The sequence below is a fragment of the Tachypleus tridentatus genome, chromosome 12 (assembly GCF_004210375.1).
Source record: "Tachypleus tridentatus isolate NWPU-2018 chromosome 12, ASM421037v1, whole genome shotgun sequence".
Classification (NCBI taxonomy): Eukaryota; Metazoa; Arthropoda; class Merostomata; order Xiphosura; family Limulidae; genus Tachypleus; species Tachypleus tridentatus.
The window spans coordinates 115,181,334-115,297,640 of NC_134836.1; the positions used below are offsets into that span (position 1 = coordinate 115,181,334).

Below are 116,307 nucleotides of genomic sequence, written 5' to 3' on the forward strand. Positions count from 1 at the left end.
TTATCATCTTCGCGTTTAGTTTCATTTGATGTATCTGTAGTTTTATTTACAAGCAAATAAATGGGCACACAAGGAAAGATTAGATAATAAGTTTCTTCATCAATATATATTAGATCTGTAATGATTTATTATTGTACTTACTAAACCATACTCGTTTCTACTAAAAGTGGTACTACACGATAGCACTCAATGCGATACGTATCTGAATACAAAAGTTTTACTATCAGTTTGTCATAAAGTTTAACATAATTTATTATCTGTATCACTAATATTGTCCTGCTACAATTTGAAATAATTCTAGAAAGAAAAAAAGGATAATTTTGATTTGTCTTGTATTTTTATGATGGTTACGAGGCCAGTCAAACTGACCGACTTCAAATAAAATTGACATAAAAATATGCAGATAAAATATGAAGATTTATCGAAAACAAGTTGGAAATTCATTTCTATGGTTTTAGAGATTACATAAAATAAAAGTTTTAATTTTTAGATAGAGAAAAGTATTTTATTTTTAACCTTAGCATTCTAAACAATTACTACTCTGACTCCATGTTATAAAACCTTAATGTTTAGCACAAAAATTTTATTAGAAATTCTAATTTTTCTTAATGTGAAAGACTTATGATGTTTACCGAAAGTTTGCCAAATTTCGTGAAGACACAAATAGTGTTATCTCATATCAGGCGATGTATCGATACAATTATCACAGCTTCACGATAGACGCTCGTATCGTATCGTAACATCCCTAGTTCCTACACATCCATTTGTTGAGCCTTTTTTGCTACGTGATTTATAGAATGATAAGGCGATTTTGCTGGATGAGTTGCTATTTACAGATGATCACTTAAGTTGTAATTTAATTTCTAGAAACTTTTATTTGAGCATTTAATTCAGGAAAAATAATATTTGGTTCATATCATATGCTGTGTAATAAAGTTGCAGAAACTTGGTACCCTTCAATACGATTTGTAGAAGCATTCACTTTCAGATAATGGAATAAAAAGCTAATTTTGTACGAAAAAATCTAGGGTTTTGGTCTACGCCTCCTGACGGATAATCTATCTGACAGTCACAAACATTTCAATCTCTAAGTGGAAACAAGTATGTACTCACAAAAAAAGTAGAAAAGTAGAACTACTGTATCAGTGGTGGTAATAATGGTTCTTGGTCCTTCTGTGAAAGATGAAACATGTATTTGGACCATGTGTTCATTCAACTATAAAATAGATCTTGCTTACATCTGCTTACAGTTCAGTTCTACAACATACAATTCCACAACACCGGTGCTGTGTTGGTTTGTCATGGAAAAAAAACGTAAAAAACATTATTACTTTGTTTCGTGTGCATTATTCGAGAATTTTAGAAAATTAAATCTCAAAAGGTACTCTCTCAAATTTATGATATTAAATACTGTTCTTGCTACTAATAAGCTTGTGTGTTTCTTTACCTGAATTACATCTTATGCACACATTCATAAGGCTCTAAATAGCCAGGTCAAAGAACCTTATATTTTAGGTCTAAGCCATTCCAAATTTTGAGCTGCAGACCGTAGAAAAGACAATTAATTAGTGTCAACTGCCGACTGAAGCGCCTGCCCTTAACCGAATATGAGGTCAATTTAAATAATGACTCAAGTCAAAAGTGCAGAGGGTGTGTGATAGCACCATGTCTCGAACCAGAAATTCTCTAACCTTCAGACAGATACGCTAAATACTCTCGAAACTTAAGTTTGCCGAAGGCTAAGTTATTGATAAACTATGTATAATAGTTGAAAGACAACGTACTTAATAAAATCATGCCATATTTTAAACCTACTTTTGTATAAAAAGAGAAACAAAGTTATTATGTGAGTTAAAGTTCTGAAATGGTTGTTGTTGGTGAGCACAAGGCTATACAAAGGGCAATCTGTGCTCTGCCCACCAGGGGCATGGAAACCCGGTTTCTAGCGGTATAAACCTGCAGACATATCGCTGTGTGAATGAGAAGAGGGAGGAGCTAGGATGGATAAGCCATAATTGTTGTGTTATGCATTCTCCTTATTCCTATGTGGATTATCTAGCTTTCTGGGGATCCCTGGCCAGCTTTAGATATTACAGGAAATTCCTGTGATATGCGAAATGAAGAGGATATTCCTGGAACGTGTGTATGGCTGGATCAATCCAAGTGAATTGTCATTAATATTAACATGTTAGGGAGAAACACCTTTTGGTTAGTATTAAAATATTAACATCAAGCTAAATTATGGTCAGTATTATAACAGCATCCTCAAGTCATATTATTTTGCGTATTTATCTGGTTTGATACAAAGGTTGTGTACTTTAGTTTAGAATAGCGATGTAGTCAAAATCTTTTATTTTATTTAAATTGTTTTGTTTAATTTTATGCAGATATATGTAACTGCTTATCTCAAATTGATAAAGTGCAATCAGTATATATAGCGTTCTTGAAATGGGTCAACTGAATGTGATAGAGTCAAATCCCTGAAAAAAAACAGAATTTTTATGAATTTTGGACCATGAAATATACATTAAAACACGAAATTTAATAATCTTTGAGAAGAGAAGATACTCTGAGTGAGGGAATAAGTTTTGTAGGAGTTTTGATGTTTCATCAAAACATTTTTGACTTTCTAATGTTTTCTTTTTAAACTTATATCTAAACACAGCAGTCAAAAGAGATGCAGGTGATATAATATTGAACGTTGTGGGCTTGAGCACCCATATCTCGCTCATCTAATTTATGTTTCTTTTGATTGTTTTATTATTTAATTACTTTATTCTTCAAGTGAGACTGGCAAACGAAGTTAAAGACTGATAGATGATGTATCCCCAACACATTGTGGGTCCCTCTTCCTCATTCACCTCCAAAACCTAGGATACATTTTATTGTTTGTTTGTTTTTGAATTTCGCACAAAGCTACTCGAGGGCTATCTGTGCTAGCCGTCCCTAATTTAGCAGTGTAAGACTAGAGGGAAGGCAGCTAGTCATCACCACCCACCGCCAACTCTTGGGCTACTCTTTTACCAACGAATAGTGGGATTGATCGTCACATTATAACGCCCCCACAGCTGAAAGGGCGAGCATGTTTGGTGCGACGGGATGCGAACCCGCGACCCTCAGATTACGAGTCGTACGCCTTAACACGCTTGGCCATGCCAGGCCAATTAAATTTGATTTGTTGTTTTGAATTAAGCACAAAGCTACACAATGGGCTATCTGTACTCTACCCACCACGGGTATCGAAACCCAGTTTTAGCATGTAAGTCCACAGACATACCGCTGAGCTACTGGGGCAAAATGCGTTTTATATACGTATTTACTCTACACGACTACATGTGGTACTTAACTGTGTATTCTTTTGCGTTTTTTCTTATAAGTCACATTGGGCTATCTGCTGAGCCCACCGAGGGGAATTGAACCCCTGATTAAAGCGTTATGACCCCGTAGACTTGCCGCTGTACTAGTGGGGACAATAGATTTGCTGTTGTTGTTTTGAATTAAGCACAAAGCTACACAATGGGCTGTCTGTGCACTGCCCACCACGGGTATCGAAACCTGGTTTTTAGCGTTGTAAGTCCGTAGACATACCGCTGAGCCACTGGGAGGCAAAAGTGTTATTACATTTGAAACGTTTGTGTGTGTTTTCTTATAGCAAAGCCACATCGGCTGAGCCCACCGAGGGGAATCGAACCCCCTGATTTTAGCGTTGTAAATCCGAAGACATACCGCTGTACTAGCGGCGGGCCAAATAATTCAGTATTGTTAAACTGTGATTGAAAAGCGTGTGTTTTCTTATAGCAAAGCCACATCGGGTTATCTGCTGAGCCCACCGAGGGGAATCGAACCCTTGATTTTAGCGTTGTAAATCCGGAGACTTACCGCTGTACTAGCAGCGGGCGCTATACATTTTATAACCCACATTATAGTCTGTTCGCTAGGGATCCTTTCGATCGATGGAGTGTTTATGATTTTTGTTTAAGCTTGTTTTTGGCTGTAACAACTTGCGTACTGTTTCATATTTATTTATGTTGAAACATAAAAACTGAACAATAAATATCGACCACTATATTTTCCTTGTAAAACGTATATTTATAACGTATCTTAACCTATTCATACAACAGGACCTTCCATTACGACACACTGGGTCTATTACGTGCAATTGTTACATAAGCATGTTGTATTATTACCTGTCACTTTTAATATCGCTTTAAACATTCATATTGTTCTATAACAAAAGGTTCAGGGGATTACCGCCAGGGAAGCCTATTGTTTGAAGAGACGAATTATCGACTACCTTTGTTAAAAGTGAGGATGGAATTTTGCTGCCCCCTGCTTGAAAGTAGAGGGTTTGATTTAGAAAATGAATCGTGATTGTAATACTTTCAACCAGCCCAATGAATAAAGAAATAGAAATGAAAAAAATAGACTTTTTAAAGTGTAGTTGTGCATTTTTCTTACAGCAAAGTCACATTGGGCTATATCTGTTTTTCCACAAGAGGAATCGAGCCCCTGATTTTAGCGTTGTAAAGCCGTATACTTACCACTACCCCAGGAGGGGGGGCATATTCTTTCAAATGAACTAGAAATGTAGAAAATTCAACACCAACTCACAACTTTCACTTTTGTCTTATCGAAATGTTATTTTCTAGTGTGGTTGCTATTCTAAAGGTTTCAAAGGTTCATAGTTCCGGAAATTAAACGTAGAAACTGTTATACATATAGGCCTAACATTCATTCAGGTTGTTCTATTAGACAAACAGCAGCAGGAGTATATGTATAATATTATATTAGAGACTTACCCTGACATGGTAAGGTGGTTAAAGCACTCGACTCGTAATCTGAGGTTCGTGGGTTCGAATCCCCGTCGCACCAAACATGCTCGCTCTTTCAGCCGTGTGGGCGTTATAATGTGACGGCCAATCCCACTATTCGTTGGTAGAAGAGTAGCCCAAGAGTTGGTGGTTGGTGATGATCACTAGCTGCCTTCCCTCTAGTCTTACACTGCTAAATTAGGGATGGCGAGAGCAGATAGTCCTCATGTAGCTTTGTGCGAAATTCAGAAACAAACAAATCTTCGGCCACTCTTTATTGAGTTTCTATTTTTCACGCAATCTTTACCCTCGTCAAAAATCCAGCTACAAAAAAGGTTTTACAGGATGTTATTAACGTAATTTTTCACTTAACTTAGTTTTCAGGTCTGACGTGAGTTAGTCATTAGAGCACTCAATTTGCAACCGGAGGGTATTGGGTTCGAATCCTCCTCGTCGAACGTGATCGTTCTTTCAGTTATGGGGGCGTTATAAACTGATAATATGACGGATAATCTCGATATTTAGCAATGAGCGGTATATCTTTCCCTCTAGTCTTTCGCTGCTAAATTAGAGACGATTACCTGGAGAGGAAATAGATACCACCAGGTAAATATGCCCAACAATGCCCCAACGGAAGCAGCCTCTAGATTAAAAAAAAAAAGACAGTTAACCCTCGTGAGCTGTGCATGAAAATTCTGAAACAAATAGACGTACTTTGATGTAGCTGTCATCTACTTTAGCCAAAAACCACTGTTTTTCTGTTACAATTTGAAAAACAAACCTGTCTCTCACTGTGTTTTAACATTAATATATTTCTCTATTAAAGTATTTATTTTACAGGCATTATCAAGGAACATTGTCTGAACAATTCCGAGGAAATCAACGCCCTAGAAGCATCGATTCAAAGATGGGCGAAACGTGATAGCTCCGTTTCTTCTTCTGTGTGGCACAGTTCAGCGGGCTGTGGGGGAGAACATCGGTCACCTTGTTCAAGGTAGAAATCTTAAGACATTTAAGCGGTCTAGTAATCCATTTAAGAACATCTTTGCACTTTGAAAAATCTACAGTACTTGTTGAATGAAAATAATCCTTCAAAATATCACGAATAAGATAGCCACGCGCGTAAGCAAGAGTGGGGTCACGAATAAGATAGCTACGCGTGTAAGCAAGAGTGGGGGCGACTGGTGATCACATTCCCTAAATTATACCCATTTAAAGGTGCAAAAAAAAACTCTGATACCATTAAATGTGCTATTTTAAATGAAAACTGTTATATGTTTTTCAAGGGATTATACCCCGAACTCGTCCTGATGCTCATTTTCTTTCCCCTCAAAAAGTAACATTCCATATTATTTATTTCTGCCAACACTCTAAATATAGAATAACTTCTACTTAAAATTTAATCTCACAATTTTTCTACATCCCAAAGGAGGCCCGGTATGGCCAGGTGGGTTAAGGCGTTCGACTCGTAATCTGAGGGTCGCGGGTTCAAATCCCCATCACACCAAACATGCTCGCCCTTTCAGCCATGTAGGCGTTAGAATGTTACAGTCGATCCCACTATTCGTTGGTAAAAGATTAGTCCAAGAGTTGGTGGTGGATGGTGATGACTAGTTGCCTTCCCTCTAGTCTTACACTGAAAAATTAGGGACAGGTAGTGCAGATAGCCTTCGTGTAGCTTTACGCGAAATTAAAAAACAAACAAACTGTATCCCAAATAATATTAAAATTACAATCCCTTCTCATAACAAATATAGAGAGATGTCCGTTTCTAAAAATTATCCTGAAATTTAAAAAAAAAAAAACCCTAAACATTATTAATACTTCGATTTGAAGGTTTTCACGATAATTATAATTTTATGATGCATGAATTCTGTGCTGAGCAGCAGATGTCAGGAAAGTTTCGTGACTTGAGATATAAGTAAAAATGATCCAGTGTAAGACATTTCTTATGAACAGATACTTCGATTGTAGTTTAATTAAAAAATCGAGATCGTACGAGCTAATCTATAATTATATCTACTACAGTACCAGTTGTTAGTTGTCGTAGTAACTTTGGTGTTTTCTACGTGGTAACACATATATAAACAAAAATATTGGATTTTAACATAATTTGTGCTCTGGCACAGGCATCGTAATTGCTCCGTCAAAGAAAAATACGAGCAATACAATCATCTAGCTTTATAATAAATCAAGAGGTAAAAATAATATAAAACACGACGTAACGGAAGGATAGGTAAGGTATTGTTAACAATATTGTCCTGTGTTATATCTACTTACTAATGTGAGAAACATTGTAGCATTGTTGTGACTTAGAAACAGAGTTTATCTTTAAATGAATTACCTGCTTCCAGAAACATGTGAAACATTAGTGTAATGTCACATTGAAACGATAAAACATTACATAAAAGTATATAACATTAGAAATATTTAATTAAAGTGACCATTTCTGTTCAGCAAACACTTCATCGTTTGTTTTGTTTTTTTGTTTTTGAATTTCGCTCAAAGCAACTCGAGGACTATCTGCACTAGTCGTCCCTAATTTAGCAGTGTAAGACTAGAGGGAAGGCAGCTAGTCATCACACCCACCGCCACCTCTTGGGCTACTCTTTTACCAACGAATAGTGGGATTGAGCGTCACATTATAACGCCCCAACGGCTGAAAGGGCGAGCATGTTTGGTGCGACTAGGATTCGAACCCGGGAACCTCGGATTACGAGTGAAACGCCTTAACAGACTTGGCCATACCGGGTCAACCACTTTATTGTCTACAAGATAATTGAGACACACCAATAAACGCATGCTACAGATGTACATGCATATATCCAAATATTTATCAATATTATTTTGTGTCGCAAAGACACGACTTCCACGATGTGTTTTGTTTTTTTAAATATGTTGTGTGATTAGTTTATAGACTTATTATTCTACAGGGTGGCCCGTAAGTTCCTACCCATCCATATATCTTATGTATCCAGTGTATCTGTGTGCTGTCCCTCATTCTCGCTGCATATTATTACGCGACGCCATGTCACAATACGCTCTTCAAGTATAAATTGATTTACATCGACCATATTTCTCTGAAAAAAACGAAACAAATTCATAATACATGTGTAATTGAATATAACATAATAACATATGGATGGGTAGGGACTTACGGGCCACCCTGTATATTAATGCACGAGTGTGGACAATAATTAACTTATAATATAAGTAATTAAAGCATAAATGTAAAGTAATACATCAAAGTATACCTAATATAGACTCGGGGTTCGATCGTCATAGAAAGTGGCCTGCGATACCATTGTTTGTATGAAAGTAGGTCACTTATTCATCTTTTTTAATTAACTGGTTAATGTCTCTTACATGTCACGTTAGTGCATTATGTGTGGAGAGACCAACTAACTAAGTGACAAGTATTTTGATGAACGTTCATTATTTAAATATAGAAATAATTAATCATTATGGGTGCTCGAAAACTGACCAATCCTCCTTTGCCCCACAGGAGGATTATGAATTTGAAGTTAGCACGGGGAGGGTTGACTTTTATGGGCTGATTGAATTTATGATTATAGGGCTGTTACAGAATTAATTAGCAGTGTAGAGACAGTTACAAACATCTTTGTAGTTAGCTGGGTGAGACGTCTCGTGTGTTTTATGTCACTACATCATCTGTGTGGATACGTTATACGAATATACTGTTATCTTATACTACCACCTGGTTTATGAAGCCTATATAATCTTACGACAGTTGATTACCTCTGATTGTTTATGAATATAGGCTCGGCATGGCCAGGTGGTTACGGCACTCGACTCGTAATCCGAGGTTCGCGGGCTCGAATTCACGTCACACCAAACATGCTCGCCCTTTCAGCTATGTGGGCGTTATGTGATGGTCAATACCACTATTCATTGGTAAAAGAGTAGCCCAAGAGTTGGTAGTGAGTGGTGACGATTAGCTGCCTACCACCAAGTCTTACACTGCTAAATTAGGGACGGCAAGCGCAGATAGCCGTCGTGTAGCTTTGCACGAAATTCAAAACAAACCAAATCTATGAATATGTACACCTTATCTCAATTTTGAATATCATGTCAGATTTTGGATTGAGTTGAGTGATAGGTGACAGTTTCAGGAGTTTTATCGACCAATCACGTGGAGACCGTTAGGAGTTCAAACATTACTCTACAAATCTTATTATGGCTGTATACTGTTATACTTATTATGGCTGTATACTGTTATACTTGTTATGGCTGTATACTGTTATACTTGTTATGGCTGTATACTGTTATACTTGTTATGGCTGTATACTGTTATACTTGTTATGGCTATGGTTATACTTGTTATGGCTGTATACTGTATATACTGTTATAATTTGTTATGGCTGTATACTGTTATACTTGTTATGTTGTATACTGTTATACTTTATTATGGCTTACTGTTATACTTGTTATGGCTGTATACTGTTATACTTATTATGGCTGTATACTGTTATACTGTATACTGTTATACTTGTTATGGCTGTATACTGTTATACTTATTATGGCTGTATACTGTTATACTTGTTATGGCTGTATACTGTTATACTTATTATGGCTGTATACTGTTATACTTATTATGTCTGTATACTGTTATACTTGTTATGGCTGTATACTGTTATACTTGTTATGGCTGTATAGTGTTATACTTGTTTCCCATCGTTTGTCTTTCTTAGTTACGACTTTTTATGCCTTGTTTTCCGGCACTCTCATGACCTCTGGATGTTGACGAAACTCTTATGTGGATGCTGTTTTTGACTAACTAGTGCAGAGGTATTTGTCTTTCAGCAGAACTGTGCTGAGTTTTATAATTGGGTCTTGTGAGATTTATTTCACCTTTAACCCTTCCTGGTGAGGTACATACATCTAGGTGATTGTCGTACCACACAGTTGCTTTGTTCTTTCCATTCATTTGAAACACCAACTATTCTGAGTTGTATGCAGTATTTATTAGTTGCGAGTCAATTGCAAATATTATGTTGGTAGCATTGCCTGATTTCGGTTAAATAATTTTAAAAAATAAGTTACTTCACGGTTTCAAGCTCCATTCGTGTGTTTCCTATAGAAAACTATATCGTTTTCCACCTGGCATCGGTTGTTGCTCCATGAGACGACAAATGACCAGTCAACTCTCTCGCTATCTGTGATGTAGGAATCATTTGTAGCCATAGTGATAACTGACCTTGCACCATGGTCTTCAAATAGATGGTGGCATATGTTTTTCTGCTTTACATTCTGCTCACTTTCTACATTTGTCTGGGTTGCTTTTTTACAGATTCAAATGAAACCAGAGGTTTATTCCCCATGTGTACATCTGTAGATTATTCCAAGTTTGCTTGGTGTTCATGGTAATTTTGTTTATAAACATTGTTGGTGCTCTGTAAAATTATTAATACTTCTGAAGTGAAATAAGGATAATGATAATGGTATCTGGAGAACATTATGTGGCAGTTTTAAACAGTTTTATTTAGTTATATAGCACTCCAACTTACCATCGGCTGCAGCTAAATCTCATGTACAACATAAACAGGTGATATTTTTCAACTTTATTTCCTACTGTAACTTTTAGAGAATTATTGCATGTGGGATCTAGTTGTCAATATGCCATAGTGACTGGTGTTCTCTGAAATCTCTACTTGGTCTTGCAACATTACTGTTTGCATGCTCTAAAGTCAAATAGATATGAACATTTGATTTGAACACCTTTCTCTTGTAATACTGGTCATGATTTTCTTGACGGTTCGTCCAGATGCCATGTACTAATTCTTTGCTGTTAATATTCCGGTGTACATCAAAGGCTCTAGAAAACCTAAAAATATAAAGCAAGATGAAACTTTCCTTATGGAGTGTGATCAAATAGTGATTTAACACAGGAATGGTCATCAGTCATGCCAAAGTTATAGTCTGTTTAAGTATTATAAAAGTCTTATCTACTCCATCTAGAGTCATATTTTAATTCATCTTGGAGAAGAATTGAATGGTAAATATTGTTCCTCATCTAGAGTAAACAAAAGAACATCTGAATTCCGCGAATCTTCATTTGGACAATTTAGGAAGTAATAAATACAGGATCAGAATTACGCAGGAGACGTGTTGGTCTTTGCGGGATGCAACATATAATAAATCCAGAAATTATACGGTGAACCAAAAGGTTACAAATCTAATGTGCCACTCAGGACAATAACATTTCCTTGCACTTCTTCAAGTAAATGATATATTATGGATCCCAGAAGATCTGATGAACTCTAATATTTAGCAGAAGATTTCGTTGGCAGAAGCATGAGGCGTACCCAGTGTGCGATCGATACTTTGTTATGTTTCTTCTTATTGGAAATCCGTACAATAGTGCCAGTAAAGAAATATTTCTACAAAATTATTATCAGCTTTATCTAATTTAAAGTTGCGTCGATCAATAGCGCAATCTTAGTCAGTGAACGCTATACGCTATGATATTGAATTAAAGTAAAAACTGATAGAAATAAAGTTTCGAACGAGTTTCTGTGCACAAGTTTCGACCGAGTTTCTGTGCACAGCTTTCCCATGATGAGTTTTGGTATTAGGGAAAAGCTTCATCGGCAGTGGCAAACAACGAACAAAGTGTAAAGACGAGATGTTATAATGTTTCTATTTACTGAAGGCTCTTTAATATAGGACTAGTAAAATTTGTTTGTTTGTTGTTAAGCGCAAAGCTACACACCCAGACACCTGTGCCGTGCCCACCACGTAATCAAAACCCGGTTTCTGGCGTTATTACCCTTTACCCTACCGTTGAGCCACTGAGGAGAGGAGGGTGGTCAATAAGAAAAGGTTTGACAATTTTATTGTCACATAAACTACCAAACAGTTAATATACAAACGGACCAAACGACGTGGAAAAATTAATTCACAGTCAGATTATTATATGATTACGGATTTCTTTGTTAGATACCCCAGAAACTGAAGTAATAAATATGGAGCGTTCTCGTTAATTTTTCCAACCCTATTGATATCCTTATTACAGGGAAAATAAGTTATTAAATAAATACATATTCTATATCTTTATTATGCTCCTAATGTTATTCTATCATAACAGTTTGTGTTTATTATTAACTTGCTACTTTTCATGACTAAATCATAAAGTCCTAGAATGACACCACAGGTTATTGTCTAGACCAGTGCTTTTTGTGGTTTTTTTCTGGGATACTATTCACTAGGCAATTTCAGTTGAATTTTGTACCAATCGAACTGCAGTATTCGAACCTTAAGTCTTTGTAATCTGGAATTAATATATTACTATTCCAAACAATATTATAGAATTAGAGTTCTAATTGATCTATTTTACGATAAAACTTACAGCTTACAAGACGTGAGTGCATTTATGTAATTATGTCTATTGTTAAGCACGAAGTGGAATTGTAAACAAGTAATGGATAAAGAAGGCGAAAGGAAACCGTTGTTGCCAGCAATTTATTTTAACGGACTTGTACATTATGACAGAATGACACAAAACATTCATTATGCTTTCGTTTATCGTGCTCGGGATTTTACTCATAATGAATAAATATAATACTTTTCTAAACACTACAATTTAAAACATGCTTTAAAGGAAAGATTTTAAAACGGTTCCTTGCACGATTCTCTAGCATGAAAGTTTAGAATATAAAATGTATGACATCATTTCCTCGTTTTGATCTCTTATGATTAGTATGAACGCTAATAGATCGTCATTCCTGTGAATATTTTATTATATTATGATTCATTTAAAGTAAATAAGTAAAAAACTTTGGATAATGGTCGATACCATAGTCTCAAAATAATTTCAACCTGTTTTGTTTTTTTTAATTTCGAGTAAAGCTGCATGATGGCTATTTGCGCTAGTTATCCTTAATTTAGCAGTGTAAGAATAGAGGAAAGGCAGCTAATCATCACCACCCATCGCCAATTCTTGGGCTACTCTTTTATCAAAGAATGATGAGATTAATCGTCACATAATAATGCCTCCACGGCTGAAAGGGCGAGCATATTTGGTATGACGGGAACTCGAACCCGCGACCCACAGATTGCGAGTCAAGCGCCCTAACCATCTGGTCATACTGAGCCAATTTCAACCTATTTTCAAGCAAAGTAATTTAATCTAAATATCAGTTTTAGATTGTTACTTTCTCTTTTCCTTCCTAATTCTAAAAAAAAAAAAAAAAAGTCAAAGCGATGCTCTTAACGCATCGCAGATAGGCCTATCTTAAACAAGAGTCTGAAGAATTTAGCTTACACACACAATGTTTCAATGGGTGGCGTTACGACAGTGATTCAGAAACTTTAAAAAAAGTGTGTGCAAAATACCTCACTGAAGACTGTTTTACATAATTGAATGTAAATATACCCTTAAATATTGTTAGTTTCAAAGCATTTTTTTTCCATTTGGTACTTTGAAAATAACAATAATTATTTTATAAATGATTTGAAATTATTTTGCATGCTTTTGGAGATCATATATAATCAAGAGTAAGGCTTAAGTATAAGCTTCGGAATATTTTTGTCAATGTTAGTGTAAAAAAGAAACTCATATTCTTCAAATAAAATTATATAGCAGATCATATTCTATTGATTTGCTAAGATTTACTAGTTATTACTGAAATATTGTTTTTTTCATCTAGAAATATGCACTTTCATCAAAGTGAAGCCAACATCAGTTGTGTTAATAGCACAACCGTCTACCTTACGGATGTACCAAAACCTGGCGAAGAAGCTAGGCCTTTTCCCGCTCAGTATGTGTTTCGGATCTACCGCCACCTGTCGCTTACAAACAGCAATTCCGCATGCCTTCTACGGAGATGTCGTTGCTTTTGCAAGTTATGCTGTGATTTCAGTTTGCAAAGAATGTTCGTGGGTCCATATTGTTGTACTTACTGATTCTTTTTATGGTAAGAAATTAATTATTAAAAGATTCACCAACAAAACAGACATATCAGACACAGAAATATTAACTTCTTGTTTTAGTGTGTGTGTTGTTTTTTCTCCCCGGGTCATCACGTAATATGAATACCTCTGGGATTCCACATAATTTTATCACTAAAACATTTTTAATTGTCTTGAAATATTTTTTCTTTTCTTTTCTTTTTACAGAAGATTAACAAAAACTAAACACTGCATTTTGAGCTGTATGTACGTATTTGCCGTCTCTATCATCTTTGTATTCTGTTCAAATGTATTCCATTAACTTGGAAACATTTTTGTCGTACTTATTCAGTGGCGCTGTATTTAGGGACGTAATGTAACTGGGTCGTGGCCCAAGGCCTCAACCCATAGAGTCCCGCAAGTGTAATGGAAGTAAATTTCTATTAAAAAAACAAATTATTGTTTTTGTTATTATGTTTGAATTTCGCGCAAAGCTATACGAGGGTTATCTGTGTTAGCAATCCCTCATTAAGCAGTGTAAGACAAGAAGGAAGGCAGCTAGCTAGTCGTCACTACTCACCGCCCACTTTTAGGCTACCCTTTCACCAACGAATAGTGGATTGATCTAAAATTATAACGCCCCTACTGCTGAAAGGGCGAGCATGTTTAGTGTGACGGGGAATCGAATCCGCGACCCTCAGTTTGGGAGTTGAGCGCCCTAAGCAGCTGGCCGTGCCAGGCCAAAATTTAAATTAAAAAATAAGAAACTTATTTATTTGAAATAGAACAGGATATTTTAACATCAAACGACATTTGCACTGACCCTAACTAAATAATAATATAAAGACGCAAAATGTTCACAAACGTGAATTTTGAAATCTGTAACTCCACATATTGATGTATGTTACAGACAAAGAACGACTTTTATTTATAATTAAACTACGTGATTTTTATATACAAATGAATAATTTTTTTAACTACAAATTTGACAGATTTTAGAATTTTTTTAAATTTTACTGCTGCTCTGAGGAGAGTGGCTGGAACATGCAACCCCAAAAATCACGCAGCGTAATAAGTTGTATAGAGCGCAGGGTCCCCACCGTCCCACAGTGTTATTTGACTCAGGAACTCACATATCCTAAATAGTCCCTTGTTATTCGGCTTAAAGAGAGTCTAGTTTGTGAGTTGTGACCAGATTTAGGAAGAATAGGATTGATTACAAAAAACTGTAAAGAAAAAAACACAATTTGTTATCAACGTTTTGCTCGTAGTGTCAGGATACAGTTTCCGTGTTTGTTTGATACCGACGTTTTGCTGATAGTGTCAGGATACAGTTTCCGTGTTTGTTTGTTATCAACGTTTTGCTGGTAGTGTCAGGATACAGTTTCCGTGTTTGTTTGTTATCAACGTTTTGCTCGTAGTGTCAGGATACAGTTTCCGTGTTTGTTTGATACCGACGTTTTGCCGGTAGTGTCAGGATACAGTTTCCGTGTTTGTTTGTTATCGACGTTTTGCTGGTAGTGTCAGGATACAGTTTCCGTGTTTGTTTGTTACCGACGTTTTGCTGGTAGTGTCAGGATACAGTTTCCGTGTTTGTTTGTTATCAACGTTTTGCTGGTAGTGTCAGGATACAGTTTCCGTGTTTGTTTGTTATCGACGTTTTGCTGGTAGTGTCAGGATACAGTTTCCGTGTTTGTTTGTTACCGACGTTTTGCTCGTGGTGTCAGGATACAGTTTCCGTGTTTGTTTGTTACCAACGTTTTGCTGGTAGTGTCAGGATACAGTTTCCGTGTTTGTTTGTTATCAACGTTTTGCTGGTAGTGTCAGGATACAGTTTCCGTGTTTGTTTGTTATCAACGTTTTGCTGGTAGTGTCAGGATACAGTTTCCGTGTTTGTTTGTTACCGACGTTTTGCTGGTAGTGTCAGGATACAGTTTCCGTGTTTGTTTGTTATCAACGTTTTGCTGGTAGTGTCAGGATACAGTTTCCGTGTTTGTTTGTTACCAACGTTTTGCTGGTAGTGTCAGGATACAGTTTCCGTGTTTGTTTGTTACCAACGTTTTGCTGGTAGTGTCAGGATACAGTTTCCGTGTTTGTTTGTTACCGACGTTTTGCTGGTAGTGTCAGGATACAGTTTCCGTGTTTGTTTGTTACCGACGTTTTGCTAGTGTCAGGATACAGTGTCAGTTTTGCTGGTAGGGATACAGTTTCCGTGTTTGTTTGTTATCAACGTTTTGCTGGTAGTGTCAGGATACAGTTTCCGTGTTTGTTTGTTACCGACGTTTTGCTGGTAGTGTCAGGATACAGTTCAGGATACCGTGTTTGTTTGTTATCAACGTTTTGCTGGTAGTGTCAGGATACAGTTTCCGTGTTTGTTTGTTACCAACGTTTTGCTCGTAGTGTCAGGATACAGTTTCCGTGTTTGTTTGTTATCAACGTTTTGCTGGTAGTGTCAGGATACAGTTTCCGTGTTTGTTTGTTACCAACGTTACCGACGTTTTGCTGGTAGTGTCAGGATACAGTTTCCGTGTTTGTTTGTTACCAACGTTTTGCTGGTAGTGTCAGGATACAGTTTCCGTGTTTGTTTGTTACCGACGTTTTGCTGGTAGTGTCAGGATACAGTTTGTTTGTTTGTTATCAACGTTTTGCTGGTAGTGTCCGTGTTTGTTTGTTACCGACGTTTTGCTGGTAGTGTCAGGATACAGTTTCCGTGTTTGTTTGTTACCAACGTTTTGCTGGTAGTGTCAGGATACAGTTTCCGTGTTTGTTTGTTACCGACGTTTTGCTGGTAGTGTCAGGATACAGTTTCCGTGTTTGTTTGTTATCAACGTTTTGCTGGTAGTGTCAGGATACAGTTTCCGTGTTTGTTTGTTATCAACGTTTTGCTGGTAGTGTCAGGATACAGTTTCCGTGTTTGTTTGTTACCAACGTTTTGCTGGTAGTGTCAGGATACAGTTTCCGTGTTTGTTTGTTATCAACGTTTTGCTGGTAGTGTCAGGATACAGTTTCCGTGTTTGTTTGTTATCAACGTTTTGCTGGTAGTGTCAGGATACAGTTTCCGTGTTTGTTTGTTATCAACGTTTTGCTGTTAGTGTCAGGATACAGTTTCCGTGTTTGTTTGTTACCGACGTTTTGCTGGTAGTGTCAGGATACAGTTTCCGTGTTTGTTTGTTACCAACGTTTTGCTGTTAGTGTCAGGATACAGTTTCCGTGTTTGTTTGTTACCGACGTTTTGCTGGTAGTGTCAGGATACAGTTTCCGTGTTTGTTTGTTATCAACGTTTTGCTGGTAGTGTCAGGATACAGGATACAGTTTCCGTGTTTGTTTGTTACCGACGTTTTTCTGGTAGTGTCAGGATACAGTTTCCGTGTTTGTTTGTTACCAACGTTTTGCTGGTAGTGTCGGGATACAGTTTCCGTGTTTGTTTGTTATCAACGTTTTGCTGGTAGTGTCAGGATACAGTTTCCGTGTTTGTTTGTTATCAACGTTTTGCTGGTAGTGTCAGGATACAGTTTCCGTGTTTGTTTGTTACCAACGTTTTGCTGGTAGTGTCAGGATACAGTTTCCGTGTTTGTTTGTTACCGACGTTTTGCTGGTAGTGTCAGGATACAGTTTCCGTGTTTGTTTGTTACCGACGTTTTGCTGGTAGTGTCAGGATACAGTTTCCGTGTTTGTTTGTTATCAACGTTTTGCTGTTAGTGTCAGGATACAGTTTCCGTGTTTGTTTGTTATCAACGTTTTGCTGGTAGTGTCAGGATACAGTTTCCGTGTTTGTTTGTTATCAACGTTTTGCTGTTAGTGTCAGGATACAGTTTCCGTGTTTGTTTGTTATCAACGTTTTGCTGGTAGTGTCAGGATACAGTTTCCGTGTTTGTTTGTTATCAACGTTTTGCTGGTAGTGTCAGGATACAGTTTCCGTGTTTGTTTGTTATCAACGTTTTGCTGGTAGTGTCAGGATACAGTTTCCGTGTTTGTTTGTTATCAACGTTTTGCTGGTAGTGTCAGGATACAGTTTCCGTGTTTGTTTGTTATCAACGTTTTGCTGGTAGTGTCAGGATACAGTTTCCGTGTTTGTTTGTTATCAACGTTTTGCTGGTAGTGTCAGGATACAGTTTCCGTGTTTGTTTGTTATCAACGTTTTGCTGGTAGTGTCAGGATACAGGTAGTGTCAGGATACAGTTTCCGTGTTTGTTTGTTACCAACGTTTTGCTCGTAGTGTCAGGATACAGTTTCCGTGTTTGTTTGTTACCAACGTTATGCTGGTAGTGTCAGGATACAGTTTCCGTGTTTGTTTGTTATCGACGTTTTGCTGGTAGTGTCAGGATACAGTTTCCGTGTTTGTTTGTTATCAACGTTTTACTTGCGTCAAAAATTGTATATTTGTTCCGATTATTTGAATGAGCTGCAAACAGATTCAGAATATAAATGATTTTTCTACAATAATTTCTTTCCTTGTAATGTATAACAAGAGGATGGACTTTTTACTTGTTTTCCAAAGAAACACAGAATATAAATGACGCCCTTTCTGAACGAGTTGCGTTTGTTTACACAGTAGCTTGTGCTGCAACGCTAGGGAAATCTGGAGAGCACCTATATTTTCGGATCACTCTAAAACTCCAATTTTTAGAAGAGCAACCACAGCATTAATGAAGTTTTATGTCACAGATTTTTGAAGTTTCAGGTTATGAGGTTTCTAAGTGATGGGGAGCCAAAGGATACAACATGTTAAAGAAGGAACCGTTATACTTAAAAAAAAAAAAAAGAAGGTAGAAAGGTTTCGTCAGTCCACGTGATCAACATTTGTTTTTGGAAAGGTCATCACAAAAATTGGGATTAATTGATCATGACGAAAACACGTTTCTTAACCTGAAGATGACCCTAAAAAAATCGAAACGTCGTCTTGTACTTTATTTTCAAAGTGTTATCACCCATACCAGTCGTCTTTAGCATACAAACTAGGAATACACCAATCACGTTCTACAACGTGTCCTCCGATACAAATTATATAGGCTTCTTTGTTTTTGATCAACTCATATAATGTCTTAGAAGTCAGCATCTATCTACAATGGAGGCAAGCTAGTCCATGTGTGTGGTCTGAGAAAGTTTGTAACGATGTTTGTTTAATACACCTGTCATCGTATTGTGAAGAAATGCGACAATCATACTGAACATGAGCAGTAATGGAAGAACGAGTTCCAAGTGAATCATGTGACGAAAAACATGAATCTCGGTGAATACACTTACTTCAACAGATCTCTACAGTTCATATGTTATGAAACGGTCGTTAACGTGATGGATTGCGGATCTGTTTCTGTCTCGTTGCAACAACAAACATCACACTTGACACTCTGGGTCTGTGAGTGAGTTATAATAGTGACAGTCATATACAACTATTCGGTTAGAGTAGCCCATGAGTTGGTGGTGAACGCTATTGACCAGTTGTATGTAGGTTCTCTGATCACACTCAGAAATGGCCAGTTAAGATAGCCCTTGTAAGCCGGGACTTCTACCACTACCACATATATTGTATTTTGACTGTATGTATGTTTGTTTTGAATTTCGCGCAAAGCTACTTGAGGGCTATCTGTACTAGTCATCCCTAATTTTGCAGCGTAAGACCATAGGGAAGGCAACTAGTCATCACCACCCACCGCCAATTCTTGGGCTACTCTTTTACCAACGAATAGTGGGATTGACCGTAAAATTATAATGCCCCACGACTAAAAGGGCGAGCATGTTTGATGCGTCGGAAATTCGAACCCGCGACCCCTAGGTTACGAGTCGAACGTCTTAATCCACCTAGCCATGCCGGGTCGGACCGTATGTAAGCCAGGATTTCTGCCACTATCCCTTATTGTATTTTTGCCATCTGTAAGCCAGGACTTCTGCCACTATCCCTTATTGTATTTTTGCCATCTGTAAGCCAGGACTTCTACCATTACCACATATATCGTATTTTTTGCCAGCTGAACGCCAAACGTCTACCAATACTATATTTTGAAAATCAATCGTTAATCAATCGATCAGTCACAGTAAGTATTTAGGTTTAAAACCAGGAATGATCAAGAATTCGTTTTCCTCTTTGCTTCGTTCTTGGTTTATTTCATGTGCTGTTTTTTTAGATTTTCGTGGATTTTCGCTGGCTGTTTGGTGCAGACAAGTAACGTGGATGTAACATGGGATGACTGTTTCTGTGGCTCCTATCTGGCTCAGTGCATATTTTGAAAAACAAAATTTTTCATTATTAAACTTTATTTGTTTAATCTTAACAGACCTACTGACATTAATGTGGAGAGTTTGTTTGCGCCAGATGAATATATTGGGTTGAGGAATAATTCGTGAGCGTTTTTTCAAGTTAAAAAAATATATTCATAAATGAAACGCTTTCGCAAAATATTTCATGTCATTTGGTAGATAAATTTTTGCTCTTATAGATGGTGTGTTTGATTTTCATATGTCTTTAATTTTTGCTTTCATTTTCAGCTCATTAAATGGAATGTCAAGTGGACAAAATCGAGCATTTTCGACACCATCTGCTTTTTGCATTTAATTTCTTGCAATTTCGTTTAAAACAATGCATACTATATACCTAGGTATTACATGAAATAAAGTATCATAATAAATGTTTTGGGTGTAATGTGTTCATGCATTGAAGTATTGTATAGTCTTGCATGTAATGCTTGAATGAAATTATTTAAAAACGGTCACGAATTATTCCTCAACCTAATAAAATAAAAAGTCTTAAATCGTGTTAAATCATTTTCTTTTATTTTCTCCAGATGCAGTCAAGATGGCTCGAATAGAAATGACTTTGAGCAATTCTCTAACTAACACAAGGGTTATCGTGAGAAAAGTTACTGGGGACGAGATTATAGTGGAACGGTTCTTACGTCAGGCATTTCGTACTTTAGTACTAAAGAGTAAAACTGTTTTTGTTGTGATCTGTAATAAGCCAATCACGGACATTATTCTGAAAACAGTAAGTGTGGAGAAAATATGTTGACTAATTGTATATTGATGTACGTAAAGCATGGATTTTTCTTTGTACAGCTTGCATGAGAATTGTTAGGTTTGTTAAGTCAACGACAGTTTCAAAATTAGATTATCTGGAGTAAAAGTAATTTCATTTTGGTAAACAGTTCATCACGTAACCACAACGTAACCTAGAACTTAAAAAAATAATTAACTTTTTATATTTTTTCCGAGTTTTCTATTCTTGTTCTTACGTGATTCAAGGTTATTTTTTATGTAACATTCACAATGATCGTTCGTTAAGAAATACTTTCTGGAAAATAAAACGCACATGGACAAAGTAAGCGGAAATTATCAGAACAGCACTTGTAAAGAAACACTGTCAGACCTTTCGAAACGTCCTTCACACTTTCTCTACAAGTGTCACGAAGTTTGTCAACGGACTATTTTCCGTTCTTCGATACGAACGTTCTGCCTAAAAACGAAAGTATTTATGTATACTAAAAATAACAGATCCACATCAGATTGGAAAAAGCTATGAGGGGACAAATCTGAGGGCTTATAACACTAAATATCGGGTATCGATACCATGGATGAATACACAGTACAAATAGTCCGTTGTATAACATTTTACTTAGCATCTAGTTCTTCCTACAGTCACACCAGCAAGTAAATGGTGTTTCTAGTTCTTCCTACAGTCACACCAGCAAGTGAATGGTGTTTCTAGTTCTTCCTACAGTCAGACCAGCAAGTGAATGGTGTTTATAGTTCTTCCTACAGTCAGACCAGCAAGTGAATGGTGTTTATAGTTCTTCCTACAGTCAGACCAGCAAGTGAATGCTGTTTATAGTTCTTTCTACAGTCAGACCAGCAAGTGAATGGTGTTTATAGTTTTTCCTACAGTCAGACCAGCAAGTGAATGGTGTTTATAATTCTTCCTACAGTCACACCAGCAAGTGAATGATGTTTATAGTTCTTCCTACAGTCACACCAGAAAGTGAATGGTGTTTATAGTTCTTCCTACAGTCAGACCATCAAGTGAATGGTGTTTATAGTTCTTCCTACAGTCAGACCAGCAAGTGAATGGTGTTTATAGTTCTTCCTACAGTCAGACCAGCAAGTGAATGGTGTTTATAGTTCTTCCTACAGTCAGACCAGCAAGTGAATGGTGTTTATAGTTTTTCCTACAGTCAGACCAGCAAGTAAATGGTGTTTATAGTTCTTCCTACAGTCAGACCAGCAGGTGAATGGTGTTTATAGTTCTTCCTACAGTCACACCAGCAAGTGAATGGTGTTTATAGTTTTTCCTACAGTCACACCAGCAAGTGAATGGTGTTTCTAGTTATTCCTACAGTCAGACCAGCAGGTGAATGGTGTTTATAGTTCTTCCTACAGTCACACCAGCAAGTTAATGGTGTTTATAGTTCTTCCTACAGTCAGACCAGCAAGTGAATGGTGTTTATAGTTCTTCCTACAGTCACACCAGCAAGTGAATGGTGTTTCTAGTTCTTCCTACAGTCACACCAGCAAGTGAATGGTGTTTATAATTCTTCTTACAGTCACACCAGTAAGTGAATGGTGTTTATCCCGTGTTTCTAGTTCTTCCTACAGTCAGACCAGCAAGTGAATGGTGTTTATAGTTCTTCCTACAGTCAGACCAGCACGTGAATGGTGTTTATATTTCTTCCTACAGTCAGACCAGCAAGTGAATGGTGTTTATAGTTTTTCCTACAGTCAGACCAGCAAGTGAATGGTGTTTATAGTTCTTCCTACAGTCACACCAGCAAGTGAATGGTGTTTATAGTTCTTCCTACAGTCACACCAGCAAGTGAATGGTGTTTATAGTTCTTCCTACAGTCAGACCAGCAAGTGAATGGTGTTTATAGTTCTTCCTACAGTCAGACCAGCAAGTGAATGGTGTTTATAGTTCTTCCTACAGTCAGACCAGCAAGTGAATGGTGTTTATAGTTCTTCCTACAGTCAGACCAGCAAGTAAATGGAGTTTATAGTTCTTCCTACAGTCAAACCAGCAAGTGAATGGTGTTTATAGTTCTTCCTACAGTCAGACCAGCAAGTGAATGGTGTTTATAGTTCTTCCTACAGTCAGACCAGCAAGTGAATGGTGTTTATAGTTCTTCCTACAGTCAGACCAGCAAGTAAATGGAGTTTATAGTTCTTCCTACAGTCAGACCAGCAAGTGAATGGTGTTTATAGTTCTTCCTACAGTCAGACCAGCAGGTGAATGGTGTTTCTAGTTCTTACTACAGTCATACCAGTAAGAGAATGGTGTTTCTAGTTCTTTTTACAGTCACACCATTAAGTGAATGGTGTTTATAGTTCTTCCTACAGTCAGACCAGCAAGTGAATGGTGTTTATAGTTCTTCCTACAGTCAGACCAGCAAGTGAATGGTGTTTATAGTTTTTCCTACAGTCAGACCAGCAAGTGAATGGTGTTTATAGTTCTTCCTACAGTCAGACCAGCAAGTGAATGGTGTTTATAGTTCTTCCTACAGTCAGACCAGCAAGTGAATGGTGTTTATAGTTTTTCCTACAGTCAGACCAGCAAGTGAATGGTGTTTATAGTTCTTCCTACAGTCAGACCAGCAGGTGAATGGTGTTTATAGTTCTTCCTACAGTCACACCAGCAAGTGAATGGTGTTTATAGTTCTTCCTACAGTCACACCAGCAAGTGAATGGTGTTTCTAGTTCTTCCTACAGTCACACCAGCAAGTGAATGGTGTTTATAATTCTTCTTACAGTCACACCAGTAAGTGAATGGTGTTTATCCCGTGTTTCTAGTTCTTCCTACAGTCAGACCAGCAAGTGAATGGTGTTTATAGTTCTTCCTACAGTCAGATTAGCAAGTGAATGGTGTTTATAGTTCTTCCTACAGTCAGACCAGCAGGTGAATGGTGTTTATAGTTCTTCCTACAGTCACACCAGCAAGTGAATGGTGTTTATAGTTTTTCCTACAGTCACACCAGCAAGTGAATGGTGTTTCTAGTTATTCCTACAGTCAGACCAGCAGGTGAATGGTGTTTATAGTTCTTCCTACAGTCAGACCAGCAAGTGAATGGTGTTTCTAGTTCTTCCTACAGTCAGACCAGCAAGTGAATGGTGTTTATAGTTCTTCCTACAGTCAGACCAGCAAGTGAATGGTGTTTATAGTTCTTCCTACAGTCAGACCAGCAAGTGAATGGTGTTTATAGTTCTTCCTACAGTCAGACCAGCAAGTGAATGGTGTTTATAGTTTTTCCTACAGTCAGACCAGCAAGTAAATGGTGTTTATAGTTCTTCCTACAGTCAGACCAGCAGGTGAATGGTGTTTATAGTTCTTCCTACAGTCACACCAGCAAGTGAATGGTGTTTCTAGTTCTTCCTACAGTCACACCAGCAAGTGAATGGTGTTTCTAGTTCTTCCTACAGTCACACCAGCAAGTGAATGGTGTTTCTAGTTCTTCCTACAGTCACACCAGCAAGTGAATGGTGTTTATAATTCTTCTTACAGTCACACCAGTAAGTGAATGGTGTTTATCCCGTGTTTCTAGTTCTTCCTACAGTCAGACCAGCAAGTGAATGGTGTTTATAGTTCTTCCTACAGTCAGACCAGCACGTGAATGGTGTTTATATTTCTTCCTACAGTCAGACCAGCAAGTGAATGGTGTTTATAGTTTTTCCTACAGTCAGACCAGCAAGTGAATGGTGTTTATAGTTCTTCCTACAGTCACACCAGCAAGTGAATGGTGTTTATAGTTCTTCCTACAGTCACACCAGCAAGTGAATGGTGTTTATAGTTCTTCCTACAGTCAGACCAGCAAGTGAATGGTGTTTATAGTTCTTCCTACAGTCAGACCAGCAAGTGAATGGTGTTTATAGTTCTTCCTACAGTCAGACCAGCAAGTGAATGGTGTTTATAGTTCTTTCTACAGTCAGACCAGCAAGTAAATGGTGTTTATAGTTCTTCCTACAGTCAAACCAGCAAGTGAATGGTGTTTATAGTTCTTCCTACAGTCAGACCAGCAAGTGAATGGTGTTTATAGTTCTTCCTACAGTCAGACCAGCAAGTGAATGGTGTTTATAGTTCTTCCTACAGTCAGACCAGCAAGTAAATGGAGTTTATAGTTCTTCCTACAGTCAGACCAGCAAGTGAATGGTGTTTATAGTTCTTCCTACAGTCAGACCAGCAGGTGAATGGTGTTTCTAGTTCTTACTACAGTCATACCAGTAAGAGAATGGTGTTTCTAGTTCTTTTTACAGTCACACCATTAAGTGAATGGTGTTTATAGTTCTTCCTACAGTCAGACCAGCAAGTGAATGGTGTTTATAGTTTTTCCTACAGTCACACCAGCAAGTGAATGGTGTTTATAGTTCTTCCTACAGCCAGACCAGCAAGTGAATGGTGTTTATAGTTCTTCCTACAGTCAGACCAGCAAGTGAATGGTGTTTATAGTTTTTCCTACAGTCAGACCAGCAAGTAAATGGTGTTTATAGTTCTTCCTACAGTCAGACCAGCAGGTGAATGGTGTTTATAGTTCTTCCTACAGTCACACCAGCAAGTGAATGGTGTTTATAGTTTTTCCTACAGTCACACCAGCAATTGAATGGTGTTTCTAGTTATTCCTACAGTCACACCAGCAAGTGAATGGTGTTTATAATTCTTCTTACAGTCACACCAGTAAGTGAATGGTGTTTATCCCGTGTTTCTAGTTCTTCCTACAGTCAGACCAGCAAGTGAATGGTGTTTATAGTTCTTCCTACAGTCAGACCAGCAAGTGAATGGTGTTTATAGTTCTTCCTACAGTCAGACCAGCAGGTGAATGGTGTTTATAGTTCTTCCTACAGTCACACCAGCAAGTGAATGGTGTTTATAGTTCTTCCTACAGTCACACCAGCAAGTGAATGGTGTTTCTAGTTATTCCTACAGTCAGACCAGCAGGTGAATGGTGTTTATAGTTCTTCCTACAGTCAGACCAGCAAGTGAATGGTGTTTCTAGTTCTTCCTACAGTCACACCAGCAAGTGAATGGTGTTTCTAGTTCTTCCTACAGTCAGACCAGCAAGTGAATGGTGTTTATAATTCTTCTTACGGTCACACCAGTAAGTGAATGGTGTTTATCCCCTGTGTCTAGTTCTTCCTACAGTCACACCAGTAAGTGAATGGTGTTTATCCCATGTTTCTAGTTCTTTTTACAGTCACACCAGTAAGAGAAGGGTGTTTATCCCATGTTTCTAGTTCTTCCTACAGTCACACCAGTAAGTGAATGGTGTTTATAGTTCTTACTACAGTCACACCAGTAAGTGAATGGTGTTTATAGTTCTTCCTACAGTCACACCAGTAAGTGAATGGTGTTTCTAGTTCTTGCTACAGTCACACCAGTAAGTGAATGGTGTTTCTAGTTCTTCCTACAGTCACACCAGCAGGTGAATGGTGTTTCTAGTTCTTACTACAGTCACACCAGTAAGAGAATGGTGTTTATCCCGTGTTTCTAGTTCTTTTTACAGTCACACCATTAAGTGAATGGTGTTTATAGTTCTTCCTACAGTCACATCAGTAAGTGAATGGTGTTTATCCCGTGTTTCTAGTTCTTCTTACAGTCACACCAGTAAGTGAATGGTGTTTATCCCGTGTTTCTAGTTCTTCTTACAGTCACACCAGTAAGTGAATGGTGTTTATCCCGTGTTTCTAGTTCTTCTTACAGTCACACCAGTAAGTGAATGGTGTTTATCCCGTGTTTCTAGTTCTTCCTACAGTCACACCAGTAAGTGAATGGTGTTTCTAGTTCTTCCTACAGTCACACCAGTAAGTGAATGGTGTTTCTAGTTCTTCCTACAGTCACACCAGCAGGTGAATGGTGTTTCTAGTTCTTACTACAGTCACACCAGTAAGAGAATGGTGTTTATCCCGTGTTTCTAGTTCTTTTTACAGTCACACCATTAAGTGAATGGTGTTTATAGTTCTTCCTACAGTCACACCAGTAAGTGAATGGTGTTTATCCCGTGTTTCTAGTTTTTCTTACAGTCACACCAGTAAGTGAATGGTGTTTATCCCGTGTTTCTAGTTCTTCCTACAGTCACACCAGTAAGTGAATGGTGTTTCTAGTTCTTCCTACAGTCACACCAGTTAGTGAATAGTGTTTCTAGTGCTTTCTACAGTCACACCAGCAAGTGAATGGTATTTTTCTCTATATTAACTTTGTGCATTTCTTCACCTTTCATGATATTAACGTGAATCTTTTTCTGTATCTGAAATTTTACTGTTGTTTTAAAGGTATTTCCCATTGAACTGGTTTCTACCTAACTATCATCTCTATATAAATGAAGGTTTCCCGTAGCTCAGAGATAAGACTATTAACGCTAAAAATTTGGTTTAAGTACCCGCGGTGCTGACTATAAGTTCTAAATCATGGAGGAATAGTGAAGTTAACCCTTGACTAGTGCGCACGATTAATTAAATATATATTCTGTTACGTACTAAACAAAAAAAGGTTCAAGTCACTTTTTATTTTCTATCACTTAAGTAAACATACGACGCCTCCTGATTTGTCTGTTACACGTTTAGGTTTCCATGTGTATGTCCAGTGAACAGCCATAACAAACATAAGCTAAAGTTACATTTTACACTTGTTTAAGATTTATCACTTGTTACTAAAACAGCCGCCAGAGGTCAGTAAAACCATTCAGTCTGTCTTATCGATTTTTTATTTTCACAAGGACATTTAGACTTTGTGTATTTGAACTGAATTAACAATAAACAAGCTTAGTCCTCACATTTGTTTCTTTATTTAGGTCTCTAAATTGTCCTTGTTTGATGACAGAGCAGCGTGGCTTTTTTTAGATTCTAAGCTCGGTGTGGACACCAACCTTACTTTACTATTCAGCAGCCAGATCCTATCTCTTCGGTTAGCTCATGGAAAGGTAAGAAAAATGTAGCTGTCTGGTTAATTCCTGTCCAGTAGTTGTACTTCTCAGGGTCCCTGAAAGTGTTGTGTTTCAAGAGTAAATAAAACCAAAATTAGGAGTAACGAATAATTTTATTTCTCGCTTTGTAAGTTCATATGTCGTGCATAATGTTTCTCGTGATTCGAGATATGCGCACATTTTACTGACGTCAAGACATTACAGGTTGCAATATCAAGGGTACCTTTAACGTATAGTGTCTGACTGACAGACAACAAACTATTGCATAATGGTGAAAGTGGTTAAAACAAGTGACCTCTCTAGGCAGCTTCTAACCCCTTCTTCGGTTCCGTAATCTATATGTTAAGTAAAAAACAATAAAAAACAGCGAGGTAAGTATTTCATAGGACAAAAACTCAAAAGAAACTACAATCCATGATAATATGGTAGGAAAACCACGTGACTACTTTACAGATGACAAAGATATTACAACCTGATTAATGTTTTGTCTTTAACTTTTGGATAATTAAATTTTAAAGTTATATAAGACTTTGCTCCAGATTATCAGATATTTTCTTCCCCACCCCTCCCCCATGCTAGATTTCGTAAGAAATACGGGGAAAACATTTAAGAAGAGTAAATCGCATTACAAAACATATCATGGGTGCGTTATAATGTGTCGGTCAATCCCACTATTGCCACCACCCCGTCTGTGGCATAGCGGTATGTATGCTGACTCACATTGCTAGAATCCGGGTTTCGATACCCGTGGTGAGCAGAGAACAGATAGCTCATTGTGTAACTTTGTGCTTTATTTCGAACAAACGAAACAATCCCGCTATTCCTTGGTTAGAAGTCGCCCAAGAGATGGCGGTGCTGACTATCAGTTCTAAATTATAGAGGGATGGTGAAGTTATCCCTCGATTAGCGCACACGATTAATTAAATAGATATTCTGTTACGTCATAACCTTACTTAGCTAATAGACTTCAATTAAAATAAACCACGTACTTAACCAATTAACGAGTTTCTTGAACAAGTTCTAATACGTTTCAAAATCATTTTTATGTTCGTTATCATTTCCAATCTCGTGGGAGTTTTCCAAGTCCGTTAACTTAGGGTATTTTATTTAAATATATTTTGGATATCAAGTATCGAACTTTTAATAGCAGTTATTTTTCGTATTAGACTTGCATCTTGATACATATTTTTATAAAATAACCAACTGCTTTATTCGTGCAGAAAACTATATTGTTATAATGTTAACAGTGAACAGCTGTTTAGATTAAAAACTCTAGTCCAGTGGTGCACAAACTTTTTGAGTCAGGGGCCACAAACAGACTTCTCGTATCCGTTGGGGGCCACAAAAAAGTAAAGATTAAAATCGTCCCACAGTTGTTTCACACAAGATGGAAATCACATTTAAGAACACACAAATAATGATTACATCAAAGAGTTTGCACATTATTCTAAGAAATGTTATGATACGTCAAATGTCACAAAGTCAGTGCGATGGGTGGTGCTGCATGTCATCTACGAGCTAAGAAATGTCCGACTTGATGTTTGATGTTGAAAGATGCAAGACTGCTTCCAGATGATCATCAGTCAGCTGATTGCGAGTGTTGTTTTTGTTCAGTTTCATATGCGAGAAAACCTGTTCGCAGCAGTATATGCTGCCAAACACGCTGGTGTGGACAAGTGCGTTCTCTTTCAGATTAGCAAATGTATCAGGCAACGTTTCGTAGAAGTCAAGCAAACTGTTTTCTCGGTAAATAGCACGCAGTTCATCAGATGTCTGGAGATCAGTAAGTTCGAGCTGATATTCTGCTAACAAGTCATCCACTGACACACTGAACGGATCAGCAAAAAGTTTCATCAACAATTTGCATTGGTCAAAGTCATGAAACTCTGAGTTGAAGGATTGAATCAAGGTATCTAGCTTCCCAACATAAACTTGTGTGTCAATGTCCTGATTCTTCTGTAGCTGTGACTGAAAAGTGGGAAAGTGCATGAAGTTGCCTGATGCTGTTTGCTGCCGGAACAACTGAAACTTTGTCCTGAAAGCTGAGACGTGATTTGCAAGCTGACAGACAAGCTGATTTTTGTCTTGCAACTTCAAATTCAGATCATTCAAGTGTTGTGTCACGTCGACCAGAAAGGTCAAATCAGCTTGCCATGCTGGATCAGTCATGTAAATCACTTCTGTGTCTTTGTTCTTGCTTCTGAGGAATTCTATCACCTCATAAATCAACTCCCAGAATCTTCTGAGCATCTTCCCTCGACTCAGCCAGTGTACTTCACAGTGATACACAAGGTCACCATATTCAAGAAGACTTCGAAACTGACGGTGATTGAGCCCTCGTGATTTTATGAAATTAATGGTTTTCGTCACTAATGCCATCAGTGCCTGAAAACCAAGTTCTTTACTGCACAGGTTCTGTTGGTGAATAATACAGTGTAACTTCACCAACCGTCTGTTCTGCTTTCCTCAATGCTTCATCAACAGTGCTACCAGCCCGCTACTTTCTCCGGTCATGGCTGGTGCTCTATCAGTTGTCACACTTACCAGTTTCGTGAAATCCAATGAAACACTACTACACAGTCATACTGCCTCCTCGAATAGAGCAGACCCAGTTGTCTGACCCTTCATGGAACCCATGCCGATTTGTTCCTCTGTGATATCAAACGATGACGACACACCAAGAACAAAAACTAGTAGCTGTACTGTTGAACTGATGTCAGTCGACTCGTCTGCTGCCAAAGAGAAATAAACAAAGTTGACTGCTTTATTTGTAAGCTGCCTTGTCACGTCTGCTGAGAGATGTGAAATTCTTCGTTGAACTGTCATACGATTCAAAGCCACTGTCTATAGCTTGCGAACTACTTCTAAACACAACTTTTCCGATGCAGTAATCATACATTGCTTGACAAAATCACCATCTGTAAACGGTCGGCCAGATTTCGCTATCATCAACGAAATATCGTAACTGACCTCACATGCTGCACCTAAATCTGCTGACTGCTTTGAGAAAACGTTCTGCTGGTGATTCAGCGACCGCTGCAGAGATTCAATTCGAGCTGTTCGCTCATCACCGACAACGTTGTAGAAATCTTTATGCTTTGACTCATAATGACGCTTTATATTGGATACCTTCGCCACTGCTACTGTTGAATGATACAGCAGACAAATCACGTTCTTCTGTTGTTGAACAAAACAGTATTGTGCAGTCCAATCATAATGAAACTGACGGTTTTTGTCGTCAAATTTTCTTTTACGATTAGCTGCCATTTTTCTTACGAAATAATATCAAAATAGGGCTCGTAAGTAAATCTCGAAGAACAATTGGAACGCGTGAGATTTCATAATTACTGAAATATTACATCATTACACCAATCATTAAATACCTATGTATTAACGACATTTGCTTATTCAGTTTTATTTACTGCTCGACATAAATATGGAACCATCCAGTATCTAATCTGATGCATATTCTTCTATACCGCTTAATCTTCGCGCAGGCGCGAACTCTCTATGTTTGACTTTCTCGTTGGACATCGCGGGCCAATCGGCGACTCGTCGCGGGCCGGACTTTGTGCACCACTGCTCTAGTTCATACACTTTGCAATACAACATATACAGCGAATGGTTTATGATAGCAATTAGGCTAATTTGAGGGTCGCGGGTTCGAATCCCCGTCGCACCAAACATGCTCATCCTTTCAGCCGTGGGGGCAATATAAAGTGACAATCAATCCCACTATTCGTTGGTAAAAGAGTAGCCCAAGAGTTGGCGGTGGGTGTGATGACTAGCTGCCTTTCCTCCAGTCTTACACTGCTAAATTAGGGACGGCTAGCGCAAATAGTCCTAGAAATTCAAACCAAAACAAATAGGCTTCTGTATATATCGTGTTGATATATTTATTAACCCGAATGTATGTGCACTAATGTATTTACGATGCAAGTAAAATGTATACAAGCATGCAACCATTACTTAGCAAATAATAACTTCGGGTTAAAAATCCTGATAATATGTTAAACAAAATAGTGAGGGTGTAAAAGTTGGCGTATAGCTAGTTTAGCAGAGTGTTTTATTGTTTGAATTTTGCGCAAAGCTACACGAGGGCAATCTGCGCTAGCCTTCCCTGATTTAGCAGTGTATAGACGAGAAGGAAGGCAGCTAGTCATCACCACCCACCGCCAACTTTTGGGCTACTATTTTACCAACGAATAGTGGGATTGATCGTTTCATTATACCGCCCCCACGGCTGAAAGGGCGAGCATGTTTGGTGGGACGGGGATTCGAACCCGCGACGCTCGGCTTACGAGTCGAGTGCCTTAACCACGTGGCCATGCTGGACCGTGTTTCATTGTAGGTTTGTAGTTAGTAAAGTGTCTGTTAACAAGTTAATGCCCACATTGTTTCACCATGTTTATTTTGTAGGATGTCTTCGCCAATATTGTTTCTGAACTGGATAACCAACGAAATGAGAGTCCGTCATCATTATTTGCCAATTCTTCTGCAGTTAATTTATTTTGTGGGATCCACGTGGGAGATGTGGAACCGGTAATATTCTTTTTATATCTAGATAAAGAAATGCTTTAACTAGTAACCCAATATACTTAGAATATTTAGTATAACGTATTAGAAACAGTAGTTAGCTTTAATAGCTTCTTTCTGCATTTTAGGTTCCCCCGCAACCAGAGAAACGTGAAAGTCACCCGGAAGTAAAGATGAATCTCGTGCATATCTTAATGGATCCACATGAGAGAAAAATACGTGAACGATCTATAGCCGAATGGTCTTCGTGGAGTGGTCTCAGGTCTCTCTATAACGGAACGAGTATAATATGTACAGATCTAAAGGGGGCGCGATTGAAAGTGACAACTATCCACGTTAGTATGACTTAATGAGAAGAGAGCAGACTTACAGGTTCTTATTTGTAAACTTGTTTGTTTCTTGATTTCGCGTTAAATTACACGAGCGCTATCTGCGCTAACTGTCCCTAATTTAGCAGTGTAAGACTAGAGGGAAGACAGCTAGTCATCACCACCCAACGCCAACTCTTGGGCTACTCTTTTCGGTGGGTGGTGATGACTAGCTTCCTTTCCTCTAGCCTTACACTTCTAAATTAGAGACAGCTAGTGCAGATAGCCCTCGTGTAGCTTTGCGCGAAATTCAAAACAAACAAACAAACAGATTACGAGTCGAGGGCTTTAACCACCTGGTTGGCCATGCCATGCCGAGACTATTCGCAAAACTAAGTCGATGATCGCGAAAGGTTCTTGTATTTACTTGGTATATTTAGAAGTTTATTATAAACACCGATTGATATGCCTTAATTTCTTCAGTCATATTTCACAGTACGTTATAATATGCTGTTATGAAAGCTCTTATTCTAGAACTAGTTGTAGAAAATCCTTTCTTTAAGGTATTCATAGATCTTGTTTGTCAGTTAATCCAGGTTAACAATATAACCTCATTTTCAACACACTGCTCTAGTGATCACAAACTGAAACCATTAATTTAACCAGACAAATTTATTATAAGGTTACGAGTGTTCCATAACTTTCTTTTTCTTTCCAAGTATCTTTTCACCGTATGCTTAAAATAATTGTCTTTCTGGAAAATGAACAGTTTCCAAATAGGTCTTGTTACTGAGGAAATGGCGTGACGCATAAGAACTTGCTGCGCCTGGCTGCAGTTGGGGTGCCATCACTCTAGCTTTGACCTACAACATCACTAGTTGAGATGCAGACACTAATGTAGATGTCGTGATACCATTCCGCCATCGAACAAACTATCATTTTTGTTTGAATTTATCTGTGAAAAAGCGTCATTTACACTTTGAAGACAGATTTTCATTTTAGTTTTGTGATCTTTCATAAGTAGTGATTTTTGAGCAAGTATCTTATCTTTCTGCAGGTAACGTTTACGCCTATACTCATAGTTAAGTCTCTACCTATTTTCGTGTATCCCGCACATACAGTTAGATCTCTACGTATCTTAGTGTACCACGTAATGAGTATACACTGAGTTACTTCTAACTTGTCAAATAACACTCAAAAACTCTAACTACACCACCCTTTCCAGAGTTTCAATATAGCTCCTACTGAAATATGAAATATCACTTTGCATTGTTCCATAGATTGGCTTACACTAACCAAAACTTTGTTTTCTACACGTTTGTTACTTGGCATGTTTGTCCTACAAACCGTAAGTATATTCACCACACTACTGTTGGGAATAATATGATTACCTGTATTTTTATAAGTATTATGTTAGTGTTGCTGATTTGGCACTATCTGATTGGTTGGATTACAACCAATGACGATGTAAAATATCGGCACGTGACTGTAGTACCGTGCAATTCATTTTCATGTAACAGAGGGGGAGAACTCCCACAAGTTTTACATCCATTTTTTTTTTTTGGTAACAATTTCCAAAATAGAAGAAAACGAAATATAATTATTGTTTATGTAAACTGTATCTCTTACATAACGCTAAGACTTCGTCATAATTAGCTAACTATGAACTAGAAATTTATATATTATATAAAAATCTATAAAAAGTCAACAGTTGGTAAAAATAGAATGAAATAATTTGTAACTTTCCTTTGAACAACGATAGTAAGAGAGTATATATATCAAGATAAATGTTAATATTTAATTTATTTAAATGTTTAAAATAACATTTCTATTAGGTAGGAAATATTACGCGATTGTGACTCTTTTATACTATCATGTAAGATATGTCTTCCTTCACTGTTTAACTCAAACGTACACTATATAATTGGTATTATAACACTACGTCAAAGATTTAACATTCTTACTCTAAGTACAACTATATTTGTATATATTTATTTTTATCTAGGCGCCACCTTACATATTTGTGAGTAAGGACGACCAAGGAAATCTTACATTTCACGGCTACCTGATTGACGTCATAGAAACGCTTTCTAAGTACCTGAACTTTGAGTAAGAAGCCTTTCTCTGTTTGTTTCTGAACTTCGCGCAAAGCTACACGAGGGCTATCTGCGCTAGCCGTCTCTAATTTAGCAGTGTCAGGCTAGAGGGAAGGCAACTAGTCATCACCACCCATCGCCACCTCTTGGGGGTACTCTTTTACCAACGAATAGGGGGATTGACCGTAACTTTATAACGCCCCCACGGCTGAAAGGGCGAGCATGTTTGGTGTGACGGGGATTCGAACCCGCGACCCTCAGATTACGAGTCGAGTGCTTTAACCACCTGGCCTATCTTTCTGTGTATGGATATCAGTACCGAGTGGTTAGGGTACTGGACTCGTAATTGAAAGTAATTTATCGGTGTGTAATGGATAGTGACGTTTAGCACAAAGCTACACAATCTGTCCACCATGAGTAGTCCAGCTCAGGATTTTAGCAGTATAAGTTGTTAAGCTCATCGCTGACCCATTGGGGGTGACTTACTTGAGCAGGAGGCGAAATGTTTATTTTGGGACATTTGCTCTCGGTTATTAACATTTTACTTAAAACTGTCTGTGGTGGGCGGAGCACAAGTATCCCATTGTTTGTGCTTAAACTACAAACAAACAAATAATTATTATGGTGACGCTTTTTATTTTTGTATTTCTTCTCAAGTACAAAAAGTTGCAAAATGGGCTATCTGTTCTCTGTCCACAGTAAGGATTTAACCTCGAATTTTAGAATTATAAGCCCTCTAGGTTATGATTGAACTATGAGGGGCTGATGATGTCAGTTTCCATCAGTTGTTTTTCAGGTGTACACGTGTTCGGTGTTGTTGTTTTTTGTTTTGTTTTTCAGCTGTAAACGGGTTTCTTGAAACACAATTTAAAGATGTCCGGTAATGATGCTAAATGTTCATTTTTGTTTTCAAATGTACATAGATACACGCTTCGTAACGTCACCGATTCCTCTTACGGTCTCTATAATTCCACAAAGAAGACATGGGATGGTGTGATTGGTGAACTGAGTCGAGGGGTAAGTTAAATACAAACACACTTTTTCACAAATTTAAAATAATAAAGTTTCAATGGGAAAAAAAAAAAGGTTTATTGGTTCAGAAAGCCGGGGAGGAGACAAAAACGTCTTATAGTAATTAGTTTTTATCATAAATTCAATTATTGTACTTTTCCTAATTGTTTTTAATGTTAATCCAAACCAACTTCAAGTAATTCAGTATCTTCGGGACTTGTGAGATATAAAACCAAAACTGCTACCGAGATAAACTGACTGACAAAAACGTATAAATCGTTTTAATAAAACGCATAATACAAAGCAAAACCTCCAACAAACTTTTGACAGTGACGTCATATTCTATTAGCCAATCACCGCGCATATACCGTTTGTGTCGGTCTGGGTACTGGTTATTTTTCCTCAAACCACGACTGATGTACTAAATCTCTGGTTATTTTATTACAATTATTGCACAGTAAGTTTACTGTAAATGTTACAGAGTGGGATTATAAAATGTATCCTAGGTTTTGAAGGTGACTGCCCTCCAATTTGTTAGTCTCACATAAGGAGATTATATTTTTTTAAATATGCAGCGTATTTTGTTTATGACTTAAAAATTTATGGTTATAATATAATTTATCAGAGGCTGGGATTTGCTGTTTATAGCGCAGTCCTTCCTCATGATTTTGTTTACTTATGTGGCTTCATCTTGATGTAATTATTTAATTTCACTATGTGTGTGTGTGTGTACGAGTTGGTAAATTTGAAAATAAATTATTAAATCTGTACTTGTTCTTCTGTATCAGTGGCCCCCAAACGACGTGTCGCGAAGCCATTCTAAGTGTTCTGTGAAATTTTGTAAATATATGTATCAAGTGAGCGTTTTCACGACCGTCTAAAATAATCAAATTTATTTAGGCCAACCAGTGGCGGCGCCAGGATATTTTCGTTGGGGAGGCCTGAGAAGGGGCCGAGTTAAACTGTGGTGGGGCTTCCCAAAATGCCATTAATATGAAGTATAGATGGTAAATTATAATAATGTAAATAACAAGGTACATTTCAGAAAGGTGTGCTATTTTGAACTGCGTTTTCATTGGAAGCTCATACTCTGATTAATAATTCATTATTACAAATTAGAAATAATCTGTTTATGAAAATATGTGTATATGTAAAACAGGAAGCTCACCTAAATTCCACCCAAGGTAATATATAAAGAAAATCAAGATTAGCTTGGATTGAACATTTAATATACCATTAAGAGTAAAGCTACAAATCAAAAGAAATATAACAAAGACATAGTTTACATAGCAGAAACGATTTATCCCATGTGAAGTTAATACACTCTGAGGAAAAGTGAGGTCACTATCAGGCTAACTATTTTTCATCTTGTTGTGTTTGTAGTCAATATTACTTCAAAACAATGCGCCTGTTCTGGTGATTGGCAGCAAATGTGTCTATAACAGTATCAATATCGAGTTGTTTTGTCCTCCTGTAGTTTACTGATATGACAGCAAGGTTGCTGGTGCGGTTGTTACCACTGCTGTTGCGCAAGTATGTCTTGAGAAGCTTCAGACATGAGAAACTTCTTTCACAGGAAGCTGAAGTGACAGGCAGGGTCACAGCGATGCATACAAGTTTGTGGAGATCCATGAAGGCATACTTGTACGTATGGCTCCAGCATGGTTGCAAGCTCCTGCCCCTTGTCTTTCTTCCTGGCAATTAGCCGGTTCAACTTGTGGGCCTCCACTGCGAGGTCATCCTCTGCCACACCATAGTTTGCTGCCATTCCTAAGAGTGCTTGCTTGTCCAGAAATGTGGAGTGTTTGGGGTCCAATGCAGTTGCACCCATCAGAACACTGCAGGCATCAGAGGAGAATCTTCTATTCAGCTCGTTGAGCATTCTGTCTATGATGGCATAGAAGGTGTGTCTCCTGGCATCTGGTGTTGGTTCATCTCTTTGGCCAGTACTAGATGTGATTATGAATTCGTCCAGGTGTCTAGGGGCAGATTGCTGTCCATCGTAATGTCTCAGTGTGTATTCCCACCTTCTTACATATATCCTCAGCAAACTCTTCCAAGTCTCTCCATGCTGCTTCAGTTCTCATTTCTGAGAGACCAGAGATGACAGATTGTACTAGGTCCTCTGCAGGTCAGGTGACTGGAAGTCTGATAGCTGTTTTGTCATCAGCAGTAGTTTTTCTATGGCCACTAGACTGGTTACGAACTGCTGATCTAGGAGTATGCACAGGCCCTTTAATTCAGTGGCTCTGTAGACATTGTGGACATTTAGGGTTGTCACAATGGCAGGGATGGTTCTTTTCACAGCCAGACAAGCAGCATGTTGGCAGGCCCATCTTGTGTCTGACAGTTGCTTCAACTCTATGTGCTGGTTCACGGGTTCAAGCTCCTTCTGTACCTTCAGAAATTCTTCATCCACAACCGATGTAGAGAAGAATTTGTACAGCTTCTAAGTTGTCACAAAGAACTCTGCTGCAGCCTGGACGTTGTGCACACAATCAACTAGCACAAGGTTGAGCCTGTGTGCATAGCAGTGGACATACACAGCCTGAGACACCTCTCTCCTGAACCTCTCCTGTACGCCACTGATGTGCCCTGGCATGACTGCAGCTCTGTTATAGCACTGGTCAATGCAGTCATTATGGTCAATGCCACATTTAGCCAGAGTCTCCATGATTTTCTTGAGCAATGAATCTGCATCCAGACCCTCATCAGCTATGAAGTTCAGGAATTCCTCGTGAAGGCTATGTTGGTGGAAGTACCTTATCACAATGGACAGCTGTTCTTGTTTGCTCACATCCTTTGTTTCATCCACCATTAGAGCAAAATGCTCAGCTTCCATGACCTCTTTTCTGATATCCCTCCTGATCATTCCAGCTATGATGTCAAGCAGTTCGTTTTAGATATCATGGTGCGTGTACTTGGCATTGGCAGGACCACTCAGCTTCTTCTTGACGATTTCATCATACCTGGAAATCATGTCAAGAAGTTCCAGGAAATTGCCCCTGTTATCTGACTGATTACCTTCCATGTGACCTATCTGGGCTTCATTCTGGCAGGCTGTGTAGAGCAGTGCATCTATCATGGCTCTTATGTAATGTCAGTTTTCCTCCACAGTTTTAGCATGGCTTGCATCGAGAGCATGTTGGATCCTTGCATCCTTTTCTGCAATTTAAACTCTGCTTAAGCTTGCATGGCACACTTGTGTCCTGCAGAGTTATCATGGGACTTCAGTGATGTAGTCGCCTTCTTCCAGTTCTGGAAGCCTTCATGGGTGAAGGACTTCTCAGTTTTACTGAAGTGTGTGTGACTGAAAAGACGACATGCGAAGCAGAATGCAGCATCTTGGGTCACAGAGTACTCCAACCACGAGTGCTAATCACGCCAATTTTTGTTGAATGACCTTGACTAGCTGTTTTATTCTGTGGCCGGGTATCTCTTCAAGTCTGGACAGGTAGGACCATTATTTAGAAGTTGGGTCAGGTCCTTGGGTCCTAGTGGTAGTTTTCCACCCTGGGTGTGAGTGGTGCTCTCTTGCGGCTGGGGTCCCACACTAGTCGTGTCCGTATTCTCACCATCATGATCACCACTGTCCTCCAACCTTGCACCACATGTGTTTGTAGGACCATCTACTCGCTGCCTCTTCTTGGGTAGCAGGTAGTGTTGCGTAATCAACCTATTGATAGTATGACCGGTTTATGTTTTGGTGAGTGATGTCTGACTCTTGTCTTGTGTTCTTGTTTGAAAACGAGTCGCTGATTTTGATTTCCTTTTATTAATCCAAACTGAGTGTGTGTTCCAGTGTGAGGCCGAGTACCAGAGAGAGCGGAGCCCCGTAAACAAACAAACTCCCTTTTATACAGAGCGCGCGAACGTCAAAGTGATCCCCGAGCCAGTTGACCGCTAGTACCACTTCTTACTTCCAAGTTGTGTTATTTTATATGAAACGAATGGGAATTTCTCTCCTTATATTGGCATTAGGGCTTACAAAGGATATTCATTTTAAACATCGAAATCTAAGTAAAAAGATATAACATACATACTATTGGGTCATTTCATGAATAAGGAACAAATAACTAAACATAGTTCAACATTACAAACAACTGCTCTGCGGCATTGAAATCACCAAATTATATTAATAGTACATGAACATATCCGTGAAATACTGTTAGATAAAGTGTTTATCTTTAACCATATAGCACAAGTACTTAATTAGAGGGTAGTGATAATGTAAAATTAAATGGCTAATTAGGGAACACAAACACAGCTTTGATATGGCATGTTGTAAAACTGTGGGCAGCTAATGGGAGTGAGCGGGGGTGTGGCGTGCGGCTGGCATCTGGATCTCGATCGGGCTGAGCCGATCGTTAGCCGTACGCAGAGCATACACCATGGTCAGCGGCTCGGTGATCATACGCTTAAGGCGTTCGAGGCGGGAATTGCGTGCTCGAACAAAGCAAACCCACGGCCTGGACATTGAATGGTCATAGTAACGCCAAAACAAAAGTCAAGCAGTTGACCTTCACAGAAAGGCTGGTTTCTTCATCAGTTCACATTATTCATACAGGCCAAACTGTGGTTGTGATATTGTTCTTATTATCATAAGTGTGAAAAGCACCTGTTACAATAATGTAACTACTACATTACATTAAAATAGGCACTTCTAAATAGCCCAATGACAATTTCAAAATTAATTCTAGAATTGTTTAGAAATATTATTTGGTCAGTTAACATGTAAGGTTGTTATCTAATCATAAGTATAGCATTAATTGGATTGTAAGTCACAATTTTAAGTGTATGCCACAATCATCAGTACAATTTTGGATGGCTGATACACAATGCAAAATGATCTCACAGAGAACTCAACACCAGCTAAATGGTTCATAGTTTTGACCTATACACAGTAAACTTATACATGCATGCTATGTTTTACTTTTCAACAAAAGATAAATGAAATTAATGGGTAAATATCTGTAAAATCTTTGGTTTATCAAGTAAAATCCCTGATGATCTGTTGTACCTTGAAATCAACGTGGTTGTCTAATCTTCGTCAAAGCTCAAGATATAATAACATTACACAGGAAGCGGCAATATAGCGCATGAGTTTCAGTGCATTAAGTACGTTGTTATGGGACTCATGACACATACTTCCGTCTTAATGAAGACGTTGAGTTCTACAGATCTATGTCTCTTTTATGTTAATTGTTAAGCAACAACGACGATTGTGTTTTCTATATTTTATGAATATATGTTGGTAACAATATTGGGGTCTGAGTGGGCTGGGCTCAAGCCCCCCCCCCCGTAGCGCCACCACTGAGACCAACGTAGCCTTAATATTGAATCGAGAGCATTTTGCTTTATTCAAAATAGCCCCAAATTAGTGTATTTCATGTTTTTAATCAGAAAAACCCTCGTCTTTCCGGGTGCAGGGTTAGACGAGGGTGCCGCGAACTTAACATTATTTTCCTAGTATTCTGTGAGCACAAAATGTTTGGGATATGCTGGCCTAGATCGAAGTAAGAAAAGATGAATGGTGTTATTTCACCATGACAGTTATCGTGACGTTCTTATTTCATTTTTGTAACTTTCGTCACCCCTTTTAGGAGTCAGACATCGGGCTGGGGAATTTTAACCCTTCCAAGGAGCGTAGCGCTGTAGTCGACTTTCTAATCACAAATATTGAGCATGGCGGACTGCGGATAATAACTCTACGGAACAGAAGAACAACTGAAAATGTATTGTCCTTTGCTGCTGCCGTACAAGGGAAGGTGTGGCTTTGTCTTTTGGGTACCATGGTGATTACTGTAGCTTTGATGGCATTAACCAATCGGGTGAAAGTTGCTGATAACGAAAACAATTCAACAAGTGAGGCCTATAACAGTAAAGAAAAATGGGCTAGCTCGGTGTTCTTCGTGTACAGCGCGTTATTACAACAAGGTAACAGTTTTTTTTTAAGTTTGAGAATTGTGGTAATTGATTCATACAATTTATCCGTTACGCCTAAACAATAATATACATTTTGTTATAAAATAGACCATAAAATTTCATAAAGAAAGTCGCGTGCACTATTGTACTGTATTCATTTTGAACTTGTGAAAGAATTGAAAGCCATTTCTTCACTTATAATGAACATAAATATCTCGAATCTTAGGTATATTAAAAACCAGTATATATTTGAAAATTTTCATCTACGTTATTGAGTTTGTGTGCACATAAGCGAAGAAAATACGACAAATAATTAGTCTAACGAAAACATTTTCAATGCGAAAACAAATCTACCAAGTTGGGGTAAAATTAAACTATATTTTCTCCGTCAGGGATATGTCCCTCTCACGCCCAGTGATTCAGCAATAGTCATGAAAGTCATAACGCTATAAAGCAGGTTACGATATCCGTGGTGGGTAAAACACAGATAGCCCAGTGCCCAGCTTTATGTGTAATAGAAAACAAACAAACTCGGATATCTTTAGAAAATTGTTTTCCAAAGAAACCTTGAGAGTTTGAGAGTCTATTTTATTATTATTATTATTATATATAAAGTACAGAGGGCTACATCCCATATCAGGTATAGAAGATGTTTATAAAATAATGCTATTCGAAAGGAACATGCTCGCCCTCCCAGCCGTGGGGGCGTTATAATGTTACTGTCAATCCCACTATTCGTTGGTAAAAGAGTAGCCCAAGAGTTTGCAGTGCGTGGTGATGACTAGCTGCCTTCCCTCTAGTCTTACACTGCTAAATTAGGGACGGCTAGCACAGATAGCCCTGAGTAGCTTTGTGCGAAATTCCAAAACAAACAAACAAACAATCGAAAGGAAATCTAAGTTCAGAAATTAGTTTCGGCAATCAGCTTCATTGGTGATAGTTTTCAGTACAGAATGAACTTAACTATTTTATATTAACGAAAACACTTTCTGCTGTGTAACGGTTTAACATATTTGTTTCTTACCCGAAGGTTCGTATGTCACCCCCAACACTATTTCAGGAAGAAGTGTTTTCATAGTGTGGTGGTTGCTCTCTGTGGTCTGCTACGCCTGCTACACCGCCATCCTGACCTCTTCTTTTGCTGTCAAAGAACCACCTGCCCACATTAACTCGATTTATGACCTCTTAAATACCCCTGGCTATAAGTTCGGAATGAGAAAGGGAACGTTCCACGTCAGATATTTTAAGGTAAAGAATCATAATCAAAACTAGCATCCTACTTCTGGCAGCGTTAGTCTGTGATTTATAAAAAAATCAAATGTATTTTATAATCATTTGAACAAAAATGGATGGTTATAAAACCTTGTTTATTTGAAGAAATAACAAAGGAATACTGACATATACACTAGCATAAGAAATTATGTGAAGAATTCGAATTCCAGTAATTAGATTATCAGGACTTTTTTTTCTCATCAGGTATTTATTTAAAATAAAACGAAGTTAATTTAATTTGTGACGTTATTTGTGATTTCTTGCAAGGAAACTTTGCCCAATTTTTATGAACAACTCACCAGTTTCCCATCGGACCTCGCCTTTACTGACGATGAAGAACAGGGTGTGCAAAATGTTCTCGGATACGACTGCTATGCCTACTTGGGTGATGAACTTGTTCTGCGTTACTTAATGGGGGATAATAACTGTGAATTAAGACAAAGCACTGAGACCATACTTCCTTCCGGGTATCATCTTCCAGTTAGAAAGAACTTTCCATTCAGACAGGCTATGGATAGGGCGTAAGTATACCACATCTTACGTTAACTCTTAAACAGCCGGAATGTATCAATTGATGATGGCCGCCATTTAAGGGTTAAACACTATAGGCCTAAAGTGAAGCTTGTGGTGTGTATGTTCAAAACTCGGATGTCGGAAGCTACGACACGAATAGTAACTAGGTAATATTTTTGTAACTAGGAAGTATTTTTGTAACTGAGAAGTAAAAACTGTTAAACTTTGTACAAAAATGATATATTTCTGATCAATGGCAGATTTAAGGTTGTGGGCCCTACCATCCCATGTAATTTTACGTAGAATAAAATTATCAATGGTTCCCCCATTAAGACCTTGGGCCCTGGGGCTGAGCCCCCACTAGCCCCTAACTAAATATGCCTGTTTCTGATTCAACCAATAAAATTAGAAAAAAAAAAGTTTTAAATACAAAACAATCCAAAAACAAACTTTAAAAACATGGTTTGTTTTTCTTTAGTGAAAATCTCGTGAGTGTTGCAAGAGAAAAGCAAGAAACTTTCATTAATAACTGAGTCCACAAATAAATATTTTATTAAAATGTACTTGGATGTAATGATAGATCATTTTTGAACTAAAATTCAATAAAACCCTCTTCCTCATGGACGGTGGACGTTGTTGATCGTCAAATATGAGTAAATTGTTGTAGAACTCTCAGACAATTCCAGAAAAGACTGCAGGCCTAACAGCTCCCGCAGGAACTAGCAGCTATACCTGCTCAGAGGGTGGGTATTTCTGCTGGTAACGTGAAATATAAAATTATCAGGTTTTATAGCGAGAAAAAAAGAAAAACTACATACTTCTAAGGGTACCTTGATGGATGTTTGGTAATGTCTTGCAATTCATTAAATATTTTAAGTGTAAACACAAACAATACACATGTAATACGGTATAAACAAGCTTGTTATAGAATCAGTCATTTTAACTTTATTGAAGAACAAGGCGACATCTGGCTTAGGCTACATTCACTTTTGTATGTATGATTGCTGTGATGATAATGTCACTTTTGCAGATGTTAAAATACATCTTTATTTTCAGGCTTCTACAGATGTACGAAGCTGGAATCCTTCGCTATTTAAAACAGAAATGGTGGCCTCGGTTATCAGATTGCCGGTTGGTTTCGTCTGCATACGTTAGTTTGGATTTCCACCAGCTGGTGCTGCCTTTCATCATTCTTCTGACGAGTCTATGTGCTGCTCTCTGGTGTTTGGTTGGGGAAACTATATTCGATATTTGGAAGAGAAAACGTTATCAACGTTCACAGAAAAAATATGAGCAGTCTTTAGAATCTCCATTAAATGTTGAGGCCTGTTCTTAAAACCGGAAACACAGCACAACCTCCAAAAATTAAGTCATTTATAACTTAGTTCTAGTCTGTTTAGTTTCCAAAAGAATTTTCTGTGAATCATGAAATAACAAAAGTATGTTTGTTTGTCCAATGATAATTATATATAATGGATGTTTAAAATTCAGAAAAATTACTGAAAATGCATTGAAACTGGAATTTCAAAACTTTCTATAGCATTCGCAGATATACCATTCTTAGTAATGGTATATAATAATAACAATAAAAACTAACACAACTCAATCATTTTGTTATTTCTGTCGGTTAATAACACTGCAGTTAAGTTTAAACTGTTTGTAATATACTGTGAAGAGTTGTTAATAAAGCCACCCGTTGGAAACTCACTACTTGTTCAGTTCTTTTTTTTTTCAATGTAAATGTCCAAAGATGACAATCGCCACTGAAAATGACATCATCATTAATTGACTTGGGTCATTCAGAGATTCGTTTGTTTGTTTCTTTGAATATCGGACAAAGCTACACGACAGCCATCTGCGATAGCTGGCCATAATTTAGCAATGTAAGACTAGGGGGAAGGCAGCTAGTCATCACCACTCACCGCTAACTCTTGGGCTACTCTTTTTACCAACGAATAGTGGGATTGATCATCACATTATAACGCCTCCACGAGTGAAAGAGCGAACACGTTTAGTGTGACGGAGATTTGAACCCGCGACCCTCAGATAACAAGTTGAGTGCCTTAACCACCTGACCATAGTTGCTGTTAATAGTGTGTTTAAATTATCATATTTGTTTTTAACTGCTAACAATTTTAACAGATTGTAGACAAATATTCAAATTGTTTTATTATGACACTGACTCAACATGGCTGGGTGGTTAGGGTGCTCGGCTCATAATTTGAGGGTCACGGGTTCGAATCTCGGTCACACCAAACATGCTCGCCTTTCAGCTGTGGGACGTTATAATGTGACCGTCAATCCCACTATTCGTTTGAAAAAGGGTAGCTCAAGAGTTGGTGGCGGGTGGTGATAACTAACTGCCTTCTCTCTAGTCTTACACTGCTAAATTAGGTACGGATAGCGCCCTCATATAATTTTGCCAGATATTCAAAACAAAAAAAAACATAACGGGTATCATGTAAAAACGGCCATTACGACGAACAGTTTAATATAAAAAATACATAAACACAGCAATTCATTCTGAACATTAATAAATCATTGATGAATATATCTAAAAAATCTGCATATACATTATTCGCTCCGTACCAATAATGACAAATTTTGATGAAGTACAAATGATATACTTTTTTTAATTAACTTGCTTTTATTCAAAACTCTTATGATTAAACTTAACACTGAATGTCATCAAAACCTGAAAGAAAATATATAAACTGAAATATACTGATTGCACAAGTATTCAGCCTTCTAAGTCAGTAAGTGTAAACACCTTTGGTAGCAACTAATAATGCGAGACTTTTAATGGTAGGTCTCTATGAGCTTTACATAATTGGATTGTGTAAATTTTCTCATTATTTCTGGCATGATTGCTTCAATTTTGACAACTTTCTTTGGGATCGTTGATGAACTGTAGTCTTCTGATCTGACGATAAATTTTCCAATGGATTCAAGTGAGGACTTTGACTGGACTGCCCCAGGACATTCACTTTCATCTTTTGAAACCACTTCAGTGTGGCGTTTTGTTTGTGCTTCAGGTAATTGTCCAACTGAAATGTAAATTTTCGACTCACTTTTAGATTTTTGGTTGAATCCAGCAGGGTTTCCTCAAGGATTTATCTATAATTTGTACCATCCATCTTCCCCTCAATCCTAACAAGCTTTCCAGTCCCTGCTGGTGAGAAGCATTATTATAACATGATGTTCTCGCCACCATGCTTAATAGTTGGGATGGTGTTAACTGGATGATGTGTTGTGTTGGGCTTGCACTAGTCTTAACGCTTTTAAATTAGACCAAAACCTCAATATTTGTGTCGTCTGTCTGACCACATCTTTCTGCCATATGCCTGCAGTATCACTTTCACGCTTTGACTAAACTCCATATGAGATTTAAGATTGATTTTGGGTAACAGCTCCTTGTTACACATCCATACAAACTAGCTGTAAGTATGGACTGAAATACTGTTGATGTACGAACATTGACTCCCACCTCAGACGTGGAACTTTGCAAATATTTCAAACTGTGTAAAGGTATAATGCTGGTTTCCCACTCCTAACGTAACACCTCCATGATCCTAATTGATCAAAGAACACGACTAAACACTTTACGCGAAATGTAAATATGTTTGTTTTTTATAACAAAGCCACATTGGGCCGTCTGCTGAGTCCATCAAGGAAATGTAAGTTAAGACAAATTATCGAAAACAGACTGCGGAAAACTATATTCACAAGTCCAGTTATGTTGATGAGACTACAGTCCTTGCGTAAAGCTTCAGGCTCGGTCCCTCTGAAGATTTTAAGAAAAGGAGACCACTATATAATATATTGTTTTGATGGTTAAAAAGATTGTGTTATGAAACTGAAACACTAGATGTTTCATTAATTTAGGTAATACTTTATTTATATTTAATTTTTAACGAAATTATTACTATATATATTATGGTTCTGCAATTAAATGTTCTAATGTGCATTGTATTTAAAATATATATGTTTCTACCTAGCGACACAATTATGTGATATATGGAACTGACTTTACTTTACTCATAAGTGAGAATTTTCCTTTTCATTATTTTTCTAATAACAAGGACAGAATAACATTACTGTTGCATATTAAGCTGGTATATCTTCTTTGAGAAAAAATATTTTAAATTACTTTTAAAGGATATAGCTCTTGTTTTGAATTAAGAACAACAACTGTACAATGGGCTGTCTGTGCTCTACCCACCACGGGTATTGAAACCCGGTTTGGAGCATTGTAAGTCCACAGACATACTGCTGAGCTACTGGGGGGTGCGGATATAGCACAAGAAAATGAACTATATGTCTTCATCACAGTAGGCCTGGCATGGCCAGGTGGGTTAAAGCGTTCGACTCGTAATCTGAGGGTCGCGGGTTCGAATCCCGGTCGCACTAAACATGCTCGCCCTTCAGCCGTGGGGGCGTTATAATGCTACAGTCAATCCCACTATTCGTTGGTAAAGAGTAGCCCTAAGGGTTCGAATCCCGGTCGCACTAAACATGCTCGCCCTTCAGCCGTGGGGGCGTTATAATGCTACAGTCAATCCCACTATTCGTTGGTAAAGAGTAGCCCTAAGAGTTGGCGGTGGGTGGTGATGAATAGCTGCCTTTCCTCTGGTCTTACACTTCTAAATTAGGGACGACCAGCACAGATAGCCCTCGTGTAGCTTTGCGCGAAATTCAAAAAACAAAAAAATCATCATAGTAATTAAACAAAATTTCGTGCATTTCCTAAAATTAACTTTCAAAGATTGTGGATACCAATGTTTGTTTTAAATAGTGTAACAAATAATGATGTTCTTTAAGTAACTTTAACGTTTTCATAATTACTTTATTTGTCTCGAAAATATTAAACTCATAAAACATGTGATGGTGTAACGTATACTGAGAGCTGTGTGTGTGCTTAGCATTAATTACTGTTAACAAACTTTGAAGAGTATATCAGAAAAAAAAAACACTCACAAAATCCATATCTATAATTTTAATACTTTAAATAGAAAAGTGAAATAGTTTGTTTTGAATTTCGCGCAAAGTTACACGAGGGCTATCTGCGCTAACCGTCTTTAATTTAGATGCGTAAGACTAGAAGGAAAGGAGTCATTACTACACACCACCAACTCTTGGGCTACTCTTTTACTTACGAATAGCGGGATTAACCGTAACAGTATAACGCCTCCTCGACTGAAAGGGCGAGCATATTTTGTGTGACGGGGATTTGAACCCTCGATCCTCATATTACGAGAGTGTGTGTTAGTATTATTTCACAACTTTGGTTTTGTGAACTACATTTGCAATCATATATTTTGGTGTTCTAGATATAAGGCTTTGAAAATAAGCCACAATGAATAACAATTTATTTGTCAAGAAAAAATTTTCATCAGTTGAATGTAATTTACTTTATCGTTTACCATAAATTTAAATGTTAGTATGCTTAGAAATATTTAGAATATTTTTGTACGTTTTACATTTGAAAAGCAGGATTAGTGTCGTTGTTTGTTTTTGTTTCCGTATAATTTTTCTGCCAATTCCATGAAACAAATATCGTATTCATAATTCTAAGTGCGACAGATGACGCTAACGCTACTATAAACATGGCAAGTTCTGGTAGTAGTATTGGTTCAAGTACTGGAATTATTCGAGGTTCCTCGTGGATTCAGAAAAAAATAAACCTAAAACCTCTACAACGAGGTTGTCATCTTATAACAGATGAAATTGTCAAGCAAGTGCCAGAACTTTCACAGTTTGTTGTAGGAATTCTCCATCTTCAGGGTAAATAGCTGCGGTTTTTCTTTTAATGTTTTTAGAAGTTTAGGCTTCACTTAGTTGGATGGGAAGCTGTGGGGAGAGTTTGGATCATATAGGTACCAAAATGGTCTCTTTTTTTTTATTATTCTTAACTCTTAGTCCTATGTTATTTTAATTATTTTTTTAAATTTACGACTTAGAACAGTAAGAACTAACTGGAACTCGAATACATTTTTTTTAGTTTGCAGCATTTGTCGGGCGAATGTTTTATCTTGAACAAACTTACGAAGTTACAATCCTATCCACAGTAATCCCAGATGGGTGAGAGAGAACGTTATGGGTAGAATTATCAAGTTTGTTTCTCTGTGGTAAAAACGAGCATCACACTCCCAGTGTAGAGTGATACTGTAATAGGGCTGAAACAATTTTAAAACTAAATCACAACAACACACTTTTGACCATTTCCAAAATTATCTGTTTTTATTGTCTCACACTTTTAAACCTGGAAAACCGAACTTATTAATAGTTTTTCTACTTAGAAATATATTAATTATAATTTAAAAAATGTGCCAAAGATATTTTGAAGAACTAATAAAAAATGTTTTTTTGTTTTATTTTTTTACAGCAGGGAGGGCTACAAATCTGAATTCCTGTATCTGTCGAATGACAGATTAGGTTAAGAAAATGTAGAAGAAAGGGTGGGGAATACTGTATTGTATCAGGTAATTTTCCAAGGAAAATGTAAAGGAGTTATGTATAATGACAAACTGTACATATAAAACTCATACTGATGTATAGAGAAGTTGGACAGTCCTACTTTTAATGGAATATCTGTTAGTCTTGGTAACAAATGCATATTTAGGTTTATATTTGTTGTGTCAGCATCCCATGCTTCCTGATAGTTATGTAACTTTTTTTTTTTTTTTTTGAGATACATAATATCTGGTCATTACTTAAGTAATGTCTGATTTTAGGTTCAGAAAAAGAGAAAGGATTTCAAATGGTTTTAATGTTATTTAATCAATAATGTGTGTTCCATTATTATTAATTACTTCCTGCCAATGATTCACAAGCTTCTGAATGCCACTTCTGTAACATTTTGGGGTTATGAAGAAAAGAATGTAGTTTTGGCATCTTCATGTGTTCCAAACTCATTTCCATCAAGATAGTTCTGTATACTTTATAATAGATAATAATCATATGGGACAAGGTCTGGAGAATAAGGAGGATGTGGAAGTTTTTCCCAGTCTAGTTCTTTTATCTTTACAGATGTGATTCTTGCTGTATGGGGCTGTGCATTATCCTGGTGTAACACAAAACCTTTACAATTTATCAAAGCAAGCCTCTTTTCTTTAAGTGCAACATTCAAGTGCTCTAACTGTTGACAGTAGAAGTTTGATGTAATTGTTACATTGAGTGGCAGCAACTCAAAGTGGATCACACTAACAATATCCCACCAAATGCTTAACAAGATTTCTCTAGGGTAGAGGTCAATTTTGGACTGTGCTTTAGTCAGTTTACCTGCACTGAGCCATTGTCTGTGGAACTTAGCATTTTTATAAAATATTCATTTTTCATCTCTAGTCACTAACCTGTCCAACAAAGGTAAGTTACATTCACGAGAGAGAGAGAAGTGCAAATGTCCACTCTTGTTCTAAGGTTGGCTTCTGTCAAATCATGGAGGACCCATTTTCAAAGTTTTGACACCTTTCCAAGCTGTTGCAGATGACAGTGAACTGTTGAATGGGTTAAATTAAGCTTCTGTGCTAGTTCTTCAACTGTTACAGTACAATCTTCATCAAGTGTAGCCAGTAATAAGTCATCATTAAACTTAAGAGGACGACCTGAACGTGGTGCATCACTTAGGCTGTAGTCATCTGATCTGAACTTCTGAAACCACCTTCGTCATTTTCTTTCACTTGGAGACTTCACACCATAAACAACTTGAATGTTTCATGTAGTTTCTGCTGCACTATTGCCTTTTTTAAACTCATAAAACATTATATACTTAATGTACTCCTCAGACACATCCATCTTCATAAGGGTTTATTTGATTAATGATCTGAAAAAGTTGAGTTGGATTAGTTTCTTTTATTTGTCTGAACATTTTTATACACGTCATACTAAATATTTTAGTCATTAAAACCTTCTACAAAGACAGAAATGATGATGCACTTTCTGTAATACATTTTTAGACATTACTTATAGGATGGCCTGATAGTACAGTAAACTGTGTTTGGAGTGAGAATTCAGAAGTGAAGGTTCCATTCATGTATAAAATGGTGATAGCATTTTTCATTATTTGGAATTGGTAATTAAAATGCACAAGAAGTGTGGAGGTACACAAAATTCCAAATTAGAGAAATGGGGTACGTATACCCCCGTACTACCCTCCACTTTGAGCACTGGCTGTAAACATATAATGTGAGAAATAGTGTGTGAATGGTGGAAAGGTTAAAACCTGTGTTAAAAGGTGTTGGTCTGAAAAAACATGTTCATATCAGTTGCCTACAGACTTAAGTTATGAAAAATTATTTTGTTATTTTTAAAATCATTTTGTCTGTTGTATAATAGCTATTCATTTAAGCAAAGTAGCTGAACAGTTAATTCTAAAAGAATTTTCTTTTCTTGATAATTTAGTACTTATTAATTTCTGTCAAAATACTTTATTTTATACTATATGGCAGTTTTTGTAGATTTGTTAATTATAAAATGTTTTATAAATTTTCTTTAAATATAACTTGTTTGTGCACAAGAGAAACTAGGGAATATATGAATTCTAAATTTTCTCAAAATATATTTAGAATACTTATATTAGTTTAAAAAGATTCAGCTATTTTGATATTAAACTACTCACTATATTTTTGGTGGTTTTAAACTTATAACCATTATGATAGTAAACATATGTTTGTCATTCATGTATAACGTACTTTATAAACATCTATTCACATTTTATTTAGTAGTTATCAAAAGGTTTAGTAGTTGAACATTATTAAAGTGTTATTTTATATTTACAGTCATGCATACCTCAGCAAGCCTTGCTCTCAATGAGGTTGGTTTAATATTTAGTTTTATTTAAAGTTTTATTTTTTGTATTATTTGTCAAAATAAAGTTATCGAATTATGGATGTGGTTTTTAAATTTGCATAATTGAAAATTTCAGATCGTCCATCACATTTAATACAAAACTTTTTGCATATTAAACAGATAAAAACTGTACATGATAAATTATTTCTTTTTGTGTTATAGATTGGTTTACATTTACTACAGTTCTGTGATTCTTAGAAAAAGTATAATTTTCACTTTGTTTAGAGTGTAGGTATATTAAAACAGCATAATAATTTGTTCTTTCATTCATTATGTAATTGTATAAAGTTAACGTGTTGAGTTTGGTTACTTTCATATTTGTGTAGTTTCACAGTATTTTAGTTTGGTTACTTTCATGTTGTGTAGTTTTACGGCATGTTTTTTTTAACATGAGATATGAAAGGATTCCATGTTTTTCTTGAGGTTAAAACAAGATTTACAAAAGTTTTTAATGTGTAAAAACTTATTGTTTCTGTAATGTTTAACTGGTTAAACAACAAGTTAGTACAACTCAAAATACCTAAAAGAAAAGTTTTAGATAAGTAAGAAAGGTTTCTAGAGTAAACATGGTAAGAGTGAAGGTTCGTAAGTTGACTGCTAATACTTGAAGTACAAGAACACAATAGAAAATATCCTGAGAAAAGTAAAGTTTAAATGTTTACTTTTTTTCAGATGTGAGGTACAAGGAACAGTTGATTCTTTGTTGTCCGTATGATTTGTTTTCCTATGATATGTGTATTTGATCATGCACAGTATCATATGGTTGTCTTACAGTTAGGTACTAAAATGGTGTAACTCTGTCCATGCTAAGACTTTTTATAGTAATGTGGTAAAATAATTAACATGTGCAAGAGAACAAAATAGACTGTCATATGAGTAGAAATGTGGCAGAAGTAAATTTCCAAATAATAGTGTATTCAGCCAACAGATCAGTATGTGAATTTCTCTACTTTTGGAACAGATTTGTCTTGTTATTAAGGTAATGGGCAGAAACAACATCAATATATGAAAAACATTTCAGTTGTTGTCCTTGTTGGTAACAAGTTCAACACCGTTATGCCACTGACTTAGTTCAGTGTTTCTTAAATATACTTATTTGAACATTACATGATTTATCAAGTGACATAAGTAATACCTAGATTATTAAACTCTTAAATGTCTTTAGAATCTGTAAGTTTCTACTGATATAATTATTTATGTTTGGCCTTTCTTGATACGAGATGGACAGATAAAAGCCTCTGTGTAATTCTAATTGTTTTGTTTTTTTGTTTTTGTTTTTTGAATTTCACGCAAAGCTACTCGAGGGCTATCTGCGCTTTTAAAAAAATACCCGTCCTTCCCAGTGGGGAATCGAACCCCAGTCTCACGTGACAGGCGGGTATACTCACCACTATACTACCGAGGACTGAAGTGTGTAATTCTGACTAGTCTAAACAAGTCCTTATTAAGTTATGTTGTAGAAAACTTTTACATCAATTAAAGAAAAGTCCTTTTTCTCAGAATTTTAAAATTGTCAAAAAAGAAATTACTTTGAAGAGGCCTTCATGTATATAAGGAGTGATTTGAAGAGAAGGCTTTAGAACTACAATCAATTAAATGGAAATCAGAATGTTTTGTAGAAATGTGTCTTTAAAAACAAATTATATTATTTAGTCATGTGTCAAAGCAGTAGTGGGCATTTATATTGTACAGAATGGCCTTACTGTTCATGTGATACAATACAAAACAGTAATAGAATTGTTCAAGGTATACCATTGTTTATTTGGAAATGTGGTAAATTAGTGACAGAAAGTCTATGTTATACAAAACTTGTAATCATCTGTAGGATGTCTGTGTTTGAACTTATCAGCTTTAGTTTAAAACTCTTGGAAAATATACTCGTATATTGAAGAATGTGTAATTATTTGCCTAGAACATGGTAATAAGAAAGACTTGTTGATTGTATATAAAAAGTAGAATGTTTTTTTAATTAAATAGTTTCAAGCAAACTACTTTGATTTTGAATAGATCCAAGAACATAAACTTCTTTCACAACAGTTATTTAGCAAAAACAGTCTCAAAGAGACACACACATTTTTTTTTTGTAAAACTAAAACTGTGCAGTAACTTCCCAGATTTTGAACTTGTACATAAGTATACAAAGTGTTTGTTGTGTTGTTAGCATTGGTTTTAGAAGGTAGTTGTGAAACCTAATAAGGTTATTTGGTATAACTATTTCACACTCAGTGTTTAAAATATGTTGGATTGAGTTTCATAAATTTATTTTGTTTCTTTTAGAACTGGGATCCAGATGTGAGGTAAGTCGGTTGAAATTTTGTGTTTAGCACAAAGCTCTGTCTTCAAGGAAGTTGCAAAGTTTACTGTTTTTAGGTAGAAACTAAGGAATCTTATCAGAACTTGTTCTATCAGTTGTATTATGTGTTTGAAGAATAATTTACATGAATCTGTACGGAAATTGTTGGGTTAGTGAAGGTTCATTAATGCTTATGTTCAGTATTATACTGTATATTGGATGTTTGTTTAGTTGAACTGAATAATGCATGTTCTAGTGTTTGGTTAAACTGGATAATGCATGTTCTAGTGTTTGGTTAAACTGGATAATGCATGTTCTAGTGTTTGGTTAAACTGGATAATGCATGTTCTAGTGTTTAGTTAAACTGGATGATGCGTGTTTCAGTGTTTGGTTAAACTGGATGATGCGTGTTTCAGTGTTTAGTTAAACTGGATGATGCGTGTTTCAGTGTTTAGTTAAACTGGATGATGCGTGTTTCAGTGTTTAGTTAAACTGGATGATGCGTGTTTCAGTGTTTAGTTAAACTGGATGATGCGTGTTTCTATGTTTAGTAGGTTAGGCGAGATAGAAATATCTAGAACGATTTTTTATTTTGAAACCATACAGTAACTCTGTTACTTATGTCTAAATATTGTTTCCACATCCTGTGCTTTAAGTGAGAAATGTGTTTTTGTATATCCTCTCCTCTCCTTTGGATTCAAACCATTTCTAAACATAAATATTTAGATTCTTCTGAGCAGACGTACAAAATTAGGTAACACATTTGTGGCACATGAATGTTCTAAAAATATGTGTTGTAAAGTAGGATGTTAGTAGCCATCTGTAGATACAGTTTATGTTAACCAAAAACTCATTACTTGTGAATGTTTTGAGTTCTTTCTCACTGAAGAGTTAGTTTTTTTCACAGATATCTCTAGTTTGTAATTTCATTGGTTTTATATATCTATTAATCTGTTGAAATGTTTTATGCAACTTAAGTTGTTCAAATCTTGTGTTGATGAAATTATAAAGTGCTCATAGTCGATACATTTGCATGTCATTTTAGCACTAGTAATAAAAAAAACATATAACACCAGCTTTTCTTTATTTATACACTCAGTTTGTTCAGGAGTGTTGCATTAAAAACACACAAACCATAATTCATCTCTAGTTTACTGATTACTTGTATCAAAATTTCTTTTATACAGCAATATGCACTACAGAAACTAAATATTTAAGCCTTATTATATACGTTGGTCTCTCTCTTTTTTTTTCAGGAAAGACGTTGAGATGTTTCTTACCAAGTTAGTTCCAGAGGTAAGTTGTGAAGAAATATTTTTTGTTTGGAACTTCTAAACTGTTTTATTGTATAATAATCCCAAGGACTTCTTTAATATCCAGTTTGGTGTTTATTTTACCTTCCATCATTCTTGTTGTCTCTAAGGCATGTTTAATGTATGAATTGCAAGTGTAGAGCCGCCTGATTAATTTAACTGCTTCAATTAGTTTCAGGCCAATAAAAAAAGTATATTCATGGTAACATGAGGTGGGTATTAATTTTAAGTTGAATTTTAAACCATAGCCACACCTTTCTGATTGTGGGATGTCTTGTTTTACTGTGTCTTCACTGGATTGTAAGTTCCACATGCTTCTACTAGTGTTAGAAAACCTGAAGATGGATGGTTAACCAGCTTAACAAACAAAAGCAGTTTGGTTGAAGGCACTCAACGACATGCAGAAAAAAACTAATAGACTAGTAACAGGACATTGTTGTTTCTATTTCAAAAACTGGCTGAACATGTATACTATTTACTAAAGTCTGGGTGACATCTCGACTTCATGTGTACTGTTAACTTTCCCACTTCACATTTTGTGTTTGTAAACATTTCCATCCATGTTAAAGGGTTTCAACTGTCTAGGTTACTGGAACCACTGTATTTTTCTTTTACCTCTTAAAATAATTAATTAATCAAAGTTTCAACTGAATCGTAAAGGTAATAGTCTACTTAAAAGTTTTCAGTTGTTAGTTATCTCAACTGTTGCAGTAATTGAAATATTGTCATTACAGTTTCTCATTATTTTCAATTAATTCAGCACTGTTAAAGTTAATAAGTTAGTGTAGCAACTTACCAAAATAATCAACTAATTAAAGTTAATGTTTCAGGTTGTTCCTGTTTTCAATTATTCCAACTACCCAAGTTTTATGTCAGAAACATGAGTCAGTTGGTTAATAAGCCAAGTGGTTAATTGACTTTACTAGAGTAAAGGTCTTTGTCTAAGAATAAAGAGGAAACATCTGTATATATAATTTTTGTACAAAATATTTGGTCCACATAGTTTTATTTTTTACAAACATTGTTTGTCTGTCTGTGAAGAAAGGAAGAATGTGTTAATGTTTTGACAGCTGAAAAAGTTGTTCTGTGTTTTAAATATTTTAAACTTTTAAATGTTTAGTTTTATAGATTTGTTTACAATAAAATGTTAGTATTTTACTATATTGTATTTATTTGACATCACATCAGTAAAGTGCTGTATTGTATGTGACCTTGTCATGTCGGTCGGGTATCTGGTTGTTTTTGTTTTCATCACATTTGTAACATGATATATTGAAATTTCTTTAGGGATAAGACAAGTAGTAATTTATCAGATGTCAGATTTTGGATATCCACCTCCTCACTTCTGACATGACTAGGATACTTTTGTGTTGGATAGTAGATGTAGCCAACATCTGACAGGGTGAGGATATTTTTATATTGGATATTAGGCATGGCCAACATCTGATAAGGCTAGGATATTTTTGTATTGTATAGTAGTTGTAGCCAGTCTGACAGGGCTAAGGTATTTGTGTTATTGGATAGTAGGCATAGTTAACATCTGACAAGGCTAGTATATTTTTGAATTGGATGGTAATGTAGCCAATGTCTCACAAGATTGGATATTTTTAAATTAGATAGTAGATGTAGCCATGAATATTAAAAGTGCTGAGCAGGCATGAGCTGCCATTTCATTGTAGTATTAAACTAATTACATAATCATTGTTTTCAAAAATTTAATAAGGATATTCATGGGATGTGCATCTCTGTATGAGTGAGTGATTATTGGATGCTCTTTAAGCAAATGTGGCATATGTTAGTGTGAGACAGAGCTTTACATATTTTACCTCCTGCTGAAACTGTTGTTTGGACTGTGTTTGTCAACTGTGACCATTTTTAGTGTATAGTGGGTGTTCTTGATGTTTGTGAAACTACATAATAACTATCAGGGCTTCCACTCTTTAATTCTGAGGAAACTGATACTATGTTTAGAAGCTAGTAAAAATGCACTAATGGGTTAGGTAATGGATTAATTTTTACATGTCACTATCAAGTTATATCATGCCTGTGTGTTATCGTGAAATAATCAGTTGATAGAAATATCACCTGATTATCTGATTCATAAAAAAAAAAATTAATAACTGATCGTATTGGGTTTCATCAGATAGTACAGTACCCAGTCAGACTGGATGTTTGTCCTGTCCCTAATTTTGTCATACCTTTTAAGTTAACTTGTATTTTATTTCCATCATGTCATGGATTTAATAGATTGTATTTGACTTTAGTAGTGGTTATGTTGCAGTCTAGAAAACTATGGAAATATTTTGCTCTGCTACAGTTTACTTTAGGTCTAGTGGGTAAGTGTGAATGTCTCTGCTTTTTTTAACAGACATGTATTGTGTGTTTGTAACTAGTGTTTTATTTTACAGAGTATGCCATTTAGACATTCCTGTGAAGGACCTGATGATATGGTAAGAATTATGGAAAGTTGTACTCTTGATGTATCCTTCACTTTTGTAAGGATTTAAAGTGGTTAGTCCCCTGCTGGTACAGCAATAAGTCTACTGATTTACATATTATTTGGTAACATTAACCAGAAGATAAACAAGGGTTTGAAGCTGATGAAGTAGTGGAACTGGCTTTATTTGATAACATAAACAAGGTAGTTGAATAAAACCATATGATTGTACTAATTTTTTGTTTTTTATTGTTTCATTATTTGCCTGAGTTTAAATAATTCTTAATTTGTAAGCTACTAAGGTTTGTTAATAAATAAAGCAGTTTCTTAAATATAATATTTTTATGTCCTTATAACAAATTTGGTACGATTATTTAAGTTCCTGTAACAAGGTTGGTACAAATATTTAAGTTCTTGTAACAAGGTTGGTACAAATATTTAAGTTCTTGTAACAGGGTCGGTACAAATATTTAACTTCTTGTAACAGGGTCGGTACAAATATTTAACTTCTTGTAACAGGGTTGGCACAAATATTTAACTTCTTGTAACAGGGTTGGCACAAATATTTAACTTCTTGTAACAGGGTTGGCACAAATATTTAACTTCTTGTAACAGGGTCGGTACAAATATTTAAGTTCTTGTAACAGGGTCGGTACAAATATTTCGGTTCTCGTAACAAGGTCGGTACAGGATATTTTGGTTGTTGTAACAAGGTCTGCATGGATATTTTATCACAACTTGAAATTAAGTTTTGATTTTCTTTATTGGTGCATTTTATATTTTAAAATTCCAGTTAAAAAAGGTAGTTTCACTTCTTGATTACTTGCCAAACTATAGTATCTTTATGTTATGATCAGTGAAGTTTGATCAGAAATTGAATCTTACAGATTATACACAGCTTATTAATGTTTACTAAACATTCTATTAAAAAAATGTGTAGTAGAAAACTTTAAGTACTTACAAACTTTGGGTAAAGAATTCATAGACACATTTGTAATTATTAGTTTGAACTTAAATAGTATTTGAATTTAAAAAACAATTATTAGAAATGTGAACTTTGTAAAATATCAATGTACATATATATTAAGGGTGATTTCTGTTGTTTGTTTTTCTTTTTTTTCAGCCAGCTCATATCAAGGCCTGTTTTATGGGTTCTAGTTTAACCATTCCTGTATCTAAGGGATCACTGAATCTTGGTACCTGGCAAGGAATCTGGCTCTGTGAACATCGGGATAGAGCAGGTTTGTTTTTAGTAAGGAGTTTGCTATGTTCTGTAACAGTTCACTTTGGTTCTAAATTAGATTTAATTCTATTCGTTAGCTTTACCTCATGGAAGAAATTCACATTTGGATTTATTGACACATGGATAATGTATCAAAATGCTTAAACATTATTAATAGTGAAACTTATAAGGGTTGAACTTAGGAAATATTTACATTTATACAGAGTTAAACTTGGCCTAATAGTTAGAGTTCCAGACTGTAAATCAGAATGTCCAAGGTTTAAGCCTGATGTGCCATAGAAAAGGTGTTTAGGCTGTTGGGGGCATTAGAATTGGGATGGTCAGTCTTTCTCTTTGGTGAACAGCAGCCACACAGGCAGCGAGTACTGTTCACTGGCTATCCTTTATGTGGTTAACAGTTCTAAATCAGTGACTTTGACCACATGTTTAGCCCATGGTATGGTTAGAATTCAGAAAACATCATTTTTCCTTGTTATTATATTTTGACATAAATAATCTGCCCCCCGGCATACCCCACAGGCCAACAGTACAGATAAATTTTGGGAGAGAAAAAAATTAAAGGATCACTTTACATTAACATGATAAAACCTTCACTAAATGGAGATTCTGAATTAGAGGTGAGTCACCTGTGGCTATCATTGGTTAAATTTACAGGAAGTCTCTCCACCAGTCAGAAAGATAGATAAACCAATCATAATATATTTTCCTTGATCCACCAAAATTCTATAAAGATTGACAACAACACTGACTTGAAGACAAAGAACTTTCAAAACTTCTCAATACTTGTGCTTCTATAACAGTCCATTCAACTAAATCCACCATGTTGGCTGCTGAATTTTCTATCATTTTATGAATTTTTCTATATTCATAAAAATTACTCTAATTGCACTGTGTAACACAAATTTTGTTTGTGGATGGTATGTGTTATTTCTAAATTGCTTATGTTGTAAAAGTACACAAAATGGCCATTATTCCCTTCAAACTTTGCTTTTGTGACCTGAATAACTAATTCAGAAGTTAACCTATTTTCTGTGTAAAAAAATGGGCAAATTTGCACATTTTCATTTACATAAGGTCTGAATAAAACAACATATGAATCAAGATTTACATGTATTTATACTAAAGTTATACAAAACTGTTTAGAAGTGAGTAGTTTTTCAAGGTTTGCAACTGTAATGTAAATCACTTTCACGTATCAGCCCCCAAATATAGTCTCCCATCATGTTTTTGTTATATGATCCCAGGTCGTGAAAGCAAAGTTTGAAAAGAAAAATGAGTCTTTTCCATTTACTTTAGGCATAAGCAATTGAGAAATAACACTTTCTGCTCAGGAACACGAAAAAGTAAACATTTTGTTACATAGTGTTATTATTGCTGTGTGATGTTTGCTGTGAATATTAGGAAGATAAAAATAAAAAGTTACAAAAAGCTGATTTACAACTAAAAGTTTCTCTATCCATAAGAATGTGATTAGAGATAGGGTGATTGTGTGGGTGAACTAAAAATTTGTGAACAAGTTGCAGAAACAACAGCCAAAATTAAAATAAATACCCCAAACTAAATGTGGACATGTGAAGTGGTCTACAGTGGAAGTAGGTCTGGAAGCATGGGTTATATCACAAAGAGATGTGGGCCGTTCAATACCCACAACACTGATACGCTTTCGATTTTAACAAATGGCTCATGTGGATGGATATCACCAATCATGTGCAAGGATTTTCTCAAACAACAACATCATAGACGAATGTTCGAAACATAAAATTAACCATTTCAGTCTCGTAAACAAAAAAATAAATAGCATGTTATCCACACACATGTAACTAACATATAACCTGTGGGTTATTTGCATGAAAATATAGTTTCTACACCAATGCTCAGAATATGATCTTGTATAAACGCCTTAGTCAGAGGTATTTGCAATTCCGTGGTTGTTTCAATCATTAAATTCATATTTTGTTATCATTTCTGTGATTTTTTGACTTGTATAAAGTTCTCAGTATTTTCTACATGCTTGCCTTTTTCAAGATTTTTTCAGCTACCAATATTTTAAAGTATTAAAAAACTTCTGGTAGGGCTAGTGGATGTTAATTACTACTGTAAAGATATGATGTGAAACTGCAGAACACTTTGAGGAAAACATGTTTTTTTCCCCTCCTGTCTTTCTGAACTACAGTTGTTGCTTGTCCCACCTGCAATAAAAAGGGAGTCAGTCAGTCTCTGATTTTTATCTTTTAATTATGTCTGCATAGGGTTTGAACTGTTATATAATGTGGCGTGTTTTTTATGAATATCATGTTATTGTATGGTTGACACCTTTGTTCAGATTCGGCTGTTTCTATGTGATAAAATCAGATACAAATATCACAGTATTATATGATGAATACCTTTATTCAAACTTGGTTGTTTCTATGTAATAAAATCAGATACTAATATGGCTTTGAGATTTTTGTTGAATAACAATATTATATGGTGAACACCTTTGTTCAGACTTGGCTGTTTCTGTGATAAAATCAGATACAAATATGGATTTTAGATTTTTTTAAAATGTTAAACTCATACTGAAAAAACAACTTTTGGTATGTATTTATTGTTTTAGATTTTTTGTGAAGATAAATATTTAAGTAAGGATTGTGAGATTACCATGGTTTATAGTAAGTTTGTTGTCTAATATATTCAGTAATATTTTGTGTTTTCTCCCAGGTTCTAGGAAGGTTGTGGTTACTATAAATGGAGCTACTAAAGACTGAACAGTTTACCCACAATGCATGTTTAGAGCAACAAACCCCCTTCTCCCAAGTAGTTTTGTCTTATACAAAGATCCTGCAAAGTTTAATAAAGGATAATTTTCATTATGTTTTAAAAATATTCTACCTTACAAAACTAGTACTATATTGTAACATGAAATAAATACTTGTAGAAAATGAGTCATTCTGTTTTGACAGTTTTGTTAAACTAAATACTATAAGTGGATAATTCCTGTCAAATAGTGGTTTAAAAAGCTAAAAACATCCAGATACCATTTTAAATATTCTTTTGAGTATTAAATTACGATATGTTTGATAAGAACAAAGTTATGTATAACAACAACTTTGATTAGCATGTGCTGACAAATTTAAAGTAATTGTTGTAAAGTATTACACTTAGGTTGTTTGTCTGTGTTTACTATGCCCTTAAACTACATGAGTGTCCACAAGTTAGGTAAACAATATAGCTCCAATAGTGAATTTATTTCATTTGAAAATAAATGATTTGAAGTTTCTTTGTCATTGACTTCTGCAGAAAAGTGAAAAAAAATGTATTTAATAATAAATGATACGAAAACTTGTGTAGAATGTCTGCAGAACAACAATATAATGTTTATGTTATTAAAAGTAACCCTTGAGAAGGTTGGTAGCTAAGAAATGTAACAGAATGAATGTCAGGATATGCTTTTCATATTTCACAGTTTAATTACATTCCATACAAACTGTGCATGTTGTGATAGAATTATGGGCCAGATTTACAGTTTCTAAAGTAAAGGTAGAATTTTGTTGGTTTTTTTTTAATTTGCATAATGAAAGACTTGACATTAAGTTTTAGAAAAGTGACCCCAATATGGTTTCTCTAAATTGCTGCTAGTTTGATAGTAAATGTATTTATTCATATCTTACCAACATTTCATGTATTCTTTTACCAGAGTTTGTTCTGTAACACTAACATACTTTATCTTTAGCGACCTCAGAAACCACTTTAACCAAAATCCTTGTAGTGCAGTTTAATTTTTCTTTGGATAATGCAAAAATATCTGTGATATCTCATTGTTTCTGATAGAACAACTGGATACCATGATATTTGACTAGGTGATCGTATTAACTTATGTTCAAGTCTGTCGCACTATTAATAGTTACTTGAAGTGAAAATAAAAAGAGTGCAAAATGTGAGTCCTGGCCTAATCTATAGTATTACATCTTCAATCTTATAAATTATCTGTTAGGGACAAAAAATCCTTTGCTCCACAATTATTCATATTTAGTTTAACTTGTTGTGGTGGAAGGATTTTTTGAGATACACAGTTTCAAGTGGTAAATAAACTATTGATTGTATTCTTCACGTGTTCCTTACACAGCATCATCAAAGTATGTTGTGATGCATTTAAAGTTTACAGGATTATGTTGATAATTTATTGAACATCTTTTTCCCTTTGTATCTATTTTGATGTAATTACTTTTGTCAGTACTTCAGAAAAAACTAAATAAATGAATCTTTGATATATAAGGAAAATAAAATAAAGGTTAAAACATAACTGACAAATAATTAGAACTTTTTTTTCTTTTTTGGAACATGGGATGGATGAGCAAGTTGTTTACCATGGAATGTTGGGTAATTTTTTTGTAGAATAACCTAATTATGTAGACACACATTATAACCATCAGATGCAAGCTGACATGCCAGTGACTCAGAGTTTCAGCTACACCTCAGAAATACCAGTAAATGATATTAAATATCCTGGTTATATTCATATACAAGTGGTTTATACTGTCAAATGTTGTCTTTCTTTACTTAACTGGAAGAAATAAGATGATATTGTTGGATTATAACTTATGTACTTTGAGTAGTATAATTTTACTTCAAATAAAAATATCACAGTAGGGTTAGCGTAAGTACCAATTATTAAAAATTAAGAAATGTAATTAGAGTTATAGAAGCATATTATAACACTTTACAATAAACACTGACTTTCTAACATAATATATATTACATACAATACCACAAGGGCGAGGGGTAATAATTGCACTTTATTTTGCAAATAAATAAATAAATATACTATAATTTTTTGGAAAAGAAACATCAATACCATACAGTTATTATAATGTCAACATGTATAAACCAACTATATAGTCTTTGTAGGCAATTGTGAGGTTTTCCTATAACAAAGATATTTTATTCGAAAGGACATTTGTAATTTAGTCTGCCTTTAATAGGTTTAACAGGAATTTAAGTTCAAATGAAAACCAAACTATAAAACTCAATATTAGAATTCCAACATTAAAAAAACTGTAAAGTGATTACAAAATTGTTTTTTTGGTTTCAGTTACCTTGATAATTATTATCCAGGTATTTCATACATAACAGATAATGATAGACAATGGAATTTGACAACTGTAAATTAGAGAAATTGACAAGGTAAATAATTAAAAAACAAGTTTAAATCTGTCACTTCCATAATATCAGAGTAAACAACAATCAGAACTAAACAGTTATTTACAGGAAGTGCCCTATTTAAAAATGTATATATTTATTGTAATTTTCTTGTTGGCATACTAATGACTACAATAAAATAAATAGCATATTCACATAAAGTGTATCTTGGGTGCAATAGAAGAAAATATCACCCAAACCAAACAAGCTTGTATAGAATGTCAGCCATCAAAATTTCAGAAGATTGGTTTCCAAACGTTTTCTCACTGATCCCACCTTATCTCGATTTGGACATACCCCCAGTGCAACATGTAATGTTTGGTTGTTTTTTTAATGTTTTAAATTATTCTTCTCGCAATGTATCATCACACAAAGGTTGGAAACCACTGTTCTAGACATACGAAATAAATGTGCAAACATAGGATCTTCACCCTACTGCTACCTGGTGAGTATTTTACTAATCAGAAGTTAGGCTCTTGAGATTAAAGTTTTACTTATTTCAAGCAAGAAAAAGTTATTGAATCATTCATTTCATTACGAGAACCTTATCTCCTCTAACACAAAATATAAGTTGTGTCCAACATGTACATTTAAAACAATTTGTGTGTTAATTTTCATTTACCTCTAATTCTAACAATTCAGAACTGAATTTAACTTCACAACAAATGCAAACTTTAATTATTTGTTTAAGTCTACGTCGCTATAAGCTTTATGTAATCTGTAAATATGCACAAAACAGTCAAACAATACGGCTACACACACACACACTACATCAGTAAGCCATAAAAGTACAGTGGCTGAATTGTTCTTTAGAAATAAATAAATAAATAAAAATCGAACAAATGTAAAAAACTAACAAAAATTTGACATCTGTACTTTTATCAGTTGGATCTTTGGTAAAATAAAATCACTTGGTTTGTTTAGGTCACTCATCTGTGTATGATTTTTTACAGTGTTGCTCTCATCTGTTAACTTTGAAATACACTACAACTTGTAACAGCATGCCACTAAAGATGGCTACACACACCACACATCCAACTGTTCTAAAAGCTGCTTTCTGTGGTTACACTTAATTTAAGAAAATTACTTACAGTTGATTTGTTAATAAAACACTAATTTATAAATTTACATCTGATATTAAATTTTAAGGCTTCGTGGATAAACAGTTCCATCATCCCTGATAGACTGTTTGGGAAGAGTATTCATGATGAAACTCAGTCTGAATGGATGAAAAATTTCTGTTGTTGAAAAGACGTGTGCAGAGGACGATATTTAGACCTCAAAACGTCATCCTCTACATCAGGCAGTTGTCATCCATTCAGACCGAGTTTCATCAGCAACTTTATCATCAATAAACTTACATGTGTTTTAGCCTGTCCATAAAGACATAGAACCTTTCTAAAAGGGTCATGGCTCTTCCATTTCTACAGTACACCCAAATTCCAGTCATGTTCTGTGTATTAATAAACTATAAATGTTTTATTATCTAATATTATAAATATACTATAAACAGGGTCAGGTTAAGAGCAAACAACACACAAGAATTGGGGTGGTTACAATAAGTGTTAATCTTGGGAAGCCTTACACTCTCAGTACAGCTCCTAATTCAAGATATATTTTAAAAATGGCTTACATCATTCCTTTTAATATATTTGACCATTTCACAATGAAACTCCAGTAAGGTGTTACTCTGAACCAATAAACAAAAACACCAACATTGCTGAACAGGTGCTTTCAATTAATTATAAAACTATATATATAGTGTAGAAGGACTCACTAGTGGTATTTGTAAAAACTAATATTGACTGACAAATAACATCATGAAAACCTCATTTTGTTTCCAAACATTAGGTAAATACAAGGCAAAAAGCTATGAAATTGCTTCTATTATCTACTCAAGGTATTAGAAACACTCACAAAATATTTATCATATTAGATTTAATAGAAAGAATCACTGCTTATGCTATTCAAGGGTAAAAATGAGACAAGTCTATCTGGTTGGGTGTTTGGTAAGTTATAAATAAATCTAAGTATTCTCTACATTGACTTGAGGTTTTATTTTTTATGGTACATTTAATACAAATTGAAATAACTAATACAACCAATAGTTCATTTTTATTTGTGCTTTTGGAATTTTAATAAGTTGATGAACTTAATTTCAAATAAGTAATTTTACTGCTACACCACACTGTTCATTTTAGGTATGTATCACTTGAATGTAATGGTATTCATACATAGACCTAAAGGAAAAACAACTTTTACATTTATAACGAATAGTTTTTCTCTGTCACCTTCCTACTTAACTTTGAAATACGAATATTTTATTCAAAAACTTTCCACCCTACTTAGTGTATTATCATGCATTATAAACCTATGCATAACCAGGCTGGTACAGCTACCAACGTCTCACTGGTCCACCAGAAAAATTTATTTGAAAATTAATGTTTTGGACATCTCAATCACCAATTAAAGTGTTTCTATAACTGAAAGTTTTATAAAATGCTATAAATAAACTGTATTTTTGACTTTAAAGTGATAAAAACAGTAAGCAGCCTATAAGCAAAACCAACTGATTCTTTTCTACAAAAGAAAGATCTTTGAGTACATACACGTAATTACCGAAAATTTAATTTAGCTACATTTATGTAAAAGCACAAAATGAATAAAATTAATAAAGACTCTTGGGAATTGAATTTTTCTGAAAATCGATAGAAAATGCATTCAACACACAGTAAAAGCTTGGAATGAAGTAGAATATCTTTTGCTTCTTGTCTAAATTCATATCAAATATCTTTAGCCATTTCTGATTCAATTGTATACACAAAGACATAAACAGAAACTAGAAAACCATCACTCAGTGATTCGGTGTCTCCACATTTCCTCTAATCTCTCAGTACAGTCAAGGAGAAATAGAGTCAAATAAGTTGAGACAAACTCTTGCCTTTTCACACACTGCATTGTCTGAACTCTCGCTGAGATGAGATATTTCATTTTTCAATCCTGATTCTTGGAATTCTGCTTTTAATGTGTCTGGTGGTAGAAAGAAAATTACAACAGAGCTGGTTAAACATTAAGTGTAAAAATATAAACTTATATCTGTCTTATTCATCTAAAAAAAAGTATATTTTAATAAATAAAGAGGCCTGCTAATTTAAACTTCATAAATGTTGTTTTGATTTTAGTAACAAATTTTCCATAATTCAACTATACAGATTTCAAAAATATTTTTCCCTATCAGGGAGAAGAAAAACGTACATAGATCAAATTATTATTTCATTTACCACAAATAACTTTTTTATTATTATGTTTAGGTTCTAGAATAATTGGGAAGACTTTCATGTCGAGGATGATCAAGAGAAATCTACAGACAGTGGCTGTCAACATTTTAAGCATAACTAAATGTGACCCAATTTCAATGAAAATTATTCACTCATTTAAAAGTACATGTGGCATCTTGTGAAAAATCTGTACATGATGGAGAAAAATGGGTATCATTTTCAGATTCAGCATACAGGAATTACTGTAGAACATGCAAAAATTTCAAGGCAATAAAACCATCGCAGGCCTATGTTATTCTTGTATCCATCACTTAAATGTTTTATCTTCTTAAGAAAATGATGCTTTAGTGAAAAGTAACTCCCAAACTACAACGTGTTTATTATTACATTGAACATAACCATGGAATATATACATAAAAACGGCTCATTTGAGTTGAGAAAATATTTTACGTAGAGGAGTGAACGACGTTTTGACCTTCGGTGAACCTCACGATGACAGAAGAAGGTCAAAACATTGTTTGCTCCTCTACGTAAAATATTTTCTCAACCCAAATGAGCTGTTTTTTACATATATATTTCTCTACGAGTGGGTTTTCTCGACATCACCGATAACCATGGAATGAATATACAAATATAGAAAACTATCTTACAAATTGTATAAATGTAAAAGTTAAAAATAATACATTTATTACAATAGTTTACAAACTCCTGACCTGATGAAGCAATGGCAGCAATAAAGGTCAACATATTTTGCAGAATCTCTGATGAATAGCGATCTTGCTGAAGCTGCACTTTAATCAAATTACCCAAGCCAGTTTTCTGAAGTGATGCTGTAACTTCACCTACAGCGAGTTCTCAAATATTAGTTTGTTATTCACAATATACAGAAAATTAAATACCCCTTCAGTAAAAACACAAAAAGTGACTAACCGCGTAATATATTCCACAAACTAAAACAAGAACTGTGCACGAGAAGTTATGACTTTTCTGCACTGAAAATGTATTTCTAAGCACTTACCTCTATTCACAAGATTAGTTATTCTTGTTCATTGCTGCCCTCTATATGCAAACGTTTTTCTTTATGCAAACCACAAGCCTTCTGCTCCCCCCCTTCATTGGAATTGGAAGATTCCAATGCATATCCCATGCAAGTTATCATGCATTACTAATTAACCAATAGGAGCACGACATTCTTGTGTAATGTATGTGGCTCCCTCTACACTCCTACTTTGAACCCTTACTTTCACGTTTGGCAGAAAAAGTGAAAAGGAAAGGCAGGAAGTGTGAAATAAACAAAGTACATTTTGTAAATACACTTTCAATGTGGGAAAAGTATAACTTCTGATACAGAACTTGCTTCCTCTCGCCAGATAGCTATAATCCCATATTGAGAAGGAGGAAGGAACACAAGCACATCCAAAAGCATTCACAGAACACCACTGATCATGAAAGAAGAAAATTCAAGGTGTAGTGTGGCTAGTGAGTGTCAGATCATACTTGGTAGGTCAACTGCATCCAAAAACTTCATCCAGGGGAAACCAACATCCCGTGAGGGTCAAATGAGGACCATACCATCTTCTCCTCGAACCCAAGAATTGGGGGTTAAAATCTGCACCAATAACTAGGAACTGCACAAGGATTGATACCCCACAGCAATCCAGGACTAGCCATCCAACATTGAGAGAACAGATTCAACTTGTGCAAAGACTTGGGTAGAGTGGTTCACAGTAGTTTAAAACCTCCTCTTCAGAACAAACCAATATCTCATGACAGTAGAATGAGGATACCCAATCAAAGGGATGAATTGCAGCATGTTCAATGCTGAATTCCGGTCATTACAAGTGTATAACAGTATTAGTGAATAGAAAGGTCACATCATCCGATTAGGAGACGGATCAGCTCTAATGAACGTGTAAATGGTATTAGAAGGCTCCATCCACCTTTTAACAGGACAGTTCAACACCAGTGGAGGTTACTGCTCTACCCTCGACTGAATGGTTATAGCAAACTTTTAGAGGCAACCATTCAGGAAGTAACGTTCATGATCCACCATTACCCACAACAGAGTGGGATCTAGGAGACAAATCCAAAGCAAGGGCCTCTGTAAGAAAAGAAAGCATTAATAAAGACCTAATTTTATAGCCACACCAAAGTGTGAAGTATAGCCACAGGCAGTGGGTGACACCCCAAAAATACAGAAACCTTGATGCAATAGAGATAATGCAAGAATAATTTTGGCATGGTGGTCAACATGCCTGATCAAAGAAGCTTCTCCAAAGTTCAGCAAAGATGAGAAAGGGCAAAGATGAAGAGGCGAATTGTATGTGAGATAAAATGGAGTATTAGAAGATGGGAAGGAGACAAAAGAAATAAAGCTAACAGGATGAAACAATAAATCCAACTGAAAAGGGTAAAGGATGAAACTTCCTAAGAATAAGAGGGTGGTCCAAGAATAAGTAGACAACAATGGGAATCTTTGAAGGAAACTGTGCAGGCAAGATAACAACAAAGGGCATGCACAGATTTCTATCTGGATGAGGACAAGAATAGAATGAGAAACAGCAGGAAGGAGTTACCATCACGAGCCACTGAGGTCAACTGAAGGAAGAAATAATTAGTAGAAAAGAGAAGATTTTGGGTGCTTCAGTGTCCAAGAGATGGCCATAACAAATATATCTGACTGACACCACCCACAGGTCAAGAAGGAAAGGGAATACAATTTAAGGTGTAGTAATAGAATGGGGTACAACAACATAGTCTCAATCCAGAAGTACCAGACACAGAGGTGACCGATGTATATGGAAAGAACTGGACAAAAGAGTTAGGAGAGGGGAAGGAAAGACTCTGTAGTAACAAGAAAAGAAGGGAATGAGCTAAAGGAAATGGTGCCAGATACAAGAAACCAGACCTCCCTGCTAAGAACTGGACAAAAGCCAGGAGTGAAAATGAAGGACATGAAGTGTGGGAAGCAGAACCAGCATCTTTAATCATCAATAGAAGACAGAGAATACAAGGAGAAGGAGGGGGAACAACCATTACTAGAGCAAGCAAAGAAACTATGGTTGAGCAGGCCAGTAAGAAGCAATCAATAGGATCATGCATAGAGGGGTATGCATGAGGGAAACTACTCAAAGCAGTAATCAGATAGAAGGATTAACAAAGAGAACTGATTTGATCAAACTGAGGGAAATGGTAACTGCATCAATATGAGGGGTACACTGCTGACCACAAAGCTACCAAAACACAAGGGGATAAAGGAATCACTCCATTAGGTAAACCTGGTCTAGTCGTGAAAGATGATCATGAGTCTGACAAGAATATCCAAGAAGAAAGGAGACCCAAAGCCACATGGTGGTTGACCCATTCACACCAGCCCTGAAGTGATTCATCCATGAAAATATGTAAATATAGCCAATGAGAAGGAAGCAAGACACCTTCCAAAATATGAGTTGAGACCAACCACCAACAGAGATAAAATATAAGGTTGAAAGGAAGGGTGATGAGATAATCCACAGGATCCTGAGCAATGAGCCACTAGTAGTGGAAGATCCATGGAAGGGACCTCATATGAGCCTAACCAAGTGGTATTAGAGGAATCAGCAATCACCACATCCCAAAGAGCAACAGCACCTCTTGAGTAAAAAAGTGAGGAAGCAAACAGGGCATTCAAAAGTCTGTGCCTTAGAACAAAGCTGAAGAAAATAAGGTTAAACCTGACTGAGATGAGTATCAAATAAAACACACAAATGAACAAGAAACTGGACAGAACAAATGAAGGACTTTGACAAGTTGATCAACTAGTCTGAGTAACTTCAAGAAGGAACTGATGATTATTACAGATCAAATCCTGTTCAGAAAAAGTGGGAAAAAACCAGTCATTCACGAAGAAAAAAAAAGTACAACCCCAGAGTATGAAAATGAAAAGCAAAGACTGACACCAACTGACAAAAGACGTAAGGCATCAAAAGCCAGCCCAAAAGGGAGGGACAAAATTTGTATACTACAAAGAACAAACTTAAGATAAAAATGAGAATGCTCCAAAATAGAAATATGCAGATAAGCATGGGAGACATCCAACTTGATCAGTCAAAGATCTGTAGAAAAGGCCCACCAAAGAGTAGGATAGGATTCCACAGTGAACAAATAGAGTGAGATAGGTTAGATCAATGACCAGCCTCCAGGACCCAGCCATTTTGAGAACCACAAACAGGCGGGAGGAAAACTTATCCAAACCATAAGGAAAAGGCCTGTTAACCTGAAGCATGAGGCAGACTACACCCACCTTACAAATATGCTGGCACATCCAGGGATTCTGAGAAAGAAAACAGGCATGTTGGATGTGGAAGGAGAAGAAAGAAGGATTGATGAAACCTTCTGATAATAGTATGTGAACCCAAACATAAGTTAGCTCCTCCTACCAGACCCAAACCCACTGGGTAGTCACTGAAACCACTAATGACATACCATTCATTGTTGGGGAAAATGGAAAACTCTGGAACAGATGAAAGAAAGAACAGGCAAGAGCAGAGAATTGCTCTTAAATAATAGTTAGACAAATGCCATCACACATAAGGGAGGCAAAATGCACAACATGAACCAGAATATCAGGGAATAGGAGAAACCAGTTAGGACTGATTGGCAAAATGATGTAAAAAGGTAAGATGTGGGTTACAATATTTAGAAATAACAGACAAAACATCACATACCTGAAGAATACAAGCCAAAACAACTGACCAAACAGAAACCTCAGGCAAGGTGTGGGAAGGCACAGCAAACTCAGGAGGGGGGATTCAGGAACAAAAGGCAAAGGAGGAAGAAAGAGGTTGTCTGTATAATATTCCCTCATATAAATGCAGAGAAGTCCCCAGACAGGTTGCCTGTACCTGTGGCATGAACTATGATTTCAGATGAATTAAGTTGACTTGAAGTGGTAAAGTGAACTTCGGAATGCATCCGTGAAATCCTTCAAATAAACAAACAAAAAGTAAATAAATACTTTCAAAATAAAAGCATAAGTTAAATCACTTCAAGTCTGCATGGGAAGAAAAGATAGATGTCTGAACTCAAGCACTACTAAATGAGAAGCGAGGTTTGCTGGAGGAGTGTAGATGGTTTCTTTTGAATTTTGTGCAAAATTACATGAGGGCTATCTGTACTAGCCGTCATAATTTAGCAGTGTAAGACTAGAGGGAAGGCAGCTAGTCATCATCACCCACTGCCAACTGTTGGGCTACTCTTTTACCAACAAATAGTAGGATTGACTGTTACATTATAACGTCCCCACTGCTGAAAGGCCAAGCATGTTTAGTGTGAAGAGGATTCAAATCCATGACCCTTAGATTACGAGTCGAACGCCTTAACCACCTGGTCATGCCGGGACTAAGAGTGGAGATGGAGTCACATGCGTCACTTCAGCATGTCAAGCTCCTATTGGTTTCTTAATGATGCATGATGATTATATATTGGAGTCTTCCAATTCCAATAGGGAGAGAGCAAAAGGTATGTCATATCCATACAGAGGGCAGCACTGAACAAGAATAGCTAATCTTGTGACAGAAGGTAAATACAGTATAGGAATCTGGTGGTAATTAATTGTTATCATTTCATGTTGTTCAGTTCCTATAATCCTGGTGACTAGTCTGTCAACTAATCTTTGAAATTGTTAGCATTTCTGTCATAAAGTTTATAGGATAGAATGTTATATTAGGTTTTCTCATGCATAAACATCACATCTTTTACCACTACAAACTAGAAAAAAAAATTATATTAATTAGGTAAATTAGTTCACTTCATTTATATCAAAATTTCTTACCTGACACTGTCCCAGCCATTATATTAAGAGCTAAGAGGGCTTCGTTTTGCATTATCTGATGTTCTGATTGGATCATGTTAAGAAGTTGGGGGACTCCCCCTTCTTTGATCACTAGCCTCATGACTTCACTAGATCTTGAATGTTTCACCAACCAAGCCAGTAAACGAGTAGATTCTCCTATATATGCGCATAATGCTTCTTCAGTACTCGGAAAACATAAGTTAAAATGGTCAGCCTTTGTTTCAGGTTTTAAATGTATAAATCAAAAAGGTTGGGATGCAAAGTTATTCATATCTGTTAGCTTGAAAGTAATAAACTACGATACCCTTCACAACAAACAGTCTTTCCAAACTTATTAGTATGCTGCCTAGAACTCTGTTCGGAACTATAATGATGCCAGTTTCATCAGAGATTTTACTCAACTGTCTTTAATATCCATTGCTCTAAGTTACATATCTACAAATTGTCTTAGTAAAATATCTTATCATACATATAGATATATAAAAATTATATGCAGGATGACAATGTAACATATGAAAACATGAGACAACTAATTTATTTTCTTCTTTAATTTTACATTGTCAATAATATCTAATGATTCCTTACAATATCAGCTCCACTATAAGAAGACAGAACAAATGTAAGTACAGGCAACAAAACAGTTTTAATGAGGTTAATTACAAACCTTACAATACTAACCTCACTATCAGAAGACAGAACAAACATAAGTACAGGTAACAAAACAGTTTTAATGAGGTTAATCAGAGACCTTACAATACTAACCTCACTATCAGAAGACAGAACAAATGTAAGTACAGGCAACAAAACAGTTTTAATGAAGTTAATTACAAACCTTACAATACTAACCTCACTATAAGAAGACAGAACAAATGTAAGTACAGGTAACAAAACAGTTTTAATGAGGTTAATCACAGACCTTACAATACTAACCTCACTATAAGAAGACAGAACAAATGTAAGTACAGGTAACAAAACAGTTTTAATGAGGTTAATCACAGACCTTACAATACTAACCTCACTATCAGAAGACAGAACAAACATAAGTACAGGTAACAAAACAGTTTTAATGAGGTTAATCACAGACCTTACAATACTAACCTCACTATCAGAAGACAGAAAAAACATAAGTACAGGTAACAAAACAGTTGCAGAATCACGTATTTGTGTACAATGTGATATTTATGAATGTTTTTCAACTTAGCTGCTGATTTTTCTTGATGTTATTTTATTCTGCAGCCTCTTGAGAAGACAGATGAACAAACTACAAAACGAATGATGTTCAACAGAGCACCAATTCTGATTTATTTTTCCATTACAAATTCATAAAATCTGAGTTTATTCTTAATGTTTTGCATGAATGAACAAAAAAATTAAAAACTGATGAAATACTAAAAAGAAAACAAGTTCTGGTCATCTTCATTGTGAAAACATAACTCAGAATTACTACCAGTAAGACTGTTTACCTTTCACTCCGGGGTGGTCTTCTGTGTAGCCCCACTTACATAACTCAGAATTACTACCAGTAAGACTGTTTACCTTTCACTCCGGGGTGGTCTTCTGTGTAGCCCCACTTACATAACTCAGAATTACTACCAGTAAGACTGTTTACCTTTCACTCCGGGGTGGTCTTCTGTGTAGCCCCACTTACATAACTCAGAATTACTACCAGTAAGACTGTTTACCTTTCACTCCGGGGTGGTCTTCTGTGTAGCCCCACTTACATAACTCAGAATTACTACCAGTAAGACTGTTTACCTTTCACTCGGGTGGTCTTCTGTGTAGCCCCACTTACATAACTCAGAATTACTACCAGTAAGACTGTTTACCTTTCACCCGGGTGGTCTTCTGTGTAGCCCCACTTACATAACTCAGAATTACTACCAGTAAGACTGTTTACCTTTCACTCCGGGGTGGTCTTCTGTGTAGCCCCACTTACATAACTCAGAATTACTATCAGTAAGACTGTTTACCTTTCACTCCGGGGTGGTCTTCTGTGTAGCCCCACTTACATAACTCAGAATTACTACCAGTAAGACTGTTTACCTTTCACTCCGGGGTGGTCTTCTGTGTAGCCCCACTTACATAACTCAGAATTACTACCAGTAAGACTGTTTACCTTTCACTCCGGGGTGGTCTTCTGTGTAGCCCCACTTACATAACTCAGAATTACTACCAGTAAGACTGTTTACCTTTCACTCCGGGGTGGTCTTCTGTGTAGCCCCACTTACATAACTCAGAATTACTACCAGTAAGACTGTTTACCTTTCACCCGGGTGGTCTTCTGTGTAGCCCCACTTACATAACTCAGAATTACTACCAGTAAGACTGTTTACCTTTCACTCCGGGGTGGTCTTCTGTGTAGCCCCACTTACATAACTCAGAATTACTACCAGTAAGACTGTTTACCTTTCACTCCGGGGTGGTCTTCTGTGTAGCCCCACTTACATAACTCAGAATTACTACCAGTAAGACTGTTTACCTTTCACCCGGGTGGTCTTCTGTGTAGCCCCACTTACATAACTCAGAATTACTACCAGTAAGACTGTTTACCTTTCACCCGGGTGGTCTTCTGTGTAGCCCCACTTACATAACTCAGAATTACTACCAGTAAGACTGTTTACCTTTCACTCCGGGGTGGTCTTCTGTGTAGCCCCACTTACATAACTCAGAATTACTACCAGTAAGACTGTTTACCTTTCACTCCGGGGTGGTCTTCTGTGTAGCCCCACTTCACAAGTTGTTGAATGAAAGTAGAGTTCGTTCCAAGTTTACTGGCCACGTTTTCTATTCAGAACAAAATCATAAGGTAACGTTAATTCTGAACATATAAAGACTCTCTAATCATGATTAGGGTTCAGACAGTTAAGTTACAAATCATGGTCACAAAATACATAAGAAATACTTTGTTAATACCCAATATTTCAGCTTATTTCTTTCTCTGGGTTTTAAGTGTTGTTGTATACAATTCAAATGATACATCACAGAAAAGAACATAATAAGGAATACACTAAAAGTATACTGTACAATAATAGAACATAATATAATTATGTACAAAGGGAAAGTCAGAAGTGTAAAAGGTCCTGAGGAATTACATTGAAACAAAGATAAAAACATTTAACATTTATTTCTGTGTGGTTTGGTTTGTTTTGAAATTTGCTCAAAGCTACACGAGGGCTATCTGTGCTAGCCGTCCCTAATTTAGCAGTGCAAGACTAGAGGGAAGGTAGCTAGTCATCACCATCCACCACCAACTCTTGGACTACTCTTTTACCAACAAATAGAGGGATTGACCATTACATTATAATGCCCCCACGGCTGAAAGGATGAGCACTTTTGGTGCGATGGGGATTCGAACCCACAACCCTTGGACTATGAGACAAGCACCTTAACCACCTGGCCATGCCAGGCTCATTTTTGTGTGGTAACAGTTCTTTACTTGATATAACCCTATTTTATAGTTTCCTTATTACAGTAAATGTAATTAAGTTGAATATGTTTACCCTGAATGTGGCTGAAGTGAAGACCAAGAACATCTTGAGAATATTCTTTATGTTTGAAAATATTTAAAAGAAGTGTTCCCAGTGGAATACAGTAAGTAGAAATGTTTAACAATCACTGATCAATGTTAATTTAAGAGAATTATGTTGTTATCACTGATGTGTTTTACATATATATGTTAAACCTGCATGCATATAAAATAAAATTATTAAGATAATACAAAACATGTTATACACAACATAATATGGTGTCCTCTACTTAACACAGTTTTATGTAACATAAGAACTCCAAATAACATTATGCACACTGAATACAACATGTTAAACACTGCATACAATGACATATAATGACTCTAAAGAAAAACGTAGTGTCATAAATGAATCTCACAATAAATAAACATTATTATTATTTAATGGCTTCAACTAACAGATAAATGTCTAACAATCGCACAAGTTGATTTCTGTCTGTTCTATAATACCTATGGTTAAATATAAGATCAAATTTCTAAGTATATTATTTCATAAGGACAACTGTATGTATCAACTCGCAATCAAAAATTCTACTGAGTTGAAGGCAACAACATACAACTCACCTCCTTGTTTATCAATAAACATTTGAGGAGTTGCTAAAATATAACCTTATAGGATATAACCCACCTTGTTTATCAACTAACATTCGAAAAGTTCCTAGCAGTTTGAAGACAACAGGATACGTTTCCACTTTAGACATATCCAGTAGGTTATCAATTATACCAAGTTCAACCAACACTGCCTTGTTCTCCACTGTTGAAATACAAATGTAATTAGTTTGCTTGTAAAGAACAAGGTATTAGTACAAAACATACCATACTTTGCTGCAGTTACTTATCTATATATAAAAGTCGAAATCACTCTCTCTTTGTTTACTTGTCCACCACTTTCCGTGTACAGGTCGCACGTCCCTCGTGTAAAGGTTCATGCAACGACAATCTTTCCTTGATATACGAGTCTATCGTCTGCTAGCCAAACTGGTAATTTTATCCACATATGCATTACATGAATAAATTATATACAGACTTGACATTTGTTTGGCAAATTTGTGTTACCCTTAATTTATAATATAACATTATATGTGTATTTAGTTATAGATCATTAACTACACATCTACAAATACATCATGTTTAGCCTTGCACACAAAAGAAATGCATACAGAAACAGAATGTTGTGTGTGAAGAAAACAAACAATAGACATAACATAAAATAAAATTGTCTACCATAAAACCAACTACATCAAAAGAGAAAGGTTCACATCATAATACTTACTGTGTAAAATGAGATGAAAGTCAGGACAACAAATTTATTTTTGTTCTAATTTTTTTAGCTGCGTGTGGTTCAAAACCTCAAAGTGAACATTTTTTCTTTTGATATAAAGTACAATATTGTATTTTGTTTGTAGTATATTTCAGATACTAAATTAAATTCACAAGACATTTTCTATCTATCCAAATATGTAATATGAAAACAGAGAAGGTAACTTTTTTGTACAAAACCTGGGCAATGCTGCTTGTACCATATAAACCTAATACTCCATCACTCAACTGAGGTATTCTAAAAATTGTAATAAAAAAAAAGTCACAAAGTCAATATTACTTGAAAGAATTACACACAAGTCAGTAAATGACATAAAGTGTGCTCTGCTGTCTGAGTCAGTAACTAAATATTAACGTAACTAGTGTTGAAGCTCCTTAGCTGACAATGACTATAAATAAGTTTCAATGTTGTATAAGAAAATAAATACATGTCCACAGTTTTTATTGTTCTAAAGATGGGAAGTGGAACTTGAGCAGATGTATGTTTGAAAAGTTAAAACCAAGTAGAAGCAAAAATACACCCACATAATTGTTCAGACATTTGAGGATATTTGCAATAAGTTAATTGGTTCCAGTATCTTAGTGGATGTACCACAAATAGTGGTTTATGTGTGCATACATCCAATAAACACAAACTATTTATCTGCATGTTAAACTACTGCACATGAAGCACATTTCATAACAACTTCATAAGAACACCAATCGATCCTTATGTTTTTAGTTTCTACACAAATATGGTGTGATTATAATTTTATTATTTAAATAGATGAAGAAAGATGAAACACCAAATGACTCTATGATTCTGACTGTTTTTTTTTTTTTTTTGTAATTATGAGCATTATGGACTTGTATTAAACAAAGTAAAATACAACTCTAGCCTTTAAGGTAAATTACACAGAACTTCTGAAATAAACATAAGAAATAAAACAGAAAGACATGACCAGATGTTTCTTTGTGTTTTAAACCTCACAAGACATAAAAAAAATGTCTGAACTCTACATATGAAAAAAGTACAACACATACTTACTTATTGATAGGTTAAAGACAAGTAAACTCATTCAAATAAAAACCAGAAGAGACTGAAGAATGTTATCACAAAAGATGACACTCAATGTATCTCTTAAATACACCTGAAAGTTGTCTTACCTGGGATTGCTAGATTCCTAAGTGCTGACAAGACAGCATGCTGAAGTCTTATATCACCATCTTTCCCAGAGTGCTTTTTTAGAAGTGCTATCAAGCTTTTAGGTATATGATCTCTCACCATCTGAATACAGTGTTCATCTATGTAACAGTAACACACACTAATATATTTACTATTATTTTACACTTAACATAAAAAATACATATATCTAAAAACCTGAGAAACCTTTACCCCATCGGGATTCTAAAATTTGATAATACCATTAGTATTGGAATACTAGGAATCTACAAATCTATTGACATCATTAGTATCGGAACACTAGGAATCTACAAATCTATTGACATCATTAGTATCGGAACACTAGGAATCTACAAATCTATTGATATCATTAGTATCGAACACTAGGAATCTACAAATCTATTGACATCATTAGTATCGGAACACTAGGAATCTACAAATCTATTGACATCATTAGTATCGGAACACTAGGAATCTACAAATCTATTGACATCATTAGTATCGGAACACTAGGAATCTACAAATCTATTGACATCATAAGTATCGGAACACTAGGAATCTACAAATCTATTGACATCATAAGTATCGGAACACTAGGAATCTACAAATCTATTGACATCATCTACAAATCTATTGACATCATCGGAACACTAGGAATCTACAAATCTATTGACATCATTAGTATCGGAACACTAGGAATCTACAAATCTATTGACATCATTAGTATCGGAACACTAGGAATCTACAAATCTATTGATATCATTAGTATCGGAACACTAGGAATCTACAAATCTATTGATATCATTAGTATCGGAACACTAGGAATCTACAAATCTATTGATATCATTAGTATCGGAACACTAGGAATCTACAAATCTATTGATATCATTAGTATCGGAACACTAGAATCTACAAATCTATTGATATCATTAGTATCGGAACACTAGGAATCTACAAATCTATTGATATCATTAGTATCGAACACTAGGAATCTACAAATCTATTGATATCATTAGTATCGAACACTAGGAATCTACAAATCTATTGATATCATTAGTATCGGAACACTAGGAATCTACAAATCTATTGATATCATTAGTATCGGAACACTAGGAATCTACAAATCTATTGATATCATTAGTATCGGAACACTAGGAATCTACAAATCTATTGATATCATTAGTATCGGAACACTAGGAATCTACAAATCTATTGATATCATTAGTATCGGAACACTAGGAATCTACAAATCTATTGATATCATTAGTATCGGAACACTAGGAATCTACAAATCTATTGATATCATTAGTATCGGAACACTAGGAATCTACAAATCTATTGATATCATTAGTATCGAACACTAGGAATCTACAAATCTATTGATATCATTAGTATCGAACACTAGGAATCTACAAATCTATTGATATCATTAGTATCGGAACACTAGGAATCTACAAATCTATTGATATCATTAGTATCGGAACACTAGGAATCTACAAATCTATTGATATCATTAGTATCGAACACTAGGAATCTACAAATCTATTGATATCATTAGTATCGAACACTAGGAATCTACAAATCTATTGATATCATTAGTATCGGAACACTAGAATCTACAAATCTATTGATATCATTAGTATCGGAACACTAGGAATCTACAAATCTATTGATATCATTAGTATCGGAACACTAGGAATCTACAAATCTATTGATATCATTAGTATCGGAACACTAGGAATCTACAAATCTATTGATATCATTAGTATCGAGTATCACTACTAGGATTCTACAAATCTATTGATATCATTAGTATCGGAACACTAGGAATCTACAAATCTATTGATATCATTAGTATCGGAACACTAGGAATCTACAAATCTATTGATATCATTAGTATCGGAACACTAGGAATCTACAAATCTATTGATATCATTAGTATCGGAACACTAGGAATCTACAAATCTATTGATATCATTAGTATCGAACACTAGGAATCTACAAATCTATTGATATCATTAGTATCGAACACTAGGAATCTACAAATCTATTGATATCATTAGTAGGAACACTAATCTACAAATCTATTGAATCATTAGTATCGACACTAGGAATCTACAAATCTATTGATATCATCAGTATCGGAACACTAGGAATCTACAAATCTATTGATATCATCAGTATCGGAACACTAGGAATCTACAAATCTATTGATATCATTAGTATCGGAACACTAGGATTCTACAAATCTATTGATATCATCAGTATCGGAACACTAGGATTCTACAAATCTATTGATATCATCAGTATCGGAACACTAGGATTCTACAAATCTATTGATATCATCAGTATCGGAACACTAGGATTCTACAAATCTATTGATATCATCAGTATCGGAACACTAGGATTCTACAAATCTATTGATATCATCAGTATCGGAACACTAGGATTCTACAAATCTATTGATATCATTAGTATCGGAACACTAGGATTCTACAAATCTATTGATATCATTAGTATCGGAACACTAGGATTCTACAAATCTATTGATATCATTAGTATCGGAACACTAGGAATCTACAAATCTATTGATATCATTAGTATCGGAACACTAGGAATCTACAAATCTATTGATATCATTAGTATTAGGAATCTACAAATCTATTGATATCATTAGTATCGGAACACTAGGAATCTACAAATCTATTGATATCATTAGTATCGGAATACTAGGAATCTACAAATCTATTGATATCATTAGTATCGGAATACTAGGAATCTACAAATCTATTGATATCATTAGTATTGGAATACTAGGATTCTACAAATCTATTGATATCATTAGTATTGGAATACTAGGAACCTACAAATCTATTGATATCATTAGTATTGGAACACTAGGAACCTACAAATCTATGAATATCATTAGTATTGGAACACTAGGAACCTACAAATCTATTGATATCATTAGTATTGGAACACTAGGAACCTACAAATCTATTAATATCATTAGTATTGGAACACTAGGAATCTACAAATCTATTGATATCATTAGTATTGGAATACTAGGAATCTACAAATCTATTGATATCATTAGTATTGGAATACTAGGAATCTACAAATCTATTAATATCATTAGTATTGAAATACTAGGAATCTACAAATCTACTAATATTAGTTTGTTTGTTTGTTTGTTTTTGAATTTTGCACAAAACTGCACAAGGATTATCTGCACTAGTTGTCCCTAATTTAGCAGTGTAAGACGAGAGGGAAGGCAGTTAGTCATCACCATCCACTGCCAACACTTGGGCTACTCTTTTACCAATGAATAGTGGGATTGACTGTAACATTATAACACCCCCATTGCTAAAATGGTGAGCATATTTGGTGTGACTGGGATTCAAACCCGCTACCCTCAGATTACGAGCCGAGAGCCTTAACCACCTGGCCATGCTGGGCCAATATTGTTAGTAGTGGAATATTAGGATTCTATAAATCTGATGATATTGTTAGTATTAACTCACTATTATTTTAACTATTTCTCTCCAGGGTCAAAATTTACATTATTTACTTATATAAAACAGGGATTAGTAAACACAGTTGCTGTATCCTTTTTTATCTTTCAGGCACTTCCTACAAGTGCTTCATCAAAATATCTTACCTTTCCTGGCAAAATTCCCTGCAGCTAAAGCTCCGCCGATCTGAAGGTTCTCGTCGTCCAAAGTAATCCATGCCATAGTTTTTTTGTACACTTCCGTTGTGCCACCATTATACAGTTTCTCCATGCTGTCATCTGATTGGAAGAATATTTAAAACTTACAATTTACAGATTAGAATGAAATAGAAACAAAAAAATGGTTGATTAAAAAAAACATTTACTGATTTACCCTTCCTTGAATTTCAGTTTACTTCACAGATAATCAAAATTCTTGTTTTACTAGAATACATTTCACCACAAATGAAAGTTATCTTAAGGAAATAATTCTTCTATAATGATATGTTTATGATCATGCTGAAGTCACTGTATGTGTTTGATCATGTTTTTTTGGTTTGGTTGTTTTTAAGCACAGAAAGCTACACAATAGCCTACCACTGCCCACAATGGATAGCATTATCTGCCATGTCCATGACTGGAATCAAACCTTAAATTTAAGTATTGTTAGTCCATAAACTTATAGCTGTCCTACTGGGGAACATGAGTAAGAATCTCAATTTTTAAGTGTTGTAAGTCTGTAAATTTAATGTTGAACCAGAGGTTGGAGTGGGGTAATGTTCATTGTGATGTTTACAAAATACTCTTAACAAGTGGCACAGTCTTTGCTATCAACGTGAATGAACATATGTAATACTGAATCTATCATAAATACAGCTAGTTTAAAATAAAGATATCTTAAGGGAAAGCTACTGCCTAAAATGGAAAACATTTATTTCTGTTTGTTTATTTCATAATGCTCGTAAATCATTAGTGTAGAAAATCCAACACCATTTCCAACATAATACCATTTATGTTCCATTCCATACATACAGGTTTTACATTTAACACTGAAGTGTAAGAACCATACGAAATAGAAATAATTACAATATTATGAACTGAATGTTTTCTCTTCTGTACTACAAGCAAGTCCTACCTCCTGTTAAGATTAAGATGATGAGATCACACATCGTCTTCAGGATGTTGTAACCTTCTTCGCCATAAGCTCCATCTTGACACTTCTTCATTAACTTCAGAAGTCCTTCGCAGAATCCTAGTTCTGCCAGGTGTAGTTTCACTTCATCTTTGACAGAACCAAAAACATTCTTAACATATAAAAACTGCAAACTTTCACTGTTTTGGGATACAAGTATGCAGAAGTATGAAAACATATTTTCTGCCGTGAAACTCTCGCTAAATCACAGGAACAAAGTATGTTCAATATTTCACATTAAACCAATGAACCACTAAGAAGGAAAAATTACGTTTTCAGCATGAAACTTTTCTGAAGATATTCTTATGTTTCACACCAAACTTATGGGTACTCAACACAAAAATTTGAATGGATATTTTAGACTTTACAAATGCTCTCTTGCTGTCTCATCCTACATGGTTACATTTAAAAATACAATACTTTCACACAGTTGTGTCTTAAGTGTAAGAATTTAGAAACAACTACTAAGAATATTTGCAAAGTTTTAAGAATTTCAAAACAGAGACATTTTATTTTCTGGTACATTCTCAAGCTTTCACTCCTGCCTTCTAATAACATAACTTAGTGCTAAACAAAATTAAACAGCGTGTCCGAGTCAATGGTGTCATGAGGTACAAATAAGAATTATGCTTAAAATCATGTACATAAATTTATGTTTTCCACAGAAAAATGTGCTACTGAACAGATTATACTTACTGTATGATTCATGGGCGAAATGAAACATCAAAGTTACAACAAGCAATAACTGACAGCCATCCCAGAATACATTATTTTAACAGTTTTAGTGTATAATTTGTTTGTAGATAGTGTTATAGAAATAATTATTAAAATGAATGGTAATTAAGCTATAAACTGTGACCTACACCTGCACAAGACAGATTGCTGTAATCATAACTCATTATAGTTCTTTCATAACTCTCCACCATATCCATTCTGAAGAAGCAGTCTTTACATATAATCACATTGTGCATGTTGTCACGCTCAGTTCATTGTATAGAACATACTTTAAGGGGTTTTGTGTTTGTTGAAAACTATATTGTTGTATTTTCCTAGTGGTCTTGACAAGATACAAAGAGTCAACTGTAAGGTTTAGAAAGTCGCTGTCCAGCATGTGGTAGGTGTGAAAACTTTAGTGGACTGTTGAAAGGAAAACAGATTCTATACTAGCTCCTTAATTTCTTTCAACAGTCCATTAAATCTCTCAAACCTACTACGTCTACCTCACCTGAGGTTCCACTGAAACAACACGTCCCAGATATTACCTAATTAAATAAAAAAAGAGTTCTTTACTTGCAATGTTGCATATTTTTGTTTGTTATCATTACCAGTTTTGTTATTATCAAGTGAAATTACAGGCTATACATTTAAAACAAAAATATCAGTCTATCAGTTTTAAATTAGTTTGTAGGTTTACTCACATTATTGTAGTTAACAAATACTTTTACTAAGTTTTTATAAAGATAAGAATTTAAATATTCACAATATCAGACATACTAATGAAGATTATTCTGAGATAACATAATTAGTTTAATTTCACAGTCAAATAAAAATACTGAAATACACCATAAACTTATGATAATACCAGTAGTATGCAGTATGAAATGTGAGATATGAAATATTATATACGTTATATTTATGTTGGGAACTGACTTTTTCCTACACTTAAATAATCAACCTTTTTACAGCAGAGTCACAGGAAGAAGGATATTTAAAAATTATACAGTTTTATTCATTATTATTTATATTAAGGTACAATACAAAATCTCTTTAGCTGGGCATATACACATATAACAAACTGTAAAGAAATATGAATGGTCACTTATAAAACGGTAACAAAATGCGAGTGGTCATTTGCACAACTATAAATGTAAATGGTTGCATGAATAGCTGCAACATAGTGCATGGGGTCACAACTCCAATAATAAATGCAAGTGGTTGCATGTACAGCTGTAATGAAATGTGGGTGGTTACATGTACAACCATAATAATATGTAGGGGGGGAATATATACAACAGTAAAAAATGTTGGTGGTCACATGTACAACCGTAACAAAATGTTGGTAATACAAAGACAATTAAAAGGTTTTGTTTTTAAAACTGTACTGTGTTCAGAAAATACATTTTAAGAATATATATATATAAAATAAATGTATTATTTTTGTATTTAAAGCAAAGCCACTAATACATATGTAAATAAATCTATTATTTTTATGTTTAAGGCAAAGACACTAAAACACATGTAAATAAATGTATTATTTTTGTATTCAAAGCAAAGCTGCAAATATGTATATGTGATTAAATATAATTTTTGTATTTAAGCCAAAGCAAGTAAGCTCAATATCTTTAATTTCTACTACTAAGCAGACAGAAGGCAACAAGACAGTAGCACCTTACCACCCATTCTAATGAATTCAATGACAACATTAACTGCACCCACCTGAAACACAAAACCAAGTCACATCCACAAGTGCTTGAACAAACAAACTTTTACCGATAATTATTCTATTACTAATACTGGAAACTTTCATGATGGATAACAGAAAATTTTAACAATTGTTGATATTTGTTATATGCTACAAATTTAGGTAAGCAAGATACAATGTTACTGTATATACGTGCGAGTACATACAATAATAGTTTTGTGTAGTTTTCACTCAGTTACCTGAAATCAGTGGTTTCCATGAACTATGCACATCTTTACACAACACCTATCACTGTTCTTATTGTAAGCCTAAAATTCTAAATTAATAATTACCTAAAACATTATCAGTAATACAATTCCTGAACCCTCACACAAAGTTTCTCCAACTTACATTGAAACTTTTAATAAACTACTTTGTGTAAATTATACCAATTAGTATAATATAAAATCTTAGCTAATAATCCATATTTTAATAGTATGTAAGTTTTAAGTTCTTAATTCTACAAGGAATATAATAAAAAAATCTTGAATTTTCTCTAGTGGGACACAACTTTCTGGCATCTTGTCTTCACTATTTTATCCACCACCCCTTGAAAAAGTAAAAAATTTAATGTAAATTACTCACTATAAAATCTTCACTGTTCAGGTGAAACATAATTTTTTATAACCTTTTATAACAGAAAATCAGATCCCCCCTGCCATACCCTCTCTTTGTTAATAGTTCTCTCATATTTAATTATATATTTCATAAACCAACAGAAAGTCAGGGTTTCATCTATCAAATGAAGTTTTGGTTTGGTTTGTTTGGAATTTTGGTGCAAAGCTACACGAAGACTATCTGCACTAGCTGTCCCTAATTTTGCAGTGTAAGACTAGAGAGAAGGCAGTTAGTCATCACCACCCACTGCCAACTCTCAGGCTACTCTTTTACCAACAAATAGTTGAATTGACTATTCACATTACAATGTCCCCATGACTGATAGGGTGAGCATGTTTGGTGTGACCCACGACCCTCAGATTAAGAGTCTCTTATCCACCTGGCCATGCCGGGCCATTAAATGAAGTACTGTATTACATTGTGTTTTGAACAGATAAACATCAATTATACTTACAACTTCAGCTCCCATGGGAATCACAACAGATAGCTTAGATTAATTTATATCAGCTCTTATTGCATAGTTGAAAAGCCAGAAAAATTATGACTGTTAGAGGAAATTATCTGCTTTCTGAATGTTTGGTATATAATTTAATTAAATAAAAATTATTTAGGACATTTCTACCATTAGTATAAAAAATACAATTAAATTTCTATAACAAGAAAAATAAGTTTGCATATTTTATTTCTGGTTCTTCAGGTTTATTCTTTATTTGCTATTATAACAATAACCAAAGTGTAAAACAGGAATCTTTTTTAGGTTATTTAAGGTTAGATTAGATAAAATAAAAATGTTTCATGAGGCATGCACATGAGCAGCTTGCAGTAGCGAGTGGGTAACATGAGCTGTATGTGCTCCAACTGATTTACAACTTATAATGGTGAGGAGAGTAGTGGGACACACTTCATAGAGAAATAAAAGAATAAAATATAATTATAAATAGATGTATACTGTTATGAGCTTAAAGGTACTTAGGATAAAGGAATGTAATTCCATATTACAATTTGGAGCCATTCTAGAAAGAAGAAAACAGTAATTTAGAGTATATTATTTTGTGGCCATAGGTTGGTCAAATTGACCTATCCCATTTTAAGATAGGGTACAATGTATGTGATTTTTTCTTATAACAAAGCAACATTGGGCTATCTGCAGTGTCTACCAGGTGGAATCAAACCCCTGATTTTAGGATTGTAAATCTGAAGACTTACTTCTGTCCCACCAGGTTATGAGAGGGTTGAAAAACTCCCAAAATTTCAGATAAAATAAAAGTTTTACTGAAACCAAAAAACGTTTGGAATGTACTTAGGAAATGTTTTTAGATATTACACAAAAAAAAATGAGATTTTTAAGAAGAGGAAAAGTATTGTTAATCTTAACATGAAAATCACTTTGCTCACAGACTATTCAAAACAAATACTTAGTATATCAATGAACAAATCTTTATTTGATTAAAAATACTTCATTAAAAAGTATGATTTTATTTATGTGAAAGGCTTATATTAACTAAAAGACTGCCAAACTTTGTGAAGATATATATACTATACTGAAAAAATGATCAAATCTATAAAGGTTTTGAATCAGTAGAAAGAGGTCACATGGTCGGTCAAATTGACCATATTTAGATAGTTAACATACCATTTTCTGCTAAGTTACCAAAGAGCTCCAGCAGTGTTTCCAAGACTTCTGCTGTAATACTTTTTGTCCAGAATGTCTACCAGACTTGACAGTGACTTCTTTTCAACCAGTGTTTGTCTTCCAATTTCTGTTGAGGAAAAAATACAAGACATATTTTATGTTAGTTATTCCAGTAGAAATGTAACACGACTTTTTCACACATTTTGTTCTGTTGAAGACCATTAAAAAACAAAATTCAAAAAATGTTATTATTTTTGGAAAATGTTAATAAAAGGGATCCACAGAAACTTCAATAAACTCAGTGATTAAACAGTTTTGTTCCATTAACGGAAGATTCAAATACAAAGCTGCCATTAATTATGAACCAAAGAAAAATATCAAGTTCTTATAATGTTAATATTTTAGGTATTTACATTAAATATCTCTCATCATAAAGAATTTTTCAAGTATTTTTACATTGCTGCTTGGTAGTTGCAGCATGAACTTGGGTTTACACTACACGTGAATATACCATCTTTCTTGGTAGCTACAGTGTGAACTTGGTTTACATTACTCATGAAATGCTCCATTTTTCTTAGCATCTACAGTGAACTTGGTTTACACTACACATGAATATACCATTTTTCTTAGTAATGGGTGTGAACTTGGTTCACACTATATATGAATACATCATTTGTCTGCTTAACGTACCCAAATTTCAAACATCTGCATAAGAATACAGTAATCCTTTGATACCTTTTGATAATAAAATAAAAAACGTTTATACAAGTAAATGAACAAGACTTTAGAAGGTTATATTTTTATTATATCATTCAAAAGTGTTTATTAATTACAATATTTTACTACTTTATTGAAGAAGTTAGAGTCCACAGTGATATAATGGTTTACATTCAATAGTGTTACCTAAATAATGACAGTATACATACCAAACTGGTTCTGTTTACACTGAAGTTCTTATCTGAGAAACTAGTAAGTGTGCTGTGAATTCTGACTGTAAGCTTTTGAAGTGAACCCATAATTTAAGCTGAACAGTTGGTAAGTTTTAAACTGGTTTTTCACATGTTTTTAAATACAACTTTTCTGTAATCTAGTTACAGAACTGTAACTAAGTAAACTTCACATGTTTTTAGATACAATTTTTCTGTAATCTAGTTACAGGACTGTAATTAAGTAAACTTCACATGTTTTTAGATACAACTTTTCTGTAATCTAGTTACATAACTGTAATTAAGTAAACTTCACATGTTTTTAGATACAACTGTAATTAGTTACAGTAATTAAGTAAACTTCACATGTTTTAGATACAACTTTTCTGTAATCTAGTTACAGGACTGTAATTAAGTAAACTTCACATGTTTTTACAACTTTTGTGTATCTAGTTACAAACTTTTCTGTAATCTAGTTACAGAACTGTAATTAAGTAAACTATAGCTGTTTTTGGACATAATGTTTCAAACTCTTCACATTTCTACTAGTGTGTACCTTCCACATTTGGTGTTGTGTCTTTACAACAGCCTGTGATAGTTCATAAAGCATCACATTAACATTATTTATAAGCTTGTATTTCATTGTAGTTCTTGATTTTTAAATGAAAGACTAAAGAGAAAGCAGCTAGTCATCACCACTAACTCACAAGCCATTCTAATCAAATAGTGGGATTTATCAGTCACTCTTACAATGTACCCATGGCCCCAAAATGTAGAAGTCCATTTTTCTTTTGTGTGAATAGGGAGTGAACTATGGAAACTCTGAAACCCTTGACTGCATGCTGTCCATTAGGCTGCATTAGTCCCCATATTTTATTAATATTTCTTTGGGCTGTTTTATAATTTCAGAACTATTTACTAATGTCCTTATCATCAAGCTATATTTTCATAAAAATCCATTACTGTATGCAACTCATGAACCAGGTAAACAGCAGGAATATTTTTTCATTAATTTCAATGCTTGTTCCAAACAATTTTAAACATGTCAGTATATTATAAAGATAAACTTTACAGCTACAAGTTATGATGTTAATTGACAAAAACTCATAAAGATGAATGTAGAAAAAAAACGAACACAATTACTCCGACACATAGCATATGACACACCATAATCAGCCAGACAGTTGAGGACAAGAAGACAGTGGCTTGCAAGGTCTTCATCACTGTAGTACTTCGACAGGTACTGTAGCAAGACATCAGTAATTCCAGCTTGCAAGGCTTGTTCTTGAGTTTCATCTGAGTTCAACAGATACACCGTAAGTTATATCTGTAATCTAAATCTAAGAAACTCTTTATAATTTAACAAAAACTAGGTAGTTATGCACATCAAACAGAGATATTTTATATTACCAACTGAAAAATGTTTATCAGTCTTTTAGTGTTTGTATAATAATAATAACTTATTATTTATTTTACTGTTTAATGATAAACTTTAAATATTACAAGTAAATTTACCTTAAAGACAAAGTTTTAATAATTTCTTTTTTAAATAATAATTAAAAAATAAAGATTAAAATTCATCACAACATTTCACAATAATATTGTTATAATAATACAACTAAGACTAAAAATATTAAACTACGTATGAATAACATAAGTGAGACAGTCACAAAGTTGCTACTGAAACTGGCTAAATAGTAACAATGGAGCTTAAACTTTCAGCTGAATCTACAACCTCATCTACGAATTTAACCACTTATTTTACCAACCTCATTTAAAACTACTTTGAATCAATTAACCCTTTGCAATGGGTCATGGGTCAAAGGCCATGTCATTGCATTTGTTGACTTGCATTCAAAATTTTATTGAACTAATATTTTCATGAATTTATGTCAATAAGTTTGGAATCAAATTGTAGATTATAATTCAAACTTTAATAATATACAAGTTAACGTCTTAATGTAAAGTGAAATTTTAAACGAATACACCTAAATATATATTTTAGTGAGTCACGTGGTATGCTGAATGCAGCACTGTTTAAAACTTGATGTTTGTGATGTCAAAACAGTCTATAGTTTCATACAAATCAGGAACTCAAATTACTAATACTATCAAGCTAAAATATAAAATAATAACCTTGTATCTTTCTATTTTGCTGAGATGTGACTTGTGTACTGAATCAAACACATTAGCACCGTTCACCTCTTTACATTTTTGAAAGTGACCCCTTACATATATTTGCTTCAATATATGATATGTGAATAACCACTCAACAGCTTAAAATGTCCCCATGGTGGTTTTATCAGACATTTTAATCTGTGAAAAGATCACAATCATTTGATCCAAGAAGGTAAGTTGTATCTTTAGTCTGCTCCAAGTTTCACATTTTGTTAAATCTAAATGCATCTTAGTTATAAGCTTAATAAATTATAGTGAAATTCTATGGTATCAGTATAGTTATATATGATTTTTTTGTTTATTTAACTATATATATAAAACCTAAAATAATTTTATTTGGTATCCTCTACGTGTGTAATTTTAAAAGGCTTAGCAGCTTATGTTCAGCAGCAATCGAGTTCAAAGGTCGTAGCAAGAAGAGGTAATTGTTCACTTTACTTCTTGATTTATTATTCTATATCTTAATAAAAATACGTTTAATAATTTATTTCTAAATAGTAATAATCTCCATGCATTTATATAATGTATAATAATCGAAATGCAACTATATATTATAAAACACTAGTCCACTTAAACACAGCCAAATCTAATAGTCAGTTTTATATTACTGGGCAGGCAACCTGAGTGCACGTGCACTGTGTCAATGCAAGTCGCATAATGTTAGGTAGGCACGACTGGAAGGTCAGTATAATAAAAAAATAATAAATACATATAAATGTATAATGTTTTGAGATTTAATCTATTTAGACTGTGTCTATTTCTAGTCATTTTAGAATGAAAAAGTGCAACTTATATTAATTTCCTAATTTTTTATGGTAATTACAAAGTCACTCAAACTGGCAAACCCTACAGTTATGGCAAAGAAAACAACAGACAAAACAAAGTTTTACTGAAAACAAATATATGAAATTTTTGGTACAAAGGAGAAATTTTTACACTACTATTGAAACAGACTTCGTTCACGCTTACTTACACTACTACTGAAACAGACTCCCGCTCACACTTACTTACACTACTACTGAAACAGACTGGTTCACTTACTTACACTACTACTGAAACAGACTGCTTCACGCTTTACTTACACTACTACTGAAACAGACTTTCACTTACTTACACTACTACTGAAACAGACTCGTTCACGCTTACTTACACTACTACTGAAACAGACTCGTTCACGCTTACTTACACTACTACTGAAACAGACTCGTTCACGCTTACTTACACTACTACTGAAACAGACTCGTTCACGCTTACTTACACTACTACTGAAACAGACTCGTTCACACTTACTTACACTACTACTGAAACAGACTCGTTCACACTTACTTACACTACTACTGAAACAGACTCGTTCACACTTACTTACACTACTACTGAAACAGACTCGTTCACACTTACTTACACTACTACTGAAACAGACTCGTTCACACTTACTTTGCACTACTACTGAAACAGACTTTCTGCTTACACACCACAGACTTACACCTTACTTACACTACTACTGAAACAGACTCGCTTCACACTCTTACTTACACTACTACTGAAACAGACTCGTTCACACCTTACACTACTACTGAAACAGACTCGTTCACACTTACTTACACTACTACTGAAACAGACTCGTTCACACTTACTTACACTACTACTGAAACAGACTCGTTCACACTTACTTACACTACTACTGAAACAGACTCGTTCACACTTACTTACACTACTACTGAAACAGACTCGTTCACACTTACTTACACTACTACTGAAACAGACTCGTTTCACGCCTTGCTTACACTACTACTGAAACAGACTCGTTCACACTTACTTACACTACTACTGAAACAGACTCGTTCACACTTACTTACACTACTACTGAAACAGACTCGTTCACACTTACTTACACTACTACTGAAACAGACTCGTTCACACTTACTTACACTACTACTGAAACAGACTCGTTCATACTTACACTACTACTGAAACAGACTCGTTCATACTTACACTACTACTGAAACAGACTCGTTCACACTTGCTTACACTACTACTGAAACAGACTCGTTCACACTTTACTTACACTACTACTGAAACAGACTGGTTCACACTTACTTAAAACTTACACTACTACTGAAACAGACTCGTTCACACACTTACCTGAACACTGGTTTCACGCTTGCTTACACTACTACTGAAACAGACTGGTTCACACACTTACTTACACTACTACTGAAACAGACTCGTTCACGCTAGATCATGCTTACACTACTTACACTACTACTGAAACAGACTCGTTCATACTTACTTACACTACTACAGAAACAGACTCGTTCACACTTACTTACACTACTACTGAAACAGACTCGTTCATACTTACTTACACTACTACAGAAACAGACTCATTCATACTTACTTACACTACTACTGAAACAGACTCATTCATACTTACTTACACTACTACTGAAACAGACTCGATTCATACTTACTCTACTACTGAAACAGACTCATTCATACTTACTTACACTACTACTGAAACAGACTCATTCATACTTACACTACTACTGAAACAGACTCGTTCATACTTACACTACTACTGAAACAGACTCATTCATTGCTTACACTACTACTGACAGACTCGTTCATACACTACTACTGAAACAGACTCGCTCACACTTACTACTACTGAAACAGACTCACATACTTACTACTACTGAACAGACTCTTTCACGCTTACTTACACTACTACTGAAACAGACTCATTCATGCTTGCTTACACTACTACTGAAACAGACTCGTTCATACTTACTTACACTACTACTGAAACAGACTCGTTCATACTTTTATTTACACTACTACTGAGAACTTGCTCATTACTACTCGACTCATACTTACTTACACTACTACTGAAACAGACTCGTTCATACTTACTTACACTACTACTGAAACAGACTCGTTCACACTTACTTACACTACTACTGAAACAGACTCGTTCATACTTACACTACTACTGAAACAGACTCGTTCATACTTACACTACTACTGAAACAGACTCGTTCATACTTACTTACACTACTTACTTACACTACTACTGAAACAGACTCGTTCATACTTACTTACACTACTACTGAAACAGATCTGCTCTCACACTACTTTCAGACTCGCTCATACTTACACTACTACTGAAACAGACTCGTTCATACTTACACTACTACTGACAGACTACTTCATGAACTACTACTGAAACAGACTCGTTCATACTTACTTACACTACTACTGAAACAGACTCGTTCATACTTACTTACACTACTACTGAAACAGACTCGTTCATACTTACACTACTACTGAAACAGACTCGTTCATACTTACTTACACTACTACTGAAACAGACTCGTTCATACTTACTTACACTACTACTGAAACAGACTCGTTCATACTTACTTACACTACTACTGAAACAGACTCGTTCATACTTACACTACTACTGAAACAGACTCGTTCATACTTACTTACACTACTACTGAAACAGACTCGTTCACACTTACTTACACTACTACTGAAACAGACTCGTTCACACATACTTACACTACTACTGAAACAGATTCATTCATACTTACACTACTACTGAAACAGACTCATTCATACTTACACTACTACCGAAACAGACTCGTTCATACTTACTTACACTACTACTGAAACAGATTCATTCATACTTACCCTACTACTGAAACAGATTCATTCATACTTACACTACTACTGAAACAGACTCATTCATACTTACTTACACTACTACTGAAACAGACTCATTCATACTTACTTACACTACTACTGAAACAGACTCAATATTTCATAAAGACAAAACTTGGAACCATCACTAAAATTCTACCAGTTTTGTAAAGATAAACATAGGACATCAAAAGTTACTGTATAAATAATTAACATGCACAAACTTGTATATGAACTCATGTATTTTATATCAAGCCTGCTGAGAAAAGGTTAAGATCCCTAAACTATAACCTTAATAACAACACACGCACTTTGTGATAAATCAGGACTGCAGATATGATGCCAAGTCAGACAGCATTACAAAAATAGCTAATATAAAAACCAATGTTGGCAGCATTTCTTGGCACGTTTCTTTTCTTTCTTTTTTTTAATAAAACAAATATTTTAATATCAATGTATGCTAATCACAGCACCATACGTATGCACCTCAATGACAGCATTCGCTGGGTTCGGTCTATCAAACCAAATTACACCTGTATATTAATTACATAACATCAGTAACTGGTATTCTTTATGAGTGTTGTCAGACGTTCTTGTAGAAATTATAAATCACTCTCTACTGATGTCATCAAAACACAACTCCTTCATGGGTTTAACACCAGTAATTACAATTTAACCCAAATAAAATCAATCCAAATACATACTTAAAGAGTTGGTGGGTAATACATTATTTAAGTAATTTATTACTGTAACAACGTTACAAATAACGAGGTACATGTCAGATACTTCACGGGAATATTTAATACTGTAGCCATCTTTTCTTTACAGAGTTTTTTCATGTTTTAAAACTAAAAGTAAGTTTCAGTTCATAAATAAAAAATCCAAATGTTATATCAAATGACTATCCTATAATTGGCTTAAGTTTTGTTTTTATCCAGCTAATAACATGCATGTGCACTACACATTCAAACTGACATCCATTCATTAAATTAATTTCCTGATGTATTGTTAAAAAAAATAAAGAACAATTTTTTTTCAAGGGATCAAAAAAATAAACACAACAAAAATATAATGTGCTACTTTTATCATTAATCTACCTGTAAGTATATGAACACTCTTTACTGATCAAGATGTCAGATCAGTTCAATTACATTTCTAAGTTAAGCTAAAATCATCTTGCCAGTTACTCATGCTCGAGTCGGACTGGGGTCAGGTATTAGTAATATTGATATATGATATTGGAAGCAAATGGAAGAGCTAATATTAACACTGGCTGGAACAATCCTGTAGCACCAGTTTGAAACATAGTCTGTAAAAATAGGTGAATACCTACTTAGAAGCCATTAGTATCAATAATTTAATATGTAATTATCAATACTGACAGGTGTCCATTTGCAGTATGGGTTTATCTTTGTAATAAACCTTTTTATTCTATTGCATAAAGGTAGGAAATATAAAATTTGAATTTTATTAAATATTAGCATACACTAATAAACTAGTTGACAATACACTAGTTATTGTGAAAGCATTATGTTAGATAATTATGTTAATTTATTGAAAAAAACATGTCAGATGTGCATATTATTTTCCAAACATTACTACATTCTCAACAACTATTGTTCACAGAAATTACTAAATTTATTGTAAGCCTGCAAGTAACATCATGCAACATTGTAAGGTTCAGTCTTTTATAATATTGAAAATTTGAAGATGACAACAAGACTTGGTCCTTACTAATATTGAAAATTTGAAGATGACTACAAGACTTGGTCCTTACTAATATTGATAATATGAAGATGACTACAAGACTTTGTCCTTACTAATATTGAGAACATGAAGATGACTACAAGACTTTGTCCTTACTAATATTGATAACATGAAGATGACTACAAGACTTGGTCTTTACTAATATTGATAACATGAAGATGACTACAAGACTTGGTCTTTACTAATATTGATAACATGAAGATGACTACAAGACTTGGTCTTTACTAATATTGATAACATGAAGATGACTACAAGACTTGGTCTTTACTAATATTGATAACATGAATATGACTACAAGACTTGGTCTTTACTAATATTGATAACATGAAGATAACTACAAGACTTGGTCTTTACTAATATTGATAGCATGAAGATAACTACAAGACTTTGCCCTTACTAATATTGATAATATGAAGGTGACTACAACACTTGGTCCTTACTAATATTGATAGCATGAAGATGACTATAAGACTTTGTCCTTACTAATATTGATAACATGAAGATGACTACAAGACTTGGTCTTTACTAATATTGATAATATGAAGGTGACTACAACACTTGGTCCTTACTAATATTGATAACATGAAGATGACTACAACACTTGGTCATTACTAATATTGATAATTTTGGTTATAAACTAATTCATTTAACAAGAGAAAATCTTGATAAATAACTTAATCATCAAGACAAAGACATGTCTGTATTTTTCTTACTTTCTTTTGGCACTCTTCAATACACCCACTTTTAGTCATTTTATGTTTTTCAGACTAAATTCCACAAATTAGAAAAAGATTACAAAATGGATAATTAGATTGACTCGATGTGTACTGTGGATAATTAGATTGACTCAATGTGTACTGTGGATAATTAGATTGACTCAATGTGTACTGTGGATAATTAGATTGACTCCATGTGTACTGTGGATAATTAGATTGACTCGATGTGTACTGTGGATAATTAGATTGACTCCACGTGTATTGTGGATAATTAGATTGACTCCACGTGTACTGTGGATAATTAGATTGACTCCATGTGTACTGTGGATAATTAGATTGACTCCATGTGTACTGTGGATAATTAGATTGACTCCATGTGTACTGTGGATAATTAGATTGACTCCATGTGTACTGTGGATAATTAGATTGACTCCATGTGTACTGTGGATAATTAGATTGACTCAATGTGTACTGTGGATAATTAGATTGACTCCATGTGTACTGTGGATAATTAGATTGACTCCATGTGTACTGTGGATAATTAGATTGACTCCATGTGTACTGTGGATAATTAGATTGACTCCATGTGTACTGTGGATAATTAGATTGACTCCATGTGTACTGTGGATAATTACATTGACTCAATGTGTACTGTGGATAATTAGATTGACTCAATGTGTACTGTGGATAATTACATTGACTCAATGTGTACTGTGGATAATTAGATTGACTCAATGTGTACTGTGGATAATTAGATTGACTCCATGTGTACTGTGGATAATTAAAATGACTCCATGTGTACTGTGGATAATTAGATTGACTCCATGTGTACTGTGGATAATTAGATTGACTCCATGTGTACTGTGGATAATTAGATTGACTCCATGTGTACTGTGGATAATAAGTTTGACTCCATGTGTACTGTGGATAATTAGATTGACTCCATGTGTACTGTGGATAATTAGATTGACTCCATGTGTACTGTGGATAATTACATTGACTCAATGTGTACTGTGGATAATTAGATTGACTCAATGTGTACTGTGGATAATTAGATTGACTCAATGTGTACTGTGGATAATTAGATTGACTCCATGTGTACTGTGGATAATTAGATTGACTCAATGTGTACTAAACTTACAGCTTATTTTAAATGAAATAATGTAAACTTCTGATACAATCTACAGCACATTACACATATATATAACAGGATCCTTTAGTTACACATCTGAAAATATACAAATACTGTTTACTGTGAAACTTACCATATGTTTCAGTCATGTTTAACAAGCAGCCAGATGCAGTAGTTCGGAGGTTATGAGGCATTTCTTTCATTTCTAGAAGACTTCGTAACAAGAGAACTAGTTTCTCTACACCCTTCTGATCTTTCACAATACCTCGTGCTAAATCTGAAAGGTAAGAGGAGGAAGATACAATCATGGACTCCACAAAAACAACCTCTGCATCAAAAATTAAACATTTTCAATTTGGTATCTTAAAATAAAATGTACACGTTAAACAATATCTGATAAAACATCACTATAATAGTTTTAAAAGCTAAAATAAAGCAAACATTGTTTACAGTTCAAACCATAAACACTAGTACATTCTTAGTTGAAACCATAAACACTTGTACATTCTTAGTTCAAACCATAAACACTTACACACTTTTAGTCCAAATCATAAACACTTACACACTTTTAGTCCAAATCATAAACACTACGTAGTCTCACTACAAATCATAAACACTACACATTCTCAGTTCAAACCATAAACACCACACACTTTTAGTCCAAACCATAAACACTAGCTGATCTGACTACAAATCATAAACACTACACTTTTAGTCCAAACCATAAACACTAGCTGATCTGACTACAAATCATAAACACTACACACTTTTAGTCCAAACCATAAACACTACCTGGCCTCACTACAGACCATAAACACTACACACTTTTAGTCCAAACTATAAACACTACCTTGTTTCACTACAAATCATAAACACTACACACTTTTAGTCCAAACCATAAACACTACCTAGTTTCACTACAAATCATAAACACTACACACTTTTAGTCCAAACCATAAACACTACCTGGCCTCACTACAAACCATAAACACTACACACTTTTAGTCCAAACCATAAACACTAGCTGGTCTCACTACAAACCATAAACACTGCACCATCTCAGTTCAAACCATAAACACTACACTGTCTCAATTCAAACTATAAAAATTACACATTTTGGTTTACACCATAAACACTAAAAAGGTTCAGTTCCATACTTCCCCAAGAGTAAAGAGATGGTTCGGTTTTTTTGAATTTCGCACAAAGCTACACCAAGGCTATTCGCACTAGCTGTCCCTAATTTAGCATTGTAAGACTAGAGAGAAGGCAGCTAGTCATCACCATCCGCTGCCAACTCTTGGGCTACTCTTTTATAACATAGTATAACACCTCCACGGCTGAAAGGGTGAGCATGTTTGGTTTGGCGGGGATTAAAACCCATGATCCCCAGATTACGAGTCGATCACCTTAACCACCTGTCCATGCCGGGCCGAATAGAGAGAAGACAGCTAGTAAACAGTGCTTACCACCAACACCTTCGTTATTCTAAATGAATAGTACAATTTGTTCATTAGTTTTATAACACACCCCCAACCCCACAGTGCAGCACATTAATAACTAGGTCTTGTATGGCCCCATGTAAAATGTACTGTGAATATAATTCTGATGCAGAAGGACTGCTTCCTTCAGCCCCATTTTCTATTTCTTAAGCCTGATCTAATTTATGACATCTCGCTGAATTATTGAGATAAATTTATTGATTTTCTGTCAATCATTTATTTTAAACATATGTGTTTTATAAAACTTAGAATACCAACATTAACCTGCCTGAGTGCATTTTTTATGTGTAATACAGTTAAACTGGTAGAGAAATATCTTTTGATTTTATTCAAGACTTATTTGTGTGTTAAAAAACCTTAACTTTTGAAGACAATTTTATTAAATTTGTCAAGTAATGAAGGAAATACAATATCTATGGTTTGTACCATTTTTAAACACATTCAGCATTCTTATTGTAAACAACTCAATTTTCAGATAACTTTACAAAGTTTTAGGAGGTAAAAGACTATTTCAGTGATACATTTCAAAGGACTATCTCTGCTGTGCCTACCACATGTGAGGCTACTCCAATATCACATTAACATGTGAGGTTACACGAATATCTTATTAACAAGTAATGTGAGGTTACACCAATATCCCATTAACACATGAGGCTACATGAGTATCCTATTAACATGTGACACTACACGAATATCCCATTAACAAGTCATGTGAGTCTACATCAATATCCCATTAACAAGTAATGTGAAGTTACACCAATATTCCATTTAAAAAGTGACATGAGGTTACACCAATATCCCATTTAACAGGTGACGTGAGGTTACACCAATATCCCATTTAACAGGTGAAATGAGATTACACCAATATCCCATTTAACAGGTGACGTGAGATTACACCAATATCCCATTTAACAGGTGAAATGAGATTACACCAATATCCCATTTAACAGGTGAAATGAGATTACACCAATATCCCATTTAACAGGTGACGTGAGATTACACCAATATCCCATTTAACAGGTGAAATGAGATTACACCAATATCCCATTTAACAGGTGAAATGAGATTACACCAATATCCCATTTAACAGGTGACGTGAGATTACACCAATATCCCATTTAACAGGTGACGTGAGGTTACACCAATATCCCATTTAACAGGTGAAATGAGATTACACCAATATCCCATTTAACAGGTGAAATGAGATTACACCAATATCCCATTTAACAGGTGAAGTGAGGTTACACCAATATCCCATTAACAAGTAATGCGAGTCTACATGAATATCCCATTAACAAGTAATATTAGGCTACATCAATATCCCATTAATAAGTAACGTGAAGTTACACCATTATCCCATTTAACAGGTGATGTGAGGTTACACCAATATCCCATTTAACAGGTGATGTGAGGTTACACCAATATCCCATTAACAAGTAATGCGAGTCTACATGAATATCCCATTAACAAGTAATATTAGGCTACATCAATATCCCATTTAAGAAGTGATATGAGGTTACACCAATATCCCATTTAACAAGTAATGTGAGGTTACACCAATATCCCATTCAACAAGTAATGTGAGGTTACACCAATATCCCATTCAACAAGTAATGTGAGGTTACACCAATATCCCATTCAACAAGTAATGTGAGACTACACTAATATCTCATCAACAAGTAATGTGAGACTACACTAATATCCAAGTGACAAGCAATGCATTAAACAAAAACATATCCTTCTTGCTAAACAGAATATAATATTGATGTACAAACCCACCATTGTCATAACAGATGTTTCCCAGTGCTCGGCAAGACTGCAGGACAACTTGACTATTCTTGTCAGATAATAAGTCCAACAAAGTTGAAAGAACTGTGACATCAGAAAGTGGTTTTCTTCCAGGTTCTAATAAAACAAATAAAGACTTGTACATAATGGTCAACTGTAAAATAACATTTACCATGTGGCAACTTACTAGCTTTGAACATATACAGAAAATACAAAAAGGACGATGAAAAGTCGAATTGGATTTCACTGAAGCCATTTCAATTATTTCTTTTAATTATCGTTGTTATGAGGAAAAATATCTGTTTCTACTAAACTAACACAATTTAAAAAGAAAGGATATTTCAAAACTGTTTACTACAGGACTTGTAAAAAACAAATTGAAGAGAAAATGATAAAAAAATGGAGTTCATTAAGGCTATTGGCCAAAAAAAAAGATGCCAAAATGTGGCCATTTAAGTAGCCTGCATTAAAGTATTACTTCAAGAGCTTCATTGGTTATATTAATGTCTTTAGTATTTTCTACAAGAATGACACTGGATAACAAAATAGACTAAATAATGGGTTGAAAATCCCCTAAGGTTGAGATATAAACACTACAACTTAGTACTACTGTACCAGAAGATGGACAACAATCAACACTACCTGCTGCCTATGTAGCCATCCTTAACCTACTAACAGGATTGACTGTTGTTGGTTTAAAGTCCCAAAGATGAAAGTGCAAGGTACATTCAGTGATACATGGCTTAGCCATGAACCTTCTGACCAGAAGTTCAACATATTATCCACTAGACTACACTCAGTATTTGTTAATACCGGAAGTGATTCATAAATGTCGAAGTGAAAAGAAAATCGTCATAACAATTTATATAAGTTTATTTTAATATTTACTGACTTGTAAATTTTCTTAAATTCTGTAGTCTAGTTATCTTTCAAATCTATCTGTCAAATCAAAGATAAGTATGAAAACTGAATAAACCTATTAGTGAATTACCACATTTTGCAACTTCTGCAATCAGTTCTGCCAGTTTAGCTAACTGGGTTGATGTTAACTTGGTTGGTGGTTTTAGAAGTTCAGTTACTAAGTCAACCAACCCTTCATTGAGAAGTTTCTCTATTAAGGCCCTTGTATCTGAACCTGGAGAGAAAAAAAAAACATTCAAGACAGAAACACTGATAACTATTTCAAAAACTTTATTGAAAACTTTAAGAAAATGTGGAAAAATACAAGCTATATGTGTTTGTCAATCTAATTGAGTACACGTGCCTATTGTTTGCTTCAATATCAAATCACTTGGGTAAAAACAATACCCACATGAACATACATCATCAAACAATACCTACATGAACATACATCATCAAACAATACCTACATGAACATACATCATCAAACAATACCTACATGAACATACATCATCAAACAATACCTACATGAACATACATCATCAAACAATACCTACATGAACATACATCATCAAACAATACCCACATGAACATACATCATCAAACAATACCTACATGAACATACATCATCAAACAATACCTACATGAACATACATCATCAAACAATACCTACATGAACATACATCATCAAACAATACCTACATGAACATACATCATCAAACAATACCTACATGAACATACATCATCAAACAATACCCACATGAACATACATCATCAAACAATACCTACATGAACATACATCATCAAACAATACCTACATGAACATACATCATCAAACAATACCCACATGAACATACATCATCAAACAATACCCACATGAACATACATCATCAAACAATACCTACATGAACATACATCATCAAACAATACCTACATGAACATACATCATCAAACAATACCCACATGAACATACATCATCAAACAATACCCACATGAACATACATCATCAAACAATACCTACATGAACATACATCATCAAACAATACCTACATGAACATACATCATCAAACAATACCCACATGAACATACATCATCAAACAATACCTACATGAACATACATCATCAAACAATACCTACATGAACATACATCATCAAACAATACCCACATGAACATACATCATCAAACAATACCCACATGAACATACATCATCAAACAATACCTACATGAACATACATCATCAAACAATACCTACATGAACATACATCATCAAACAATACCTACATGAACATACATCATCAAACAATACCTACATGAACATACATCATCAAACAATACCTACATGAACATACATCATCAAACAATACCTACATGAACATACATCATCAAACAATACCTACATGAACATACATCATCAAACAATACCTACATGAACATACATCATCAAACAATACCTACATGAACATACATCATCAAACAATACCCACATGAACATACATCATCAAACAATACCCACATGAACATACATCATCAAATTTACTTTACATCATCAACTGTCTTAAAAGTTTATTTACATTAGTTTGTTTATTATCAATAACTTTCACACTTGTCTTTCAAAAGTAGGCTAAAAATAATCGTAACTATGAAGCTGTCTTACCTCAGGCAAAGGATGTAACTTACAAATTACCACTCAATGGTTTTGTAAACTATGTTTGTTCTCATACAAATTCACTCAAAGTTACACAAAATCTACCTGCATTAGCCATCTCTAATTTCGAACCAACAGATTAAACGGAAGGCAGCTAGTCAACAGGAACCACCATCAACTCTTGAGGTACTCCTGTCTGACTAAATAATAGGGTTTGACTGTTATCCTTATAATTCACCCGAAGTTATTATCTGTTTTTACAGTACTAGGATGAGAATGATGGGTCCATAGATCCATAGGCTGGCATGTCAGTCACTAGACCTCACTTTGGCCCAAACTTTAAATTTTAAGAATTTTAAAAACCCAAACCTCATAATTATCTGCTATGTTACTAGAAGGTAATTAACCTATTGACAGTTTGCAAAAATTCCACACGTTTAGAGCAGCTGCAGTCAATGGGTTAAGCTTCTTAACCTTAAAACTGTCTAGAATGTGTGTGTATAAGATTAACATCACAAGTTATATAAATATTCAAACAAATCTCACTTGTAGAATGTGTGTGTATAAGATTAACATCACAAGTTATATAAATATTCAAACAAATCTCACATGTAGAATGTGTGTGTATAAGATTAACATCACAAGTTATATAAATATTCAAACAAATCTCACATGTAGAATGTGTGTGTATAAGATTAACATCACAAGTTATATAAATATTCAAACAAATCTCACATGTAGAATGTGTGTGTATAAGATTAACATCACAAGTTATATAAATATTCAAACAAATCTCACATGTAGAATGTGTGTGTATAAGATTAACATCACAAGTTATATAAATATTCAAACAAATCTCACATGTAGAATGTGTGTGTGTATAAGATTAACATCACAAGTTATATAAATATTCAAACAAATCTCACATGTAGAATGTGTGTGTATAAGATTAACATCACAAGTTATATAAATATTCAAACAAATCTCACATGTAGAATGTGTGTGTATAAGATTAACATCACAAGTTATATAAATATTCAAACAAATCTCACATGTAGAATGTGTGTGTATAAGATTAACATCACAAGTTATATAAATATTCAAACAAATCTCACATGTAGAATGTGTGTGTGTATAAGATTAACATCACAAGTTATATAAATATTCAAACAAATCTCACATGTAGAATGTGTGTGTATAAGATTAACATCACAAGTTATATAAATATTCAAACAAATCTCACATGTAGAATGTGTGTGTATAAGATTAACATCACAAGTTATATAAATATTCAAACAAATCTCACATGTAGAATGTGTGTGTATAAGATTAACATCACAAGTTATATAAATATTCAAACAAATCTCACATGTAGAATGTGTGTGTATAAGATTAACATCACAAGTTATATAAATATTCAAACAAATCTCACATGTAGAATGTGTGTGTATAAGATTAACATCACAAGTTATATAAATATTCAAACAAATCTCACATGTAGAATGTGTGTGTATAAGATTAACATCACAAGTTATATAAATATTCAAACAAATCTCACATGTAGAATGTGTGTGTATATAAGATTAACATCACAAGTTATATAAATATTCAAACAAATCTCACATGTAGAATGTGTGTGTATAAGATTAACATCACAAGTTATATAAATATTCAAACAAATCTCACATGTAGAATGTGTGTGTATATAAGATTAACATCACAAGTTATATAAATATTCAAACAAATCTCACATGTAGAATGTGTGTGTATAAGATTAACATCACAAGTTATATAAATATTCAAACAAATCTCACATGTAGAATGTGTGTGTATAAGATTAACATCACAAGTTATATAAATATTCAAACAAATCTCACATGTAGAATGTGTGTGTATATAAGATTAACATCACAAGTTATATAAATATTCAAACAAATCTCACATGTAGAATGTGTGTGTATAAGATTAACATCACAAGTTATATAAATATTCAAACAAATCTCACATGTAGAATGTGTGTGTATAAGATTAACATCACAAGTTATATAAATATTCAAACAAATCTCACATGTAGAATGTGTGTGTATATAAGATTAACATCACAAGTTATATAAATATTCAAACAAATCTCACATGTAGAATGTGTGTGTATATAAGATTAACATCACAAGTTATATAAATATTCAAACAAATCTCACATGTAGAATGTGTGTGTATATAAGATTAACATCACAAGTTATATAAATATTCAAACAAATCTCACATGTAGAATGTGTGTGTATATAAGATTAACATCACAAGTTATATAAATATTCAAACAAATCTCACATGTAGAATGTGTGTGTGTATAAGATTAACATCACAAGTTATATAAATATTCAAACAAATCTCACATGTAGAATGTGTGTGTATATAAGATTAACATCACAAGTTATATAAATATTCAAACAAATCTCACATGTAGAATGTGTGTGTATAAGATTAACATCACAAGTTATATAAATATTCAAACAAATCTCACATGTAGAATGTGTGTGTATAAGATTAACATCACAAGTTATATAAATATTCAAACAAATCTCATATGGCTTATCTTCTAATTACTGTTATTATAAGTACAAATATATTTACTCATATTTTCCAGAAAAGCACTGTTAAAATACGTATGACTTGTTAACTAGTTAAACTAGTCCACATCTAGTTCTAAAAAATAACACATGATTGTTAACTACATTTAAAATATTTATAAATGATTGTTTAGGTGAGTATAAAAGACTATAAATAAATGTATATTATATACTATTGATAGTTAAGATGACAAAAACTTGGTCAACTGCAAAGAACGTTCATACTGATATACAATATTGAAAATAAGTACAAAAAATACTCACCTGACACATACAGAAGAGTGAAATAATAACCAGCCACAATTTTCACATCTATCACCAGTTCAAAACATTATTATAGATAAAAACTAAGCTGTACAATTTACTACAGTGTTTCGTATTCATTTCAAGCCTTGTTTGCATACTGTTACAAGTCCATAAACTGTTTTGTCCAGTTGTAGGTTTAAAAACCCAAAAATTGAATAGTTTTTAAAGTTGACTAATTGCTATCAAATTTAAAATATGGAGAGGAATCAAGTTAAGAATTTTATTCAGAATAAATTCTGTAATACATAAATAATAATGTTTGTAATAAAGCATTATATGCCATACAACTTAGAAACATCTGTATTATACTTCTGCCAGAGGAGGGACGTTTACAAAACAAGAAAGTTTACAAAAAAGTTATAAATATATATATATATATATATATAGTAAAAACTAATATATAATTTTGTTTTAATAGTTAAAACTTAAAATTCTGAAACTAAATGTTATACAACTCTTGACACATTTAACAGTATTGAAGGTAAACTAAAAATAAAGAACAACACTACCAACCCTTTGCAGTCAATGTCTTGTTAATTGCATCAAGACAATCGTCCACTTCGGAACCACTGGCAGTAGAATCCTTCTGTGTATTAAGTTTCAGTCCTTCCAAGTGTTTTGTGATATCTATATCATATATACACAATGAGGTTTTCACTATTAACACATGGTATATACAAAAATATCATGCTATTTCTACACGAGTCGACAAAATGATACAGCTTAACTCCTGGTAACAAGTAAACATAATATTTCAGCAACAGAATACATATTTATAGAAGTTAAATAAATTCAGATAAACTATTTCCTCATAAAGTAAATACATATTTTTATTCCAGATTAGACGGACCAGATAAGAGCATATTGGTAAACCTATAGAGGGGCAGAAACAGTTGTTTCCAAAATACAGTTCATGTATAAGTTAGTGTAAAAAGACCTTATGGACCCTACTCTTAATGTTAACCATATAACAAAACATTTGACTTTAAAATAAGAGTTAGATAATCTTGCCATATAATGCACTTCTCCACAACAATAGTCATCACATGAAGAAGGCCTTCCCTTAAAGTTTTAATAAACAAGGAAATATTTGGAGTATCTAATGTGAAGAAATCTCATGACCACAAACAGAGTTTGAACCACTTTGTAACAGATGAAGTAAAATGTGGGGACTTACATTTTAAAAGAAGACTGGCCATCTTCTGACACAGTTAACCTTATCACTACTAGTTAAAGACCATGTAATTATGTTTGTGGACTTGCATTAAAACTTCTATTGAACTACTATTTTAATGAACGTATGTCATTAAGTTTGGCATCAAACTGTAAATTATAATTCAAATTTTAGTATCATATGTTATTCAATTTCTTAATTGAAAAGTAAATATTAAAAAACAAACCTTAAATATCAATTTTTGTGTGTCATATGTTGAATGCAGCACTGGTTCAAATTAGGCATTTATAATGTCAAAATACTAACTCTATAGTTTTGTAACAATTATAAATGTACATCACTGATACTGATGAACTAGAACACAAAATAAAAGCCTCCTATCTTTTCTGTTTGCTGAGATATCGTTCACACACTGAATCAAACATAACACGGACCCTCCCACACCTGTTCCCATGTTTAAAAACACTCCCTTTTGCACAGTTACTTGTGTATATCACATACGAATAACCACCCGAAAGCTCAGAATGTCCTACTTACAGATTTTTCAATTATTTGGATGCTGTCTCATTCTTTCAAAAGAAGATAATAAGGAGATTAAGTTTCAAGACTGCTTGAAACTGCAGACTCTTTTAGACTGAAATATAACTTTGTTACTGAACTTGAAAAATTACAATCGATTTCTATGGTGCTGATGTAGTAATTTATTACTTTCAGTTAATCAAATGTATATATATGTACCCATAAAAAAACTGTTTCACACGCTCCACATGCAAAATTTCTTAAGGCTTAGTAAAGTAGGAAAAGTAAAAGCATGGTACACAAATTGTAACACAAAGAGATAACTGTTTGCTTTACTTTATTTATTGTTCTATGTTTTAAAAACAAGTTTAATACCTTGTTTGTAAACAGTATTAATGTACATACATATATAATATATAATAATTGAATTGTCACTGTATTTTACTAAATACTAGTCCACTAAAACACAACCAAGACAGGTCACTTTGTAAAAATTCAGTTTCATATTCTTGGATATAGTAACATGAGTGGACATGCACTGTGTCATTGTAACTACTGTAATGTTAGCTAGGACTAACTGAAAGGTTGATATAATAAAAATAATAGATATATATATATAAATGCAAAAAGCTATTAGTCTAAATGTTTGTGTCTTCATGTTATAGCATGTAGTTATTCTAGAATGAAAATTTATATTTTTTCCTAACTCTTTATGATGGTTACAAGGTCAGTCACATTGACAGACCCCTCATAGTTAAAAGTAGAGAAAATAACAGAAAATACAAGCATTTACTGAAAACAAATGTTTGGAATATATTTAAGAGGTTTCACAGATTACATAAATAATATTTGAGATTTATGGGACAAAGAATAGTTTTACATTATAATGTGAACTCAGTCACACTTGGACCAGTAACAAAACATGTTCCATATTTCCACAAAAAACTTTACTAAAAATACTTTTTAATGTACAAAACACTTGGAAACATTACTTAAAGTCTACTAAATTTTGTGAATATACAAATAATGCATCAAAAGTTGCTGTATAAATACTTAACATGTGCAAATAAGCTTGTGTATTTTACAGACAGCCTAGAGCAAACAACTTAATAAAACAACATACTCTCTCATTCCCCTGATATGGGTCATGATGTGTCACTAGTGTGAACCACCATCACACAGATCTTGAGGGAACCTAGTAATCATTGTGATCACAAAACATAAGGTATATAATATCTCAAACCTCCTCTCTAGGACAAAGAAACACTAAGAATAAACTTGAATAAAGCCCCTAGGTGGTGCTGTTCTTATCAAATTAGCAGCAACATGTAAACCAAGGTTTAGGTAAAATCACTGCCCGATTAAAGAGCTTGCCCAAAGAAATCCACAACTGAAATTCCAAGTCCTTTCGTGGAAGACACACATGGGCTGTACTCATTGAAAACACAGCAATCAATGTCTTCAGTAAAGATCAAATTAACAAAAGAGCTTTTGATAATTCACATATAAAAACTACAAACCTTCCACATGGAAGTCTGTAAGAACATTTGGATGAAGTAAATATTGAGTTCAATGATAAACAGTATAAACCTTCTACATGGAATTCTGTAAGAACATTTGGATGAAGTAAATATTGAATTCAATAATAAAAACTATGCACCTTGTGTTTGGGTGATGGAGCAGTCTTGATGTACCAGTGTTATAATATAAATATATGTACCACATATACCTTTCATTACGAGTCACTCTTATACTTACCATATTTACAAAATATTAGTTATTTTTATTTTAAACCACCAAACTTAGAAACTTCTATGTAGTTACTACATTATCTCAATGCAAATGTTAACTTCCAAGTATAAATATATTAGTAAAGAAATATATTGCTAAGTATAAAAAAATATTTGATATGACATACATAGGTCACTAGGATATAGAGTGTATTTTATTCTTTATAAATCTTGCATAGATTGATAAGAAAACAGGTTGTCAAAGACAGTAAAAAGTGTTTTGCTCTATCAAATGATGATAAAATTATAGTTACTGATAGAACTTGGTAGGTGCTAAACCCACTGAAGAAAGATGAACCAAAAAAATCTGTTTTGGCTATTTGTCAGGTTTCAACTTTGGGATGTTCTGGAGAGCTGTAAATCATCATTCGCACGGGTTCCTTTCCTAAACACACCAAATGAATGGTGTACAAAGCATTGACTATTCTACATATTACAGTTAATTACTGTTTATGTACTGTTGACTGGCAGCATCTACTTCATCCTGTACTTAAGCTTTTTAAAGCAATGCCAAATCTCTGCACAAAAGCTAACATCGTAGGTAATAACAGTGTTTACACTAGAATAATGCTGCTTTAAATTTTGTACATAATAATAACAAAATAGGTAATCAGAGAATGTGGCTCTATCAGATGGTAATTAAATTACAGTTACTAACAGAACTAGGCAGGTGCCAGGCCCACTAAAGTAAGATGGTGGATGAAAACAAAAATATTTTGATTTTAGTTATTCACTGGTTTGTTCTGAATTGTTGAAAAGCCAAAGACAGACTATGTCAGGTAGCTCTTCATATCTAGCTTCTAACGACCTAAGGAGAAGAAAATCTTGAATATTTTTTTCCCGTCCCTATATAAAGTACTAACTATACAAACAAATTCCAATCTGCTATACATTGGTAACATTATATCATACAAAGTTATCCATTTACAGCTACTATGATATTTCACCAAACCAAACTTTTATCACAAGTAAAAACTTTGTTCTTTACAATCGACATCTCACAAATGGCTATACTTTAAAACTAAAAGTTTTTAAATGCTGCATACCTATAAATTATAATATAATAACATATAGCCTGTAAAAAATGATGGGGCTAGTAGTGCCACCCTCACCCCATAGTATAGCTGAACCTCCCATTTCATAGTTAACCAAAATAAATAAATTTTACAAAATCAGTCCTGTCCAACAGAGACAGAAAAGTGCAGTCGAGCCATTTAAGTGTCATTAAATTCCATGGTGAGCCAATCAAAACTAAGATTATTTACGAAATGAATTCATGGTATATTTATATATTATTTATTGATAAAAATCAATTAGATAAACAGCTTCTAATGTGCAGAAATGCCAGTGGCTTTTGTGTCATGTTGCTTAGCAACAAAAGTATAACACTATTGTTAGTCTATGTACTGAATGTATTAAATGAAATGTATAAACAACAAAACAGAAAAAAATACTTGTTGATTTCTTAATTTAGTCTATGTTAAACAAAAAGGTTTGTTTTTATATAAAATGTTGATGATACAGCAGAAATTCAGAAATTATTTAAATTTAAAACCAAACTGTATTTATACTTTTGTGATACATTTTATACATCTAGCCCTAGGCTAGGTGATCACTTATTACATCTTTATTTTAGGTTTGTTTTACCAATACTCACTACACTTCTAAGCTTTCATGGCACCCCATCATGGCCCCCTTGCACACCCATGAATAAAACTGTAATGGGCTGACAGTAATTGAATTATCCTGTTCTGATAAGCACATTTTGGCTTTTATGACTCCTCCTATTTTGAGAAATCAAGACTGACACAAAGTAACACACACTGGCTTTTATATAAGTTAGATTAGAACCACAACCATACTATTATATAATAATGTTTAGAAATTAAAGTACAGTACCGTCTGTAAACTGTAACACACACAGTATTAATGTACTATTATTTTGATCTTAGCCATGTTGAGATAATTTGTGTACGGACACTGATACACCTATTGTACTAATACTAGAACCACTGGGTGAAGGGAAACAAGGCCTATACTCTATTTGGGTGGGTAAGGACTGGTCTCGATGTTAAAACTAAACTGCTTGACTCAGTTTCCTCATTTTTAAATTTTACTTACATACTTTAATATATAGAAATTTAGGCTACTGTAAATTTACAATACACTTTACTGTTCACAAATGTCCGAGGTTAAACCAAAGCCTGAAAAATTAAATCAATAAACACAACTAAAACTTGGTTAAACTATAGAGCTAACCTATAACAAATGACTAATATTACTCGCTATTTCTAAACCAAAGGAAAAGCCATATTAAAATTTAAAAAGATTTAACCTTAAGCCAGTTTAAAGTCTCAAGTTAACTTTTATTAAAACTAAAACTGTAAAGGCTTAACACAATACTAGCATTAGTAATACTAATAGTTTGAGTTTGATTAACACCTATTTTGTCAAGATTAACTTAAAATGCTGTTTCATAAGTACGTACCCATAGTGTACACAAACCAAAAAATTTCTAATGCAATTTTAATGTAAAAATCCTACGCTTCACAAGCAATTTCTTCTAATCAAAGAGCTCTTCAGTGACGGAAGGAATAACACTATCCATTGAAAATGTTAAACCATCAATATCGCCGTATGTTTAGTTCGAATTTCCAGTTTACGATCTTACGTGAATTCTACGTTCCTAACAGCTTTAAGAAACGCTATAAACTAAAACAAAATCATGTTTTTACAGTGACACCAGTTCTATTAATTTTGCCATAATTCTGCAAATTTGTGCATCAGCTGTATTTATATATACATATAACAGAATCTATCTGTTTTACAATGACACCAGTTATAATAATTTTGTATACCAGTTGTATTTATATATGGATGTTTTTGTTTAATGGAATTGTGAAAGCCGTTGTAATGATACTGGTAATACTACGTATTTTGATGTTGATAATATTTCAATGTTTAAGTGTCACGTTTTGCAAACACGTTGAACTATTTTATAGAACAAAATAATTTTTAAAAAATATTTAGCTACAGCATTTCAAATAATAACCACGTTCAGTAAAAGACACAAAGAATTTAATAGTATAAAAAGAAATTTTCAGACACATCTATGAAATGCAAATATTTTGTACATTGAAATAAATCGGGTAGCGAATGGGATAATTTACCTAATGGAAATAAACTAGATCTAGACAGTAGAGAATTTAGGTAGTGGCGATAGTGGGCTCAGCCCCAGGGCTCTTATTTGCGGCACATTGATAATTTTATTATATGTAAAATTACATGGAGAGCTCACAAAAATTGGTAGTCCCTGAGCCTACACAACCTTAAATCCGCCACTAGATCTGGATATAAAAAAACTCACATATTTTATAACTAAAACCAGATATTTACATTATATGATAGACGTATAGGCGTGTAAAATAATTATATGTGGCATGTTAAAATAATGATTGTTATTTGTATTTGTCGATTACGTGGTTATTTAAAAAAAGGCGGTCTGTTTGTTGACTCGTTAAGTTGAATGAACAGAATATTTTCTTAATTGTAACACTAATTTGGATAAGTTTACAGCATAACACAGTGTTTAATTTAAATTAAAGTATATACTAAATATTGTGTATAAATACACTAGTTATCAGTTTTAAGTTATAATAAGTTGGCAAATAACTATTTATAAGCATAGAAATTATATATTTTTTATTTTCTTTTAGGAACATATTACATGTTTCGACAGAACATTGGCCTGTCTTTCTCATATCTTGTAGTATGCTACCCCCAAAATAAACCATCTGATTATGGTTGTAAGTCGTTGATTGCCAACGTTTTTTTATTTTATTAGCATAATTTGCTTCCTTACTCAAATATCATTTATATCCAACACAGTAATAAACATACTAACATTTCTATTCAACATAGTAGGAAATTTACTACGAGTTCTATACAACTCGCTTATAAATCTTCTACCACTTTAACACATTAATAAACCTACTATAGGTTTTAGATTATTGGGTTTTAATCCAACGGCAAAATACTCTAGATTTTGAATAAATGTTCCTAAGTTTTATTCGATTTCAATGTAACCACGTGCAAAACGGTTTTTCAACTTAACTTATTGATGAGGAACTATTATATGCGAAGAATTGTTTTTTCGAGAATTTGGTTTACTACAAGTTGTTTATGTCTTCAGGTCTCCGCAGTTAAACAAATCTGTAAAATTATATATGCTATAAACAGGGTGTTGTTGCGTGTGTGTGTTTTTTTTATAGCAAAGCCACATTGGGCTATCTGCTGAGCCCACCAAGGGGAATCGAACGCCTGATTGTGCGTTGTAAATCCAAAGACATACCGCTGTACTAGCGAGGGTCATGCTGGAATACCATCATATGTTGACTTCAATAAACTTGAGTAAAGGTTTGGTTTGTTTTGAAATTCGCTCAAAGCTACACAAGGGCTATCTGCGCTAGCCGTCCCTAATTTAGTAGTGTAAGACTAGAGGGAAGGCAGGTAGTCATCACCGCCCACCGCCAA

At 34.6% G+C, this 116,307-nt stretch overlaps 3 protein-coding genes across 3 annotated transcripts; 2 read left to right on the plus strand and 1 right to left on the minus strand.

Annotated features, from left to right (window-relative positions):
* Positions 1-13,480: 13,480 nt before the first annotated feature.
* LOC143234421 (glutamate receptor ionotropic, kainate 2-like) lies at positions 13,481-44,978 on the plus strand. The gene is made up of 11 exons (XM_076471785.1): positions 13,481-13,747; positions 20,501-20,700; positions 27,479-27,607; positions 32,030-32,152; positions 32,275-32,481; positions 34,460-34,563; positions 35,474-35,567; positions 41,165-41,498; positions 42,517-42,734; positions 43,026-43,279; positions 44,328-44,978. The coding sequence occupies exons 1-11, from the start codon at positions 13,549-13,551 to the stop codon at positions 44,605-44,607; spliced, it is 2,142 nt and encodes a 713-aa protein (XP_076327900.1). The 5' UTR covers positions 13,481-13,548; the 3' UTR covers positions 44,608-44,978.
* A 3,863-nt stretch (positions 44,979-48,841) lies between these two features.
* Positions 48,842-62,325, plus strand: LOC143234425 (UPF0047 protein YjbQ-like). The gene is made up of 7 exons (XM_076471788.1): positions 48,842-49,055; positions 52,049-52,083; positions 54,396-54,415; positions 55,668-55,707; positions 58,133-58,174; positions 59,285-59,402; positions 62,105-62,325. The coding sequence occupies exons 1-7, from the start codon at positions 48,878-48,880 to the stop codon at positions 62,149-62,151; spliced, it is 480 nt and encodes a 159-aa protein (XP_076327903.1). The 5' UTR covers positions 48,842-48,877; the 3' UTR covers positions 62,152-62,325.
* Positions 62,326-64,161: 1,836 nt separating this feature from the next.
* On the minus strand, positions 64,162-114,594 carry LOC143234423 (rap1 GTPase-GDP dissociation stimulator 1-like). The gene is given in 16 exon segments (XM_076471787.1): positions 64,162-67,612; positions 68,574-68,702; positions 73,673-73,849; positions 76,388-76,477; positions 77,848-77,973; positions 79,686-79,823; positions 83,363-83,494; positions 84,330-84,476; positions 89,099-89,153; positions 89,155-89,225; positions 91,192-91,320; positions 99,659-99,802; positions 102,804-102,929; positions 103,804-103,947; positions 108,805-108,918; positions 114,263-114,594. Coding segments are annotated over 16 exon segments (1,857 nt in total). The 5' UTR covers positions 114,267-114,594; the 3' UTR covers positions 64,162-67,481.
* Between the last annotated feature and the right edge of the window lie 1,713 nt (positions 114,595-116,307).

Coding starts and splice junctions, on each gene's coding strand:
- LOC143234421 (XM_076471785.1), top strand. CDS start 13,549: ATGTACCAAAACCTGGCGAAGAAGCTAGGCCTTTTCCCGCTCAGTATG. Junction 32,153..32,274: donor ACGTGGGAGATGTGGAACCG/GTAATATTCTTT, acceptor TCTGCATTTTAG/GTTCCCCCGCAACCAGAGAA. Junction 35,568..41,164: donor TTGGTGAACTGAGTCGAGGG/GTAAGTTAAATA, acceptor CACCCCTTTTAG/GAGTCAGACATCGGGCTGGG.
- LOC143234425 (XM_076471788.1), top strand. CDS start 48,878: ATGGCAAGTTCTGGTAGTAGTATTGGTTCAAGTACTGGAATTATTCGA. Junction 52,084..54,395: donor CAAGCCTTGCTCTCAATGAG/GTTGGTTTAATA, acceptor TGTTTCTTTTAG/AACTGGGATCCAGATGTGAG. Junction 58,175..59,284: donor GTGAAGGACCTGATGATATG/GTAAGAATTATG, acceptor CTTTTTTTTCAG/CCAGCTCATATCAAGGCCTG.